The sequence below is a fragment of the Ruditapes philippinarum genome, unplaced genomic scaffold (assembly GCF_026571515.1).
Source record: "Ruditapes philippinarum isolate M1 unplaced genomic scaffold, ASM2657151v2 ctg8818_1_1_1_1, whole genome shotgun sequence".
Lineage (NCBI taxonomy): Eukaryota > Metazoa > Mollusca > Bivalvia > Venerida > Veneridae > Ruditapes > Ruditapes philippinarum.
The window spans coordinates 34468-148104 of record NW_026854944.1 but is presented as its reverse complement, the minus strand read 5'-3'; the positions used below and the strand labels follow the sequence as shown (position 1 = coordinate 148104).

Here is a 113637-nt window from a genome sequence, read left to right as displayed (position 1 = left end):
TTGTATATATGAGACAGAATAAGCCTGGACATTCAATCTGAACTTGCATATGAAACAGAAAAAGCCTGGACATTCAGTCTGAACTTGTATACAAGACAGAATAAGCCTGGACATTTAGTCTGAACTTTTATATAAAAAGAAAAAAAGCCGGGGATTTTTCTGTCAATTTGGGTATATGGGGCAAAATAAGCCTGGTTTTCCAGCCTAAAACCTTGTAAAAATAAAAACAGAATAAGGCCAAACTTTTAAATTTTTTAAACTTTTTCCCCAATTCCCAAACAGAAAAACCCTAGAAAAATCTGATTTCAAATTTTTGGGTATGAAAGGGACAGAATAACCCCTAAAACACCCATTTCCCAAAACTTGAAATATGAAACAAAATAAGACAAACTTTTTTTGTGGGGGCGGGAAAAAAGCTTAAACCCAATTCAGCCCCTGAACTTAAAATACCCAAACCCAAATTCCCATTTTTTAAAATTTTAGTTTGGGTTTTAATGATTTAAACCCCAAATAAAAAGCTTTTTAAATTTTGAAAATCCCCAAAATTTTTAAAAATTTTAAAGAGAAAATTATGGACCCTCAGAAATAAAAATTTTCTGATTGTATTGACAGATGAAAGCCTTCCCCCAGAAATAACCTGAGTCTCCAAGAATGATTTTTTTTTTATAAGCTTTTGTTTGTGAAACAAAGAAGAAATTAAAAGGTTTTTAAGAGAAGATTTCCCTAAATTTGGGCTTTACAGTTTTCTTAGTTTCCGGGGGATTAAAGTGTTTCTCAGTTCTTCCTGATCAATATTTTGTGACAATAGATACAATAATATGTAGACTTTTAAAGACTTTTGTTATGCTAAAAACCTAAAGTATACAAAAAACATAAAGTAAAAGTAAGGTTAGATGGTCAAATATATTATTATGAAGAAATTTCTTTTGCTTTGAACATTTTAAACATTTTAGTATGAAGTGAAACAATTTAAGGGCCAATTTTGTAAATTTCTAAACAGGTAGTTTAAATAAGATACAAGTAACTAACATAAGTGTGTTTTGACCACTGCTCTTACTTATCTTATTCATATAGATTCTAGTTGGGTAGTTGGGGATTTTAATATTGGCCATGTAATCTGGGTAAGACAGATAATGAAAGGATCTATAAGCAATAAGGACTAGAGTAAAGTATTATAGCTGATGAAAAAATACAATGAGGCTGTTCATAAAAAATCAGGGAAATTTACTGGAAAGGAAAATTTTAATTTGTTCTTTTGTTCAAAATTGGTATTTGATTACATTTAAGTGTAAAAATCTTATAAGATTTTTTTTGACTGATGTTGTAAAATTGATTGTTGTATTTATCATTTGCATATTGTTTTTTTTTACATTTTTTGAACATCATACAATTTAGAACATTTCTCATGAATATTTTCACTTCTCTATCATCTTATCTTGAAATCTTTAAAATAACTCCCCTTTGGTACACTTTACAATGACAGAAACTTAGTTGATGTCATTACTCCTTGTAATTACTGGTCTAGGTACAGCAGGTACTTTATTAATTGTTTAATTAGAGGAGCCCTACAGAGTCCAGGAATACTGTCATGCACTTTTTACTTTTAAAAAACAAGAAGGGCATAAGATGCTTGTAGGAAGTAATTGTCTAGAGTAAAAAACGCATTGTAATATATCATCATAATGATTCTTTTTATCTGTCACCAGGGAATCTGTGTAAATATTGCCTGTCCTGAACTTTTTTCATAAATGATGATGAAAAATGTGATTATGTACTCAATTCTATATTGATTCACTCTATGAGCTTGTTATTACAGATTGTATTGCCATTTGCTGTCTTTTAGTATTATCAATAGAAGTTTTCATGTAGTTCTAAGTACGCCTTAAATACTTTATACTTTGATTATATTGCCTTTTACAGTCTTCTAGTTTTTCCTAATAAATGTTCATGCAGTTTTCAATCCTACATGCTAAAATGTCCTTAATGGACTTGTCCAACTCTCACTCTTCATAAAACCATTAATTATTGGCAGGGAAATTTTCAAAAATAAAAGTACTGACTTAATAGCAAAACGGTGGAAACTCTGATCATGGTGATCTTGGTCTGCATTCAGATCTTATTGGTAAAATATATTTGCGGCCACCCAACAGGCTTAAGGTTAAATAGGCCTCAAATACCTTGCTGATTGATTACTTACCTTTCAGTTTCCCAATAATTATTCCTTTAGTTCTAAAAGGGATCAAATAGTTAATATGAAAATGCAATTCAGTGAACATTGTTTTAACTGTTTTATTTCTGTTTTTAAAGAATGTCATTCAACTTTGTGTGAGTTATTTAGCACAATTCATTGTAATAGCATAAGATGGACGTGCCCTTGAATAATTATGTCAATACCCTCCTCCTCATGTCTGTTTTTATGATACCTAAACATGTTATTCTCATATAAATCTGATGTGTTGACAATTGTATTTATTTAGATAGAGTGATTAAGTATTCTGCTCCAATTCTTGTAGTCCTAAAAGGAATTTGTGAATGCTTTTGCAGCTGAATATTGATTACCAACACTGAAACTGGGTTCTCATGTCTTCCATGGGAGAAATGAATGAAATGGTTCCTGAATAATATAACCTAGAACATTGTTGTTATTGTTAATTTTTATATGTTATTCAATTTTTTAACTTTTCAAAAGCTATTGCTACAGTCAGACAGTCCCGATTCCATCCAGAAACTGTAACATTGGCCATTATATTTTTTAATTTCTTAATGGATTATCTTCATATTTTGTTTCTCTGAAGTAATTGTAATTACTAATATCAATATGGGTTGCAGTATAGTTTTATTGAAAACAACTTAATTTCTGTTAAGAGAGGAGGTCAATAAGAGCATTGAGGGGAGTGTTTAATGTCATTGTGTAGAACTGATCACTTACAGGAAATAATTATGTTTAAGTGACATGTACCATAGAGCTGTTAAACAGAATTCTGTGGGTTCAAGGTTTGAGTCTCAGTAAGCCTCAACACACTTTCCTGATACTGACTGAAACATTTGGCCCCAAACAGTAGACCATATTGAAATATTGCTCACTGACTGTTCACATTGTTCTGTGTACCCATTTAAAATTTCAAGACAGATTTTAATACAGAAGATAACATGTCATAAGAAATGCTACTATTGAAGCAGCCAATTTACCCAGTTGTAAGAGCTAAAACATGTTGTTATCGAGGCTTCACTGACGTTCAAAAGCCTAAAACATAAAATTTGTATTTCTCACAAAGATCAGCTGGGGCACTTAAATATAAAGATATGCAAAAGAAAATGAAGAATAAATTGAAAATCGTGTTTTTTTTGCATTTCTAAGTCTGTTGAAACGCTTTTCAATTTTAGGTCATTTTCCCCATATAAGAATAAGTTTTCTGGAAAAAGGGAATGAGTAAATGATATGAATTTTTGTACAGAAGTTACTGGTCTAGACAGTTTATTTCAAAAAATTATTTCCAGTCCCAACATGTCAAAAATCCTCAATGGAGTCCGTTTAAGATGGTGTAGGTCAGACTGCACAGTTTTTTCACCACTATTATCAAGTCAAATTTGTAGACTAAAAGTTGATTGAGCCTGTTCATTATTTTAGACAATCAAATGTGCAACATCTTGTCTGGCCCCCAGCAAATACTGAAGCAGTATTCATCTTTAACACTCATTGTTTCAGAAACATTGATCCTAAATGAGCAGAAAAAAGTTATGCAGCACTGTAAGATATGCAAATATTTAGAAAATAGACTTGATATGCATATAAACGTAAAGAAAATAGACATATTGATGCATATTGAGATATTTAACAGACATATTCAGTGAGTGTACAAAACTTGAGATGTCTGTTTCTTAGTTTACTGCATCATCATTAGATTTTGAAGTATTTAACTAACATTTTGTGAATGGACACAGAAAAAAAATGCTGTGTAGTATCACCTTTAAGTGTGCAAATAGCATTTTTTATTTGCCTTGAACAATTTCAGACATTATAATATTATGCCTCTGTTCGTCTGTCAGCAATTTTATGTCTGATTGTTTCTGTTGAACTATTTGAAGGAAGTTGAAACTAATTTGTATAATATGATGATGTGCAGAACACATGTTTTGTCTTCCTCGAGTCAAGGTCATCTTCAGGTCAAGGTCATGGTCACATTTATAGTCATTATGTATGAATTTAAATACTCTATGTCTGCTCTGTATATTTTAAACCATTTGATATTATTCATAATGAGACATTTGAATTGCCCCAGATCAAGGTCAAGGTCATAATCTATATTATATTTTAAGTACATATCAAAGGGAGTACAACATTGTGGCATCTGACATTTCAAACCCGCACTGTGCAAGTTTTTTGTTTTTTATTCTCCTTGTTGAAAACAAGAGAGAAAAAGGTACCTAAGATAATTTTAGTAAAAAATATTTTTTCTTGTCATTTGAAATTACATAATAATTTATGAAATTGTATATGGATAATTTAGATAAAATGTTTTGGACTCATTTTATAAATTTGTTTCTCCTATTTTTTTGGTTCTTCTCCTATTTTATGGTTCCTCAGACAGATTTGCATTTGAATGTGATTGCTCTTCCTTTGCTGTGCTCTTGTTTAACATTGTTCTTGTCAAAAAATTATGCAGCAATTTCAGTTTTATGTTGTTTTAGTTTTTTCTTAACATAAGGACCACTTTCTGGTCTTTATTACACATTGTGTTCAATGTCCCTTGAATTTTGCATGTTCTTCAAACTTTAATTTATCATAATTTAAAGAAAAAAATGTGCACTTGAAAGTGCATTATTGCCATGGTAATATTGTAGGCGAGTTTGCTGGCAAAGCAAATTTTTACCATAAAGAATTGTATGGTGAAACTTGTTGTGAAGTATTATGTTTATTATGTTGAAGTTTCAGTCATTTAAGATTAAATGAATTATCATTTCAATTATTATGACATTGATATATTGTTACAAATTCTCAATTTCATCTAGATATGCATACAGCTTTTGTAATTCATCACAAAAACTTTTAGAATGGCTGCTTCATGTTTTATGTTTCAAAGTGATTAAAAACCAACCACAGTTCAAAAATAAAGATGTTGAAGTATGGAAATAAAGTTTTTTACCTTGAAATAGAGGACTAGTTTAGACATATTTATTTACTTCATTAGATTGCCAGATGGGGCTTGTGCAGGATGCCTGGCTTCTGCAACTGTTTAAATACCAATGGTTCCTGATTTTTAACATTTTGAGCCCCAGTGATGATTAAATGTCACCCGTTTGTTGTCGCATGACAATATCCTGATGTGGGCTCAAATAGTTAGATATCTATAGTCATTTGCAAAATTTTACTTTTTATATTGAAATCTTGAAATTTAACCTTGAAAATTAATCATGGAATGTTCCACATCTAAGCAGCACAACTCCATTGTATAAATGAATCCACTGTGGCAAGAGGCATGTCTCCCTTGTTAATTCTAATAGCAATGTCTGAAAACATTTAATCAGAATATTTCAGGGCTAAGGCATGAATTTATGATATATTAAGCTTTATATTGATTTAGATGTTGCGTGATCAAGGGTAGTTCAGTTCTGCATACTGACACAGAAATTGTTGTCACTGGGATGTAATTAATGATTCTCATATAATGATTATAATATTGGTTGCAAATAGTTTCCCTGTAGTTGAAGGAGAGGTAACACAAAAAAGAGAGGTGTTTAATTGTTATTTTAATTGTTTCTATATAATATGACTGCCCCTATATCCTGAGCTTGCATCAAATAGTGAGTAGCTGTTGGAATAATTAGAAATTACTGAAAATCTGTTTTTTACACCCCATGTATTATACTTCCGAAACGAATTTGGGTGGGGTGGGGGGTGTATGTAGGAGTCACTCGGTGGTCGGTCAGTCGGTCCAGCGGTCCGTTGCATTTTCCCTGTCTGGAGCATAATTTGAAGACTAATGGTCGGAATTCAATACAACTTCATACAATGGTCAAGCACAATAAGGGGAAGTGCGCACAAGAACCATAACTCTAAAGTAATTACAGAGTTATTGCCCTTTGTTACTTTTCCATTGTTTTTTTCTTGTCTGGAGCATAACTTGAAAACCACTGGTTGGAATTCAATACAACTTCATAAAATGGTCAAGTACATTGAGTGGCAGTGCAGTGCACAAGAACCATATCTCCATTTTGAGTTATTGCCCTTTGTTACTTTTCCTTGTCTGGAGCATATTTTGAAAACTACTGGTTGGAATTCAAAACAACTTCATACAATGGTCAAGCACAATAAGAGGATGTGCAGTGCACAAGAACCATAACTCTATGTAAAGTAATTACAGAGTTATTGCCCTTTGTTACTTTTCCATTGTTTTTTCTTGTCCGTAGCTTAACTTGAAAACCACTTGTTGGAATTCAATAAAACTTCATACACTGGTTGGAAGTGCAGTGCATAAGAACCATAACTCCATTTTGACTAATTACAGAGTTTTTGCCCTTTTTAGCTCGACTTTTTTTTTTTTTGAAAAAAAAAGTAGAGGTATTGCTATAGTCGCGGCGGCGTTGCCGTTACCGTCCGCAAACTGGTACCTGGATCATAATTTTTTTATTTCTTGGTGTATTGTCTTCAAACTTGGCCATAACAACCCTTGGGGCAAGACCTTTCAGTAGACCACACTAACCTTGACCTTCATCCATAAATGACCTTGACCTTCAAGGTTAAAAGTCAAAATTTTGCTTGTTCATGCTGTTATTGGCTGTAACTTTGTTATTTTTGAATGGATTGTCTTCAAACTTGAACATAATAATCTTCAAGGATAACCCTTAAAAATAAGCAGACAGACCTTGACTTTCACTCATTAATGACCTTGACTTTGAAGTTCAAATTATTGAAATTTTCATTGTTTTGGCTGTTACAAACTGGCTGTAACTTTGGTATTATTGAAGGGATCAACTTCATATTATAACAGAACATACTTAAGAACAAGACCTTGTTGTTTATCAAACACTTGGGCTCTTGACTTCACCACGTGACTTCACCATGTGACTCCACCATGTGACTCCACCACGTGACTCCACCACATGACTCTACCACGTGACTCTACCAAGTGAATTCACCACGTGACTCCACCACGTGACTCCACCACGTGACTCTTCCACATGACTCTACCACGTGACTCTACCACGTGACTCTATCACGTGAATTCACCACGTGACTCCACCACATGAATTCACCACGTGACTCTTCCACATGACTTTACCACGTGACTCTACCACGTGACTCTACCACGTGACTCTACCACGTGACTCCACCACTTGACTCTACAACGTGACTCTTCCACGTGACTTCACCATGTGACTCTACCACGTGACTACCACGTGACTTCACCACCTGACTCCACCCACGTGACTCTACCACGTGACTCTTTCATGTGAATTCACCACGTGACTCCGCCACGTGAATTCACCACGTGAATTCATCACGTGACACCACCACGTACACCACCACGTGACACCATGTGTCAACCACGTGACACCACCACGTGTCACCACGTGACTCTACCACATGTATCTATTTATAGAATTTTCTATTTATAGAATTGCGTGTTTCTATTTATAGAATTTTCTATTTATAGAATTGAGTGTTTCTATTTAAAATATATAGACAAAACTAATGTGACAAGACAGACCGATTAATTTTATAAAAAGGAAACGTTTGTTTGCTTTTAGAGAAAGTAAAAAGTCGAGCGTTGCCCCCGCCCTGCGGTGGCTCTTGTTTGCTTTTTCCATGTCAGAAGCATAACTTGAAAACTACTAGTTGGAATTAAAAACAACTTCATACAATTGTCAAGCACAATAAGGGGAAGTGCAGTGCACAAGAACCACAACTCCATGTAAAGTAATTATATAATAATTGCCCTTTGAAACTTTTCCATGTCCAGAGCATAACTTGAAAACTACTGGTTTGAATCAAAAACAACTTCATACAATGGTCAAGCACAATAAGGGAAAGTGCAGTGCACAAAAACCATATAGCTATCTAAAGTAATTACAGAGTTATTGCCCTTTGTTACTTTTCCATTGCTTTTTTCTTGTCCAGAGTATTACTTGAAAACTACTAGTTGAAATTCAATACTACTAGTATTTCATACAATGGTCATGTTTATTGAGAGAAAGCACAGTGCACAGAAACCATTCTTGACTCATTTAAAAGTTTTTGCCCTTTGTTATTTTTTATTGTCCAGTGCATAACTTGAAAATTAATGGTTGGAATTCAATGAAATTTTATACAATGTTCAAAGGCAGTGAGATGAAGTTCAGTGCACAAGAACCATTACTCTATTTGGACTAATTACAGTTATTGCCCTTTGTTACTTTTTTTGTCCAGTGCATAACTTGAAAACTAGTAGTTGGAATTCAATACAACTTGATTCAATGGTCAAGCGCAATGAGAGGAAGTGCAGTGTACAATAACCATAACTCCATATTCAGTATTTATAGAGTTATTGCCCTTTGTTCCTTTCCCTTGTCTTTCTGGACTTATTACAGAGTAATTAGATAAAACTTCATCAATGGTCAACCACATTGAAAGGAAATGCAACATACAAGAACCACAACTATCTTTAATTGCCCACAACCATAACTCTATTTCAATTGTTTTACAAGGTATTCTGTTACTAGTAACATCCTCATTTCCAAAGCAGTCTTGCCGGGGGGGGGGGGGGTATTAATCACATTTAGTGATAGTTCTAGTTTAATCTGATTTACAAGATGTATATTAATTATTATCAATATTATTTTTTCATCTTTGTTATTTGGAGCCTTTATAGACCTGACTAAATTGTGGGGATCTAGGCACATCATGGCCTTCTTGTTTGTCCTTTATATTGTAGGCAACAAATGAAGAAGAAAAAAAACAACAATATGATGAAGTTAAACCTATGTTTCAGAATATTATATGTCAAAAATAAAAATTCCATTCATTGTGGTACATATTTTTATTCAAATGGAGTCCAATGCAACATTTTATTGTTGTTTTTCATATATCTCAATATCAAAGCTGAAAGTCAACTTTTCATAAAAATCTCTTTGGATAGGATTTTTTAAAGATTTTTTTTGCAAATTTTATACCTTAAAACATGCTTGAGTAGCAGATTTTATGACTTTGACTGTCAAGCATGTTGTTGAAAAATACCATTATGAGCTCAATAAATCTGTATTGATCTAAAGTCTGTTATTCAACAAGGGATTTCTTGCTGCTCTGGAATTTTATATTATGTCACTGTTTAAATTGTGGTTTAGCATTAACAATTTGGAACAAAGTGTGTTTGGAAATTTGATTAATATTTAGAATTGAACAGTATCATTATACCAATGCCATACCTCGGCCTTATTTTGTACTACAACAACAGCCTCTCTTACTTTGGCTGTTGAATTCATTCACAACAATCCAGACACATCTAAAACTAGATCTAACATTTGTTTGTTATTCAGCATTCATAATGATAATGCTTATCTTGAACTTTTATGTAAATTTTTGAAGGGTACTAGCATTAAATCATTTTTTTTTCTTACCATATTGATTAACTTATATGAAAAGATTGATGATTCAGAAACTGTAGTCAGAAAATTAGTTACAAAACATTTCCCTGACAATTCTAAGATTATTCTATGATACTGTCAAGAAGATTTGTGACTTATAGCATATCTCTCTCCCTCTATAGAAATACTTGATTCTACATAACATTGTAGAATATAGGGGGCCCTTTTACATGTCTGTGCAGTCCTGTATGTATAATAATTGTCAGGAGGTAAAAGGGTCGAACTATCCATATTAATGCAATAATTTGATACATTATTTTTAGTAGATTTTTGAAAATTTTACAGTATGAAACTTTGTATCCTATGGAATAGATGTCATCTGAAATTTGGCAAATGTGGGTTTTTTTTCGATTCAAACAAACTTTAACTGTTATAGCTTCAGGGTGGACTACCCGTCACAATATTAGTCAACCTGTTGCACTTACTTTTGAAGCTGTAACTGTAAAAGTCTGTTTGTACCTACAGATTAGCAGGGAAAAACCTAAATATCCTACGTCTTTAGTAAGCCCTTGTAATATTTTAAGCAGGTCAGGTGAATTATTCAAATTCAGTAAGACAAGAATCAAGTGTTGAATATTAATGTGGTAATCTCTAGAAAAATATCTCACCATCACTATTGTCGGCTATATTTGGTGTTAAGGCATGTGGAAGTGATGATAAAAAAGCTTGTATTGGTGACTTTATTGGCGTCCGCGCCGAAGCGCGGCGCCTTTTATGGAATGAAATCAGATTTTGTGAAAGGGCGACAGCAACTTCTCGAGCCTTTTATAGTTGTTCATAATAAAAGCCGATCATTCTGATCGGTATGAGGGTGCTTGATTATTAATTAGTCGCGATATGTACAATGAATAGCGAACTGGAGAATTTCGCAATGCAACATTTTCAAATGAAATAACCTTTTCCGTCAATAAATCGCGCTTTACGGGGTATTTTTATTTATTATTTTGTAGTACACAGTGGGTTATTATGGTATGTTATTCCGAAAGCTGTAAATAGAATGATGAGTTGGTGACCTAAATATTCCGAAAATCTATTTATAGAGGGATGTACTCCTATCGGTAATTCCCGGTCTCTCCTGGTCTATTTTGACCGGGCTTTACTAGTGACCGGCGAATAGTACCACACGTTTATTGTCCGGTCTCTCCCGGTTTTGGAGTAGATGTTTGATATCGTTACAGAACAGAACAAATATTTTACAGATAAATAAGCTTTTTTTCAAAATGAATGTTTGTCACTTAGTTTGGTTACAATAATTAATAAACACAGATCAACTCTCAAACTTATTGATTATTATTATACATAAACATACAATTCGAAAAAAAAACCAACAACACAAATCGCATGTTTTATTTTATCTATATGAGATAAAAACATTAAATATGTACAATAATTGAGAAAAAATGTACATTTTTATGGCATTAATATGACACTATCAACTTTGAAACATTTTATTTAATTTGTTATTCGTGTTTAGTAAAGCTGCCGAGGAATTATTCAAAGTCACAAATCAGATTTTATGAATTGTTCAATTGATTGATAATTTAAAAAATGATAAAGAAAAATACAAATGTACATGTATATGGTTTAAGAATAAACAATTTTATATATTGAAAGATTAACCATAATTTACTGACGTTTTCCAGTCAGGTTTTGACTTATAATCGTCGGTCAATATGAATTCTTAAAATAGTAGTAAACGTAAAAACTCAGTATTAAAATAGCGCATAAAACACAAAAAAAAGAAAAGAAAACAATATTCATAAAATCTGTATTTTTTTTTTATTAAAATAGATATTACAATTATAAACAATAATTATTATGCTCAACATGATCAACATGGTAATATAACAAGTGTCATATTGTTACTAAGTGTGAACAGATACCTTAAGAGGGGGTCTTCGCTAATAGCGATAACATATAAGGGACAATTACACAAGTGTGGTGTTGATCATGCGTTACACATATGGATTATAAATGATTGTATACATGTATATCCGTTGCTATTAATAACCACGATAAGTAATATTCTAATTTCTAGCATGCCAATCAAAGTTATAAATAATTAATGAACAATGTCTTTCGTCCGTTCATTCATAAGTGATATACAATTCTGGTAAAAACCAACGAACCATTGAAAGTTTATAAGAATATCTTGTCATCATATATCTACTAGTTCATCTGCACCTGCTGCATTTCTTGCTTGGACGCCCTTTGATGCTTTGCATCAATGCTTTTCTTGTATTGATTTACATGATGGTGTCCTGCTCTGCCTGCTGAAGTCTTACCATGTAATGTTTGTCACTCTGGTATAATTAATGATTTCTCATGTGGATATTTTAATATTAGCAGCACATAGTGTGTCTCTATATCTGGAAAAAATTTGAAATTTAATTGTGTCCTAATTGCATCTGTATAATTGCCCAATGTCTCAGGAATTTGCATCAGTTAGTGAATAGCTCTTTAAATTATTGAAAATTCATTGAAACTCTGTTTAAGATATTTAAATTTTCTCCCACACATTTTGTATCTGCGCTGTTACAGTTAGAAGACATTTGAACATTTTATAAATTTTTGAGTGTGCTCACTGTTTCTATGTCATTTAATTAAATATATTATGATAGTTTTCTTGGTATCCTTAGTAGTAGAAATTTCAAAACCTATGATGCAGTTGAACAGTCATGTTTGTTTAAGTATCAAGTTTTCAATGTAGATAATATTACAATGTTTGATAAAACTATATAATTTATTTCATATTTTGTGAAAATGTAATAATTGTTGATACAAATATCTGCTCTTCATAATTGGAGGAAATAAAAGAATCTATCTATGTTTAACTTTATTAATATAAAAGTGTTGTGGTATGGTAGCATGATGTAGCCCCCTTGCCCTCTATAACCAGCTTAGTAACTGACATTAATTGTTCTTACATGCAATAATTTTATGATTGTGGGTTCTTGATTGTGCATTGGAGGAAATTGGTTTTCACAGCCAGTAACTATAGAACTTATAATGTCTCTTGATTCTTTCTGAAAAAAAGTAATGTGAAGGCTAAATATATGCTCCCTACTTGAGGATCTGATTAATTAATGATTTGAACTATACACCACTATATTGTAAGATTTATAATGAAAAGGGGTGATTTAAGTATTGACTTGCTAAGATGAACTGTCTACCTTAAGTCAAATTACAAAAATTGAGGCTAAGTAATTGTCAACATTTTTGGCATAAGGACTTTTGAAATATTTTCATGTGTTGCATCAAAAGAACAAGATGACTTATCTGGTATATTAAGCCCTAGAATATAAATAATCTTTAATTTGATATTACTGTATAACATCCAAGTTAATGTTACTAATGTCAGGAACTCTAGTTATAAATGATAAATGATCATTTCTTATTGATTCACTTTCAGATTTTTGTGTGTGGAACTGTGTTACAGACTTGAATTAAATTGACATGTCATCCTAAACTATTGTTTGCTATTTTTTCGTTTAATTCATTTTATTATGTTGTGAATATTTGTTTCCTTTTTTATCAAGAGAAATGAAAGGATTGCAAGTGTATTTGGTTGAATTTTCTCTCTACCAAAATCAAAGCAGTAGCAATAATTTTGCAAGAAATCTCAGATGATTTGATTTTATTTAAGATGATTAGTTTTCCCTACACTATCAAACTGAAATAACTTCTGTTTAAACTATAAAGGCATTTTTTTTATCAGTTATATAAGTTCTCTCTCACTCTTAAAATAAATACAGGTATTGTTATATAAATTTGGTTGAAATTTAAGATTAATTGCCAGCAAGTGATTTTTTGTTTTAAAGGAAGATATTACAGACTTTATATTGTTTTAGACGGTGTGGTGTAAATTGTTGATCAGACTTTATTATTCAACCAGGAATGAAAATCCCTTTGCTCTGATATATAAATCCTGAATGGATTTTGATACTACATGTACTTGTTTTCATGATACCATGTATTAAGTATATGATCAATGTCAAGGTTCAGGAGGTCAAGATCACAGTTAAAGAGCAAAGGTCAAAATTTGATGTATAGTCCTCAACATTGTTGTTCCCTGTTGAATTTTGTATTTTGCTTGTCAAAAATGTTAATCAGTTTTAGACAATGTTTCTAAGGTTGTGGCCAATGGGAGACTATGGTCCATATTTTCCATGTTGCAAATTATGACTTGTAACCACACAGCATTTATGTATTCTGTTAACCTTGTCAGAAAGCAAGGGCACCATGTTAAACATGATTTTAGCTAGCATCAAGCCAGATTTGTTGACTGTTATTGTTGACAATCCTTCTGTTTATTCGGTTAAACCAGCAGTGATTTATATTTGAAGTATACACCTAATCAAGGTTTAATAATAAAATAAACTTCAAGCTTTCATTTACTAAACATTTCTGTCTTTGTCAAGTTTTTGTAAAAGGTTAAATTCTTATGATTTAGTCCTTTGAGATCCAACCTGTTTTAATCTAACCTGCAAGAAGAAGATGGTGTAATACGAAACGGTAGAATAAATAATCCTTAATTTGCCACCATGGCATCAAAGCTAATATAACTTGTCAGGAACTCTAGTTGTAAATGATGAAAAACCATCTCTTATTGAGTCACTTTCAGATATGGAGGAAAAAATTGTTTAAAGGGTTTTCCCAAATAGATTAATTTTTGGAACTATTTTTCACAACTTCTTTTAAATTGTTTTAGCCTCAAATCTTTTGAGATGTTGTTTCTCTTTTTAATTTTCCTAAGTAATGTGGTTCAAATAATGGTGTGGCACTTGTACATCTAAGGATGTCTCCTCAATACCTTGATGACTTTGACATGTCCTTGTCTTTATACCTTGTAGGGAGTTTGATCATGGCCAGTATTGATGTTGAAGCTTTAGGGTCAAGGGTCAAGGTCACATTTACACTGTAAAATCTTTGTCCACTCAAAAAGTTGTGAAAGAGTAAGCCTAGGTTTTTGAAACTTGGTAGGAAAATTGTCCATGGCTAGTAGATGGTTTCTGTCTGATTTTTAGGTCATAGGTCAATGTCATTGATAGTTAAATGTCAGATCAGTAACTTGAGAGAGAATAAGCCCATGTTTATAAACCTTAGTATTATAACATTGCCCATGGTAATTTGTAACCAGTGCTGATTTTGAGCTCATTTAGTCAAAGGTCTAAGTCACAGTGATATTTAGTGTAAAATCCTTGTTACATGAATTACATGAGAAGGAACTAATGTAATTTGTGAAATTTCATTGGAGCATTGCCCTTGACCCCTGTTTATTTTATGGTCAAGTTCTGAATCTCAGTGTGTTTAAAATCTATATCTAATAAATAACTTGTTCTTATTCATATCTTTGAGTCCTCACACATTTAATTATTGTGCATCTTACAACAGCACATACTATGCGTGTATTCACAATGTGGAGCTCTTGTGTTTTGAAGTTATAGGATTGAAATTCACCATTTTAGTCATTATTTTTGTCATTATTGCTGTACATATTGTTCTTGGTATCTTAGTTAAAACTTCAGAAACAATATAATATTATAATGAAGTTGAACATATGTGTTAGAATATGTCAATATCAAAACATATGTTACCAGTTTTCATTGTAGATAATACAATGTTTAAAAACTAGATAAAGCAATAAAGTTTATTTCTATCTAGAAATGTAATAATTGTCACCAATCCACTTGGTATTGTATATATGTACATGTCGCAGTCCACTCTTACGATATGGGAAAGGTGCTGCTAAGAGGTTCTGGGCTTGAGGGTTGCTATAAAAATACAGAAATACGCTCTCAGAAAATATTTATTATCGATGAATACGAAGTCTGGCTCGCGCCATGAAAATCTTCAGTAGGAGTGCAAAGACAAAATAATGACAAATGACACAAAATCATGAATGGCAAAATGTAGAATAACAAGTATGGGATCAATACAGACATTCATATTTACCTATGAAAATACAGAAATACGCTCTCAGAAAATATTTATTATCGATGAATACGAAGTCTGGCTCCCGCGCCATGAAAATCTTCAGTAGGAGTGCGCATGCGTGAAGGTACTTAGTGCGGAAATAGAATATTTTAAGATTGAGGCCCGTACCAATGGTTAGTACATACTTGTTAATAAATGAATGAATGAAGAAATGAATGAATGAGTAAATGAATAAAAGGATGAATGTATGGAATATAGGAAAAGGACACAAATATAGGACTTCACAATCTACGGTGTACAATACGGGACATACATTTACAAATAACATCTAACATTAATACATCAATATGACCCTGCCACATACATAAAATCTTTTTTCTTGCTTTCCTGTAGAGACTCAATTGATGTGGAAACCTGTAATAAAATGTTTTCTTTCAAAAAGTAAAAAGTTTTATTTTTTCCAGTTTTAGAAAGGTTTTGATCTAAAACATGCTTTTATGTCAGTTTATATGACCAAGAAGCCTGTTGTAAAAATATCCATGGAAAAACTTCATATTGATTTGTATAGTGTGCTGCAGAGTGTTGCTCAGACTTTGTTATTCAACAAGGGAATTCTTGTTACTTCTGCATTTTATATTGTGTCACATGCATTTATTGTAATTGTGGTTGCAGGCAGTGGTACAATGTTGGTAATCATGTATGGAGAGTTATCTATAGAGTTTCATTAAACATTCTGAATTGGTCCGATCACTTTCTTCAATTTTTCCCTGTCTCAGCACAATCTGTTTAATATAAATTTCATGATTCATTATTGTTGAAAAATTTATGTATTCAGTATTTATTTCATTCCGAGATATATTCCTTTATTCCTTCTTTCATCCTCATTTGGTTAGGATCTATGATTAATATAAATATGATGAAATAGATCTTACACAAAATCAGCATAATTGATCAAAATATAGTTGATGTTTAATATTTGTATTGACAGAGATAGTGCAATGGTTAACAAGAAAAATTACTTTAAATTTATTCTTTATTTGAAAAAATAAAAAAAAAAGAAGAATTGTTTTAATAGAGATAGTTCCTGCATTTGAGAAATAATAAAAACAGTGTACTCACCAAGGACATCAGATTTAATTGTTTCCATAGTGCACAAAGTGTAATCACTTTGAAATTAGATTGAATCAGGAAAACAGCGCATTTGATCTTAATAAATTTTATTGAAATTTTGCACTTTTACACTAATTTCAAATGTGAACACTTTCTAAGTAATTGCCATGTTTGCACTTTAAGCCAAATGAACACTGTAACTCCAATTGTAACAGTGCACTGTAAACTCAAATTGTAACAGTGCACTGTAACTTGAATTGTAGTTACTGTTACAACTGTTACAGTTCAAGTTACAGTGCACTGTTTCTATGTAAAGACCTTTTTTATACTTTGCAATATAAGCATAGATCTTTGCAATCATTAATGCGTCTTGGTAGACTGTTTATTTAGATGGTTTAACCAGGCTCATGTGGTCTTGACTCAAAACTATTTGCTGCTCAATAAACTTGTCCTGCTGTGATTTTGTGTAATAAACTTGTCCTGCTGTGATTTTGTGTAATTAATTTGTCCCACTGTGATTTTGTGTAAAGACTTTTCCTGATGTGATTTTGTGTAATAAACTTATCCTGATGTGATTTTATGTAATAAACTTATCCTGCTGTGATTTTGTGTAATGAAGCTTTTTGTACCGTGAATTTGCCATGTCTTGCTTTGTTATTTGGTGTATCAAAATATTATAATTACACAAAATCACATCAGTACAAGTTATTACAAAAAATCACATCAAGACAAGTTATTATTACACAAAAGCAAAGCAGGATAAGTTTATTACAGAAAATCACAGCGGGACAAATTTATTACACAAAAGCACAGCAGTATAAATTTATTACACAAAATCACATCAGGACAAGTTATTACGCAAAATCACAGCATGAAATGTCATTACACAAAACCACAGCAGGACAAGTTATTACACAAAATCACATCAGGATAAGTTTTTACACAAAATCAGATCAGGATAAGTTATTTTTACACAAAATCACACCAGGTCAAATTTATTACACAAAATCACATCAGGACAAGTTATTATTACACAAAATTAGATCAGGATAAGTTTATTACACTAAACTACAGCAGGACAAGTTTTCACACAAAATCATGGCATTACACAAAGTTTTCTTACACAAAATCACACCAGGATAAGTTTATTACAAAAAAAATCACTGTGAAGAATGAGCTCATCATTTAAGACTATAAATTGCCACCTTTTATTGATTGTCAGACTGAAATAAAAATCTCCCCAATTTCAGGAAAACTAGAAACTGTTAATCCATTAAGCAGTCTCCTAAATCATTTAATCATCTTTGTTTTGAAACATCAATAGACAAACAAGGATAATGTGAAGCTGATACATTCAAACACATTGCCTTGTGGAAGATTACTTGAAATCTTCACCATCATCATTAAATTTTTTTGTAAGCTGCAAAAAATTCTTTATCTTGAAAAAAAAAAGAATAAGATTTTCTTTTAGAAATTGTGAGCTTTAAACTAATTTTTTGCTCAAGGCTGCTTATTTCTACTAATTTCTTAAGTGATATTTTTGTTTTTCTAAAGAAAACAATAGTTTAGAAGGATAAGATAATTGCTAAGCAATGAAATAGATCTACTTGCTTTGATGAACTTTTTGTGTTGGTGTGCGTTATAGTTTTATGATTCTGTAGATATACATAGAAATAAATTGTTGAGCTATGTTTGTAAATGGGATGTTCCTCTGTTTAAATATCTTTGCATCATTAAAATTATAGGAAGAAACTTCATTAATGACTTTTATCATCTTCTTTATATGATCCTGTTTTCCAGGCTTCTATGAAAATAGTAAAATCAAAGCACAGAAGGCGCTGAATTTGTTTGGGTCTCAGAATGTCAGAAAGGTGAAGGTTGTGAGATTATAAACCAATTTGTTTTTGTATAGTGCCACCAATGTTTTCCAGTGTTTTAACTGTAGTAAATTGGCTATAAGACTAATTGCAACTCTGATATTCAATTCAATGTTTATTTGACTTAAACACTTTAAAAAAAAATGAGTTGCCTTAACTGGGATTTGAACTCCAGACCTCTCGCTTCCTAAGCGAGCGTGCAAACCCCTCGGCCACGGTGAAGTTATATGTTAATGGCCTCAAGAAAACCATATTATTCTAAATTTATTATTTTGACGCTAACCCTGTTGTTTAACACAGATGGAGCTTACTATAAGTATGTATATCTATAAGGAATAAAACAATATTAGAAATCTTCAGCCATTTGGGAACTATTTTGCTTGAAAATTAATGCGCCTGTCATTTGACAATCTTTACGCAGTGATCTCCCCTAAATTTTTCAGTGTTAGTGTACATATAGAGGGAAGTAACCACTTCAAAAAATCGGACTACTTTCAGCATTTGCAATTAACAGCATCAGGGTCTGAAATTTCGCTACCAGTATTTGTTTGGTCTGACGACCCAAACAAATAAAAACTGATTTTTTAGTAATTAGGTATGAAATAAAGAGAATACTATTGTTTTAGTGTGACTTTAGCTTATTCAATAAAAACAAATAAATAAATATATCCTCTATTGGTATGATTTTCTTCTTGCTATTTCACTGTTTTTAACATATAGTCAATCTAAGATGATAAGATTTGTTTTGTGACATTCAGAAGTTGATGAGAAAAAAGTAGACATAGTAAAATGTAATTTTATGTTGGGATTATGTGAGATGTTTAGATAATGGATTTTCTGTCAGGTTTTGTAAATTAATGAGTAAAAAGCTTAATGATTTTGATCATTACTCTGATGGAACCAGAAACTAGCTGTCTGACCAGGCTCCACTATACTGTTGGTAGCTCAGTTTTTCTATATTGATATTAAAATTTCTTAAACTTTCAATGGACTGTTCAAAATTCTTAGCAGGGCAAATCAATTACCCACAAATTTAGCACAGTACTAATTTAAGTTTCTTTTAATCTATATCATATCATAGTGATACTTCTTTTTTCTGTCATCAAGACCTCAATACATTCCTTTCACACATTGCAAGACATAAAGTATTTAAAAAATAGAAGGAAATGAAAAATAAAGTACATATTACATATTTTTCAAGAAATGGGGAAAATGCTTGATATAGTCAATGGCATATTGATTCACTGATTGTTGGCTGCCCTGTCCTGGAACTGTCCATGATTGATTTCTTATCCACAATATTTCTCACAAAATTACTTCCAAATCATTTCCCTTGCCAGTTGTAAGGATTCTTTTTGATTTTTTTTGTGTGTGTAGAAGAAAACCTAGAATACAGCATTCTATACAAGTGTCAAAGCTGGAATTAATTATTTCACAAGAATTCTCACATCTATTAGAATGATTTTTCCAAGTGAATTATCTGAACTATATATAAGGAAAGAGCATTTAAAATTTTGGAATGTCCAGTATTAAGGTGGAAGTATAAAATAATTGTATGAGTACAGTATGTACTGTAGTCTGAACCTATGTTTTCAGACCTTTTTAGCTCACCTGTCACAAAGTGACAGGGTGAGCTTTTGTGATCGCTTTTCGTCCGGCGTCCGTCCGTCCGGCGTCCGTCCGTCGTCCGTCCGTCCGTCCGTCCGTAAACTTTTGCTTTAAATGACATCTCCTCATAAACCACTGAGCCAATTTCATCCAAACTTCACAGGAATGTTCCTTTGGTGGTCACCTTTAAAAATTGTTCAAAGAATTTAATTCCATGCAGAACTCTGGTTGCCATGGCAACCAAAAGAAAAAACTTTAAATATCTTCTTTTAAAAAACCATAAGAGCTAGAGCTTAGATATTTGGCATGAAACATCTTCTAGTGAGTGTCTACCAAGTTTGTTCAAATAAAAGCCCTGGGGTCAAAATTGGCCCCGCCCGGGGGGGGTCATTGATTTTTCCTATATGCATATAGTAAAAACTTAAAAAATCTTCTTTTAAAGAACCCAAAGAGCTAGAGCTAAGATATTTAGCATGAAACATGTTCTAATGGGTGTCTACCAAGTTTGTTCAAATAAAAGCCCTGGGGTCAAAATTGGCCCCGCCCCTGGGGGTCATAGATTTTCCCTATATGCATATAGTAAAAACTTAAAAAATTTTCTTTTAAAGAACCGTAAGAGCTAGAGCTTAGATACTTGGCATGAAACATCTTCTAGTGAATGTCTACCAAGTTTGTTCAAATAAAAGCCCTGGGGTCAAAATTGACCCAGCCCCAGGGGGTCATAGATTTTCCCTATATGCATATAGTAAAAACTTAAAAAATCTTCTTTTAAAGAACCCAAAGAGCTAGAGCTAAGATATTTAGCATGAAACATTTTCTAATGAGTGTCTACCAAGTTTGTTCAAATAAAAGCCCTGGGGTCAAAATTGGCCCCGCCCCAGGGGGTCATTGATTTTCCCTATATGCATATAGTAAAAACTTAAAAAAATCTTCTTTTAAAGAACTCAAAGAGCTAGAGCTAAGATATTTAGCATGAAACATGTTCTAATGGGTGTCTACCAAGTATGTTCAAATAAAAGCCCTGGGGTCAAAACTGGCCCCGGGGGGGGGGTCATTGATTTTCCTTATATGTGTATAGCAAAAACTTAAAAATCTTCTTTGGAAAAACCCAAATAGCTAGAGTTTAGATATTACACATGAAACATCTTTAAATAAATATCTACAAAGTTTGTTAAAATAAACGCCCGGGGGTCAAAACTGGCCCTGCCCCAGGGGTGTCATTGTTTTTAACTATATGTGTATAGTAAAAACTTTAAAAATCTTCTTTTAAAAAAGCCAATGAGCTAGAACTTAGATGTTTAGCATGAAACATCTTCTTATGGGTGTCTACCAAGTCTGTTCAAATAAACAAATAAAAGCCCTTGGGTAAAAATTGGCCCGGGGGTGGGGGGGGGCCTATATACAGGTGAGCGACCTCAGGGCCATCATGGCCCTCTTGTTAGCTTTTACCCTGTTGAATTTCTTAAATTGACATTTCCAGCTTCCTTTTTTTAACTGTTCATTATCAATTTGGTGATATATCAAAATGAAAATTTGAAGCTGGTCAGCTAACAGAACAGGATAGAGTCTGCATGTCATCTGCACAATTGTGCATTCTGGCCTGGCTTTATACTGTAGGCAAAACCACAGGTCCAGTAGGCTAAGGATTAGTTTAAATCTTGGCTTATTTTACTGACCAGTGACCAGTGCAGACCAAGGTCATGTGTGATTTCATTAGTAAACTATAGAAGATGAGATTGTGTTTCATTTATGACAGTTTTCTAATAATGTAAAGATTTTGTTGTTAATGCTATATAAAATATATTGACCAAATTGAATTTATCCATGCTTCAAAATTAGTTTTATGTTCAATTTACTGTGTAAAACATACAGTTGACCAGGGTAAAAGTGCCTGACTTGAAACCAATGTATAGACATTGTATTTTGTTTAAAGAAACTCCTTTGTCCAATTTAAATAATTTATAAGAAAAAGTCACGTGATTTCAAGTGTAAACAGATATTTTTGGCGGAGAAAAAAATATTTTAAAAATGTGAAATGTATATGGAATAAAATGATTTAATATGTTATATCTTTTAATGGATACTTAAGTGTTGAGTGTTAAAAATGCCCGATGGGTAGAAAACAAAAGAATAAGCGTAAAAAGAGTGATAACAGTGACAATAATGACAGTATATGTAAGGCGGGAAGATATGCAACTTCGCCAGAGCAGGTTTGTGTCAGTAGTATTCTAAAAACGGCAAATTCTGTGCTATTTAATGACAGTAGTGATACAGAAGATAGTTTAAATCAGAGTAGAGACAGTGTGATAAATGAAAAATCGTCAATTAACGGAAATATGGCAACAGTGCATACCCCACCCACTAATACGGGACATGATATAAATGCTATTGGTGAAACATGTTCGCCCACAAATGCAGATTTGTTAATTTATTTGAAAAAGATAGATGAAAAAATTTGTAAAATGGAAAAAAAGTTAGATAAACTAGATGTTCTGGAGCAAAAAGTAAATAATTTTGAAAAAGAAATAAACAAAGTGTGGACAAATATCCAAGACCAAAATAAAAAAATTGAAGAAAGATTCATGGTTGTTGAAGAAAAGGCAGAAAGTTCCGATTTCAATTTAGGCCTAACGAATGATAAACTAATTACAATGCAAAGAGAGAATAATGCTCTAAAAGATGATATTGTCTATTTACAATCGCAGTCAATGCGGAATAACCTTGTATTTGCGAACATCGACGAAAGCCCGTCAGGGGTGCTGGAAAATACGGAGCAAAAGTTAAGAGAATTTTTGGAGCAAAATATGAAGATAGCTAAAGAGCAGGTGGAGAGAATGGCGTTTGAGCGAGTACATCGGATGGGGAATAAAATACCAGGTAGAACAAGAAATATCGTTGCGAAATTTACACTATTCAAAGAAAGAGAATTAGTTCGAAAACAATGGAAAACATTAGATAAAACCAAATATTATGTTCATGAACAATTCCCCAAGGAAATTATTGCAAAGAGGCGAGAATTGGTGCCAAAGATGAAGGAAGCGAAGCGGAACGGTCATAATGCTTGGATCTCATATGATACTTTATATGTAAACGGAAAGGCGCAGCGCGATGAACGAAGCTAGGACCACGAAGGGGGTGGTTTGAACGTGTTGGCGTGGAACGTTAACGGACTGACGAACGTGAAAAAGAATGTCAAGGATTTGTAGATATTATTGACAAAAATGATGTGATATTTTTGTTTGAAGCGTGGACAAATTCTAAAAGTATTGTAGATATTGAAGGTTATGTATCATATAATTTTTATCGAAAATATCAACATCGAAATGCTAAAAGATGTAGCGGAGGCGTTGTTATCTATGTTAAAGACAATTTGAAAAAAGGTATTTCAGTTGTTAGAAATAATCACGATTCTGTTATCTGGTTAAAGATAGATAAGTTTTTTTTCAATATAGAAAATGATATATATTTGTGTGGGGTTTACATATGGCCTGAAGGATCGCCATTTTATAATGTATGTAACGTTGATTTATTTGATGAAATTCAGAATGATATTTTTGAGTTTGAAAATGAAGGGTCTGTATTTTTGATCGGCGATTGGAATAGTCGGGTAGGTCTTAAGGCGGATTATATTATATGTGATACTGCTATTAAGTCTATAGATAATGATGATTATATTCCCGATATATCCTCCGTCAGGGCCTCCTGTGATAAAACGTGTAATTCTAACGGAATAAAACTTCTTGACTTATGCAAATCTACGTGCTGTCGAATAGCTAACGGTCGGATCAGTAATGACTATGGTATTGGTGCGTTTACATTTGTATCGCGTCAAGGGGCATCATTAATTGACTATCTACTCGCGAAAGAGCGTGATTTTGTAAATATTAGTGATTTCAAAGTACACGACTTCAATGAATGGAGCGACCATTGTCCGATTTCCGTTAATATAAACTGTAATGCAATGCCCGAGGAAGTAAATAATTCAGGATTTATGAAAATTAGATGGTCAGACGAATTTAAATCTGAATTTCGTTCAGGTATTATTGGTTGTTTACCGCAATTTAACCGATTAACGGAGGATATGTACATTCAAGATAGAGCTTCTGTAAATAACATTTTAAATGAATTCACCGATACGGTTCGTCAGGTAGCTGACCCTCTGTTTACACGTTATGTGTCAAATCGACGCGATGTACATTTTGTTGATAATCGAACCAATGATAAAGAATGGTTTGACCTTGAATGTAAACATGCAAGGCAAAGGTATATAGAAGCTCAGCGTGTCTTTAAAAGATGTAACTCTGACTATAGTAGAGAGCAGTTTTTGATGCTCAAAAGCAGATATAAACAAATAGTTAAGAAAAAGAAGAAAATATTTGAAATCAAAAAAGTATCTGATATCGAAAATTTACGTTTTCGAAGGCCTAAAGATTTTTGGAATTATTTTAAAGCTAAAAAAAAGAATAATGACATAGATATATCGCTTGAATCTTTTTACAAATATTTTTCAGAAGTAAGTAATGATATTTTTCAAAATGAAAATATTGAAGCAGAAGATTTTTCTACAAATCATAATTTTAACTCAAATATAGAAAATGATGATAACACTGACGTTTTGAATAGTTCAATTACTATTAACGAAATTTTAATCGCTGTTAAATCTTTAAAGCGTGATAAATCCTGCGGAAACGAGTTTTTGCTGAATGAATATTTTATTGAAACTGTAGATATACTGGCAGCGCATATATGTGATATTTTTAATTGTATTTTTGATAGCGGTTTTTTTCCTGAAAGATGGACTGAAGGGGTTATTGTACCATTGCACAAGAAAGGAGATAAAAACAATGTTAAAAATTATAGAGGCATTACTTTAGTAAGTTGTATGTCGAAATTATTTACGACAATACTAAATAATAGAATTGTTAAATATTGTAATGAGAATAATACCATATCAGATGCGCAGTTTGGATTCAGAAAAGGCTATTCGACAACTGATGCCTTGTTTATTTTGCATAATTTGGTTCAAAAATATTTAAATGAAAATAAAAGATTATATTGTGTTTTTGTTGATTTAAAAATGGCATATGATTGTATATAGAAGTGCATTATGGCTTAAATTGTATAAGCATGGGGTTAACGGTAAAATTTTGAGAATAATTAAAGACATGTATGAAAAAGTAAAATCATGTGTTCGGTCGTGTAATTCGTACTCTGAGTTTTTCAAATATGCTGTTGGTTTAAGACAAGGGGAGGTAATTTCACCAGTATTATTTTCACTATTTGTTGAAGACTTAGAGTTATTTTTGCAAGATGATATAAATTCAGGTGTAAATTTTGATGATATTATTCTTATTCTACTTTTGTTTGCAGATGATATGGTTATTCTTGGGAAGACTCCGGATGAAATTAACACTAATCTTATATTACTTTCTGAGTATTGCAAACTATGGAGTCTTGAAGTCAATGTACAAAAAACCAAAGTTATGGTATTTCGTAAACGTGGGGGACTTAGAAATAATGAGACTTTTGTGTATAATGGGACAATTTTGGAAGTTGTAAATGATTTTAACTATTTAGGAACTGTTTTTAATTATACGGGAAGTTTTGCATTAAATCAACAACAACTGGTCGGTAAAGCTTTGAAATCAATGAATGTTTTATTAGTTAAATGTCAAAAATATAAAATGAAACCTAAAATTCTTTGTCAACTTTTTGATTCTTTTGTCGGATCAGTACTAAATTATTCAAGTGAAATATGGGGGTTTACAAAATCAAAAGAAATCGAAAGAATTCACCTTAAATTTTGTAAGAAAATTCTTTTTGTTAAAATGTCGACTCCTAATGTTGCAGTTTATGGCGAATTGGGACGATATCCTTTGTATATTTCGAGATATATTAGAATATTAAAATTTTGGCTTAAACTTAACAGTACAGATAATATAATTTTGAAAACTGTATATAACATGTCATATAATGATTGTATAAATGGTAAAAAGAATTGGGTCTCAAATGTAAAAAAATTATTGTGTGAAAATGGATATAATTATGTTTTTGATAATCCTCAATTTGTTAAAGAAAAGCCGTTTTTAAGTATTTTTAGACAGCAGTTAATAGATTGTTTCTTGCAAGGTTGGCATAGTAATAAGTCAGGTAGCACAATGTTAAACCTTTATCACCATCTTAAAGAAAAATTTGAATATGAAAGGTATCTTGATCTATTACCTTTTGATTTAAGAACCTATTTAGTAAAACTAAGAGTTTCAGCTCATTCATTACGGGTACAAACAAATAGGTATGGAATTAATAGATTACCCAGAAATGAACGAGTATGTCTTTTCTGTGATACAAGAGACATCGATGACGAATTCCACTTTGTATTTAAATGTCCATGTTTTAATGATATACGACGGTTATATATTGATCGATATTATTATATCAGACCAAACATGCATAAACTTATCGAATTGTTAAATTGCAGGGAAAAAGATACTCTTGTTAAACTTTGTAAATTTAGTAAGATTGCTTTTAATCGTAGAAATAAACAAATGAGTCAAAATATATAATCATAATCATCCTCTTAATAACTCATTGGTTGATATAACATTTGTATTGTTTTATATAGATTGTGTGACTATAATTGTGTTGTGTAAATATGTTATTTATGTGCACGATGTACATGATGTACAAGTGAAATAAATGTTCTGTTCTGTTCTGTTCTGTATTGTGTCTTGGATATTTTAACTGTTGTCAAATGTTCTGGTTTCATCAATTGTTTCAAAAGAAAATTTCAGTGTAACAAATATTGTACATTGTTGAAGTTCAATTGTTACTCATGGTATTGTAATATTATGTTCAAATTATGTTCACATGGAGAGAAGATTGTAAAATTAATGTGTTACAGTAACTGCCCCGAAAAATTTAATTATTTCTTTCACGCAGAATTTGATTATTTCTTTCATGCAGAATTTGATTATTTCTTTCATGCAATGTTTTTGACAAATTTGAAATATGCCTTCGTGTTAAAATAATTGATTTAAAAACCCCAACAGAATCCATGTCATGTTTGGGATATTGTAAATTATTTCTGGTAGACAGACTAATGATGTTTTTGCATCATAAACTGGTCTTTTTTACAGTTTGTGTTTTAATTACTTATTTAGAGACTTATCTCTGAATTTCCTTTTAGGTAGTTTCAGTTGGTATATCCTTTGCTATTATGACTGACGAAAAGGCCCGAGAAGTTGCAATTGCCCTTTCACAAAATCTGAATGCAATTATAAAGGGTGTCAAGCTTTGGCATGGTTGGCGCATAAAAAATGATGATTAAAATAGAATTGACATTGTTAATAAAGTTATAGTATTGTAAAAGGAATTTAAATAGCTTTTATGTTTAAGTTTTTAAGGTCAACAGAGGTTAAGGTCAATGTGGCTTACAGACCAGAAATTAGGACAGGTTTAATATGGAAAGTTTTAATTTTGGGGCATCATGGGGTGTTTTTAGGATTAACCAAGATCTATTTACTTGGAAACTGAAAAGTTGAAGAATTATTCTTGTGATAGTTAAACTTTGCTCATTTCAGGTTTCCACTCGTTTTTTGGGAGTTTTATTTGGGTATTTTTGGCAGTTAAAAGACATTATTTTATTAAGATTGTACAATATAATATTGTATATTTCAGATGTTGTTGTTGTCAAGATTGTTGTAAGAAAGGAGGTATAGATTATGAACTAGATGACAACTGTTGTCAGTGTAACGTGGTTGCCCTGAAGAAGATCAGCGGACTTCCTGATATGGACCTGGTTTATGTTACTTACCATGTAGATGTAAGTTTCTTAACATGCCTTATATCACTCAATAAATAATATAGAGGCATATTCTATCTGAATAACTATTTTTGAATTTAGGTTAAGGGGTTTTATAACAGTAAACAAGTAATAGATTTATTTTGTAACAATGCAATGGCTCTTTTTTCAACAATAGAAAAAAATGGCCATTTTGGTTAACAATCTAATAGGAGTTGATTTCTATAAGTAAATTTCCATTGTGAATGAGATCAGGTACTGCATCAACAAAGGTCGGTAGTCCAAAGCTTTAATAAGCCTAGAACCACACAAATGATTACCATTTGATTTACCACCAAAATTAACCTTACTTATAAAATTAGTAAAAAATATAGTAAATTAGGCAAATATATTATTAAAATCTGCATTCTAACACTATCGGAAATTTTTCTATATAAACAAAGAAGGCCTGAAGCGTGCATTATTCTGCAACAATGCACTCGCCGTTCTTATCATCTCCCTGTGTATTTTCACATTGAGGGCGCCATTTTGTTTGAAAAATCTGATAAATAAAAACAATTTTTTTGTCGAATTTTGTTGTGAAAACTATCTAGAATGATAGAAAATGGTCTAACTAAGAAAATAAATCCGAACACCAATATCTTTAATTCAGTCGTTAACGCTGTACAGACGTTTAAAGTGTTGTTTACGTGACGTCACAATGTAGCGCCAAACAGCACGTGCAAAACAATCAAAATCAAGTACGCTATTTTAACGTCGCAGACGAGTTAAGTTTTACATTTATTTCACTTTTAATAATTTGTATTTCGCTTGGAAAATTATAGACTGAAATAAAATAAACAAACAAAGTTTTATCAACGTTTTCAAAATTCGTTATTCTCAAAATGTTTCTACACACGGTAGATTTAACGACAGTTTTTTTTCAACCCACTGGAACGGCCTTTAAAGAACGTTTCTATTGGAAACTCTGAGGCGAAAACAAATTTAACCGCCAAACATAAAGTCCAACTTTATAATAATAATTATATTTTTTCTTGACGTGTTAGAATGGAAATAGATATTAATTCTTCGTGCATTATTGTATAATAATGCACGTTTTTCGTTCAAATGCTTTGTAATTAATCACTCAGGCCTATCGGCCTTCGTGATTATATTACTACGCATTTGAACTCAAACCGTGCATTATTCTACAACAATGCACTCGGAATTGATATCTATTTCCTAATTAGAAATTTATATAGAAAATAAAATTAATAGATTGAAACTATTTTACTTCTTGTTGTTTAGTCCAACATCTATAAAAAATAAATGAACAGAGCCCTAAAGTTTGATAATCTGACTATTTGTGATCATTTGGTGATCTGATTTTCATAGAACATGACCAATATTACATACTACTTATTACTCGAGACTTATAATTTTCAGATAGGTGAAACTCCATTTTATGTTGCCCTTGACAACAAACATAAGAAGATTGTGATATGTGTGAGAGGAACATTGTCATTACAGGTTAGTTATATGTAAATATATGTAAACTTCAATGCTACCCACCATTATAAACATGTGCAGATGAGAAGTATAGCAAATTTATGGTTTGGTTAACTTTAGAGATTTAGATTTAGCCAATTTTATTCAATGAATTCAATTTAGTTCAATTTTGTAGGAATTTATAAGATAATAGATGCACTCTAAAAACCATTCCTGGAACCAAGCAGTAATAAGCAATGTGTTTAAAGTTTCTTGCTCAAGGAAACAATGGCTTGCCTCTGACAGGGCTTGAACCCATGCAGCCAACAATCTTTAGATTGCTTGTCTGACACATTTACTGCTTGGGATTGACACCTTATAGCCCATTTTAATCACTTATGAAATATGTAATTATTTATAATTTTGATTCTTGTAAAAATATTCTATCAGCATAGATATTCAAAAGACAAAAAGAAGGGAGTAAGTTGTATTATAGTTTTACTTATTGGCGTCCGCGCTGAAGCGCGGCGCCTATTGGAATGAAATGAGATTTTGTGAAAGGGCGACAGCAACTTCTCGAGCCTTTTATAGTTGCCAATAATAAAAGCCGATCATTCCGATCGGTATGAGGGTGCTTGATTATTAATTAGTTGCGATATGTACAATGAATGGCGAACTGGAGAATTTCGCAATGCAAACATTTTCAAATTAAATAACCTTTTCCGTCAATAAATCGCGCTCTTCGGGGTATTTTTGCTTATCATTAAATTTTTGTAGTACACAGTGGGTTATTATGGTATGTTATTCCGAAAGCTGTTAATAGAATGATGAGTTGATGACCTAAATATTCCGAAAATCTATTTATAGAGGGATGTACTCCTATCGGTAATTCCCGGTCTCTCCCGGGATTTACTAATGACTGGCGAATAGTACCACACGTTTATTGTCCGGTCTCTCCCGGTTTTGGAGTAGATGTTTGATATCGTTACAGAACAGAACAAATATTTTACAGATAAATAAGCTTTTTTCAAAATGAATGTTTTGTCACTTAGTTTGGTTACAATAATTAATAAACACAGATCAACTCTCGAATTGATTGATTATTATTATACATAAACATACAATTCGAAAAAAAAACCAACAACACAAATCGCATGTTATATTTTATCTATATGAGATAAAAACAATAAATATGTACAATAATTGAGAAAAAATGTACATTTTTATGGCATTAATATGACACTATCAACTTTAAAACATTTTATTTAATTTGTTATTCGTGTTTAGTAAAGATTCCGAGGAATTATTCAAAGTTACAAATCAGATTTTATGAATTATTCAATTGATTGATAATTTAAAAATGATAAAGAAAAATACAAATGTACATGTATATGGTTTAAGAATAAACAATATTATATATTGAAAGATTAACCATGATTTACTGACTTTTTCCAGTTAAGTTTTGACTTATAATCGTCGATCATTATGACAATTGAATTCTTAAAATAGTAGTACACGTAAAAACTCGGTATTAAAATAGCGCATAACACACAAAAAAAGAAAAGAAAACAATATTCATAAAATCTGTATTTTTTTTTATTAAAATAGAAATTACATTTATTGTATAATAAACAATTATGCTCAACATGATCAACATGGTAATATAACAAGTGTCATATTGTTACTTAGTGTGAACAGATACCTTAAGAGGGGGTCCTCGCTAATAGCGATAACATAATAAGGGACAATTACACAAGTATGGTGTTGATCATGCGTTACACATATGGATTATAAATGATTGTATACATGTTTATGTATATGATATGTTTCATTTAAGGTCTTTGCACCTCCAATAATTTATTGTGATGAAGATATCTACAGACTCATCAATCTCAGTTAATAATATAAGATGCAAGAATAGACACAGCTAGAGGGTAATTGTTCAAGTTTGTAATGTGGTTCTACTGAGTGTCTGGGACAAAGTTAACTCAAAGACATATAAATAGCTTTGCCCTTGTCAATCTGTTGACTGTAGACTGAGACTGACAAAACATTGGGGGCATACATGTCCTACAATTGTTCTTATAGTAGCACATGAATTTACAACTTCATTTATAACTGCTGAATGATATCATAAGCATGCATCTTAATCATAAAAGCATGGAATGATGAGATTTTAAAGCACATAACATGTTTCTTATGGGCCATGTAAGATAAGATTTCTTAGCACTGGTGAAAAGGAAATTCCAATTTGACATGTATGAATATCTTATCAATGTCTCAATGATGAAGAAAATGTATGTTATCATGCAATTGTATGTCTATATAAAGAAACACATCTATGGTATAAGAATATGTGAGGCGGCCTTTTTAAACATACAAGTCTAAAGGACAAAATAAACCCAAATAAAAAGTAAGCCTATTTAAACAAGTTAGCCCATGTAACAAAGTAACTCTATTTCAACAAGTAAGCATTGTGTAAACAATTAAGTTTATATAATAATGTGTATATTGTAGGATGTTCTAACAGACTTAAAAGCTGATGCTGAACCTTTACCATTAGATCCAACCAAAGAGGACTGGCTCGGTCATAAGGTAGGAACCGTTTTCATGTTCTGTTTTCAACTTTCTGCATTATATAAATTGTGTTAAGAAGTTATCATTATGATAAGGTAAACAAGTCAATTTTTTGCAGTGCACTGTGGTGAAAGTTTTGTTAACAATCAGTGCTATTTGATGCACCTCTGTGTTATACTAACTTGGTAAAAAGCAGTGTCATATAGTTTGTATTATATAGATAAATAAAACATTAAACAGACCATTCTTTACAGAGTTCCACTGTTTATCAATAATATAAATACTGATTATTTATGTGTAAATGTTTGTTTATTCTCTATATTATTTTTTTGTGAATTAGTTTGACTATAAAAAATGTATTTGATACAATACCATATAATGTATGCACTGATATTTTGATACATATTGTCTTTAAATGAACGGACTGTGTTTATTTGACTGGAAAAGGAACTAATTCATTTTGATGCAGGGAAAAAAAATGTTAAGACTGGTCTTTTTGAATTGCATGTATTTGATTTTAATTAAGATACCATGAATTACAGTTAAATCCTGTGGATTAAATGTTGAGGATTGAATAAACCAAGAAATCATTTAAATTCCCCAAAAAAACTTGAAATTGATTAAGCGTAGAAACATTTATTTTTTTTAGAAATTAAAATGCTTCTTTGTGGTAATTAGCTGCGATATCAGCTGTGCTTAGAAATGATTTGAGTGTCTTATATTTTAGATATTATGTATAAAGGGATAGCATTATGCAGTATGCATATCTATGAAAGGTAATTTTACTTAAGAAAGTTTGCTGACTTAGAACAGCAGGATTCCAATGCTTTCTTAAGCATATTTAATAAAAGGTAGAATGAAATAAAGTTCTTTTTTCTTCTTAATACTTTCAGGGTATGGTTCAAGCTGCAATTTATATAAAGAAAAAATTAAAAGAAGATCTCATACTTGCAAAGGCATTTCAGAAAGCCAAGGTAGGTTTTATTATGTGCTGTTTTGTTACTTCAGTTAAGGACATGTTTACAAAACAAATGGTTCTCAAACAAAAGTTATATAAAGTAAGATTGTTATTTATATATGCTTGTATGTTGAAACAGTACCATCAATAAATATTAACCTAATTAGATAGAGTTATTGCTGGTAATTGATAAGCATTGGAGCCTATTCTGATATATATTTGTATGATATTTATGGAGTTCAGCAGCCCCAGGTGCTTATGTAAAGGGCAAGTTTTCTGATGGGAATATCTCCTCATTAAAAAAATATCTAATTTGTCTACAGATAATTACCAAAGTTGAAAAAGTGGCCTTTCTTTTTTTTTTCTTTTTTTTTTATAAAGACAGAGTTTATGTTTAATTTTATGAAAAGAATGTCAGTGTGGATCTCTAACTATTGTTGCTGTTTTGATTGTACATTTTATTGTAGGTTTTTTTGCTTTAGCAGTATAACACATTGAGACATATTAAAATTTTGTGGAGGATATTCAAGTTTTTTTCTATAAATACAGGATTTATTTTCATTCATTGGTATGAAAAAATAAATATTTCACAAGGGGCGATACCACAAGATAAAATAAGTCTGGTATTTTAAGAAAAAACTTGAATTTTCTGTTGATTATATACTTTTTCCCAACTTTTTTCTCTTTTTTTGACCTGATGGTTCATAAGACTTCCCTTTTAAATTTGTTCATAATCTGAATAGAGAAAGAAAGTAGTCTTGACACTGCTGTGAAACATAAATTTTTACTTTGAAACAAAAACAGAAAATGAGAAGACACAATTTATTCATCAATATTTCTCAATATTTCATTTATAAGTAAATAATAAATGAATTTATTCTCTCTTTCATGTTTACCAGTCATAACTTAAAATGAAATCAAATCAATCAACTTGTAACATTATTAGCATAACTAACAATATTAATAAAAGAAAAAAAAAAACACTTTATGTTCAAACATCTTCTGACCAGAGATAATGCTATTCCAGTAACAAGGGATCAAGATTTCATCATATTGATATGTATATAACAAAATTGATGCAATCATGCCACTGTCTATGGTCTGTAAACAATAAATTCTAATTGAAATACAATATAAAGATTAAGATGATGACATTGCCATTTTGTCACTGTATGGGTATATTTTCAGGATGTATCGCAGGAGAAGTATGACCTTGTATTAGTTGGTCACTCCCTGGGAGCAGGTACAGCAGCTATTCTAGCCATCATGTTACAACAGGAATATCAGGACATACAGTGCTACGCCTACTCCCCACCTGGTGGTTTACTCAGGTAACTCTTATAAATAAAGGGTTAATATACCTACTCCCCACCTGGAGGTTTACTCAGGTAACTCTTATTGATAAGAGTGTGAATATACATTTTTTTAGTGCATTAACATCTCCAGAAGTACATGGACACATTTAAAGCCCGAACTTTTGATAAATCTGGTGGCTTCACCAGATGTAATTGCCTGAAAAAAATGTGGATTGATGCTATTCTTGCATAAAAGTATAGTCTGATTAGGTAAATTAGCTTTTATTTGTTTTTAGCTCACCCTGAGCATATGCTCAGGGTGAGTTATTAGGATCACTCTTCGTCCTTTGTCTGTCGTCCGTCGTACTTCGTCCGTTGTCCGTTCACACTTTTAAAACGACATCTCCTCTGAAACCATAAGGCAGATCATAATGAAACTTCACAGGGATGTTCCTTGTGTGAAGCCTTAACAAAGTTGTTCAAAGAATTTAATTCCATGCAGAACTCTGGTTGCCATGGCAACCGAAAGAAAAAACTTTAAATATCTTCTTTTAGAAAACCCTAAGAGCTAGAGCTTAGATATTTGACATGAAACATCTTCTAGTGAGTGTCTACCAAGTTTGTTCAAATAAAAGCCCTGGGGTCAAAATTGGCCCCGCCCCAGGGGATCATTGATTTTCCCTATATGCATATAGTAAAAACTTAAAAAATCTTCTTTTAAAGAACTCAAAGAGCTAGAGCTAAGATATTTAGCATGAAACATGTTCTAATGGGTGTCTATCAAGTTTGTTCAAATAAAAGCCCTGGGGTCAAAATTGGCCCCGCCCCAGGGGTCATTGATTTTCCTTATATGTGTATAGCAAAAACTTAAAAAATCTTCTTTGAAAAAACCCAAATAGCTAGAGTTTAGATATTAGGCATGAAACATCTTCTAGTGAGTGTCTACAAAGTTTGTTCAAATAAAAGCCCTGGGGTCATAATAAGCCCCGCCCCGGGGGTGTCATTGTTTTTAACTATATGTGTATAGTAAAAACTTAAAAATCTTCTTTTAAAAAACCCAATGAGTTAGAGCTAAGATATTTAGCATGAAACATCTTCTTATGGGTGTCTACCAAGTTTGTTCAAATAAAAACCCTTCGGTTAAAATTGGCCCTGCCGATGGGGGGGGGGGGGGGGGGGGAGATCGTTGTTTTTTGTGTCGCGTCTACGGAGTAGTGGCGACATATAGGGATCACTTCTCCCTCGTCTGTCTGTCCGTCTGTCTGTCTGTCTGTCTGTCTGTCCGTGCGTCCGTCACAAAACTTGTCCGGACTACTCCTCATAAACTACTGGTGCAATTTCATCCAAACTTTACAGGAATGATCAGTACCAAGTCTAGTTGTGCATATTGTCAGCATTTTCCGGTTCAATGATTTTTGTCAGAGTTATGGCCCTTTAATAATTTTTAATTTTAAAGTTTGTCCGGACTACTTCTCTTATACCACTAATGCAATTTCAATGAAACTTTACAGGATTGATCTGTAGCTCAAGTCCTTGCGCATATTGCACGGGTTTTCCGGTTGAATGATTTTTGGCCGAGTTATGGCCCTTTGATAAAAAGGTTTCTTTTTCTGTGTGTTGCCAGATACGCAAAAGCTTGTCCGGACTACTACTCATAAACTACTGGTGCAATTCCATCCAAACTTTACAGGAATGATCAGTACCAAGTCTAGTTGTGCATATTGTCAGCATTTTCCGGTTCAATGATTTTTGTCAGAGTTATGGCCCTTTAATAATTTTTATTTTTAAAGTTTGTCCGAACTACTTCTCTTATACCACTCATGCAATTTCAATGAAACTTTACAGGATTGATCTGTAGCTCAAGTCCTTGCGCATATTGCACGGGTTTTCCGGTTGAATGATTTTTGGCCGAGTTATGGCCCTTTGATAAAAAGGTGTTTTTTTCTGTGTGTTGCCAGATACGCAAAAGCTTGTCCGGACTACTACTCATAAACTACTGGTGCAATTTTATCCAAACTTTACAGGAATGATCAGTACCAAGTCTAGTTGTGCACTGTCCGTCTGTCTGTCTGTCTGTCACAAAATTTGTCCCAACATGAAATTTGCCTTCATGAGGCGACACATGTGATTACTGATCGCTCTTGTCATTATATGTGTGTAGTAAAAAACTTAACATTGTGAAACATCTTCTAATGGGTGACTCTTCCGAGTCTGTTCAAATAAAAGCCCTGGGGTTTAAACTGGCCCAGCTCCGGGGGCCTATATACAGGTGAGCGACCTCAGGGCCACAATGACATTTGCTTGAGTGATTTTATCTGTAAATGCATGTTTTCTTCTCGATTAATGTATTCATACATGCAGAATATTTAAAACTATTAATTAATATTTAAAACAATTAAAAAAGAAGGAATGAAAAACATTAAAAAGTTTCTTTCAGCAGATATGATTATTTTAATGCTTTTCTACACACTGTAGTGTTTACTAATTTGATAGTATTATGTGAATAATTTTGAACTAACTAAAGTACTTATTACTTCATATCAGTGAGGATTTACTTAACTTCTGTAATTGTTACAGTACCCCAATATCAAGTTTGAATAGAAAAACTTAATTTCTAATGGGTTTAACTTTCGTTGCATGTAATTAAGTGTTATCTTTTACTTAATTATGTAACTGTAGTTACCATAATTTCATATTTAATGCTACATTACATGAAGTACCTTTATTTCACAATACTAGTAATAATAATTGTAGAGCTGTGCATCGAGACAATTCTATATATGCTATGATATTCTGTAACTTTATGATTTGATTTACAGTTGCTTAACTTGGAAACTTTTCTTGACGTCATTTCATTTAATATCTTTAAAATTGTTATTTCTTAAACAAAGAGACTTGTTGGCAATAAAACATGGAAATGTGACTCTTTTAGACATGAAATTGAAATTTTCATGAACATAACTTTATGCTCTTAAAGTAATAAAACAGGGAAGTGCTCATAATGCAGACAGTTTTCTTGACTACATTTCTCAGGAAATGTCTGAATTTTGAAGGTTATGCAATTAGAATGTTGATGATGTTGTTAAATTATATGTCTCTGTGGTTTCCATGGTAACTGATGAATTGTTTGTGGTTATTTTTCAGCTCAGAATGTGTGGAAGCAACCAAGTCTTTTATAACATCAGTTGTAATTGCTAAAGATGTTGTACCAAGGTATTTTACACTTCTTATTCTGATTAAATTGTCATATTATATGCAAAATTCTTTATTTTACATGTACATTATAGTTATAGAATGTGAAGAGATGTAAACCATTAATAACAGTACATGTATACAAATTTAGAAAGACAATGAAACGAGCTGCGAAATGACAAAACCAACATAATGCGTTTGTGACCAGCATGGATCCAGAACAGCCTGCGCAGGATGTGCAGGCTGGTCTGGATCTATGCTGGTCGCAAACGCATTACGTTGGTTTTGTCATGGCGCGGCTCAAATAGTAAAAATAAGATCCATACAGGTCAACAAACATCATAAAATTGAAAATGAGGCAGGGCTTGATTATCATACATGGTAATGTTTGTGTCCCTTAATATAAAACCAGACTTTAGCAACATTGAACATTTAAGGAATTTAAATTAACAAATGTAAATATGTTCATACATTGGTAAACCTAGATGTATATCAAAGACTTTGTCAATATTGTTGAGTAAGGCATCTATGAACTATGATCTATCATTTGGAAAACAACAATTTTGCTTTCCACAGTGAGTCATACACATCTATGTATTGAGTTATGCAAGCATCTCTTTGCTTGTCCTGAAACAATTTTCTAAGTTGATCTTTAATGATTATTATTCCTTTAATCACGAAAAATGTAAAACTAGGAAGATGGGTAATTAACAATATTATTTCACTGTCTGTAGCCATTATGCAATCAGACTGATTGTTTTAATGGAAATTTATGTAAATACAAATACATTTGGTAAACACCAGACAATTTATTGATGATGTAATTGAAAGTAAATTCTAACTTCATGTGCTACTGGGTGTTTATCTGTAAGGTACAGTAATTAAAATCCATCTTCAACCCTCCTACACTGTTTCTATTTCTGTATTCTTGTAGTTATTGTGACGCATTTTAGAATGGTTGTCTGGGCATTAATTCATTCCCCTTGTAAATTCTGTGTAGCAAGACATCTAATTTAAGCACTACTTTAATTCTTAATTATGAAATTGGCCTGTGTCATTTGTATACAACCTGCCAGGCCAGCCTGAACCTTCCTTGCAGTTTGGCCAGACTCTATAACATTGACTGATTAATATTTAAACATTGTGATATTGAGTGTTTAGATTTTAGTGTCTCCTTGTTATATAGGTGATGATGTCACATCCTGCAATATAGTGAAGACTGCTTCACTAAATTATTTTGCAGTAGACACATTAAGATTAAACATTGATGTTTAACATTAACATCAAATGTTGCTCTGGTCACATCATATTGTCATCAAGGGACCTGTCCTAGAACTGTTCCCTTATTGCCTAAATGCTGAACTCAAGGTAGACATTGGTTCATATCGTTACAATGGTCTCTACTATAACTTTACCTGAAATCTAATCTTTGACCCCTCCAGCAACCAACAACTGAAGCAACTGCTCTTGTTTTTTTTTTTTTTTTTGTTTTTTTGTAATCCCTTAAATTGGAAAGACTGTTCCAAAAACAAAAATTATAATGAATGAACTTTGCAAAATTAAGATAATTCATGAATTTTCCCAAATATATATATTTTATATTAGTCGAGGGTTATCATTAAAATTAATGATAATCATAAATAGTAAACAATGTATATGATTAATTTCAGGAAGTTATTTTTAGAAACCAGAGTCTTTAAATCTGACTTTATAAAAAACTATTTAAAAAAAAAACACCTTAAGTCGACAGAAAAATCATTGCCTGGTTTTGCCTCAGAAACAACATTTGTCAGCTAGTGAATTTATTGTGAAAATGTAGCTTTCATAAATTTGTTATTTATCAGGACATTTTAGGACCATTATATTTGATAATTTATATCTGTAGACATTTCTATGATTTAATAATGTGCATTGAGACATTATTGAGAAGTCTATGATGTTTTGTTATTGAAAATAGAATATTTTATGAATGTCATCAATTTCAGTTGAGACAACCATAATGATTGTCAGTATTTTTAAATGATTTTTATTTATAAAAAATTCCACATAAATTTCCCCTCACCGCTGTTGGTTTGAATTCCAATAGGGACTTTTGATTCTTTCATGTAAGGAGCTGGATAGCTGAGAGAATGTTGGTTTTTCTACTCGGGTGCCAGTTTGTGCCTGAAATAATGCACTTAAGGGCACCTGAGGTCTTCCTCCACCAGTAAAGCTGGAACATCGCCATATGACCTATACTGTGTTGATGCGATGTAAAACCCAGCCCCTCTAAAAAATCAAACATATGGAAAAGATCTTAGTCTTGTTATGGGAGATAAATGTAGGGAAAACTCTCAGAGCACTATCTAAACATGCTCATTAACAAAATATTTAAGGCATTTACAAATCTATGTTGCTATAATGTTTAGAGTTTATAGTGAAATCACTAATCAGTATTGTTGTTGTTGTACTATTTATGTTTTATGCATGGTTTCAGGATTGGCTTACATCAAATGGAATTATTAAGAACTGATCTGATCAATATTATCAAGAAAAGTAAAAACCCCAAGGTACTGTATGACAAGTTTCTACAAACACTAGACACAAACATTTCCCCTTTCACTAATATGATTTGTGTTGTTAATTTAATTTGAGCCACGTCACGACAAAACCAACATAATGCGTTTGCGACCAGCATGAATCCAGACCAGCCTGCGCATCCGCGCAGTCTGATTAGGATCCATGCTGTTCGCTGTCAGTTTCTCCACTTGTAATAGAGTTGGTAAGCGAACAGCATGGATCCTGATCAGACTGCGCGGATGCGCAGGCTGGTCTGGATCCATGCTGGTCTCAAACCCATTATGTTGGTTTTGTCATGACGCGGCTAATCTGTTGAAGTTAGATGAGAAGTTATGCCTTGTTTAATGATTCATGTGTCTCTCATGTTTTCCTCTAGTTTTATTATATAGCAACCAGAACTAACAGAATATCTGTACAATAGTCTGATTGAGACAGATTTCTGATGAAGTTTGTTGCATGTATTTCTGTTACTGCTACTAGATATGCTGTATGAATTATTGATGAAGTATTTTAGTTCACACAAGTATTCTATGTTAGTATGCTAACATGTATTAGTTCTACAACTTCTTGTTATATAGCTGTCAGTCTGGTATATCTAGGGCTTTATTTAAATACAGTCACAAAGTGTACATTATCTTGCAATGAAATTACAAAATGTAGTTTGCATTCCAGATGTTGTTTTTGTATTTTATTAACTCAGAAATATTCATTTTACCTTCAATAGTATCATTTATTTGTTTGTTTGTTTGTTTCATTTTACGCCTTTTCCCAACTAAACAGTATTTCAGTTATATAGGCGGGTAGTTTCCCAGTACCATTTAAAGGTTGAATTTGAATAAACAGTGCCCAGGATATTTCACATACACTAAGTATCAAATGTGGAAAATTACCTTTTACTAGATAATTTATCTATGCCAGGTTTCTGGATTTTAAGTTAAGTTAAATTCCTTTATCTTGCATGTTTCATCTAATTAAAAATATAATGAATTTCATACCGTAGTTGTTTTCTGTTACTTTTGTACTTTTTAGCTCACCTGAGCAATGCTCAGGGTGAGCTATTGTGATGGCCCTGTGTCCGTCGTCGTGCGTCGTCAACTTTTGAACATTAACAACATCTCCTCTGAAACCAATGACTGCACATCAACCAAACTTTACAGAAATGATCCTTGGGTGGTCCCCTTTCAAAGTTGTTCAAATGGTTCCAATCTGTTGCATATGTAGGTCATAGGGCCAGAAAAGAATTTCAAAAAACACAAAATTAAAAAATCTTCTTGTCTGAAAGTACATGGGCCAGAGCTTTTGATTTTTGGTATATGGTATCATCTATGGGTCCTCTACCAAAGTTGTTCAAATTTTGTCCCTAGTGTCAAAATTGGCCCCGCCCGGGGGGTCATAGGTTTTTCCTTATATGGGTAAAATCTAAAAAAATCTTCTTCTCTGATTTGGCAAAGGCTACAGATTAGATATTTGGCATGAAAAAACAATGGTATAGACCTCTAAAGGTCCAAGATTGTTCAAATAATGGCCCTCTGGTCAAAATTGGCCCCAGCCCGGGTGGTCATGTTTTCATTACATAATATAGTGGGCAAAACTTGAAAAATCTTCTGGTCTGAAAGGTGTGGCCTAGAGCTTTGATATTTGGTCTATGGTATCATCTGAAGGTCCAATACCAAAGTTGTACAAATTTTGTCCCTTAGTGTCAAAATTGGCCCCACCCCGGGGGTCATAGGTTTTTCTAATATGTATATAGTAAAACATAAAAAAATCTTCTTCTCTGAATTGGTAAAGGCTACAGGTAAGATATTTGGCATGAAACATTGTGTGGTAGACCTCTACCAAGATTGTTCAAATAATGGCCCTCTGGTCAAAATGGCCCAACCCTCGGGGGTCATTGATTTTCATTATATACATATAGTGAAAAACTTTGAAAAAATCTTCTGGTCTGAAAGTAAATGGCCTAGAGCTTTTGATATTTGGTCTATGGTATCATCTGAAGGTCCAATACCAAAGTTGTACAAAATTTTATCCCTAGTGTCAAAATTGGCCCCACCCCGGGGGTCATAGGTTTTTCTAATATGTATATAGTAACAACATAAAATAATCTTCTTCTCTGAATTGGAAAAGGCTACAGGTAAGATATTTGGCATGAAACATTGTGTGGTAGACTGTACCAAGATTGTTCAAATAATGGCCCTCTGGTCAAAATTGGCCCCGCCCTCGGGGGGGGTCATTGATTTTCATTATATACATATAGTGAAAACTTGAAAAATCTTCTGGTCTGAAAGTAAATGGCCTAGAGCTTTGATATTTTGGTCTATGGTATCATCTATAGGTCCAAAACCAAAGTTGTTCAAATTTGTTCCTAGAATTAAAATCGGCCCGCCCTGGGGGGGTCATAGGTTTTTCCTTATATGTATATTGTAAAACCTAAAAAAAATCTACTTCTCTGAATTTGTAAAGGCTACAGGTTAGATATTTTGCATGAAACAATGTAAAATTGTCCTCTACCAAGATTGATCAAATAATGGCCCTCGGGTCAAAATTGGCCCTGCCCCGGGGGGGTCATTGATTTTCATTATATACATATAGTGAAAACTTGAAAAATCTTCTTTTAAAGAACCCAAAGAGCTAGAGCTAAGATATTTAGCATGAAACATCTTCTAATGGGTGTCTACCAAGTTTGTTCAAATTAAAGCCCTTGGGTCAAAATTGGCCCCGCCCCAGGGGGTCATTGATTTTTCCTATATGCATATAGTAAAAACTTAAAAATCTTCTTTTAAAGAACCCAAAGAGCTAGAGCTAAGATATTTAGCATGAAACATGTTCTAAAGGATGTCTACCAAGTTTGTTCAAATAAGAGCCCTGGGGTCAAAATTGGCCCCGCCCCAGGGGGTCATTGATTTTCCCTATATGAATTTAGTAAAAACTTAAAAATCTTCTTTTAAAGAACCCAAAGAGCTAGAGCTAAGATATTTAGCATGAAACATGTTCTAATGGATGTCTACCAAGTTTGTTCAACTAAGAGCCCTGGGGTCAAAATTGGCCCCGCCCCGGGGGACATTGATTTTCCTTATATGTGTATAGCAAAACTTAAAAATCTTCTTGGAAATAACCCGAATAGCTAGAGTTTAGATATTAAGCATGAAACATCTTCTAGTAAGTGTCTACAAAGATTGTTCAAATAAAAGCCCTGGGGTCAAAACTGGCCCTGCTCCAGGAGTGTCATTGTTTTGAAATACTAGTATATGTGTAAAGAAAAAATTTAAAAAATCTTTTTTTAAAAAACCCAACAAGCTAGACCTTAGATGTTTAGCATGAAACATCTTCTAATGGGTGTCTACCAAGTTTATTCAAATAAAAGCCCTGGGGTTTAAACTTGCCCCGCTCCGGGGGGCCTATATACAGGTGAGCGACTTCAGGGCCATCATGGCCCTCTTGTTTTGGTTACTATTTCGTTTGTCCTGAAAATGTTTGCCAAAATACACAAACATGGTAGTTTTAGATGAAAGTTATAAAGATATCAAAATATATAAACTGCATCAAGTAAAATAAACAAAACTGCACATCATTTGATAGTGATCTTTATGCACTAGACTAGAATATAAAAGTGAATATACTCATTCAAACTATATTTAACATTATTTTTCTTTGGTTTATAAATTTATATTGAACAACATATGGCAGATCCTTTTTGAGATACAAAATTTAATTTGATAGTCTGTATACTTTTCCATTTTTTTGAGAACAACAATTATTGTCTAACCAGCATTCCAATATTTGAAGTAATTACTTTACCCAGATGCAACACAAAATTTTTCCTGGAAATAAAAAAAACCTGGGATATTATTTACATTGTCTTGCTAAAAGTATGGGAAAGATAGATTTGATTTCTAAGTTAATATTTATGGTGTCTGGCTCAAGCCTCACAAAGAGAATTGTGTTACTTCCTAAAGGTCCTTTTACCAGTATCATATAAATTAAGTCTTGCACATTCGTTCTACAGGGAATATATTCCTCAGACTACTGTCACCTTCAATTTACTTGTCAAGAAACCATTTTAATTCTACAAGTTTAACATTTGAGCCGCGTCATGACAAAACCAACATAATGGGTTTGCAATCAGCATGGATCCAGACCAGCCTGCACATCTGCCCAGTCTGATCAGGATCCATGCTGTTCGCTTACAAACCCTATAACAAGTAGAAAAACTGATAGCCAAAAGCATGGATCCTGATCAGACTGCGCGGATGCGCAGGCTGGTCTGGATCCATGCTGGTCGCAAACCCATTATGTTGGTTTTGTCATGACGCGGCTCATTTAACTATATCTTGTGAGATATAGACATTTTTTTAACCTGAGACTCTATTGTTCAGCTCATTCATTACATTGTCCATCACAAGTTAACCGGATGTATTATCTATTCCCAGCCTCCACTATGACATTAAACATTTTATTCAATTTCTTCTTATGCACCTGTGACTTAAGAAAAAGCCTAGATTTTTTTGTCGCCTGCTACATATATAGAAAAGCTGTTATTGCTACAGCCTTAAATTACATTGAAGGGATTACGATCAGGTCGAGATTTTTGTGTCACCTGCTACTTACATAGAAAAGTTATTATTGCTACAGCCCTTAAATTACAGTATGAAGAGATATTATGTTATGTAATTGTTGTATTTGTGTTTTCAGTGGAAGATAATATTCAAGGCATTATGTTGTGGGACAGAGTCTGCCTCTCAGTTGACATATGATGATATAAAGGAGGATTTTGAGAGGAATGTAACGAAACATCCATCAGATGAGCTTATTGGTCTTACAGCACATAAACCCATGTTTCCACCTGGTAAAATCATCCTGGTTGTGAGAAAACATTCTGGAGAGAAAAAGTAATTTTATTTGTATTTTATGATAACTTTGTATTTATATGAAGTCCATGGTTGATACATAGATATAAGGTTTAAAACTTTTTGAAAATATTATGTTTGTTTCTACAATTTATTTATTTGTCTCGAAACAAATACATCTTTCATATTTCATGGGCATTTAATCACTTCCACCCATGAACAGACTCAAATAGAACATTCAACATTTTCAGTTTCGTTTTGCCATTTTGGGAATTCTTTAGGGATTCCAGATTTTAAAATTTCAAAATTAGTACTAACCTATTTATTTTCGGAAAATAATATATATGATAGAGTATTTAAAGCAAGTTTTTGTGACATTTGTAGGTGAGTTATGTTTTCATTTACAGGGTATGTGGACAAGTGGAGCCTGTGTATCAAGCTATATGGGCAGATAACTCTGACTTTCAGGAGGTGTTGGTGTCACCTACCATGGTTAATGATCATATGCCAGACAATGTACTAGAAGCTCTAGAAAAGGTAAATACATCAATCAAACTTTATCTTATCATAATAATAAACATGTTTTCATTTTATTATTGCTCCATATTAATTTACTTATGTGGCCAAGCCTTGTTTAGATCCATTCTGATAAATAAGAAACATCTGTATTTTCTGAAAGATTAGAAATTTTTGTTAATTTTTAATTTTCTCAAGAACATATATGTTCACAATAAGATTTGTGTTCTTACTTTTTTTTCATTGACAATAGGTAGAAGGTAATGTTTATTTTAACATGGTGGTAGGCTCACTAACATACTTATATTTATATATTGTACTTTATAATGGCTGAAGAGTGTTGGCAATTAATGCTATATAACATTATTTATGTCCATAACCTTTTGTATATAATATAAACATTTATTATATACTTCTAATGAAATATTGAGAAATATTCATGAAATAAAGATGTGTATTTTCACTGTAAAAAATATTTTTCAGTGCAGTTAAACATATTTTACGTATTTTCATTAGTGTCTTGCCGTACTATTTTGTTCTAAATTCTGCCAGTACACAAAATTAAACGAAAATTCTTTCAAATGGTAATGTCAAAATAAAAAAAAAAGTGTATTTAATAAATAGAAAATTCAAGGTTTTTTTCTATAAATACAGGATATATTTTCATCTTGTGGTATGAAAATTATCATATTTCACTTGTGGCACTCATGAAATATTTATTTTCATACCACTTGATGAAAATAAATTCTGTATTTAGAGAAAAAACTTGAATATCCTCTATGTATACATACTGCAAGCAAATTAATATGTTATTTACCATTATTTACCATTTTGATAGAAGTAAATTGATTTACTATCTATAGCTATTTTAGTACTTTAATATTTTGTGTAATGGATTTTAAATGAACACAAGCAGTTTTGAAAGTCTTAGAGTTGAAAAGTAGTGAAAATTTCTGCTTAATATTAGATTTAGAAAGTTGATATATAAACAAATTCAAATATGCAGCTTCTGTTGAGAACCTTTTTGTTCCTTCTCAAGTTTTTATGCTGCCTTATAGTTTTTGATAGAGCAAATATTTGCCTGTCATTCAATAACATGTATTTACTATGATGTACTTTTCTTGGACCATTACTTTGTTGGGATTTCAGGTTGACCGAGTCCAAATTTTCTTACATTTTAAATCATTTTCTTATAGTCAAACATGCTTCAACTTTGCCAAAGCAACTTTTAGGAACATCAGTCTGTGGTACTGAAAAAACGCAATTTTTGCATTATTCTTATTTTATGTACCATACTCTGTCAATCACTGCTATTAATATATTAATTATGATAAATTTATGTGATTTAGAAATTAAATATGTATCTAATTTATCTGTAGTTACGCTTTGAAATTTATTGTTTATGATAGCTTTGAACATTGTTAATTTACTTGATTATGTTCATGGTTCCAGAGTTCTTTTTCCCCAATTTTTGTTGTTATTTAATTTTTCCAGTTTATGGATAGGTGTATATACCATTTATTCATTATCTATTCTTTGTACAAAATCTTTTGTTCATCTGAACTTCCGTTCCAAGATGTGACAGTACCTTCTGTTAGGTCATAGGTCGCAAACAATCTGTACTATAAATCTGTCTTTCATTTTAGACATTTTGAAATAAGGTGATGAAAAGTTACTTTTTACTCTTTTTGTACTTTAATCGAAGCATTTATGTACAGGTCATGCTGTAAAGTAAAAGGTAGAATTTGATTTTTGTGGTCAGTTGAAACTAATTATATCATTATGTTTTTAGAATCACCAAGTGACCTTTAATATATGATAATGACTATTTTTATGCCCCCGCCATGTAATGGCCGGGGCATATAGTGTTACCCTGTTCCGTCATTCCGTCCTTCCGTCCTTCCATCCTTCCGTCATTCTGTCATTCCGTCATCATCAGTTTCCGTTCATTATCTTAAGAACGGTTGCACACATTCAACTCAAATTTTACATATGGATATGTCATGAGAAAATACAGGTCAAGTTCGAATTTGGTCATGGTTCGATGATTTTTGGCAGAGTTATGCCCCTTTTACTTTGAAAATAATATGAAATTTTCAGTTTCCGTTCATTATCTCCCCAACGGTACAACACATTCAACTCAAACTTGACATATGGATATGTCATGAGAAAATACAGGTCAAGTTCGAATTTGGTCATGGTTGGATGACTTTTAGCAGAGTTAAGCCCCTTTTACTTTGAAAATAATATGTAATTTTCAGTTTCCGTTCATTATCTCCCCAACGGTATTACACTTTCAACTCTAATTTGACATGTGGATACGTCAAAAGAATGCGCAGGTAAAGTTCGAATTTGGTCATGGTTCAATGATTTTTGGCAGAGTTATGCCCCTACCCAACAGTGTTACATATTCAACTCTAATTTGACATATAGATAATGTCAAAGGAATGGGCAGGACAAGTTGGAATTTGGTCATGGTTTGATGATTTTTTGGCAGAGTTATGTCCCTTTCACTTTGAAAATAATATAGATAATCTTAGGAAAAAGCAGTTTAAGTTTGAATTTGGTCGTGGTTCAATGATTTTAGACAAACTTATTTTTCCTGAATGTTGGAAAAATTTTGAACTTTCAGTTTCAGCACTCATACTTTTAGCCATTATTTTGGCTACAAATATGCAATATGCTATTTTTAAAAGGTTAAGACTGAATAATTTCAGTGCCTTGAACATTGTATGAAAATGGTTTTTGTTAACATTAAAAAGTTTTAAGGGCTTTTGAACTTAAAATGAAAAAAATAATTAATGCACCATCTGAAATTTTGGCTGCATGCGGGGGCATCCGTGGCATGATGACACATTTCTAGTTATTTTATAATGTTTATTTATGTCTATAAAACAGGCTATATTACAAACTCTTCATTGATATATAACTTGTATTGAGTAGAGCTTTACAGAGAACTGGAGATAATTGATGACATTAAAATTCTAATAATATAATTACAACATTGCAGGTGCTAGTGAATGTAGCTCCTCCCAAACCAACACGCTTATTGTCGGAGCCGGAGAGGACAGCCATGTTGAAACACGATACGTCCCCTGGAACCCCCGTCACTCCTTCGATTCAACCAGTGACGGAGCTTGGGGATCCACCGACTGTTCATATAGTGTGTGAGAAACAAAAACAGCTGGGTAATGTGCCTGTAGATGTTTATATAAATTCAAACAATGTAGGTTGGGACACTGCTACTGAGGAATTGTTACTTAGCCTGGATAAACAGCATTTATTCTCATTTGGACACAGTCCTAGACTAGAACTGTTAGACTTGGATGCTGAGCTAATACAAGCACCATTAGCTAGTCCCGAGGCTTTGTCTGCTGCATCAAGTATAAGTGCTCTCAGTAGAACTGGTTCAATACCAAAAGGCGAACAAAGGTCTGAGAATATGTCCGCAAAACTTGCCACTATACAACAATCTCCGGAAATTTGTGTGAGAAGTGACGATTCGGCTGAAAATTTATGTGAAAATGATGACAAAACTGCTTCTTTAAATTTTAATACTAAAAACAATTTAAATGAAAGTAGAAGTGTTGGGGACTTTTTACGAAGAAACCAATTTCTACAAACCTCAGATCTCAGTGCAATAGCACATGCTTCCCAAGGCTCTTTAAATAATCTTTTACCAAATATGGATTACACTAACAGTCAAGAAGGTTTGGATAAAGACTCTCAAAGCATAGATATTGCATTTACTCAGCAAGATAGTAACAATTCCGACTCAAAATCTCAACAAGATCCAATAAACATGAATGATGATGAAAAAGTGAAACTTGAGAATGAAGAAAATGAAAAGTTGGATAGCAAAGTAGTAGAAGAAGAAGAGGAAGAAGAAGTATATGAGCGGCATTCTCCTGTAGAAACTACTCAGTATGGTTATTTTGATCCTAATGAGATATATTCAGCAGCAAGTGTGGGCTATCACCCACAGCTGTTTGTAGCTCCAGCCAAGCCCCTCAAACTGTCTGAAAGTCAGAAACTAAATTCTCATCCTTCTAATAAAGTTTTACAATACTCCCATTCTGAATCAAGATTAAAAGGTTTATCTGAGGAGTATCAAATGAAACGTTCAACTGAAGAAGGAGACATTGCCCATTTAAAAGACACAAGTGATGTGTTTCTAAATGATAAATCCTTAAAAAAGAACTTCAGGACACGTGGAAGTGAGCCAGCATTTAACCCTAAAAGTTTACCAAAGTTCTGCAGTGAAGATAAACTATCTTCTGTACAGGAACAAGAAAATATTGATTCTGAAAATTGTGATATTTCTAATAAAACTTCGGGAAATGAGAGATACTGTGAGGATAGGGGAAATTCTGAGGATGGTATTCATATGGCTGATAGGAAATTTAATCCAGCTGAAAACGATCATACCTGTGTTGACCTTGATGAGATAGAAGAAAATAATTCAGATTCAGATAATAATGATAAGACATGTTTATTAAAAGGAATGGATTCAGACTCAGAAGGTAGGACTATCACAGAGTCTGTTAGACCTAATTCAGAAACTGGTCACAGGAAAGATAACTGTAACATGGGTCGTATATCAACTTTAAGTAGCCCAGATGATGGTGATACTAGATTATTTCATAGTAACTCGTGCCATTCTACATTTGCTAGCTCAACTAGCGGGGAATCAGAACAACGTTTATCTCTTATATCGGCTAATTCTGAGGACCTACCTATTGTGGAAACTGATGTATAGATACTTAAGATTTCCTAAGCCTCCCCCTTCCTTTGTTAATCATTTTAAATTTGTAGTTAGAAAATGCTTTGGGTGACTGTTATGATCATATATACATGTGTATTATTTTTCTAACATTATCCATAATAGGAATATTCAATACAAGTTGTTTGTAACTGTTTTACCCTTTATTTTTAGTACTTAAACATTTCACATAATATATATCTTTAAGGCTGTTATGAAAATCTGACATTTTTTTTTTATTATAAACTAAAGGAGATCTTGTGGGTGTTGAATCAATCAGTATTAATATCTTTAGTATAGTTTATGGCTTATTTACATTTAATGTTCAGTAATAATGCAACTTAAATAAATGACTTTCCTAATGCACCCTAACACCCTTTCTGGTTGTCCCTCCCAATTCTTTGGCTTTAGTCAGGACTTTGGCAGCTGGTTGTTAAATTGTGAGAGTTGCTCGACTCTTCCTGGATCTGCCCTCCATGTCCAAAAACTGCACCCAGGATCTTAACCTGCCAGAGCTTTCTTGGTGAAAAGAAGTCCATGAAAGCTTCAAATCTGCCAATGTCCTTTGCCTCTTCACAATGTGCACATACCAAGGGGTGAGACATTTATTGATTAATATTGTAACACTCTTTTTATAGTAACTTTGCCTTTGTTGTATCTTAAAGGTCATGGTAATTTCCTTCATTTGTCCCTTCTGTTTCCAACTACAAGTCTTGTTGTTTTTATCTTTTGTATATTTGGTTTAACCTTCTAATGTAACAGCCTCTAGATTGATTGACACAAAAGCCGCCTTGCTTCCATCATTATTGACAGAATTAACTGAAGAATTTAATGAAATCTTGTTAAGGAAGCAATTTATAGTTTAGGTTTGTAAAGTTGGGTGATTTCATGACTTGATGTCAGAGTTTATAATCAATTCCCTTCCATTAGTTTTTGTTCCATAACATAAACTAGAGGTCACAGCCAGTAGTTTCCATTAACAAGTCTACAAAATGTATCAATAATTTGTCTGTACAGATATCTAAAACATGAGGCTTCTCCAATAGGAATACTTAATCTTTCTCCTCTAGGAATACTTAATCTAATTATTTATTGTTAAGTGGGTTAATGGCAATTTACAAAACTGAATATATTCAGCATAATTTCCATCATGGAATTATTTTATTTTTTTTTAAGTGTGTTTGTGTACATGTGTGCATCTTTTTTAAGCTCAATATATTTGTTTCATGAGGAAATGTTGGGGTTTTTTTTTGTTTTGTTTTGTAGAAAAATATTTATTTTATTTTTTCTAAGTAAGACCTATGTTGTTTACATGAGGGAATAGTAATTTTGTTTTTTAGTGGTAGGACTTAGTTTGTTTTCATTAGGAATGATAAGACTTGAAGTTTTAAATAAACAAGATATGCAAAAGTATAATTTCATTTGTGGTTTATAAATAATTTAAAACCTCATATTCTAAATGTTCTAATTCAAAACGGAAATTTTGGGCTTTTTTTTATAATTTTCGTTTGAAAAACAGCAATCTTTCTAAGTCCATGATCTTGTTTTTTTGTAAAAAATGATATCTTATTTTTTATTTATTTCACTTTGACTCTACAGAAAAAAGGGGGCAATTTATTTTTGTTTACTAGCTTTATCATGTGATATGTTAAAACATTTCTGTTAAATAATTGAAGAGCTCTGGTTATATATATATATAGACTTAATAAGTTTTATTTAGATATTTTTTAAATAAGCAATATCGATTATATGTTAACAGTATGTGTTAAAATAGGCCATATATTTACAACAAACAAATTATATTGTATACGGTACATATTTTAGACAGTAACTATGTGCAATATATTTATTATGATTATAAATTTGTGTCAAAATTGCGAACAAAAAGTATTGTTTTTATGACATATAAACTATTGAATTCTGAATTTTGATGAAGAATTGTTGAGACAGTGTGTTCCTTATATGTGATGTAAGTACAGTCTAACTTGCCCATGCGACCACGTGTATTAAGCGACTTTTGTCTTAAACGACCACTTTAAATTCCCCCCGATCATTTTCTCTCTATATCTTTAATGTATTAAGCGACTTTTGCTCAACGCGACCAGCGACCGCTAATTAGTCACCTAATTGACATCAATCTTTTCATTAAACGACCACTTTTACCTGTCAAGTAATTGTGTTTTAAGAGAACGCCACCTCGTTATGTCACAAGTGTCAGCAATCAAAACACAACAATAAACGTGTGAAAAACTCTATTTCCCATACCGTTTTAGCGTATGCAAATGAAGTTAAGTATACGCGTGACGTGTTTTATCCAATAATATCGGATAAACAATGCAACGCTCCGCCCAAACTGAGATGGTGTATACGCTTCGCTTGTTGACATTTAGACTGCATTGAATTGACCTTGAACTTGATCAGCCATTAAATTAATCGTAACAAATAGATGTAGTTTGTTTATTTCAAATGAAAAAATTCACAACAGAAAACATCTTCACTAATAGGGTTTTCGTGTTGGAGACAAGGAAAAACAACGGAGAAGTTAAAAAATTCTGGAAAAAATGTAAAACATGTACGTAATGGATCAAAACTGTTTTGTCAATAAATATCGGAACGTTATTTTTACATTTGCATCCGTTTAGATTATCGGACCGTACTTATTATTCAACATTTATATAAAAATGAAGTTGAAAAACAATCCCATCGAATAAAAAAGATGTCATTTATAAATTTTGACTTTTATATCATGCTGACTGTCTTAAGAGACCGTTTCATTAAGCGACCGTTTTTGGTGTTTCCCTTGCCCGGTCGCTTAATACACGTTTGACTGTAGTATAATTTTGATTTCAATATGTGCAATTTTTTATCCTGTCCCATTTTAAGTCCCAAATATTATTTATATGTATATTTAAATGTATTCCCTTTTTTGTCTACATTTCATTCATATACATATGTAGATACATATAGAAATGTACTTGTGGAATTTCTATATGTGTCAAAGGATTATTTTCATTTGAATATTTTATTAAATTTTTGTAAAGAAAATGTAGGAACTGAGAACTGTTATCAAATATTTTACTGTTGTAATTTGCTTGTTTTTATTTCTCCAGATGTGTAATATGTAATTTAACATATTCATGCCTCCATTTAAAACGTGGAGGCATTTACTGTGACCAGGTCAGTCTGTAAGTATGTCACCACTTCCTTGTTCAATCAATAAATTGAAAAGGAAGCCATGGTTTATGTAACTTGTGTAGGGGTATTGCCTATCAGCAGCAGATGACTTAAAAGTATTGAATTTTTCTAAAAATTGCCATAACATTTTTTTTGTTGATGGAGGATTTGGATTTAATCTTGGACAAACCAAAAATTACCATGAAATTTTCATGCTGAGCAGGAAAGGTACAAACTTGACCTTAAAATGACCTTGACAATTGCAATTGCAATAATTTTCTCATTTTTTGACTGATTTGATTTATTTTTGAACTAACCACCACTTAAGATATAACTACCAAGTGGAGCAATTCACTTCAGACTTAGACCTTTCAGTAACCTTGACCTTCAAAGTAAAAGTAAAAATTAGCAAACTCATTGATAATAATAAATGGATTTGATTTGAATTTGGACATAGCAACACTTTGTACAAATCTTCATGTGATATAACTCAAGAATGACTGTGACCTTGACCTTTAATTGTGCTTGACCCTCTAATAACAGATATGAAAATTCATTTGAATTTGGCAAAACATAGTATTTATGTACAGATAAAATTTGGACCGAATGACATGTTGAACAACATCAAACTGCCTGAAGTGAAGATGATTTAAAATTTTAAAAGATCTTTTAGGTCTGTTATACTTTATGAAATTTTCTACAAAAGATCAAAATTTCAAAGTGAGTAATTCAAATATGACCTTGATCTGTGACAAACCTTCACTTGTTACGGCCTCTATCAATATTTTTGCATTTATAAAAAAAGTCAGGTTTGGCCCTTTTTTGTGGTGGCTCTAAAAAATTTTTATTGACTTGTAATTATAACAAACAGCTTTTGCAGGGAGTACTTACAAATTCAGTTTGCAATTATATATTTGATTCCATAGATTTCCGTTTTTACCCTTATTTGTTACATTCCTAGTAGTTTCTTTTTATCACTGTAACCATATCATTTCCTTTCATGAATTAATATTAGAAAATATTGACCACATTTTACCTACTGTTGCTGAAGCTGTTGATAAAATCACTAAAATTGGCTTTTATTTTGAAACTGGTTTTATATTTTGAGTTGTTATTGTTGATAAGTTAGATTATTTTAATATATGTAGATAAAAAAATGAGACAACTATTTATTTTGCTCACTAAATTTAGTGTATTCAAAATTATATGTTTGTTTTGTTGTTACTGCTTGGACAGAAAAATAAAAAACATAAAAATGAATAAAGTTATTTTTTTTTTTGTAGTTATTGAATTTAGGACAAAAGCCCACATCTCAAAATCAGTTGCTGGGTAAGTAAGACCAGCTGAAGGTTCATCTGCAGTCCTAGCATTTAACACACAGCACTATGGTCCATATGATCATTTTCGTTTGTTTGGTTTTCCACGCACCAACACAGTATAGGTCATACGGCACCGTAACAGGAAAGGTGATTTAGGCTTACCTTGGGTTTTATAAACTTAAAGCAACATCAGAGGTCAAAACCACCTCACCTGCTAGAGCTAAGAGATGCATAAACTCCAGTTAATCAAACCCATTTAGTCACCTTTTATGATCACCCAGGGATAAAAGGTGGCTGCAATTCTTTTGCTATATTAACCCATTACTTCATATACACGCCTTTTAACGCCTTTTTCACCCCCCCCCCCCTTTTTGTTGTCTCAAATGATGAAAAAATGCCTTATTTAGGCCCCCAATACTTGTTTTTGTTTGAGAAATGTTGTTAAAAAAAGTGACCTCTTTTTCGGCGCGGCCCCCCAACCAAAAGATAGGGGGGTTTGAAGGGGGGCGGCAGTCCCCCTCATCGCCAAGAAAATTTTGGACTTGTGAGAGGCTGTAAATGACCCCAGATTGATCATAAGGTAACGTGTAACCAACGCTGAAAAGCATTTGACTCTATCTCAATCCATTGAGAAGTTGCAGCACTTTGAAATCAATTTTGATGGAAAAAATCAACGCAAAATAGTGATTTTTGGCAATTTTGAGATGTCCCCTCGTTGCCATGGTAACAGAAAATTTAAGCCTGAGCATGTTGTTGCAAAGGCAATGGTCCAGTCAACATTTGTGCCAAGTTTGATTAGTGTTGAAGCAGTTTTTTTAGTATTATAGCAATTTGAACTTGTAACGGGAGACTTTTCAATGAAAACAGCCATTTTTCACAAAATGCTCATGAAGTAATGGGTTAAGTAATTCATTTCTGCCAAGTAAATCCTTTAAATAAAACAAATTTGTGAATCTGATTTTTTTTATATATCATTTTACTTTGTCTATTTATCCTTATGTTGTTCTTTATCCATTTCACCTATGCTATAGTGTTTGCATTTTTAATCTGTTCCTCTAAGATGTGATTTGGGCAACTTGTCCCTGGTGTTTTCTTATGATCTTCTGTTTGCCTCATTGTTTAATCATCCTCTTGCAATGTTTTATGTTGGTATCATAAAAAACAAGTTCCTTTAGTTTTATTGAGACATTTGGTAAAAGTATTTTAAAATTTTACACTTTTATGACAGATTTCACTATTAGACTGAATGCTTGTGTAATAAAAAATCTTTTAAGGGTTGAAGATAGTTTTTATAACTGAAGAAAATCTGTAACATTTCCTTAGACATAAAGGAAACATGTGTATTTTTGTGCTGGATATATATTTACACAAGTAGATTGTTATCTTATAAAAAAACAACACTTGAACTGTTCAATGTTTCTTACTTGACCTCGGAATCATACTTACATACACATTAATCTTAGAACAATCAACAAGTTCAATTAAATTAATGTGCCATCACTCGTTTATATGAGTACAGGGAATAATCTGTTCTCTTCTAACTGTTTTTATAACTCTTACTTCTAGACTGGTCTCTAAATATACTGATTTTAAGATGGTACATTTCAATCTTACAGTGATTTCTTTAATGGAATTGGATTCCGCCTGTCTGTTCTATTTTAATTATGATTCATCTGCACTACAGGCACTAAAACTATAGAAATCCCTACAGTACAGTGACATATGAAACTTCCTTTATATATGTATAGCATTGACTGGCATCATTCTATTTCCCCAGTCCCAACCATCTCTTAAAGATATACTATGCTCATCCTTGAGTAAAATATTTCAATCACAGAAATTTACTGAAATCTATGAAAAAATCTTACAGATTATGTCAATATATAAATAAAAGAATGGATAACCTATGCATGGGAAATTGTGTTCCCTATTACAAGTCAAGTAAAGTTGATCTTTTCTTTAAAAAATCTGCCAGTTTTCTAATGACACCATAAATTATATTCGTATTGTAACCATCTATAGTGTGTAAAGTTTAAAACATAACATATCTACCGTAATTTGTGTGAAGTCAAAACATGTTAATTTTAAGTCCTAGCCTTCCATCTCTTAATAAAATTCTTTGCTTTTTAACCACAAATGTTAAAAAAGGCTGTTTTTTAAGAAAGCAGAATTAAAGGTTTTCACTATGAATGAAGAGATTTTTGGTAAAATAGTGTGACCCATTTAGTAAAGATTTTTTTTTCACATTTGGTTTGATTGACACTGTTCATGTACAGTAATGAATAATTCATAGAACCACAGAATAACTGCTTTGGAATGCTATTCTATGAGAAGAGGCAAGAGGCCCCCAGAATAATGAAAATGTACCAGCCATGAATGAAGAAATGGGCAAAAGTCTGTAAGTTTCATCACCACCTTCAATAAAAGATTGTAAATTATGCTGTGGTGAAAAAGGTTTTAGTAAATACATATAGATTGGATGTAGGAAGTTATTTCAGTCTTGTTTTTTCTCCTTTTCTTTTCTTGTTTTTTTTTTTTCAAAGATACAGTTCGACATATTGCCATGGAAAAAATATATATATAAAAAAAAATATATAATCGTTAAAACAAAATACATTTTTTAGCCCATTTTATTTTTTTTTAAATTAAAAGCTGATTTAACGGTGTATTGTCATGATGAAAGTGCATAAAAACCTTCAAAAGTCAGCATAGATGAGACAGTATTAGAGTTTGATAGATTAGATTGGTTTGATTGACATTTTCCGAGACATTTGATATAAAGTATCTAGGGACATAGATTTACATTACAGGTAATGAATTAAATCTACTGGATAAAGTTCAACAACTATCATATGAGCCGCGTCACGACAAAACCAACATAATGGGTTTGCGACCAGCATGGATCCAGATCAGGATCCATGCTGTTCGCTTACAGACCCTATAACAAGTAGAGAAACTGATAGCGAACAGCATGGATACTGATCAGACTGCGCGGATGCGCAGGCTGGTCTGGATCCATGCTGGTCGCAAAGCCATTATGTTGGTTTTGTCGTGATGCGGCTCATATAAAGCTTTCTCAGCTAAATATGTGATGTATATGTTTAGAGAGGTCAATGTTGTCAGTGATGTACACTAATAATGTACATTAATACACCAGAGACTTGTGTCAACAGTTCAGTACATTTTATAACACTTCCAGTATAACATTCTATAATTATATTCTATATAACTATATTCTCAAATACATTAATAATCTTTTCCATATAAAATATTAATCTTTTTTCTATCTGAAATCTGAGGTTTTAACTGAAGAAATATCCGATCCATTCCAGGTAGGAATTTTTGTCAAACATCATGTAAAATGTGATCTTTATTCTTATGTCCTTTTTTCTTGTACAAAAATTTGCAAGCATAGCTGCAGAATATCATATATTTTGTTTTATATCACTGTCTATAGAAATACTACATATGTATTATGTCATATTTGTGTTCAATATAAACCATAACAGTGATAAAAGTTTCCTTTTCTTTTATAATTTTATATTTTAAATTTACTTTAAAGATGAACAAGAACAATAAATTAGAAATGTATTTTTTATTGTAGCATTCATATTTTCACAATGGTGCAAAGAAAAAAGTAGCATAAAAATGTTAATACTTCATAAAATGAAAGAAATTCAAGAAAAAAACGTTACCTTAGATTTCCTCGGAGAAATAAGAAGTTCCAATATTTCCCCCATATAATTTTACAAAGCTGGGGATAAAACATTTTTTGTACATTTTAATGCTACAAAAAAATTTTGAGTGAAATAATCTACAGATAATTGTCGGCAGTTCACAAAAGGCAGTAAAGATGTACATGCTGACAAAATAAATAAACTTATTTTTCTTTACTGTTTTGTAAGTTACTTTTTAAATTTTTTAGAAAATTGATAAAATATTGCCGTAAGGGATAAGGGACAAAGCTCATTTTGTATATAATTGTTTTGGATTATAGGGTTATTAGTACTAATAATCTGCACATTTTCAACAAAAAGCAATTTGAAAGCTATGCAGCTATAGAAATATATAATATAAAAGTTATAGTTTAGAAAACCCAAAAACCAGACTAGGATATTATGATGAAATAGCCTATTTGACATAGCCTGGTGAAAACACCAGTCAAACATTACAAAACTAAGTAAATAAACCATTCTGAAGATTCAGCGCAGCCATTTGTCGATTTGAAATTGAATCAACCAATCAGGAGCAAGAAATTAATGACTGGTTTCTCTTTTCCTTAGATTTGTAACCTTTGACCTAGAACCATTCTAGCACATTAAGGGATTGTATATACAATGGATAAAGCTAGAAGTATGCGAGGATTGCACAATTCAACATCAACACTGAAAACACGCCACATTACACGCACAATATACAATAATTACTATAGTGATCAAAATCATGTATGTTTATATAATATATAATTATCACAGAATTCAAAAATTAACAAATTTTCAGATTACAAAGACTTTGTGCACCATGCAATCATATAAAGATAATGGTTTCTGGTATGCAAAATCAACATCTTTACACATTTAAGTTGATATTTTCTATTGAAATTAGAATTGTCCTTTGGGTACGTCATATTTTATTGATATTCTATAATAAAAACAATAATTATAATAAACTGAATGACTTCATTATAAATTACATTAGGCTAGGATATATAAACAAACAGTTCAAGCAACAATAGAAACAACAAGCCAGTAGCTTGTAAAACAACATCAATATTTAAAGCTTAAAATGAGATTATATCAAAATATTTAACATTTAACACACATCAGTTTTATTAAGTAACACCTACCGGTAAATACCGGTATATATATATTTGAATAAAAATTTAATTAATATTTTAAAACTTAACTGGTTTCAAATTAGGAATGAGCATATTGATATATAAATATTACTGATCTTTTTAAAAAAGGTTTTATTGAGCAAATAAAAAAACAAAAATAGCTGATTTACATAAAAAAAAATAAAACTGCAACACTTAAATAACAACAATTAAGCATAGAAAATTACTGGTAATTCAAGTCATAAACTTAACAAAAAAGTAGGTTTTGTTCGTTTATACCTAGTATAGCTATTTATGAGATTATAACAGAAAACGCAATAAATAAATTTATAATTTGAATAAATCCTTAACTTGCCAACATTTACATGGTGTTATGGATTTATGCCTCAATCTTTAAAACTGGAACAGTCCTTTCAAAAGTTCTGGGATACTGAACTTGAGCTACCAGCAGTAAAGCACCAGGCCTGATGCCGGCCTGACTCAATACTGGTGGCAAGTTAAAGTCAAGCACAAAATAAAACATAAAACTTTAAATATATAATATATTCCATTATATAGAGGTAACAACTGTAAAAGAGAATCTGTAACAAGGACATTGAGCACAATGAATGATTTAAAATATTTTGTCTCCTTTAACTGTAAAATATTCTTGTCAAAATAGTGGTTATGGTTTACAAAGAAAGTTATAATATAAAACACATACTGCCAGTGGTGGTTATTAGAAATACACATACTATACATCATAGAAAATAAAACCAAAGTTTTTTAATAAAAACCTCTAGGAGTGAGTCCTAATTAAAGTTCAAACCCAACTGGCATTCTTGCCATATAACTGCTAAAACAATACCAAATACTGAAAGATTTAGTTCTAAAGAGATCTGTCTGATGAATGTTCAAATAAAATTATAAAATAAATACAAATATTACTGATTTGAAGCCCGTAATACCTTACAAGCCATTGGTCGATTTGAAATTGAGAGCAAGGAATTAATAACTGGTTTCTTGTTTCCTCAGATTTATAACCTTTGACCTAGAACCATTCTAACATCATTTCATATTAGGGACAGCTGATTGTAATATTTTACATTATAAAATGATTGCTATTGTGAAGTTAAATGATTGACACTATCTATATGATTGTTGACTGGCAGGATTTATTGTGTAACCATGGTAAAATATTACTAAAGTTTTCATATATTGTAAATTGATTAAAGTCTTCGATCCAAACTATTAATAACTATCTAACTACATCACTCATCTTACTAATAATTTCAATTTTTCACAAAGTTTCAAAGTGGATTAACTATTCGTACTAAGACTTCCCCTTCTCTATAAACATTGTAAATTCATTAGTGAAATTACAATTGTACTAAATGAAATTTTCAACCTTTAATATCTTAAGTGCAACATATAAAAAATGAATGGCAAAAATGTGAACAAACTTTAAACATGACTATGATGTAAAATCTTTAAATAAGTAACTTGAAAGGAAATCACTATTTTTCTTATCAAAATATAAACAACAAGAGCTGTCCGTAAGACAGCGCGCTCGACTTTTTTATTGCTTGCCAATAAAAAAAGTTTTTGCAGTAAAAGGCAATACAAGAATCTCTGTATTTTTAAAGTGAACAATGGCCATGAGCATTAAGATATTTAGTGAAGAATTATTTTACTGAATTGTGTAACTTGTCCACCAATCAAATAGGCGAGATAAAATGTGAAATATGCATATACTACTGATTTTAATTTCAAGTACAAAAAGAGAAAAATAACTAGTTGTTTGATACCCTTGAATATTACAGCAATGTTTATATGACATAATTTATGGTAAAGTGAACAAGTGGATAGGAATGAATTTTTTTAGATTTTTTAAGTTTTTTAGTGCTTGCCTATAATACAAAACATTGACAGTTAAGGGCCATAATTCAAATAAAATCTTTGACAGAATTACCTTCTCCTGGACATGTTTGGGAATCATGATTGTAAACAAGTATTCCAACTTTCAAATTAATATCTCAAACAGTTCAGTCAAAAAGTGGACTGGTACTAAAAACTTAACCAAGATTCTAAGTCGATAAAAGGCCTTAATTTTTAAAACAAATCCTTGACAGAGTTACCTTCTCTTGCGTACAGATGGGGGTAATGATGTGAAATAGCATTAAAAGTTTCAAAGCAATATCTCAAAGGGTTAAGGCAATAAGTGGATTTTACCCATATTCAATGTATTTTCTAAGTCAAAAAGGGGCATAATTCTGTCAAAAACCTTGACAGAGTTATGTCCTCTTGTCTGTTGATGAAGGTCGTGATGGTAAACAAGTATGGTCAGTTTCAAAGCAATACCTCCAATGGTTTTGAAATAAAGTGAGGTGGTACAAAAAACTCTAACCAAGCTCAATACACTTTCTAAGTCAAAAAAGGGCCATAATTCTGTCAAAAACCTTGACAGAGTTATGTACTCTTGTCTGTAGATGGAGGTTATGATGGTGAACAAGTATGGTAAGTTTCAAAGCCATACTTGTAATACTTCTGAAATAAAGTGGGGTGGTACGAAAAACTTAACCAAGGTGTGACGCCAACGCTAACGCCGACGCCGACGCCGACGCCGGGGCGAGTAGGATAGCTCCCCTTTTCATAGAAAAGTCGAGCTAAAAATAGCAATTTTTTAACTATCAATGAGAATTTATTTCTTATTTCTGTTAATTTTTGCCAAATATGGCATATAACATGAATGTATAAAGAATAATAAAAGAACAAGAATATAGCAAAAATGTAAAAGTTCATAACAAATCATGTTTACCACATTCAACTGATTTAAAAATAACAAGGTTCAAAATATAATGTGTAAAATTGTTTATAAAATAAGTTTAAACAGGCAATTTTATCACAAATAAAAATACTTTTTATCAATGTTTCTGCTATTTACAAAATGAAAAATACTGTTATATATTATATATTGACACTAAAATGGACGGACACACAGGCGTGTTAAGTCTTTACGACATGGCTGCTAAAGGTTGTTGCTGGGAACTGTGTAACTTGCTATCATATGTGTGATCATCAAAAAACACGTCCCGGGCTTGTATACTCCTGAAATTCAAAGTAACGCAAATTGTTTTTGTTAGTTATAGTAAATACTGAATAAAACTCGCTGCCAAGTGAACATTCTAAATTAGCGTACAAAATATGAAGCAATTACAGTAAGTAATTTGTAGTTCATTAATTTGAGCAAGAAATATTTTAGATCAATCTTTTTTAAATGTCATAAATATCTGTCTATTATAGCCAACGAGACAATTACCATTTCAAATTTGAATAGAAAAGCATTCAGGGAACTCATTCTATCAATAAAATTGAAATCAGTTTGATTTGTATATAGAGGGCGTGATGGCCTAGTGGTTAAGGTGTCCAGCATCAGGTCAGTTACCCTTAAATCTTGCCATGTAATAAAGCAACCAAGCCAGCTTACGTAAAGTCATCCTCTACCAAAGAACTGGGAATGTCGCCACATGACCCTTACCGTGTTGGTGTGAATTAAAAACCCAATCAAATAAATAAATAAACAGTATTATTTGTACGACTAACCTTGCTACATATGGTTGAAGTCTTCTTAAGTTTTCTGTAGATTGTATGTCAGGTCCGTAATTGTGAACAGAGGTGCTCTTTGTAAAACCATCAGGTTTCTGGCGCTGTAACCCACCTCGACAATGTCCTTCACGATCTAGTCCGGTCTCTGTACGATCATTGAATCTAAAATCAAACCCAACAATTGATATATACATTTACATATTAATGTCTAATACATTTTACAATACATCATGATTATGCAAATTATATGTGTGCATAAAACATTATTAAGACATATATATTTTCATATTAGCTGTCGAATTTTTACTTCAAACATTTGAATATGGATACATAATTAGGTAAATGTTCTTACATTGACTTTTATTTTAAAGCATTTTTATCTAGTCAATACATTTTACATTTAAAGTATGTAACTTTCAAGAAAAATAAGATTCATCAATTACCAGTTTTGTAATCTTAGTTAGCATTTATAAGAAGCATCAAAAGAGATTTACACTATCTAGGTCTCTTTTTATTTTGCTTACCTGGTCATATAGTGAGTAACAAAACGTTTTGGGTTGTCGTCTGTGGCAACAAATCTATCATTATTCTCACTGTATCCAGACAATTCCTGACTCCCAGTGCCTGTACGACCCAGGCGGTCACACTCTGTCTGAGATGGTCTTTGTTGACCCTTGTATGTGTCCATTATAATGCTGAAATAACAAACAGAAAAAAGACAAAACCATTAATAGAAGTAAGGTTTATAAAGATTTCAAGTGTTTGAAAAGAAAAATTTATGTACATGACATTGTATTCAATAGTAATTACTAGAACTAATTTCGAAGTGACAAAAAGGTTAAGGCACAAATAATAAGCTTAATATTTATGGAAGAAGACAAAAAAAAAATTCATTTTATTTCTACAAAAATATATTATAAATCACATCCTTATTAAAAGGAAACTTAAATTGTATTATAACTAAACTGCAATCAACTGTGACCATGACATAAGAATACAGTGCACTGTTGTAACGAGTGTAATTTGATATCACAAAATTTACTAACGAGGAGAAATTGTTCGGGTGTTGCATATTGAGATATTCTGTTGGATCATTTTTCTGTGTTCTATCAAGACGCAGTTGTGGTACATCTCCAGCCTTGTCATACGCATCGCCCATCACTCTGTGTACATACAGAGGCTTTGACTTCTCTCGTACAAATCCTGAACCTCGGTCTGAACCGTGTGATACTGTAGAGAACGGTTCATCTCCCTATATACAAAATAAACACCTTAATTTAAAATGGCTCATTTCCATAATTCTGAATCATATAGAATAGAAATAATTAAGAAATAATTCCACAGATTTATTTCATGTTACAGTGCTTAAAGCTTTTAGGTCTCAATTATTACATGAAATATTATTGACAAACTAGTTGAAAATGTTTAAAAACTTACATAAAAATAGTTAGAAAATGCTGTCATTAACCTTTGATGCAGATATCTTATTTATTATCACCATTTCCAGAATTTTGTAAATAATAATTAATTTATTAATGTTCTATAATAAACTATAGCCAGTTCAAAGATATAAAAAATTTTTGCATATAAAAATCAATATAAGGTATGATAAATTCATTATATTTTATTATTATATATTGTTATTATAATTTTACCTTTATTATAGAAGGAGGTTTGGAAATACACCGAAAATAATAGGGACGGCATATGCTGTCCCTATGGCAGTAAAAGGGTTAATAGTTTGGATGGATATCTTACCATCATAACCATTCACAAAATTGTAAATAAACGATTAATTTCAGTTCTAACAACAAAAATAGCCAGTCAAAGATAAAAAAATTTGCATTAAAAATCAATACAAGGGGGTCAGCTGAAGAAGTTCCATGTGATATTTGTAATAGAACTAGGTAAGTAAAGGGTTTTACCTTTGGATAAGAAGATGGTTGGAAACTTGTCTTCATGATACTTGGACCTGTTGGCCTCATTGTTGCCCAACCCTGAAAAGCATAACAAATCATGTACAGGTACATTAATTGATAACATAATGTAGAAATCACAGCAATGACATTTGAAATGTGTCTTATAATATCAGTAGTCGATAAAAAATTGAAATACATAAATATTTTCTATTTGAATACATTAAATAGTTCCTTCAGTAATCATGGCACAAATTTAATTAGTATACAATGAGAGAACAGTGAGAAGAATTTAGACAACAATTCAATTGTAATATCTGATATTAACCTTAATGCTGATCCTGAATGTAAAGTCAGTATAGTCATTAATAAAGGAAGGAATAAAAACAGCTGATAAGAATTTTTTCTAGAATGAGTTATATTTTGCTGTATTTACAGGTAAGAAAGTTTTTTGTTCTAGAATGTGAAATATTTTGTTATATTTACAGGTCTTTCATTTTTGTGAGGATTTCCTGGGATGAATGTAATAGGTTCATCATTGTATGCGTGTACATATCCGGAGAATTCCTGCGGTCCAACTGTCTTTCCTGATGTATCCACTATAATATAATGATAGATATTTCATGTCTAGTCAATTATGTTATATAGAGAAAATCTGACTATACAGGTGCTTTAATCAAACTTTATAACACAGTGCTTGTATTTGTAATTTGTTATCTTCAAACAGAAAAAGCATGGTAAAATAGCAAAATAAATTAAATGCATGCATACAATAAAAAATGTTATTATATAATCTATAAATAGCTTTGAAATGCCTTTCCCTGTTTGGCTAACAAGCAACTTTTTGTAAAAAATAACAGGTTCAATATCAGAGTATATTCACTGTTTTTTCCTAAAAATAGATTTTCAGAGTATATTCACCATTTTTTCTTAATTCTATCGCCTCGGTCAGTATTAATTTTTTCAGTACATATCACATCATATTCACCAGCTAAAAAGTCCATATTTGTATAATATACAATATTATCATTAATTCAATGGGAAAAAAATTATAAATTTAACAAAAACAACATTGTGGCAGATCAAAAGTTATAAAATTATGATAAAAAATACCTCTATTCTTTGAAAAATCAAACACTAAAATGTTCTTTTGAAATAAACAAAACAAAATAAAGTTGAGGGGTAAATTGTTCCAGGGAAGAATAACTACAAAAACTACCAATGTCTCCCAAATATTCTACAACTATAGAGATGAAATAACATGCATCATGTACAGATATCTTCCTAATATAATACATGTAATAATATATATAATATACCACTGTGAGGCTAAAATATGTGATATATAATGTAATTTAGTGATAATTCTATTCATATAGTAAGAGAGACAGAGAAAGACAGTGATAAATGGCAATGAAAAAGTTTAATGATACATTATTTCAGTATATTTTATATAATGATAGAAACTATACTATCTTCCTATTGAAGAACAAAAGCTATGTACTGATAAATGAGAAAGAAAATACTGAAAAGAGTAGTACTGATACAAAAATAAAAATCTATTCAGTTTATACATAGTATGATAGTACACCAGATGATTGACTATTCTATAGATGTCCTAGTTATGCATGCTTTTAATTATGCAAATTGTTTCACATCCATTTTATCTTATTTAGATTGACAAGAAAGTCAGCATGTTTAACTTTCTTGAGACCTGGGATAAATTTTAACAGGAAAAGTAAAGGTAGTATTACAGCCTGGAGAAGGCAGCCTCACTCCTTACTGTCATGATAACACAATGACATACAAGACACTCAGTATAAACATGAAAGGATTACAACATACATTACAAAAGGAAAAATGTAATTTCTATAAAGAAATGGAATGATAGTGCTAAATCATGAATGACAATATTTTCTGATAAATATATAGTTCATATATCATTCTTGGTACTTATACAGTTGTCTTCTTGGTACTAATACAGTTGTCAACATCTAAGAAAATTCTTTATACAAGGGAGGTAACAAGTAAGATTAAAGAATGGTATTTAGTAGATCTTCATGGAATATTCTTTTTAATGGAGTCGGTACTGTCACTTAAAAGGCTTAAACTTTAAAAGGCATTTCCATCTATAACTTGTCAACTTTGTTTTGATTTTATGTAACTTGGACTAAAACTCTTTATTTTAGACATTTAGGGCTAACCTTGGGAAGGATTGAAAGGTAATAAATAATATAAATCTACAGCTAAATCTCTATTCCCAAGCTTCTGGGTCTTGTATTTTATAACATGGAAGTCAGAATATTGACGGGAAAATTTCTACAAGATATTGAGAAAGGCAATGTCTGATTAAAGTTGAAATGTAATATTCTGGGCTCAACATTGTCATGATTAGTTACATCACTTCAGTGTTCTCTTAAACTTTCATTATCATATACACAATACATGTATTCATGGTCATTGATGAAGTACATGTATGTTTATGGTTTATCAGTAAATAAATTAATCTTATCATAACTTAAATATTACACTATGACAAAAGTCACCTGTGAAATAATGTTAATCTCAATTCTTTCTAAAAATCTAGAACTAGTTCTCTATGTTACTACAGAACCCTTTGATATCTTCAAGACTTCATTTCCATGGTTTCTGTTCTGTGTTGTATTTTTTCTTAAAAAAATAAATCCTTTTTCAAGTACAGAAGTTCTGAATCATTCATTCTTAAAGTAAAATCCATGAATTTGTAACCTACAGCCAATAAATTAAGATTTTTACAAGTAAGACAAATTTTTAAAGCCTTTGGAATTATAAACGACATTTCAAACATTGCCTTTCTACAGAGAAGTAGGGGAAAGTAAAGGTAAAGCTGTTTTTGTCCTAAAGAAAATGCAGAGATAGTAAAATATGTAATATATAAGTAACATGACAATTTCTACATGTCATTAATAGATAGTTACCATGGTAATAGCTTACACCATCTGCAGTATAATATATATTGTTATAATAACTGACAAGTACATCTTTCATTGTTAGTTTACATAGTAACTATTGTTTTCCCCCCTGCCTACGGAATCAATAAATCCTCTCTTTAAAATTTTAATTACATGTATGTGATTTCAATCTATGCTGTGTTTCATATTAAACATGGGTATTAAATCTAAAAGATGCTTTAATTTATTTGAAAGATTTTGATTTAAAAATAAATTTGCATCACACTTTTAATGATAACCAAGTTCTGTAAGTGGAATAAAAACCTAGCACCATCTAACCCTTGACCTGCTGAAGGTTTTACAAAGGATTTGCACAACTTTGAATATTCCATTCAATATTTAAGGGTTTTAAATATTAAAATGCAAAAATTGTGCTACCAACAGTATAGAGCTGGGTCAGGCTATATGAATGTGCTGGCTGACTTGGCTCTATACTGGTGGCAAAGGCTGATTACTTTTGGTTCCAGTAGATAAAGATGAATAAAAAAACATTCTGCTTTTTTGGCTACAGAAATTATAACTTGGCTATAGGATTTCTTTACCCATGTAAGGCTTTTTTCATAAAATTTTGTATGAAATTGGTTTTCCTAAAAGGATTTTTTAACCAGGTGTAAACCTGATTTCCTGTTTATGTTTGTTATAGTTTAAAGGATTAAACATTCAACAGACAAACTTTTTTAAACATCCCAATCTCAATAGAGTGTATAGAAATAAAAACTTTTTATGGCACTTTCATTTTGAATGATAATGCAAATTATATTGTTAAAAAATGAATAATTTTTAGGCTGTTGATGTTTCACTGAAAAGTTAAAGTGATACAAGATAGGGAAATTCACTCAAAACACCTTTAAAATACAAGATAGTTAAATACATGTACATACTTCTGTCAGGCTGAGCACCAAGGAATCTCTGTTTGGTCTCTGAAAGCATGTATTTTGGACCCTGAAAACAATAAATACATCATACTGTCTTTATTGCAATTCACATTCTATGCAGAGTAAAGTAAAAAAAATATGGAGTCATGTCAACTTACAGATAGGTTGATTTAAAAAAAGTCTAAATGTGATTATTGCATTAATAATGTCAATATTCCTTTTAATTTTAATTCATATTAAAAATAGATAAGTTTCATAAAAGAGCCATAGTTAATAAACATGTAAATTTGTATCATAACAACACACATTTTAAAAAACATAATAAACTAATAAATTGTTTGTCCTAAAGTCCTAAAAACAGATCAACAACTCACATATCCACAGTTCTCCAGCTCTACAGGATCTTTAGCTCTCAGTGAGTGCAGTAGAGGTTTAGACTTGGGTAAAATGTTGGCAGGGGCAGAGGCTGCCCTGGTATCAATGAACACACCCTTTGCCTAAAAATAAAACAATTGAAATATATAAAACAGAAAATAAGTCATTAACCCTATCTTAAATTGACTTGAAAATCAGGACAAGATCATTATTTTTTAGGGAAAACTTCAAAATACGTACTAAGTAAATAGCAAACAGTGCAGACCATGGTCAGTTAGCATGGATGTGTCACTTGATCTGAGTCCCATTGGTAGAAACACAGTTGCTGCGTGCAAGGTAAGGGTTAAAATGTAGCTTTTAATGTTTGTTATACGTAAATACATTTGATAACTGTACAAAATTAACTTAATGAACCATATCTTATGATTTTAAAAGTTTTTTATGCAATGATTACAGAAACTAAAAATGTACTTATACTTATGACATGTATGCATACCTCACTATCAAGAGGAAATGTTATAGGCTTTTGTCTAACAAATCCAGATCCAACCTGGTGAGTGTTGAATGGTAATGGCTCATTGCCTCTATTTTCTTTGTAAGATTGAAAATCTATACTGGTTACACTGCGATAATTTTGAGCACATATATTCCTGAAAATAAAAATGCGATACTTCATAATTTCCCGTAACAGAAAACTTGAGGGCTGAAAATAGACAATCTCTGAGTAAAATCAAAGTTCGTTGACAAAAATTTGAGTCCAGAGACCATGGATTAGTAGGAAAAGACCTATAATTTAAATGATTTCATTAAGCTAAGTAATATTGGGTATTTGAGAATTTTATAACTAGTCCTCAAAATTAAATATATCTTTAATACATATCAAGAAAAATAATTACGCTAAAGCGGGGTTATCCTGTCGGTCTAATCTGTTATTGTAGTATACTCCTGGACGAAAGTTTGACAAGTAGCCAGTCCCTGTGTGATGACCTGATCTTGGCTTGTAGTTTGCGAAATGTTTCCCATATGTTGTAGAATTTTGTGTTACATAAAATTTCATCATATTAGTGTCTGGGCCATGGCTGGCCTGTATGTGTGCAGTACGCGTGCCTTTTGGTAGTCGCCCCATTTTCTAAAGAAAATAAAAAGTAGATTATAACAGCTATCTTACATAACAAATAAATATGATAAAATTAGTTAATCACAGTGTGTGTAATAATGAAACACTGTTTTTATTAACAACCTGATATGAGTACAAATCGTAGTTGTGAAGACAATTTAATTTGGCTTTGCCCTACATTTCGTCCAAAGCCTATATATAGCCTAAATTAAAAATGTCTGACAGTCCATTTTGCAAAAATTTCCTCAAAAGCATTCATTTAGAGTAACTAACTTACGTATGTCAAACAAGTATGTCAAAAACGAAGTTAGATTGATGCTATTAGTAAGAAAAAAATTAATTGTCTTAAAACAGCTTTTCCTACAGCCCTCCTTTTGAGTTGTTAAATTGTTTTATATATTGTCATTAGCATTTAATTATCAATAAGTTCAAACATATCAAAGAATATAAAAACATTTACATATTAAATATTAAAAAAAAGATGTTTTATATAAAAAAAAAGTAGTAGATTTATTTATAAGCTTGGTTTAATTTGTTTCTATATATTATTATGAAGACATTACAATTTCACTTGAAACTATCAAGGGGAGCGGTGGCCTAGTGGTTAAGGTGTCTGCCTCTCAACCCAGAGATCATGGGTTTCAGCCCTATTCGGGTCACGACCATGTTTCTTCATATGACACCGGTACTGGTTGGTTCCAGAAAGCAGACTCGAAAGTGATTAATATAAGTTGTAATAACTTGTTTCGCAATCGAGCTTAATTAAATATGTTTAAACCAACTATCAATACCAAGAGCAAGTTAAACAGGCCTAACCTTTCCAACAGAGTCAGAATTATACTACCGGTTACCTCTTAACTCACATGCAGGACATATGCTGGAACTAGTCCAATATATTAGACGTTACAGGCTTGTTATAGTTTTTGTCGGTCAATTTGCCCAGAAGCAAAAATATCTCAAAGCGAAGTCATATTTATAGGACTAATGCTGGAACCAGCTAGTGACTACAGAATGAATCCTAATTCCCTATATCTATATAACTATTATAATTACACAGAAAGCAATTCATAAATATCAAAAGTTCTATTTACTTTTGCTACCTTACAAGTAAAATTCTTGTTTATCTTTGCAATAAATCTTGTTTATCAAAACAACCATATGCATTTTTATTTTTTTCAAACCTCAACAGTTGGATTTAGTCAAAACCTTCCTACCACATTTATCAACAAAAAAGTTAAACAAGTGTAAATCAGAATTGTTTATTTAATTACCTTTTAAAAACACCAGCTGAACACTTGATTCTTATCAAATATCAATAGAAAAAACTGACCTCAAAATTACCTGGTTAATCGTCGTCACTGGCAACACATAAACTTTCAAGGGGAGACAATTATCGACGACATTTAAACTTTGACGAACGAATTTCGTCTAATATCGCTGCAGGACAGTGTGTCACAAAATATTTTTTGACGGGGACGTTTTAAGGACAAAGTTTATTTTTGTTAAATGGTCATTTCTATTGTTTTCTTTCTAATTTGTAAATAAAGCAGTGGATGGTGACGACACGGAGAAATTATTACATCGAACGATACGATTGCAGCGATTCGTGTTAGCAGTCGCTTTTACATTAACATTTATTTACTTCCGGAATCAACACGTGAAAAGTTGAAAAGTGACAAAACGCAAAATACAAATTTAAACAGGTTTATTACAGGTATAATTTTATCCCAAGTCTTGGGAGGGAATAATTGTGTGGGGTTTATGTTTTACCCAAAAATTTTTCGGGAAATGGACCTCGAGGAAAAAGGAAAAAGGGAAACTAAAATTCCAACATTTTTTGGACCGGGGTTTAAATATAAAAAAAACGTACATTTGATGTCCCTGATCTTCCTTAAATATATAATTTGAAAAATAAATACTTAAATTCTCAAAGGTATATTTGTAATCCTGATTCTACTGAAAGATAATATTTTACATGTCTTTCAATATTTTTATTTTAAGAATTTGACAATATTGTGAACATTCATACTTTTTTTCATATAGAAAAAAAATGTCCCGATTTAGAAATACACAAATTAAAATGATTGTATTTTTGTGCATATACAATGTCAACGTGAAATATAGTTGAAATTCTAATGTTTTATCAACAAATTTTACGAATATTATGAGATTAAAATGATATATTTAGGCTAATATTCTAAAAAATGTTCAGGGAAAATGTCCCTTTCAAGAAAAAATACGCGTCACTACCGTTACAATAATCCAAAGAACAACCTCAAAGTAACTTCCCTTTTCATAACTCTTCATTTGATGACGTAAACAAGTTTATTGGCGCGAATATTTTAAAAGCAGAGAAGATGCCACCAGAATGGCGGACGATCTAGATGACAAAATTAAAGGTAAATATATGCATATAAAACGTGCTTTTTAGTAATATCATTACCGTTATATATGTTTAAGATCGTTGCTTTAGTAACATAATAATATTTTTGCTACTGTTGTTTGAACATACCGAATTAAACTCGTAGCTAGTATAATAGTAAACATTGTGATATAGAGAGGCTCTCCAACGGGGAATATTGTGTTTATACTCACTACTGTTACAATCACTACCGTTACAGAAATTGTGATAGTAGTATGTAACGGTAGTGATATTTGACGTAACGGTAATGATAATCAGATATAAAATTGTAAGTTACATTATATTAAGTGGTATAAATAAGGCATTAAATGATAAGGCATTAAATAATATAAATATATATATAGATATAGAAAATAACACAAGTTTAAATAAATAACGTTTACCATCTTCCTAAATTATATCATCAATACTTTCAGGGTTCAAAGTGATATTGAACAACACTGACCGGTATTTAGGAAACACACAGCGCATTTTTTACAGCTTATTAAATCTTCGAGACGAGGAAAAGGATAAGGATATTTACTGGGGGAAACGTGTTTGCGACTTAGCTCAGGGGTTTTTTTTAGGAAAAGGGGAAGACGCTGGACACTGGTAGGGAGGGGAAAAAATATACGAAAAAAGTCAATTTGGGGAAACTTTATTATGACGTTATTTATACTATATACTTAACTACATAGTAGAGAGTTACAACTATATCTTTTTCCCCTTAAAAACTTTATCATCATGCAAAATATTCTTTGCAGTATAACATATTTTCTTAATATGTATGGTGGTGAATGGTTTTTATACTTCTATTTTTGTATGAAAGTTAATACAGTATAGGTATAATAGTGTATCTGTGACACACTTTAGCTCCATATAAGTCATTTTCATAATAAGAAGTACAAAATATATTACTTTACTAAAAATAACCAAGAAAATGACAATATTTTGATAGCAACTGATTTCCAGAAATAGTACCGTTCAGTACGGGATATAGCCAAGAAAAAAAAATGGCTGCCTCCATGTTGAGACAGTACTTGCAGTTTCCTGCAATGTTTTTGGTTATTTTGAACAACAATTGGTGGTTTATCCTGCATAAAATGAAGAAAAATAATATTTTAAACCATGTAATTATTAAATCTGATCCAGTTTAAAGGAAAATAGAATTTTTTGGGGGAAAAAACTTGGCTATTTACCGAGGGGAAGACGCCGACTATCGGTGTCAATTTGTTAGTAAAAAAAACCTCTGTAGCTGATTGTATTGCAGACACTAGAGACTTAATAAAATTAAAAACAAAACAACTGCATCAATGGGACTCACAGCTAAAGAGCGTATGGCGCGTTGGCGCGAAAAACAGCGGGCAGACCCAGATGCCCATGCCAGATACAAACAAAAAGAGAGAGAGCGTAACAAAAGACGTCGAGAAGAGGGAAAGTTAAAGACAATAGAAGATATGTCAGCTCGTGAAAAAAGGCTCACACGAAAGCGCTGGAGGGAAAACTCTTAATATTACAGACAAAGAAGAAATGTTACAAATAACTTGATTACTCCGCCAACTTCTCCTGAGCATGGATTATATGAAAATGACCAAGGAGCGGAAAATCTTGAAAACAACAGATCAAGCAGCATGAAAAAACGATATGCACGAAAGAGAAAAAATGACAAAGCTAAGTGTTATCGTAAAAATAAAACATTACAAATAAAGCTCAAGTTTCAGGAACGCCTTACCGAAAAATACAAGAAACGATACAACCGTCTTAAACATAAGGTACATGGCATTGATAAGTATGACCCGATACAAAGAACTGATAAAGAAAAAAATAAATTTCCTGTGAAGGCCTTCCTGCTGTACAAAACAAAGATTAACAATATAAGACAACGATACAAAATGGCTAAGACAAATAAAGAAAAAAGATTGATAGCAGGGTATGTTACAAGGAAAAGAATATTAAAGCAATATGGTCTAACTACATTTGCAAATACAACATTAGCAATATCTCGAAGACATCTTGAACAAAAACCACTTCGTAAGCCTAACATAAAAACTCTAAGAATGAAACGAAAATTACACGAGTATTTTGAAAGAGATGATGTTTCGCGAATTACTGCTGATAAAAATGCAACCATCACTAGAAACGGGACAAAGAAACAGATCAGATTTTTAGCTGACGACCTGAAAACATAGCACGCAAAGTATCTATGGGAGAATAATTCAATGTCATACAGTTTGTTTTGCAAGCTTAGACCATTCTGGGTAATCAAACCCCGAGAAAAGGATAGAAAAACTTGTATGTGTAAAATCCATGATAATTTAAACTTGAAATTACACGCTGCATGCAAAGATGGCTTAGTCCAGACAAAAAACCTAAATGTTTTAATCAAAACGATTGTATGTGATGATATAAGCCAAGAATGCATGTACAGAGAATGCAATGAATGTAAAGATAGTAAAATACTTTTAGCCATGACGATGGAAACAGATCTATTGAAGCAAATCACCTGGCATGAATGGAAGACAAAGCGAGAACTAGTCTATGAAACTGAAAACTCAAAAATTGTAAACAAGATTGTTAAACAACAACAACAACAACAACAACAACAAGGTACCAGACTAGTTCTTGCAAAGGAAATAAACGACAAAATCCGAGGGGCGTGTAGGCGCATTTTTAATATGTGAAATCAGTACAAACCACAACAATATCTGCGAAGAAACCTTACGCATGAAGAATTGATAGCACATATTGATTTTTCTGAAAACTACGCTTGCAAATACGCACACGAAATTCAAGCAATGCATTTCGGTGGTTCACGCAACTTCATTTCACTTCACACAGGTGTTGTTTACACTAAAGATAACATAATACCATTCTGCACTGTAGCTGATAGCCCCAGACACGACCCAGCAGCAATATGGGCACACCTTGAACCAGTGCTGAATCATGTTACTGCTGGCAAAAAATACAAACGCATCCATTTTGTCAGTGACGGGCCTACAACCCAATATAGAAATAAACAGAATTTCTATCTTTGGACAACAAAAATTCAAAAATATGGCTTTGGAATGTCAACATGGAACTTTTTAGAAGCTGCACATGGCAAGGGACCTGCAGATGGTATTGGGGCAGCAGTGAAGCAAGCTGCTGACCAAGCTATAATTGTTAAAGAATTAGATATAACATGTGCAAAAGATTTCATAAATTTAATACAGGACACAACGTCAGTTAAATTATTCCTAATACCTCAAGAGAAGATCTGTGAGATAGATGAAGATGTTTCAGAAAACCTATCCCCTTTGCAAGGCACTATGAAAATTCACCAGGTAAATATCTTAATTTTTCAAATACTTGGCATTTTGAATATCTAAGGACTAGAAAATTAGATGATTCAATAGCACACAAACACACATAGACTTATAAATGCACACACACACGCACACACACAAGCACACACACATACATATGTAGCTTAATTATGGCAATAACTAATTTGTTAAAAATACAAAACAATATAAGTAGTAAATTATTTGCATATGAGTAATAAAGTAATACTTATTTTCATATAATGCAGTATACTTACAAAATCAATTTAATTTACAGCTTGTATTGGAGGAACCACATTCATTCACATCTAGAGTGCTGTCGTGTTTCTGTGAACACCCGACCAAATTACAGTGCAATTGCTTCAAACCTGATGTTCACACTGTACCTCAGCTTAAGGTATGATCAATTATTTGGTATATATTTTAAATTAAGATATGACAAAACAAGATAGAAAAAATGGTGACAATTTATTGTGAAATATTTAACTTTTTCACAAACATATTTTAGAATTTGTAAAGGAAGAATGAAAAGTGCTTGCAAAGCATTGCACATGTAAACTCAAGTTATCAAACAAAGTCCCAATATGAAGTTGTCATTATTATATACGTTTGTTGGACATCAACCAGCGCTTTATGATTTTATCATGTTTTCTTCAGGTGACAATGTCGGAACTCGTAGAGAAAAATGTTGATGCTGTGCAGCTGAACAAAGTATCTGTTGTTGAGGAAAATCTAATTGGTCGATATGTTGTTGTACAATACGATGGACTCCCTTTCCCAGGAGTTATTCTTGATGTTGATGAGGACGAAATAGAAGTTAAGGTACAAAATTCTCATTTACCAAAATGCACCAAAATGTGCTCGTGTCTTATTTATATAATTGACATAATTCTAAATTACGTAATAATTATGTATGTACATGTTAATACTTCATATTATTTATTCTTCAGGCAATGCACATAGTAGAATAACAGATATTTTTGGCCTATGATCGATGATGTCTTATGGTATAACAAAGAACAAGTTCTCACACTTCTGACGGACAAACCGGAACATGTTACATCAAGACATTGCCAAATCCCACCAACAATGTGGAAGTTAGTGGCGAAAGAGCTTAATCTGTGAAAAAAAATCTAATTATCAAATGAACATTCCTCTAGGTTTATTACGTGTACATTTAAAATGTATAATCAACTGGACATTAAATGTGCTATATTGCTTCAGTTTCGTTTAAATTGTTGATTTCACTACCGTTACGTGCTATGTAAATACCGTTACGTTAAATCATTACCGTCACGTATGATATTTTCACTTACAAATTAAATTTCAGATGCACTTATTACATAGTTTAAAGCGTTTATATTGCAAATGATTGGATTAATATGTTTTAATTTGATTTATTCTCGAAAGAGACTACTTGGTGTGTTGACAGAAAAAATCTTCCACCACCTTTTTTGCTGAATTTATAATTTTGATAAGTTCATCATGCCCCATAGACTGCAGAATAATATTAGATATATCTCGTCATTTATTTACAATTTTGTGTCTTTAGAATTAATGTTTTTTAAAAACTAATTCTTTATAATGCAATTTGAACATGATTTATTTATTATTTTTTGTTGCGTAACGGTAATGATTTTTTGTATTGACACTTGTTCAAAAAAGGATTTAATCCATTTAAAATGTTTATTTTCAATACAAATTACATTACTGATTTCAAAGTAAAATGTGTTTTCTTGTTAATCATTCCACAATTGAAATAAAGAAGGATACATGTCAAGATGGCAACTCCTTGGGAGATTTTGTACGTTTTTTGTATATTGACCGACGGTCGATACCCAACGTGCATAATTTTACCCTAAATTATGTATGTTTTTTTCGGTACAAGTCAACCCGGCCCCAAGTCAACCCGGCCCCAAATTGGTCAACCTGGCCCAAACCAATGTTATTTCTGGTCAACCCGGCCCCATTTTTTATTATTTATTTTGCTTTAAAATGTAAACACTTCTCAAGAAATAAAATAAAAATTAACAACAAAAACAATATCAAAAGTTTAACGATGATATCTTTTATTATTTATTTTATATAAAAACTAGCAATATTAACAAACAAGCAACACATGCATATTAAGAAAAAACTAAACTTTCTTATTGACATATCATGGAAAAGAAACCTTAATGTGTTCAAATCATTACTATGTTATTGTATGTTAAAAAGAAGAAAAAAAATAAAAGAAATTACCAAAAGCACACTAAGTAAGTGTTTCTATTAACAGTTTTTAAGTAAGATTAATTATAATGATGCTGCCATCTATCACAGGTATCGCAGGTCACTGCTTCCTGTCTGTCACGCACAATATATCCACAATCAATACAGTTATCAGTCATAATGACATACATGTAAAGTGATTTAACACAAAACACTATCATTTATTCAAACACTTAGTAATATACCAATACTTTTTTTACACAGTAAATATTCTTTGCAAATAAGTTAATAAAAAACTAAACAAATATTAATTATACTGATGAACGTATTCAATAGAAACATTTAAATGAACTGAAAAAGATTGTTGGAAACTTAATTTATACAAACCTTTTAACTCGAAATTCTGTGCATTTCTTCCAAATTATCGCATTAACACTCACGAAACATCTTTAATTTACATCGAATCACGGATTTATATATGTAAAAGTGATCGAATAAAGACATAAAAGATACTAGCAACTTATTTAAAGGATTTGTTTTTCACAGCTGTATACCTTTTTGTTAATTGATTGCTTTAAACTGTTTGATTATCACATCTGAAATAATGTTGATGTAGATCTACATATAATTGTTGGTGTTATATAATTATTCATTATCACTATTGCGTATTAATGTCTTAATCGGCGCAATTAAATTTACCAACACTTTTATGCCAGTTCATGTTTTTCTTTTTACTTTTGTTCTATAGTTAATGATATTACATTAATAATTAATCATTTTTATTCCATCATACAACAAAATGTCCTGAATAGTTTTCTTTGAAAATATATATTTTGGGGCCGGAATGACCGATTTTGGGGCCGGGTTGACCAATTTTGGGGCCGCATTGACCAAAAAAAATTACTGTGGGGCCGGTTTGACCAATTTTGGGGCCGGGTTGACCAATTTTGAGGCCGGGTTGACTTGGGGCCGGGTTAACTTAGGGCCGGGTTTTAGAAAAAATGATAGAGTTAAATTTTAATGAAAAACTTCAAAAAGTTAAAAATAGTATAGGATACTGGAAAAAAAGAATGTTAACACCTATAGGAAAAATTACTGTTGTTAAGTCATTACTCCTTCCTTTATTCACTCATTGCTTTACAAGTTTACCAACACCTAATTCAAAATTTTTGAAAACACTTAATGACTTATTTTATCAATTTATATGGGAAGGTAAAGCAAAGATAAAGCAATCAGTAGTTATTAAAACATATCAGGAAGGTGGTCTAAATATGATTGATATTGATAGTTATATACATTCTGTAAAGATAAAATGGTTTAAAAGGTATGTTAGTAATAGTAACAGTAAATGTTATAAGCTAGTGATGGCTTTATTCAATATTGATAAAGTGTTTAGCACAGGTAAATTGTTTTGTAAATTGACAATTGATAAAATTAAAAATGCTTTTTGGATAGATGTTTTAAAAGCTTATATGATTTTTACAGATAAACTTTGTATAGACAGTTTAGAACAAGTGTTACAAATGCCATTGTTTTACAATCATAACTTGTTAGCAGGAAATAGATACTTTTATATCAAAATTTTTTATGAAAAAGGAATCAGATTTGTTAATGATATTATTAATCCCCAAGGCGATTTTGTAGATTTAACTTACTTAGAGCAGGTGACACAAAAACAAGTAAATTTTTTACAATATCATAGTTTGAAAAAAGCAATATTATTATATACACAAAAGCTTAACATTTCTATTTGTAAAGATTTTATTAATGTTCAATACCCAATTATGAGTTGTTATATAAAACCTATTTTAATTACACAAAATATCAAAAAGAAATATGTTTATGAAATTCTAGTTAGAAATCAAGATGTACCAACATGTCAAGAAAAATGGAACTCATTTTTTACAAATTTTGATATAAATTGGAATTTAATATATAGTTATGTATTTAAATGTACCAAAGATTCCTATATTCAGTGGTTTCAGACAAGAATAATTCATAGAACTTTAGCAACCAACTCACTTTTATTCAAAATGAAAATTGTCAATAGTAAAATGTGTATTTTTTGCAATTGCCAAGAGGAAACTCTGTTGCATTTATTTTGGGAATGTCCAAAAATTCAATTGTTATTTCAATATCTGAAAGACAAGATAGATAATTTGGATGATAATTTTAATTGTAAATCATTTATTTTAGGTTCTGAAGTTAATGATTTTAAATATGATATTTTGTTTTTAGAATTGAAAAGATATATTTATTTGTCAAAGAGAAAAATCGTGTTACCTACAATACCTGGTTTTAAAAATAGTCTTAAATTGGCGTGGAATATTTACAAAAATACAAATTTGACCAAACATGTAAATGAAGGATGGCAAATTGTAAGAACTTTAATAAACTAATAGGCTACACTAAATCAATTTACCCCAAACCAATATTTTTTGTTTGTTTTGAAGCTGTTGCATAATACATTATCATACATAATTGTTATACATATTATATGAAAATTGATTGAATGTTTGAATATAATGTATATTATAATTATATAAAAAAAAACAAAAAAAAACTTAGGGCCGGGTTGACTGTTATCTCCCTTTTATAATTATAATGGAAAACGACACTGTTCCCAACCAAAATGAACAGTAGTTTTCACATTTTCTGACATTTGAAAAATTTTACTATAATTTAATAAAAAAAAAACTACTGTCAGATATTTTACTGACAGGGTAAAGAAAATTATTATGCCCATCTTAAGTTTTCTTGGAAATTCGGTCCACACCAGTCAATAAGGTTCCATTTACCTAATCAGTATGTGTGTGACAGTCGGCATTGGCTATAACAATAGTTGATCTCCTCATAGAGTGATAGTTTTTAAAGAAGGTGATGTGCATTCCTGTTTCACACCTTGTTAACAGCTGCCGTCAATTGCTGGACTGTTTGCAACAGATTTTGAAATGTACATTAATGTTGACTCATATAGGTTATAATAACAATGTGTGTTCTACTGGGTTGCACTGTGACGAACATGCTGGCCAGCGAGGAACATTATTTTATGTTATTGTGTTGCAGGTGATCCAAAGTGATGCATGTGGCATGTTGTGTAGCATTATTGTGCTGCATTGTCGGTCCCTAACATTGTTGGAACATTGAACTATGAAAGAATCTAAAATTTGATCAATATATCATCTTACTTTTATATAACCTTAGCAAACCAATAAACCTTCTTTGATTGATTGACACCATTATACAGTTAAATGTATCATGCATTTGACATCTGTAGACACTCATGTTACATGCATTGCATAAATTAAATTGTTACTTGTCTGTGACTCTAAGATTGGTGTTATTGGAATAAGTAGTAGTAGTTAGGAGTCCTAAGAAGATGTTGACAGTGATGTCTGTTTAGAATGACACAATGTTATGGTCAGTAACATTGTTAGCTTAAGGTCTTCAGCGTACCCATTTATATACTATGACATGACGTGAACGCTGAAGATAACCCCGTAGGGAAAGTCCACAAATAATCGTGCCAGGAATCTGACACGCTCGTATTCATTCATCGAACATGCCATGAAGTAAAGTGAAGCATACCTTGATAAAACTATATATTATCTGTTGATAAGCCAAGGATGGACAAATAAAAATCTTATTACGGACATAAACTACCTAATAGTTTCCGACAGGTAAAAAATTCGGCACTTGGCCGCCATATTGCCAAAATGTTTGACCACGTGATAACGAGATTGACCTTTACGAACCCATGTGCAAATATCCATCTTTACGTTGATTCCAAAGGGGGCAAATGTCTAATGATTCACTTTTAGAGTGTAGGTAAATGTCCTGGAGGTCAAATGTTGTTTTATCACCGATAGTATATTATAAATCAGCCTTATGTGCCACTTGGCATGAAGAGGATAGTTAGTTAGTTAGTATATTATAAAACTTTAAAGTATAATATCAATGTAATGTTTCACTTGCAGACAAACATGGATTTTAATGATGATGCTCCAGCAGAAGAAATTCCAAGTGGTGGAGAAGAGGTAAATGTGTACATAAATTAATTTGTAATTGATTAAACTTACCTACAGTGACTACAGTTTTATTTTAAGGACGTTATATATTCTATTTACAACATGCCAAGTATAAAGAAATTCTGTTTAATAGTTAAATTTTTGCCAATATGTCTGTATGAAAACTCCCAAAAACGTCTTTTAGATCTTCCATGACCTAGTGGTTAAGTAGGCATAGTTCTAATCTCTCTCAGTATTGAAAGAAGATTTGAGCCGCGTCACGACAAAACAATTAGTGCGTTTACGACCAGCATGGGTCCAGACCAGCTGCGCATCAGCACAGTCTGATCAGGATCCATGCTGTTCGCTATCAGTTTCTCTACTTGTAATAGAGTTGGTAAGCGAACAGCATGGATCCATGCTGGTCGCAAACGCACTATGTTGGTTTTGTCGTGAGGCGGCTCAATTATTTTGTAGTTTGACATTTACAGAGAAATTGGTAATTACTGGTTTGTTACCCAGGAAATCAAGTTAGGTTGACGGACAGCCAAAATATGACTTAAAAGATGGGAGGAAACATTTCTGATAAAAATTCAGTGCAGCTTTGTATGATGAAAAGAATCATTCACTTGTAAAGTATTTTTGTGTTCATTATGCATATTGTGAGTGTATTTTATAAATATTTTACAGGACATAACAGATGACCGAAGACACAACCAATTATTGGACGCGCTCTCTTCTCTGGATGGCAAGAAAAGGTAACTGGTCATACCTTGATGTTTCTTTTTCTTACATGGTAACATTCTATACATGTGAACCATGTTAACACCTTGAGATTTGAAACTTTCTTATGACCTCACTAAGGTGATTTATCTATCTGTACATACTTAGTTGTTATCTTTTAATCAGGGTTTTCATTATGAACAGATTGACGATCCATATAACTGGTTAAAATAGGTTTTATTTCAGCCTGTAGATTTAAATACCCCCCTTGACCACATTGGTTGTTTTTGTTGGCACATATGTTACCTCACATAAAAATGAAAACCCTGCCTTGTTTGATCAATTCAAAACAAATAAAGCTTTGTTTATGTTACTTGATAGGGACATTGACAATGGCCAGTAGATTACAAATATGTGATTTTAATGTCATTTATATATTTCCAGGTCACAGCAGCACTGTGTTATATCCTTGTTCGGTTAATAACTTTAGAAGTAATAAGCTTTGATTTAGTTAAGGCAAATTGATGACCCTTAAGGATTTTGAGGTTATTAGGTCAAAGGTTAAAGTCAAAAGTCTGCTTGTTAGCTTGAAAAGAAATAAACTTAAGATTGTTAAATTTGGTAGGGACATTACCAAGGTCTTAAGGTAAAGGTTACAGTGACACTTGAAATCTTTGTCTAATTATTAAAGAGAGTTTCCTAAGTGATAGGTTTGTGAAATTTAATAGTTATAATGCCATTATAATACCCCAACCAAAACATAGTTTGTTGGGTGGGGGCTATATAGGAATCATTCCATCCAATCGCATTTCATGATCATCTCAGGAATAGGTTTCGCCTCGGTCAATATTAATACTTGTTATTAATCTTATTCTTATTTAATGTTTAATAATCAAAGAGGTTAGTTAAATTTCTTGTTAAATACCTTGTTTGTTTATAAAGGTGAAATATGTCATGTTTTATTGTGATTTCAGAAACAAACTTTCACAGAGGACAGTGATCAGCAATCAAGTCTCAGAATTCAACTTCTCCTCCAGTAAAGGTAAACATATACACTGTAGATTTATTTATTCTCAATGTTTACTTTTGCATGTATGACAAACCGTTGCAGTATGAAAACCAGTTCAAGTCATAGTTAATTACTGGGTTATGTGGCAGATAAAATTTTGTTGGTGTTTTCGGTGAAACCATGTGTGGTAAACAAAATGAAACCATTGTGAATCTCAATTTCATTACAAAAAAATTACAAGCTTGATAATATCAACTTAAAGGCTGAAAAGTAACCAACACAGCATGGTACTTGCTCTTTGCTTGTTGTTTGCTGCTTGACTTAACAAACATTGTGTCACATTATATAAGTAAATTGTGTTGTTACAGACAAAACCAGTGTTGTCAAACTTCATGAGTTGGTTGGTTCCCTAAAGGAGAGTACAAGTCATGGAGAACTGAAGAACCAGCTGAGAAATGTTTCCAAGAGTAAAAAAACTGTGTCCACTCCTCTACCAAAACACGAGAAAGAAAAGGTAACTCAAAGTAGTACTTACATACTAATTCATTATTTTGTAAGACATCAGTGGTCCAGCTTTAATTTTCAATTGCCTCCTTTAGAAAGGAAATATTGTGAGTTAGAATTGAGTTATAAGAATTGTTTACATTGATGTTTGATAGTTTTGTTATAAACTGATTGATATCATTGTTATTAAACAGTATGTTAGCACATTGAAAATTACAAACCTATATTGTACAAGATTTTGTGTGTGACATGACCTAAGATTAAATGAAATTGTGTCAACTTTAACATTACCTAAAGTTAATTTGATAACACTGTTGTCGGTTAAAATTGACAGTAACACTGTTGTTTAATGAGACTGACAATTACAATATTATTTATTTAGATTGACAGAGCAACAGCCTATGAGACAACATCTGGAGAAATATCAAAGTGGGATCCTATTGTTAGAAAAAACAGGAAGGTATGTATAGTCTTTGTTTAGTTTTTCAAACGTTGTCTGGGAAATGTGTGTACTCACCTATATGTCATAATATGTGATGAAATTGTAAAATGTCTACTAAGCTACTTGTGAAGGATGTTAAATAAAAGTGTAGGGGTAAAGATATGTTGTTAATATTTCAAAAAAATAATAAAGATATGAATTCTTTAAACAATCATCATGGCTACTGAAGTGAAGAAGATTTTCATCTCTATTTTGATTAATAATAATAAAAAAGCATTTTAAGACTAATAACTTAGACAAGAGTGTATTATTAAACCATCAACTTTAGAACATATGTTTACATTCTGTACCATTTTTGTCACAAACATTTTACAGGCAGACCAGATACAGTTCCCTCTGGAGAAACCAGATTTTAAGATTGTTACAACAGACCAGCTTGTGAAAAGATTTCAGGTATTCTTATCTCTGTGATTTATGTCTAATAAATAAAAAATAATGTTTAATAGATAAAAAAGAAAGTTTTTGTTTGCTGTACAAAAAATAAAAATTACACATATGTATAGATAAATAAAGTTTGATATAGTAAGTGATGTGCAGAAAGTGATTGTACAATGTACTGTATTTTATTACATACTTTTCGGTGGTTTATAGAAATATATCAGTGATATAAAACTGATATTTTCAACGTTTTAAACAATTTGATAATTTCACTGTTTTGAATTAAAGCCCCTTTTGTTGTTTCAGTGAAATACCAGCGCGCACAGTACTGGAAACCAACTTACGATGTGACGTTGTAAATGATGCATGTTGTATTATTATTTTGCGCGCTTTTCATTTAGTATTAGGTTAAATGTCTTTTTTAAAATGTTTCTTTGCATATAATAAACAGAAAATTTGTTTAGTTTAGTGTAAGATCAAAATATATTTCACCTTGTGAACACCAAAAGTTCATATATCACTCACTCGTGAAATATACCTTTTGGTGCTCACTCGGTGAAATATATTCCGATCTTACACTGAACTAAACAAATATCCTCTATATAATATTACAGCCTCGTACACCACTAGAGAGACAGGTTGCGGAGTTATTACAGGGTAGTGAGAATGTTATACGTGATAAAGGACAGGAACTGACACCAGCTGAACAGAAAGCTCTACAGGCAATGGATGTTAATGAGGTATATATCATTATAATTTATATACTGTACGTTTATAGTGTGGTTTATTTTTCACATTGTTTACTCTTTCTTAATTTAGTATGTATTGTTTATCTGGTCAGATTGGCAGAAAATCTATGTATTCATATCATAATTACAAAATATATATAATCATGTATACAGTGGCAAGTCATATCCTGTGTGTATTTGAATTTATTTATACTTGCCACCTGTTGTCCATATGGTCGAGTCCTCGAAAGAGTACCGGTATTAGTCATGTAATATTTTGAAGGATATTGCAAGATACAGATATAGAAAGATGCCGGAATTCCAGAAAATTCTCCTGGTTCTTTAACATACACAGGACTTTGATTTAAAGTCTCATCCAAAAGACTGATACGTAATTTTAGTTGGCCAGCCAGGGAATGTTGAGATTACAAGACTCATGCTCTAACCTATTGAGCTTTGCCGGCTGGCATTTCTATCATCTCATGTACAATGTTATATATAGAGGATCTCCTTGGTTGAGTAGTAAAGATGGTGTACTTGGAATTATATTCCCCTCTCCACCTTGACAGACTTGTATTCTTTTATGTGATGAAGCAGGTAGTTTACTGTAGGTAGGTGGTTCTACTTAGGTGCCAGCGTGTGATTGTAATTTAACTTGAAGTGGCATCTTAGCTCGTGTTCCTAATGTTCATCTGAAAAGTAGTCATGTGACCTGTGAAATGTTGGTGTGACTTGGAAAAAATGGCAACCAAAATATTTATAAAATGATGTATAGAATATGATATTATCCATAATACAGCTTTTGTTTATGCTGTGTATCATAAAAAATCTCAAGAAGGATATGTTACATCGTATTATATGTTTGACAGGCTAAAGAACGAAGAATTGAGCTGATGAAATATCGTGCTTTGTTATCATACAAGGAGGCAAAAGCTAAAAGACAGAAGAAAATCAAAAGTAAAAGGTCAGTCTTAAATTTGAAAATTTCTTTGTATTGTTGAAAGGAAAGAGAAAATCTTAAAATTTTGCCTTTACAAGTAAATGTTATGACAACATAAACACTTCCTATGGTGTTTGTCTTTTCTTATTATCACACTTAATGAAGCTACAATATATGGAGGATATTCAAGTTTTTTCTATAAATACTGGATTAATTTTCATAGAGTGGTGTGAAAATATGATAATTTTCATACCAGAAGATGAAAATAAGAAAAACTTGAATTTTCTGTTTAACCCATTACTTCATGAGCATTTTGTGAAAAATGGCTGTTTTCATTGAAAAGTCTCCCGTTACAAGTTCAAATTGCTATAATACTATAAAAACTGCTTCAACACTAATCAAACTTGGCACAAATGTTGACTGGACCATTGCCCTTCCAACAACATGCTCAGGCTTAAATTTTCTGTTACCATGGCAGCGAGGGGACATCTCAAAATTGCCAAAAATCACTATTTTGCGTTGATTTTTTCCATCAAAATTGATTTCAAAGTGCTGCAACTTCTCAATGGATTGAGATAGAGTCAAATGCTTTTCAGCGTTGGTTACACGTTACCTTATGATCAATCTGGGGTCATTTATAGCCTCTCACAAGTCCAAAATTTTCTTGGCGATGAGGGGGACTCCGCCCCCCTTCAAAACCCCCAAACAGAAGGGGGTACATCCCCCTTCTGGCAACCCCCTGATGTGTCTTTTGGTTGGGGGCCGCGCCGAAAAAGAGGTCACTTTTTTTAACAACATTTCTCAAACAAAAACAAGTGTTTGGGCCTAAATAAGGCATTTTTTCACCATTTGAGACAACAAAAAGGGGGGGGGGGGTAAAAAAGGCGTTAAAAGGCGTGTATATAACGTAATGGGTTAAGTTATACTTCTTTGACCTTACAATTTGTAACTTGTTTAATTCTGTTATGTGAAAATTATTTAGGTATCACCGTGTATTAAAGAAAGAGAAATTGAAAAATGAAAAGAAACAATTAGAAAAATTACAAGAGGAAGATCCAGAAAGTTACTTGGACAAACTGAATCAGTTAGAGAGAGATAGAGCTCAGGAGAGAGTTAGTCTAAAACACAGAGGTGGAAGCAAGTTTGCTAAACGTCAGATGATCTATGCCAAGTTTGATGATAAAGTAAGCAATGTTTATATGTAAATGAAGGTACCTATTATTACCAGAGGTTTATTATCAACTTGATTTATTTGGAAAATATTAGGCTGCAATATTTTATGAAATGGTTTTGTTTACTTATTGTTTTTATATAAAATTAATGATTGATATTGACAGTATAAATCACTTACAAGTTTGTATACTTCTGTAACGATTCAAGTTGAAATAAATGAAATTTGTGTCTTTATTTATAATTAAGGCAAGGCAAGAAGTTCAGGACATGTTACAGAAAAGCAGGGCATTAACAAAGAAAGTTGACGTAGAATCTGACTCAGAAGAAGAGCAGTTATTTCCAGATAGTGGCGTATCCATGGACAACACAGAGGTAGATGATGGCGCTAATAATCCCTGGATGGCTAGACCGAACAGTGGAAAGTCTGGTAGCAGTTACTCCCGACCACAAACTGTCAATGCGAATGATTCTGAGGGTGAAAATGAGAAGTCTGAGTATTCGAGACCGAAGGAAGTTATTAATGTTAAAGATAATGGTGATGATGAAGATGATGATGATGATGATGTTCTTGTTATTGATGAAAAAGAGGGAGAGGAAAAGGATAATGAAACTGGTGACAACAATAAAGCTGTTTCTAGTGAAGAGGAAGAAGTTGTAATAATGAAGAGCAAACCAGGAGTGGAAGTTCATGATTTATCGTCTTTAAGCACAGATAAGGATGTTTGTGATAAAACTATCGATGAAATATTTGATAAAAAGGAAAAGAAAAAAAATCGTAGTAGAGGTCAAAGAAAAAATAAAAGCAAAAATAAAAATTTGGCCAATAAAAAAAGTGAAACTGAAGAAATTAAGGTAGATCAATTAAGAGAGAACAATAGTGATAGTTATAGTGATTTAGGTAATAAATCAGATAATGTTACTACTAAAAATGATGAAAATAGAAATAATGATGAAGATAATGAGGAAAGTTTAGATGAAGATGAGCAAATAAATAATGAATCACTTAGCAGGAAAAGAACACTTGAAGAGTTTGAAGAAATGTTAGATAATGATAGTGGTGAAGAAATAACTTCTAATAAGAAACAGAAGAGAAACAAAACAAGAAAGGTAGATGGGAAGGAGGAGGCTGCTCTAGACAAGAAAACTACTCCAAAAGAAGCATTTGTTGATCCCAAAAAATTGTTCACCATAGAAAATAGAATAAAACAGATTGGTTCTGTTCCCAATGTTATAGGTAAACATACTTTTATGTCAGCAATTTTACTATCTGTGGATAGTTCTTTCAGTAATAGATAGGAGATGATAGACATTCTGAAAATAACAATAAAATAATGAAAATTTTCAAAATTTTCAAAACAACCTGTGGCTTCCTGAAGGGGAAAATATAGCGTGATAAATTTGAAAAGGGGAAAATCAAATTCCAACAACTGAGAATGGAATTAACCCACACATTTTATAAAATTTTCAATTTCATTTCAATTTTACATGCATGGTACATAGCAGAGGCTATGGGGACAGCTTTCTGTCTTCTAGCTGATATAATAAGTCAGATGCTGTTAAGTCATGGTTCTTGTGAAGAAGTGCGCAGGGCATTTCAGGGGAAAATATTAGCTTTTTTAGGGGAAAATATACCTATTTTGAGCACGGGAGACAGCCTTTATTCAACTGTAAAATACAGGGGAAAAAATCACTGAAAATAATGAAGATTAATTTAAGTAGAAAGTTATCATAGCAGTGTAACTTTTAAATATGAAATAATGAGAAATATGCCATAAAGAACAAAAGACAATCATAAATTTTATGCGACACATAGGTAACCATCAACAATGAAGAAATACATTGTTATTTTTGATTGCTCCGGTACTTCACAGTATATACGGCATAGTTTACAATGTGTTTAAGCCAATCTGAATTTAAGAAATTTATTTCCATAAGTATGTACATATATTAGTGGGATCATATGATTAAATACTTGTTTACTTTGTGATAAAAGCAACAAACTTGGCACGTTTGTTGATGAAGACATTTTGTTAAACTTTAGCTATAGTTCCATCTTCAAATTAATAATAGGAAACAATTAGTGTCAATGAAAATACTGTTTAAACTTTAATAAATTCATAAGTTGTTATTGAATTTATCAATTTCATGTGGCACATATATAAATCAGTGTTGTAGGTAGATAATGATTGTATTATATGTTTATAGAGACAGAGAATGATGATGATATAGATGCTGATGAACAACAAAGGTTGACTATTGCCCAGGCATTTGCTGATGATGATGTTATAGCAGAGTTTAGTAGAGAGAAGGATGATAAAATAGAGAAAGCTAAGCCTAAAGATATTGACCTAACATTACCAGGCTGGGGATCATGGGGAGGTGAAGGAATCAAGATCTCAAGAAGGAAAAGGAAGAGGTGAGATTAATTAATCAATATTAAAACACATGTTAATTTTAATTTTCTCCATTATCAGCTCATTATTGGTAAAGAAATACCCCCTTTTATGCAAATTTCTGTTAATTTTTGTTGTGTTTTTTTTTTTAATTTTATATAAACTGGATCACATATTACTATGTTAGTGGGTAATGTTCACATTTAGGAGTATTGCAGTTTTATTCTGTTTTATTTCTTTTTAAGACAGATTTGAATTAAATTAGAAAAGTATTAAATAATTGATTTTTGAACATTAATGTTTTTGTTCAGACAAAATAAAATCAAGTAACTTCAATTCTCTTTTATGTCTTACATGTTGTTCTTTGATATAAAAAAAAATACTGAATAATTTTTCTTTCATATAAACATCATAATTACCATCATTTGTGTCATGTGCAACAATTAATTTGCTTTCTGTATATGAAAAATATTTTTTTCTTTGATGACTTGTCAAATGGCCAAGCAATTTATATTAAGGGAAGCTTAGAATAGGAAGGTTATAGTTCTTGTATAAGCTTACATATGAACTAACACATATAAATGTTTATTTCTTGTGGCACGATAGCTCAGATGGTTAGACCACTGACTGTCACTCCTGAGGTTCCCGGTTTGATCCTGGATATTACCCTTAGGATTTTTCACAAACAATTTAAGTGTTTCCAACCTACCTAGAGGTATACTTGTATGAAACCCAGGTTATCCTCACATATATCAGTGCTATACACTGGGCATTTAAAAGAATCAAAGGATCTATTCAATAAGAGCTAGGGACTGGTTCCCGGATTCCCTTGTATCTCATAGCTGTCTCTGGAGTCAGCTGAGGTAAGGACCCTGCTGGAAATAAGTGCTTGCACTTTCGTAGGTTATCCTTGACCGCCAGGTCTAAAGAAAATCAATCAATCATAAAAATTGTACATTTGATCAATCATAAAAATTGTACATTTGATTTTCAGGTTTACAATTAAAGCACCACCTCCTCTTCCAAGGAAAGATACTCACCTGGGACATGTTATACTGAATGAATCAAGGATTGCAGCTGTGGCAAAACACATGGTACTTTACTTCTTTTATGTAAAGATATTTATATAGATAAAATCTCAAATTGATTATACATACAAATATATTCACACCAAACAAGGGAAGTGATGTGACGTTTTGTCTGAGTATATTTGTATATATAATAAATGCTGTTGAAGAGGACCGAAAGCTACGGCAAATTCAAATTGGAGTTTTTAATTATCTATATATATATACAATGTATATATGGTCTAAAGTGATCAATACATTTCTAGTTGTAATACTGTCTTGAGGGAAATGATTATGGACAGCATAAATTTCATGTAAAAATAGCCTGAAGTATTTTAATTGTTGTGATTGTGCTTTTAGAGCAGATTTTGTTATAGAAAATTTGTACATGTGTGTTTGTAATATTTTATTGAGACATCGAAGAATAAGCATTAATGCTTTCAAAATACAAAAATGGAAGAGGGATGTTAATCTTAAAATCCTATGCTAAAGTAGGGTGTAGTTTTGGTATTGTTAATGCAACCGAAGCTACAATGTCTTGGTAACTTTTGGTAGTGAAATAATAGCAGATCTATAAAGCATTTTAGGCATTATTGTTCATTTGATGTCTGTAAATTAAATTAGTTTGTAACACTTATTTTAAAAAGTTATGGTCTTTTATCATATATCACATTGTAATTAGTAATATGTGAAAAATATGGAAACAACATTGTTTAAAATTGATACCAATTTCCAAATATTTATGATGATGAAGAAAACTTAATGATATTGTTTATATTGTAACATTTGGAATAATTTTGGATATGTTTTTAATTGATACCAATACATTCTTTAGGTACATGAGATTCCATTTCCTTATGCAAGTCCTGAACAGTTTGAGAAGAGTATAAGAGCACCACTCGGCAGGACGTGGAACCCACAAGCAGTCCATAAAGACCTGGTCAAACCCAAGGTTGTTACAAGACTTGGAAAAATTATTCAACCTATAAACAAAGCTGAGGTTTCAAAATACCTGGAGAAAAAAGCTCATAAAGATGGCAATTCCAAATCAGACTCAAAAAAATCAGACTCTAAGACATCAGACTCTAAAAACTCAGTGAAAAGGCTAAATAAACATGGTAAAGGAAATATGAAAAGTCAAAATAACAAAAATAAAAGCCACAATGTGAAGCATGGTAAGGGTAAGAAGAAATGAACGTTTATTGAGTGATTACGCTAATGTTGTGTGTGCATTGTAAAACAGTATCTGTAATATTTGAAAAGTTGATGAACATCAGGTTGTGTGCATAGATATTAAAAAATTATGAAGGAGAAATATTTGTTTATTTTATATTGTAGGAATTGCTCAAGATTTAATTCTTTTTGTTTGGTTTTATGGTGCACCAATACAATTAAGGTCATATAGCACAGAAACAGGAAAGAAGATTTTTACTAACCTCTGGTGTTACAAAATGCCAGTCTTAAAGCAACACCAGTGGTCAAAACCACCTCAACTGCTGGAGTTAATAGATGCATAGATTGTAGTGATTTGAAAACATTCAGTCCCCTCTTACGATCATGCAGAGCTAAATGGTGGCTGTAATTCTGATACCTCTACCCTTAAAGTCAACCTCTCAGCCACAAGGGTATCAAGATTTATAGATTACTTGAACTAATGTTATGATTATTAAGCTACTGAACTACACATGTTGTTTTAAAAGTATAATATTTTAACATTTCAAATATTTATCCTTATTTCACAAAGATTATTATCGATATATACATATTCATTAACATTTTTGGAAAGCAAATTCCATAGTAACGACAAAATTTGTTCATTAAAATGTTTTCCTATTCTATGCACCCAATGGGTGGCAAATAGTTTTTAGCTCAACTTTTCAAAGAAAAAACCTGGAGGTATTGTTGGTGTTGGTTAATCTGTTTTGTTTAAGTTTTTGTAGAAGGTCATGAACTGAAATACAGACAAACTTATAACATTGAAAATATTTAATTAATATGTGGAAACACCTGTGAATTCTACTTGTCACACCAGTTTTGTAGTCACTGACCTGTAATAGTTTACATTATCATAATGTGATGTCATATCGCAATGGCGGATAATCCTAGTTAAATTTTGGACTCTTTTTACTAACATTTTTGTTAAGGTTAACTTCTCAAAAACTATGAGATATTTGCAAAAATGCATTTGTTCAGGGCAGATAACCTTGAAGTCGTTTTGCTAAATTATCATCCTTTTGATATTTTTGTAAAATTTTCAAAATCCACCACATACATTCACTTCAAACTTGAAATACTTATTTACTAAAAAGGACAAATAATTCTGCCATGATAATTTTAAAAAATTAAAGGGCCCCTTTTCCTTTCCTTTTATGTAAGTTATGAAAAAATCCCATTTGTTGGGAAAAGGGGTTAAAAAGGGTCTTGCAATTGTTTAGGTAAAAACGTTTCCCTCGATAATTTTAATTTCCCCCTTAGGTAGGATTTCCCAAATTGGGAAGGGAATTGGTTTATAATTGAATTTATTTTGTAAGGCCCAGGTCAGTACATTACCTCTAGTTTACTGTTTATAATAATAAAGAATTAGCTGAACTTGAGACTGATGTAAAATTTCAAACACCAAGGGGGAAATTTTTTAAGCAAGTTAATAGAATAAAAACTTTTTAAAGGGTATAAGAAATGGCCCTCGTCTTCCCAATGCCCTAAATTAAAATTTTATGTATTGTAACCAAAAGTGATATGATTGGGGTAAAGGGTTCAAATAAGGGAATTGATTTGGTAAAAGTTGAAATAAATTGAAAAAAACTTAAATGAATTAACCTTTGGGATTTTTAATAAAACCAGATCCCGTATTGATTTTAGGTAATCAAATAAGCCCAATTACTTTAAGTAACAGTTTTTTATAATTAAAAGGAAGTGGCCTAAATTTCCCTTTATGGTGTTTGGGCATCCACAGAATTTATTTTTTATTAGGGAAAGGGTCAGTCCATGCCCTTGAAAAAAAACGGTTCTGTCATAATAGATGCTTCTGGCAAAAGGGAATTAAAGCAGGGGTTTTTTCCCCCAAAATGACCACCAGTGACTATATGTTTGGGTAAAAAATCAACAAAAACCATTAAAGGTTTGAAAATAAAAACCCTGTTATTTTTCAAAGCTACAGGTATTTTAAAAAAAGGGGAGTTTTCCCTATTGTTTTTCGTTTCAAAGTAAAACACATTGACTTAGTAAAAAGGTTTCTTCCTATTTTGAAAAAATATTGGTTGCCTTGGCAAAAGTCAAATAGGCTTAAAACATGGCAAATATAACAATATTAGTGATTAGTGAAAAAGAGCTAAACATTTTTATGAATTGCATCTTTAATTCAAGAGTTATCTCCTCTTTAAGAATTTTGCTTTTAAAATGTTATATTTTGGTAACAGGGATGTTTCAAATTTTAACTTTAGAGTGTCCTTCAGTCCGTCTGTCTGTCTGTTCATAAAACTGTTTCCTGTGATCACTTTTAAAGAACTTTTCCAACAAATTTACTTAAAATAGAGAAAAATTGAAACATTAGTGAATGGCCAATGGCCCTTCAGAATGTTGATGGGGTTCTAACCAGTAGGGGACTTATGGATTGCTTGCAATACTATGATAATTGCTTGTTTATATTTGATTTCATACCACTTGACCTTCATTACTGTAGGTTGGAATCCGCCAGTGACTTTTGATTCTTCGATGTGAGGAAGCTATCCAACGTCAGTGGTTGTATTTAGGTGCTCCGTCTTCCTCCACTTGTATGCGAAAAGTTGACATTTGACCACTACTGTGTATATTTATATGCATGTTTTTGCGAAAAACATTTACCAAAGTCATCATCTACATGTAGGTTAATCTTACCTATTTTCTTAGTCAATAAATGTCACATTAGCAAAAAGTCTGGGTCCCAAGTCATGGTTTGACTGCATGGAAAATAGATAAATATTTATGTGGTGGTTAAAGAGACTCCACTGTGTTTTGTTTGTTTCTTTTACTTGACTGTAAATATTTTTCTGATAATGTGTACCATTTGATGAAAGTTTAGAACAACAACTTTTATGCTAATTTTCAGATCATTTCCCTCTCCCCATTTTTTCAGAATCATCATTTATATTGCGCAAAATAATCCAAAAATGAGAAATGTTGCAATGCTTTTCACTCAAATTGGGCTTAGAATCACACAAAAAAATGATTGTCAATTAAATTCTGAGCATATTTCTTTATTATTCTAGGCAGATTTTTCTGTTTTAAGTGCTTCACTTGACATAAGTAAGATTTTTGATTTTAAGCTTTTTGACCTCGGTGGATTTCCTTAAATGTGCTTTAACTCAATAAATTACATTATAAAGTATGTAAAAAATAAATTTGTGTTTAACCCTATGTAAAAAGTAAGCTTTTATCCGTTTGTGTGAAGACAATGTACACTTAATAAATTGATGTTGTGGTGTTCAACCTAAAAAGTATAGTATTCTTTTGCCAAGGATTTAATGAGTTTTTTACAACGTGTAATTCCTTTGACTGGGCCGTTTGAAAAAATGATATTTCATTGGTTGTCGTTATGTCACGTGATGTAAACACTTTTCGTTCGTTCTTGCGAAAGTGAAACTGGATACACGCTTAACTGGTGTATCGTAGAGAACTTTATTTGGATTAAATTATTGCAACATGTTAGTCATCCATTTGCGGATATTTCTTTATACCCAAGTAAATTTTTATATAGTTTTGATTTGTTCGCGCAATTTAATGGTTGTGTCAGATAAGATAAAATACGATGCTCTGATATTTTTGACAGTTCCTGCACTATTTTGACAGTTCAGCTAATTATACCAAAAAAAACTTTATTTAACGTTTTCCAGAAATAACGCCCAAGCGCACCCAGAAAATTAAGCGTTTTTATAACATTTTTTAGAATCCTAATCATGTTTTATATCCAATTTTTTTTATATGGCATTTTAATGTTTTCTTCCCTTTAACAAAACTTTTACAAAGAAAAAATTTTTTTAATCAGTTAAAGTAGAATCTAGATCTATCATTATGATCAGGTGCAAATGGTTGCTTTTGACTTTATTTGATTTGAAATCTTTGGAAGTGAACTGAATTCTAAATCTTTCAAATTTTTTTTTCGTACAAATAGTTTAAACAATATTTTATTTATAATCAACACATTTACATAATAAAGTACATAAAATAAAATTTACGGATTGAGTAGGTTTTATTTTATGTACAATTGTAATAGTTTATAACAGGTTGGTTTTTCAAAAGATATAAGATTTTGTTATAACAACTTTACCATTTTATATATTCACTATACCACTTTGGAGCCTTGTCTTCATTTTCCGCCTGATGTTTTAAACCATAAAATTACAGTCATACAATGTATATAAGTTTTATTTATTTCTTGTCATTATAACAGCAAGCATTGAAAGTCTGACAGTACTGTATCAGTGTATGTCATCTTTTTGTTTTTGCCCTTAACAGAGGAGTTTATTTTGCTCTTGAAATTGTTGGAATGGAAGATATAAACTTGATTATGATACATGAACTTTATGAATTAATTAGTCAACGGTTATTGCTGTTTTTATGTAATACGATTTATTCAATATATCATTAATTCATATAATCTTTAAAAAAACTAGTGTTGAAACTGGATTAGAGCAACAGGTAGCTGTCATTTCAAAAAAAAAAAATTGTTTGGGTCAATATCAGGGCTTCCGTTAACGGGCGTACGGCCGTAAATTACGCCCGAAAATCGTATCTGTACGCCGAAAATTAAGATCAATGACGTACCGCTGACTTCCAAAAATTTAGGAATACGGCGAAAATCGTAAGCCGTGACGTACGCCACAACTATTTTCCGACCTTTTCTCACTTTCAAGGCGTACGATTGGATTATTTATTTAACTCCGCCCCCTGAATTGAATGGTTGACATGACAGCGATGGGTGAAATTATGCGAATGCACCTGGCGCGTGACGAATTAGCGAGTGTTGATTTATGACCTTGATAAGCGTGAAAACAAAGTGATTGGATTAGTTGTTTGTTTTGTACGGATAATGGATAGTTAATTGACATAAACTGTGGTAGGTATCTGTTTTTACTTTAATTAGATAAAATGATTTATTCATTATTGTGTGCATCGGTAGTTTGAATGTATCCGAAAGTTTGCCGAGTCGGCGAAGCGTGTTTTTGTCTTTTGATTTTTTTTTTCCTTTTTGAAGTTAAAGACGTTTTATTTTCACACATTCTATAGATGTTGATTTGATTTTATATTTTTTCACTCGCTAATTATGAGAAGCAAAGTTACATTTAATAATCTTTTTCCCTACCCACTCTCAAAAAAATTTGGCGTATCTCAAAAACGTAATTAAAAAAAAATAATTTGGTCAAGAACGGTGTTCGAAATTATTTTCATATGAATAATTTTAAACACAAGAGATATTTAAACAACATTTTTTATTTTACAATTAAGAATTATAACAATGCTAAAGGATGTCATGTTTTTTTTTATTTCAGGAAATCTACAGAGATCCACTCTTTTAAAACACAATGAATAAATGCTGTGCAGGCTGATCACATGAGACAACAGCTGTATGGTACAGATCCAGAGGTAGAAAAAGAAGAACCCATCATACACATTTCAGAATCTACTTGTACCATGATTGATTAAAGAATTAAAAGTTTTCTAGAAATATTTTTTTTTTGTTATACCAATGAGCAATTATTTGAATGTTATCACTGAAGGGTTCTACATGGCATGGCTACCACTGTCCTTAAATAACAACAATACAGTCCTTTTCAGGGTAATGTTCTTACTTCTATTGAAAATATTTACCCAACAATCATGGAAAGATACTTTGAACTTAAAACATAAAAAGGAATGACATTTTCAGAATCTTGTGATTAAAATAATTGCTTTTACTTGTATCATCCCATACTATAAATCAAACATTGAAACATGAAAATTATACGCGTAAGAACAACTGACTTCCAGAAATTTACCTCATGACTTCCAAAATTCCTTGAAAGGAAGTCCTGACTTCCTAAAAAAAATTCCTAGTGGAAGCCCTGCGGTCATATTTATACTAAAATGATTTAATTTTAAACTTTGTTTTGGTTATTAATCAGTATGGTTAATATCTGGACTGTTATACATAGGTTCATATTATATTACAAGTTAATACTAATTAAGATAACTATTAAATAATTAAAGGAACATATCCATATTTTCAGATAAAAATGAAAATTTTCTCCATCTTCAACTTCAAATATGATTGTACTGCATAATACAGCAACTAGACAATGTCCAATGGGGCTGAGAAGAAATCGTTTGTGTTCAGGATAAATGATCATGGACAGGGACCTGAACTTGTCCGCCAAGTGTTCCTTGAGAGAGGCTGGATAGAGTTTGATGAGGATGAGCAGAATGATTCTGACTGGAATATATGGTGGCGTACATCAAGGTTCCGCCTCAGTGACTATGAGAATCTGTCACAATGGCAGAGACTCAATCACTATCCAAAGTCGACAGGAATTACAAAAAAAGATTGTCTTGTGAGAAACTTAAAGCGTATGAAAGGTGTCCATGGCTCTGCAATGTATAATTTCAGTCCCTTGTCTTTCAATCTGCCAAATGATTACACACGTTATGTGGCAGAATATGGAAAGCTGAAAGCAAAAACTGATCCAAAGCATTTCGCTTGGATATGTAAGCCAGCTGATATGTCACGTGGGCGGGGTATATTTTTGTTTAAAGATATATCTGATTTACAATATGATTGCAATGCTGTAGTGCAACAATACATAGCTAATCCATTATTGATAGGTGGCTACAAATTTGATATACGATTGTACGTAGCTGTACCATCATTCCATCCATTGACAGTATATATATTTCAAGAAGGAATCGTTAGGTTTAGTACTGAAAAATATGATATGTCTGCTCTTAATAATATATTTGCTCATTTGACTAACACATCAATCAATAAACACAGTCCATCCTACACTACTGACAAGGAAAGGATCGGTCCTGGATGTAAATGGACCCTTACTCAGTTGCGTTACTATTTTCACCAGAACAATCTAGATGACACACTACTCTGGTCAAGAGTAACAAATATAATCATATTAACATTATTGATACAAGCTCCCCAGGTGCCAAAGGAAAAGAATTGTTATGAGCTGTATGGATTTGATATTTTAATAGATGAAAAATTAAAACCATGGCTTCTAGAAGTGAACTTTAGCCCTGCATTAGGAACAGATTGTCAGGTAGATGTAATGGTTAAGAAACCAATGCTTCATGATTTGATAGACATGTTAAACTTTAAGGACAGTGATTCAGAGCGTGGCAAGACTGACAAACAGATGAACACAGGACGAGTAACAAACAGAGCTAGAATGTCTGCAAATAGAAATAGACAAGAACTTATAGATAGGACAACCACATCAAGTAGACTCAGTCAACGTGGTGGAGTACAACGTATGAACTCCACTATTTCAACTGCCTTAAAAAGCATTGAATCTCCTATGATAGAACAGCAGTTGTCTTTCATCCAGCAGGACAATCCATCCATCCAGAAAACCAGCGAAGATAAAATGTGTTATGGGTTACCATTGGTTAATCCTTCAGATGATGAAAAGTGTGATAGTGAGGATAATTCTGGAAGGTCAAGCACCAAAAGTGACTATATTGAAGCTGATATATATGCTCTCTACTCAGGAGGTAGATTTACTCCAGCACCCACAGTGACTTCTATAGGACAGTCTACTTTAGAAAAATACAGTTCATTTGAGAGAAGTGGGACTACTTCATCTTTTGTAAAGAAAACTGAATCTGTGCAATCTCTAAATCAGCGAGGGGATAAAATGTCCTTAAAAAGTTTTGGCAATTCTGATAGTGCTTATTCTAGTTTCTCAGACAACTCTGACAAAGTGCCTGTTAGCAGTTCAAACAGTAAAAGTAAGATATATAGTCATAGAAGAAAGAGCTATACATTACAAACAGAGGTGCTTTCTGAAATACCTAAAGAACCAGAGTCATTTCAGATCAAATCATTACGTCCAACAGAAAACTCTAAATCTTTGAGAAAAGTGTCCAACCGTGGAGTGACACCTGTTAATAATGTTGTTAGTTTTAGAAGTAAATCTAGGGTTAATGTGCCACAAGTTGATGGCATTATGACTAAAAGCAAAACTTTTTCAAGAACACCTTCAAGAAATTTTGTTGCAAGGTCCAGTTCTAGATTTGGATATGTAACAAAAAGGAGCGATCAGGACTTTAATCCAAGAAATCGAGCTCAGGGAGTTGTTTCAAGTATGTCCACTGTTTCTAAAACACCAAGAGATAAAGAGACCCTAAGTCTTGGACTGACTGGGATATCAAAGAAGGCACCAAACAGCAATAAATTTCAGAGGAAATCTAAGTCAGTAATGTCACATCAAAAACCTAAAGGCCCTCCACCAAAAATTGGAGAATTTTTTCTAGTCTTTCCCTTTAATGAAGGGACATACAAAGCTGCCAATTCTACACTTGATCCACATGTTGTTATCAAAGAGACTCAAAAACTCTTCAAGGATTTAAAGCAGGAGGTAGAGAAGGCTACAGATGACAAGAAACTTGGGGGACTGTTGCCTTTTGGGTCAACAACATATGACGAGAGACTTTGGGCTCCTGTGAAACCTCAACCTGAAGAGCAGTAACTTTGTTGTCCCATGGTGCTCAGGTAACTTGTTTGCTTTTTTTGTTGTTTAACTTAAAACCTTTTTTTTTTACTATGACTTTCCTTTTCCAACATATTTCCTTCATATTTTAATACAAATTAATGCAACAGAAAAGTTGAAAGTAAAATGTTAAAATTGTGGTCCTCTTACAGATTGGAGATTTGTATCACTCATATATATTTCAGCACAAATTGTTATTTACAAAGAATGTGATTTACATGTTGATTAGGAGTTTATTTTCCGGAGGTCAATACCAACAGTCTATCATCTCTCTATTTAATGACTTCTTTATGTCCTTGCTTAAATTATCTCAGTGATAAAATACTTGTATGCCTCTTAAAGGGGCACAGGTGCACGTTTCTAGATCTAGAACATTGGGTCATTTCTTTTACATAAGATTTCAATAGCAGTTGTTTAAAGGTTTAAAGAGTATCAAATGATAAAATATGCTTACATAAAAAAGTGCTTGAACAATGTTAAGAGTTACCTTATCTTAAATAGTCTGAAAAATTTAGAATTAAATAAAATGCAACGTGAATTCTTTTGTCATTTACCTTTAATACATTAAATTTTGTTTATAAATCATTGGCCAATATAATAGTTACGGTATATTCAGAAGACATAGAAATGATATTTTATAAAACACAGAGTATGCCCCTTATCAAAAAGACAAACTTGTCCCGTCACATTGTAAGGACATTTGTCATTTAAACTGTTTTTAATCCCCTGCTGAGAATATCAAAATATTTTATTCAAGTACAAGAAGAGTGTAGTGGACTGGAGTGGACAATAGGGCCACTTATTGTACTTTAGAAGAAACTTGATTACAGATATATGATACTTAGAGAAGCTATATAACTGAATGAACCTCTCCAACCTCTCCACAACAAAGACAAATGTTATCTTCTCTGTTTCAAGATCACCTTCACATTTATATTACATTTGTTGAGAGAAAAAAAAATGTTTTGATTTACTGAATTATAGGTTAGATTGTTGATAAACCGTACATAAATTGTTGTCAGATTTTGTCAGATGTAAACTGGTCCTAATTGAAAGGAGTAAATCGTGCCCATGAATGATATAATTTATTTGAATTAGAATCATTTAATGCCTTCCTGATCTGTTTATTGCTAGCACTTTGGACTCTTTTATAAAAATATTGCACTTGATATGTCTGAATTTTTTTTATTGAGATTTACTTCACATTTACCAGACTAAGGGTTTTTAGATCATAAAATAATACATGCTTATACATGTATATGAAAACACAAGCAATGATCAAAAATATTCTCTTCCAGACCAAAAACTGTGGGAGAAAAATTTTTCTCAAACAGATTAAGATGTAACAGATGTTTCCCATAAGAGAATAAACAGTGAAAAGATTATATTTCACATTTTAAAAACATTTTTCAAAGTTCCAGGGTTATCAATTTTTGTCCTTTAATGTCCTCTAAAGAGAACTTTACTTTTTCCTTCAATTTTATTAAATATTAATATCTCTTCATATAATTATATTTCTAAATTTTCCTTATGAAATAAGCAATGATAAATAAATGATTATAAAATGACAAAATTGAAGCTATTTTATATTATGACAAATCATTTTCCACATTTATCTATTTGAAACTATCTTTATGTTTAAATCTTATAAATTCCTGTCTGGATTAAACTTTATACAGGGGATAAAAAGAATCTTTTTTGTTAAATCTGATATAAGACGGCCACAATTTGCTAACATTACAAGTAAAATACCGTTCTTAAAATGTAGGAAAAAGTCTGCCTACAAATCTAGATTGAAGAGATAAACTTTTTTGAGATATCTCCGTTTAGTGCACAAGTCTTTATTGTTCCATTCTATTTAAAAGTGTAAGGTTACTTTAATAAATGTTAATTGTGTTGAAATGTGCAAGGTCTTGTATGTTTGTATTTAATTTTGATATGAATGTTACGATCAAGATTATAATTATATAAGGCAGCTTTTTCTTTTCTTGTCGGGTTATTTGGTATATATTGTCAGGGACATTTATCAAATAGAAACCGTCTCTTAAAGAAACTATTGATTTGTTTATGTAGCAAATGTGAGCATGTTTACATTGAACAAACTAAGAATATATTAAGGTGCATGAGGTATATAATTTCAAATTCATTTACCTCAATGTGTTTAAAATCTATACAGTCTGTCTCTCATTTACTTTTTCAAGTAGCTACATTTACTCCAAGTTCTGAAAGCATTTTCTTACAGCCCAAAGTTTTTAATAGCATTTCTTTAAAGATGTTTTCTTTTTTTTAATGGATAACTCTTTAAAATGATGCAATTAGATTGAAAATTTCCCTCCTACATTCATCAAAAGAACATTATAAAGTTGTGAATAGGGAAGTAGGTATACGCCCATTAAAACACCCATTTTGTCCTCTTCTTTTACAACTGATGTCACTTCTGTTAATGTATAATAGAGTCGAGGGTTATGTAATATGAGAGAATGAACTGTGTCTGGTGTAAAATCAATTTTAGTTATTAACTTTTCATGTAATTTATAATAAGCGTGATATCTGTCAAAGCAGCTACATGTCAATGTTATGTAACAATGATGTAGCTTTATATTTCAAAATGGATTGAAGAAAAAACAAGTGCAGAATGCTTTACAGTTTAATTTTAACAGCATCAAACACTGTCCTTATAAGTGGAATTTTATGTTTTTAGAATAACCTAATCATTAATGATATTTTTAATGTTTTGACTGGTTATAAATTATTACATGTTGTTTATATAAATAATGAAATACTTGAAGTATCTTAATAGCAGCAAAAAATTTTTGCATGCTGATTAATATTGAAAAATAAACAGATAATGTTAGTTTATATTGTATGAAACATAAATTTTTTACTCATACATGTGATTCAGGATGCCATGTAAAACTAACTGCAACTTTAGTGGTAAAAACATGTCTGTCAAATAACATGGCCCTCGCATGTGTAAAATATGATAAAGCTGGTTCTTTATATGAAAAACATATATTGAAATCCAAAATTACCAAATCAGACATATCCTACATGTATTTATGCAAGAATATCGCTGTAAATACAACTGTTTTATTGCATTAGTTAAAATGATAACATTCTGCAAAAAACACCCTCAGATTATAAAAGTCTCAAGACCACAGGGCTATGATTTTTGAGGGCCTGCTCAATGTGTTTCTGCAAAAAAAATTGTAAAGCTTTGCCACCGTTTATCTATGAAATGCTTATCATAAAAAAAGTTCTTTATCAAATAAAGTGAATATTTTGTCTAAGCAATTATCATCAAAACTTTTTAAAGTGTCCACTTTTAGGTAAATAATATGATATTTAAACATTTTAAAATTTCTTATTATGAAAAAAAGTCCCCATTAGGCCTGATCTCCTAAATGTAAACACTTAATGCATTGACTTTCTTTCTATTGAAATTTCCCTAATTTCACAGGTTTATTTGTCAAATATTTAATATATTCAGACAAACCTTTAATACAATTAAAAAAATTTGAAATTCACAAAAGTAATATCTATTTAAATCTGAATAAAAAATCTTATGGGGAAATTTTATTAGCCAGGTGTTAAAATAGCCAAAGAAAAATTCTATTCAGAAGTGACTAACTATTATAAAACATTAATTGTTGAATTATATCGTGTATTATACTGTGTCAAGTTTGTAGGACATCATTTTTATACTATTGAATACGGGTGGTACAAAACCTGGCCATATCTGTCAACTATCATTGTTCTATTGATTGTATTGTAAGCTATTATATTTCAATGAATAAATACTTGGCATGCAGTAGTTTTATGTAAGCCCTGTTTTATGCTGTACATTAATTTGAACATTTTCTCTCTATTGTCTCAATGTAGGTTAATAGGACAATTTTTTCTGCTTTAATACATAAACACTGCAGTCAATTATACAGATGATTTCGGCAGTTTTTATTAAATAGACAACTTAACTTAGTGTAGGTATTTATAGTTATAAGCTCAAAGTGAAAAAGAATTTTTCTATATGATCTGAATAACTTTATCTGTAATCTATATAACTTGATTTATAAATGACCCTGATGAAACATTATTAAAACAGACATTTTTCTTTTATTATCAGATAGAAAGTTTAACCATAAGCAATATTTTTATTCTTCTCAGTGTGACAATCTTAACTTTGTCCTGTTCTTCAGGGTCTTTCATTAATCTTTAAAAAAAACTTGCTTTTTCATTAAACATTCCGATAGGAATGGTCGTAAAAAAAATATGTAAGAATATTCATAAAAACAGTATTTTGTAGTCATTGTATATAATATTGTCATAATAATTCAAAGTAGGGAAGGGAGGGGTCCACATTTTAAATGTTCGTGCACTGCAGGCTATTTCTTGTGATCTATAGTGTATATAAGGATATCAATAAATAACTGATTTTATATGATCAATAAATATAAAATAAAGAATAACACTAGCACAGTGCCTGTAAAAAGTATAAATTCGTTAAACACAAATTTAATAAATCAGACTTGTAAAATCATATGAGCCGCGTCACGACAAAATCAACATAATGCGTTTGAGACCAGCATGGATCCAGACCAGCCTGCCGTCCGTGCAGTCAGATTGCGCGGATGGGCAGGCTGGTCTGGATCTATGCTGGTCGCAAACGCATTATGTTGGTTTTGTCGTGACGCGGCTCATATTAAATAATGGAACAAGGAATGTTTATTCTAAGAGAAATAAGGCCGCCTGTAACTGAAGTTAATAAATCATACTGACAGACTGGTATCACACAGTTTTTCAATATTGAATGTTTCGATTTGTTTCCCATTATTATGAATGGTTGTATGACAAGTAAACAAAGAATAGAAGAACAAACACATTATTTAGTTTAATATGTTTGTATTAGAGGCCATTACCCAGTCATAAACTAGCTCTCTTTATATAAATTATAAGTGCATTTTTTCTTTCATTGTTTTATGAACTAAACAAACTATTAGTAACAATAGGAATGAGGAAGGACTGTACACGTCAGCACCGGATCAAACATGATCAACAAGTCAAAATTGGTTACCATTGGTCTTTGAATACTTCACAATCTAGTAATGTTAATTTTCATTGGACAATGTTGATATATGAATTATCTCTGCACATAGACTGTGCCAAAGTTCGAATTGAATTATTATTTTTACCAATGGTAGCAACATAAACAAGATTAAAGTTTGAACCATTTTTATACTACCAGTACTTTATATCTATTAATAAAGGCAATCTAAAGTTGCAATTTTTTAAGTTTTGGAGAAAAAAATTGTATGTCAGGGGACAGGGGAGGCATATTGTATATGTATCTCATGCCTATGTGGTTTCTGTAACTTTACGATTTGAAAAACTTAATGTCTCATGGCACACCATTTGTTGTATACCACAAACTTAATTGATTCATTTAGTGGAATTGAGGCAAGTAGTTTCATGTCAATATGTGTCTGTAATATTTAACTTGTGCTAAAACTGATCTTCACACTTTTGTCATATGCACTGCAAAATATAGCTTTGACGGATTCTAAAATTTCTACATTATAATTATCAAACATCAGGGAGTAGATTTCTAAAATATGATGAAAATAAGTTTTCAGCTAAATTTGGTTTTTGTAATAATGATTATATTTCTGATTATGATAGAATTAGAACATTTCATCAGATTAATTGTATTATAGTTATAAAGTGCAAACTCTCCATAGAAGTGAAGAATTCAGTCACTATATACAATACACCTAAATACACATAATCCGGCCTTAATATGCAAACAATAGAAATACATGCTTTGACCATTGCCAAATGTAAATAATGTTCAAATGGTTTAACCCATTCTTTCCACACTATATAAAATAATCCTCAAGTGTATTAAACTTTAAAATCTTAATCTTATATTTGGGAAATCACCACATTAAATTTTCTATAAGATTAATTCACCTCATACAAAGAATGTTCTGTTTATTAGACAGAAAAACATTGACTTTTAATATTACTGGCATATTTGTTTATCTATGACATAATATTATTTTAAGTTGTCCGGTATGATAAGAAATAAAAAAAATGGTATATTTTTTCATACTTTAACACATGGTCTTCCTACACAGTAAAGCTGGAAAGTTACTGTGTGACCTTAATGGTGACCATGTGACCTGAAAACTTGAAAATATAGATTAGTAATGTTACCTATATAATTCAAGATTGGTGTTTATATATTTCAGGTTGACAATCATGATATACAGTAAAATATAGAAGATGCAGTTCAAAGACTTGTATATAATCATGTTGATGATTAGCAAGATACTGTATATTCTCTAAATGCCCCTGGGGGTGTTTCATCGTCTAAGGGGGGTGGGGGTTAGGGGGAGGGGGGCATTAATTAAAGTACAAAAAAGTTAATTTAATGATTGTTACTGTTTTTGTGGGGTTTTTTTTGCTAGATTATAATGTAAACTGGAAGCACAAGCTGTGTTAAATTTGTGCAATGTTATTTGGATTATGATAAAAACTGCTATCGTCTTGGTAACCCAGTTTTCTTTTTCTATGTCAAAAAGGGTGAAGTAGGGGGCCTAAATTAGTGGAGGGGCATTTATTAACAGATATACAATAGATGCACAAAGTTTATATGTATGACCAGAGAAATGTTGAGAAAGAGAAATATTGTCTTATTTTATCTCTGTCTGTACTGTAATAACATTTGATATTTGAAATATTATTATAACAGAATAAGACAAATTATATAAGCATTTTGCAACACTATTTTTGTTATTCAAGAAGTTTAATTTGTTACAACAATGCTATATTGAATTTTGCAAAACTCTGATTATAACCATTTTTGATACCCCTACTTTGAAACCAGGAGCATACTGTCATGAGGCCGGTCCGTAGGACTTACTTACAATCATACATACAAAATAACATCACCTCTTCCTTACCCTTTTCAATAACTTAAGAAGAAGAGGTTTTTATATCTAGGACGAGAAATTGCCCATGGCCAATATTATTGATTTTGATGTCAGTAGATCCAAGGCAAAGGTCACCATGTCATGACCACTTAAAGCTTGTCAGACCAATAACTACAGAATGCTTTGGTTTTGAATCCTTAGATTTAGTGTGAAGGTTGGTTTTGACTAGTCCCAATTGATTTTAGGTCAGTAGGCCAAAGGTCAAGGTTTTTGTGACCTTGACCTTTAAAAGCTTGTCACACCACTAACTAGGGAAGCTTTAGCATACAGTTCTAAGATTAGTGCTGTTCTTGAACATTTAAAGCTTGTCCGACCAATAATGAGAAGATTACCTATATTGAATTCAATGTGTGTAGGTCAAAGGCCAAGGTCATGGTGACATCATACACTAAATGTTTGTCCAACCAATTACTAGACAACATTGTGGCCTAAAGTCATTAGACCTGTGCAAAAGTATTTTTTGTCATAAAGTATTATTCCATAACAGGATATAAAGATAATTTTTAAAACAGATATATTGCTATGAGAAAATGAATGTTTGACCTTCAATGACCAGGTTTCTATTTATATATACTTTCAAATGTGTATTGAAAAAACAGGGTTTACTGTATTGATACTGTAGTTAGATTTTATAGGAAAACATGTTATCTATATTACGCCTAATTGACAAAGCATTTACATAGTTATGTTGTATTCAAGATATATTTGTACCTGACTGTGATATTTGAATTTATATATGTGGTTTTTTTTTAAATTGTTATATTTTGTTAAAGATAATGTTGACTGGTGAGAATATGTTTGTATAGTCAGAGATATTTTTGTTACTAATGGTGCATATAATGTTAATGTTTGAGTTTTATTGAGAAGATTGTTAAAGGTATTTTGTTGTCAAGATTGTAGGAAACATTGTTGTTTTAACTTATTTATAGAAATCTTATTATTTACCAATTCTGTATGCATTACAGTATAGAATTTGTTCTATTTTTATAGTGAACACTCATTTCATGGCTTTAATTCAATTGATACAATTTATTGTCAAACAATTAATTGATAAAGAATTCACATCAGGTGGTGGCATATACCAAACCATTGCTTAATCAATGCTACAACTATCATAAAATAATAATTATCTTCAATATATTTATAACATAGAAGTTTTTGTCTGACCCTTATTTTTTCTAAAATTTGAACTATCAACATAGTTTTTTGTTTGTTTTTTCAAGAATTTAAAGGAAAAGACGTCTTGTATGCTTAGTTATGAGATTTACAATTTAAAGTTGAATAGATTGTATTCTAGATATGAAAGTCTTACATTGTTGATTATACAAGTCCACCAGGATATATGCAAATAAATATTTAAACAGCTTACATGTAACATTGCTTGTAAAATATCAATACATTTTTTTTAAATACCAGACATAAGGGTTTTTTTTCATTTTAAAATTTTTAAAAATGAGGGTCTGTTGATTTGGGACTTAATTACCATAAGCCCTATTTCTAATTTTAAAAAAACTTGTAGAGCTGTAGAAAAAACAAAATTATTATTTTTTTTTAATCATTGAATAAAGACCCTTTATATAATCTTAAAATTATGGAATATGAATTAATTGTTTTAATATATATAATATTAAAAATGGTCATGAAATTTTTGTTCATAAATTTGTTAAATATGTAGGTTAGGTAGCAGTAACAGAATAATATAATATAGGAAATATTCTTGATACAAAAATAATACATTTGCTAACAGAAATAACTAATTCCTTCAAATCTCTTTTTTTTATGAAACATTCTGGTTCAAGAATTTCAGGAAGAAATTCCTGAATCTCCAATATAACAACAGCTTAGTAAAAGAGTGTTTGACAGCCTGTTGACAGATTTATCCTCCCTCGGATATTTTCTTATCCCCATTAATAATATAAAAGCTTTCCACATGAAGAGTGTTTTTTCTCTACATTCGTATTTAAAGTAGAAAGTTTGTCATGTTTCAGTAATTGAACAATTAGTAAAGGATTTTGTTTATAGTTAACTGCCTACAACTGTATCAATGAGCATATGTAAAATTTAAATAAGATTCTTTAACTTTGATGAGAAAAACTTAAAAATTTAATGCTGTGTATATCTCTATAAATGTACCTGAAATCACCGTAATTTATTTGTATTTAGTTTATGTATCATACAATCAGATTATTTTTTACAGATATCTTTTAACATTTTGATAGTTTGTTATATTTTTCTTTAAGGAGTAACAGCTTTTCTTTCTAAAATACCAATTATAAGCCTGCCTCATTGTTTTTGCAATCATATTAGTATATAGAAACTCACTTTTATATATTTCATATGAACGGCAGATCTCTAGATTATCGTATTTACTATTTTTAATTGATTTAGATACTATAATTGTGATTCAAAGCCCTGTGATACGAGACTCGTTACTTAAAATGGCATTTTTGTTTTATTTTATGTCACTTGTTTTTATCACTTGTTTCAGATGTCTTTTTGTCATTTTAGTGTTGGTTGTTAAAGAGAAATAAAATTTAGAACTGTAATTTCTGCTTTGTATTCTTATGTGCCCCTGCTGCAGTTTTTTCAACTTTGTCTTTTTAGTTCAATGTTTTTGATTTTTTTTAGATAAATACCATTGCTTTTGATGAAAGGGAGATAACTCAGAATATGTTTAATCAAGTGGTTTTGTTCCTTACAAAAGGAGCTAAATAATTATTTTTCTAAGGTTCTTCAGGAGGATTTATACAGTACCTGTTTTGTCTATTCTAACCATTTGTTAGGGACGACTGACTGTTATTTTGGAAGCTTCATTACCAATAACAGCTGTACATATTTGCAGCATGTTTCATTGATCCTTGGATACCTTTTCATCTGTCATTCTTGTACAGATTATTTCTTAGCAACCACTGACTGGAGTACATAGAAACATTATAAGCAGCTTCACTATCATGAGGTGAACATTTCAGCTACATGTCAATATAATACTAGCACTTTATCTTGTAAAGTAATTAAAAGAAAAAAATTCTAATTTGCCAATTGTGCGTATTTTCCCTTATAGGCATAAACATCAAGGGATTTTCTTTCTTCACAGCTTTCAATCAAATATTGACTATGGTGTTACTATTAGTTACCATTGCCTTGTTTCAAATCGGGGTTTAAATTTACAAAATAAATGTACCACTAACATTTTGTGCTAACCCTTAGCTTGCTGGAGGAAACAGATTCTACCCATGTAAACCAGTGCAGACTCAATCAGCCCACCTATGGTCTGTACTGTTCATTATTCAGTCAGTACACATCTTAAAATTTTCCCTAAAAATGATAAAAAAGTGGTTATGTCCAGATTAAAAGATGGACAATTCAATTAAATAAATTCAGCAAGTTAAGGGCTAAAAAGACTGTTCCTGAGTGACACAGACTTGGTAATTAATGTTTCAGTAATATTAACCAAAACATAATATGATTTTCATTGTTTTATTACAAAGATAAATGTCAGATCATTTTTAACCATGGTTATATTATAACAACATACAATCATCAGCAGTTAGTTATAAAATTACGCTTAAAAACACTAGATGTTATCACAGAAAACAAATGTTAACAATAATTTGCTATCAATAAAAAAGATTTTAAAAATCTGAATTTCTGTGGACATAAGATAAATATGATCATAACATACTTTTACCCTCACTTGTTTTAAAAAGATTAATTTTAAATAACTTGTGTTTTAACAATACGTAACAATACCAAAATATTGCCAAAAACTGTTTTCCTACACATTAGTCAGATTCTGTAAAGTAGTATTTTTCAGTTCCTTTGGGTATTAGAATTTCAACATACATCTATAAACAACATTATGCTTATAGTTATTATATAATTTTCTTAAAAAAAAAAAACCTGTTGAAACATAATTCTATTTCTTTTCTTTCTTTAATTTTTTAATGTAACAGATATTTTATACTGATAACAAGATTTTATCAATGCCCTGGTTGAGAAAATTCCTTTAAAACGCCTCCAAGTCTAATGCCAGCTAATTACTACATCCATTTTATAAAAGAATGAAAACTTCTACATCATATTAAACAATAAACATAATGAAAAAATTTGTTTCTAATTGTAACAAACAATTTAAAATGTTTAAGTTTTAAAAGTAAATTCCACCAGCTAAAATATTTTACAATTGCTCCAAACTTCATCTGCAGTGACAAATATCACATGACATTATTAAAATACTTGTAATAAGTTAAGCATTTTTATATTAAAAGTATATGTAACAAAACATATCATTATGTAACAAAAGATTAGCTCCACTTTTCTCACCTAGCGCTGCACTGTCACTTAATGACCAATTTTAGGTTTTGCTTCTACAGGTGACAGTGACCTTGACCTTTGGGCCTTTAAATTGGTGTGACACTTGATTCCTAAAGGATGTCACTCTGCAGAAGTTTTATTGTATTGTCAATGTAATTCTGTTGTTGGCACCATACACAAAAACTTAACCAAAAAGCTTAACCAATGGCAACGCAACTAATTGGATCATGGCAATAGCTCTGCCTTTTCTCGAAAAAATGGAGCTTAAACTCATTAAGAGGTATCACAGATTAAATAGTTTACTTGGACCCAAGTAATTTAATACAATAAATGGACGGAACCTTCTAAAAATCAAAAACTGTATAAAATGGTTTATCCTTATAGAATTATAAAATAAATAATTGCATATAAATATCATGAAAAAAGTACATAAAAAGGCATTCATTTATCTTTCTTGATATTTTAAATTTACCCCAGTTACAGTTTTTTTTTGGCAAACTCACTCGCACTTGTAACAATGTTCATGTATTGAAACTCTAGTGTTACTGCAATAAAAGTTGAAAACATGAAATTTTTGCATGAATTATAGCTATCAGCAGTCAAAATATTTCTACAAGGACATCTCTCATAATTTACACAAACTGTAAACTAGTTGTCCTAAAACATCTATCTCATTCATATGATGCTGTGAATAGATAAACAAGAATTGTATCAAAATCTGATATTGCCAAAGATTTTTTAAAAAATCTGACTTTGTCAAAGTTCTCAAAGATCATAATATTTTCCAGGTTCTCAAAGATTAAAAATTTTCCAAGCTGTAATATTGTCCAATTTCTAAAACAAATCAGAAATGTAATTTTTTCAGAAAATTCATGTTGAGCAAGTAACCCAAAGGGAAGACTAGTTTTTATTTATTTCCCAACAGGGGTTTT

General features: G+C 31.6%; 3 protein-coding genes and 1 long non-coding RNA gene across 7 annotated transcripts; 3 read left to right on the top strand and 1 right to left on the bottom strand.

Moving 5' to 3' along the window:
* The first annotated feature begins 22264 nt into the window (after positions 1 to 22264).
* On the top strand, positions 22265 to 51280 carry LOC132741555 (uncharacterized). Its single transcript, XM_060729750.1, has 13 exons — positions 22265 to 22544; positions 22749 to 23239; positions 23698 to 24543; positions 27721 to 27975; positions 29380 to 29463; positions 31939 to 32016; positions 32892 to 32972; positions 34145 to 34287; positions 37396 to 37464; positions 39920 to 39992; positions 44692 to 44888; positions 45254 to 45383; positions 48373 to 51280. The coding sequence occupies exons 1-13, from the start codon at positions 22265 to 22267 to the stop codon at positions 50119 to 50121; spliced, it is 4476 nt and encodes a 1491-aa protein (XP_060585733.1). The 3' UTR covers positions 50122 to 51280.
* A 6917-nt stretch (positions 51281 to 58197) lies between these two features.
* LOC132741553 (stabilizer of axonemal microtubules 4-like) lies at positions 58198 to 71777 on the bottom strand. Of its 4 annotated transcripts, none has more exons than XM_060729747.1 (12): positions 71654 to 71777; positions 70092 to 70324; positions 69692 to 69845; positions 69195 to 69317; positions 68827 to 68887; positions 67913 to 67933; positions 65442 to 65554; positions 64965 to 65036; positions 64086 to 64291; positions 63564 to 63734; positions 63037 to 63201; positions 58198 to 62541 (listed from the first exon to the last, which is right to left on the bottom strand). In XM_060729747.1, the coding sequence occupies exons 2-12, from the start codon at positions 70319 to 70321 to the stop codon at positions 62448 to 62450; spliced, it is 1410 nt and encodes a 469-aa protein (XP_060585730.1). In that variant the 5' UTR covers positions 70322 to 70324; positions 71654 to 71777; the 3' UTR covers positions 58198 to 62447. The 4 variants fall into 4 exon arrangements, with proteins under 4 accessions (XP_060585730.1, XP_060585729.1, XP_060585728.1 ...); XM_060729746.1 differs by having other exon boundaries at positions 71643 to 71756; XM_060729745.1 differs by having other exon boundaries at positions 71584 to 71701.
* A 125-nt stretch (positions 71778 to 71902) lies between these two features.
* LOC132741554 (uncharacterized) lies at positions 71903 to 107784 on the top strand. The gene is made up of 16 exons (XM_060729749.1): positions 71903 to 72026; positions 82222 to 82281; positions 82942 to 83009; positions 83949 to 84016; positions 84352 to 84497; positions 84870 to 84947; positions 85305 to 85382; positions 85982 to 86107; positions 86965 to 87059; positions 88018 to 88219; positions 88455 to 89442; positions 90414 to 90624; positions 91596 to 91695; positions 92504 to 92668; positions 99036 to 101401; positions 107648 to 107784. Exons 2-15 carry the CDS (start codon positions 82228 to 82230, stop codon positions 101376 to 101378), a joined length of 4722 nt encoding a protein of 1573 aa, XP_060585732.1. The 5' UTR covers positions 71903 to 72026; positions 82222 to 82227; the 3' UTR covers positions 101379 to 101401; positions 107648 to 107784.
* Positions 97382 to 98359, top strand: LOC132741550 (uncharacterized). The gene is made up of 2 exons (XR_009627289.1): positions 97382 to 97759; positions 98193 to 98359. It is a non-coding gene; the product is annotated as an uncharacterized LOC132741550 (long non-coding RNA).
* Positions 107785 to 113637: the final 5853 nt, after the last annotated feature.

Bases quoted from the DNA above. Each gene is read 5' to 3' on its own strand.
- LOC132741555 (XM_060729750.1), top strand. From the start codon at position 22,265: ATGGGTAGAAAACAAAAGAATAAGCGTAAAAAGAGTGATAACAGTGAC. The intron at 32,017-32,891 runs GTAGGAACCGTT...TAATACTTTCAG, and splicing joins AGGACTGGCTCGGTCATAAG to GGTATGGTTCAAGCTGCAAT. The intron at 32,973-34,144 runs GTAGGTTTTATT...GTATATTTTCAG, and splicing joins AGGCATTTCAGAAAGCCAAG to GATGTATCGCAGGAGAAGTA.
- LOC132741553 (XM_060729747.1), bottom strand. From the start codon at position 70,321: ATGGGGCGACTACCAAAAGGCACGCGTACTGCACACATACAGGCCAGC. The intron at 68,888-69,194 runs GTGAGTTGTTGA...TATTGTTTTCAG, and splicing joins AGCTGGAGAACTGTGGATAT to GGTCCAAAATACATGCTTTC. The intron at 67,934-68,826 runs GTATGTACATGT...ATTATACTGCAG, and splicing joins TGGTGCTCAGCCTGACAGAA to ATGGTGTAAGCTATTACCAT.
- LOC132741554 (XM_060729749.1), top strand. From the start codon at position 82,228: ATGGATTTTAATGATGATGCTCCAGCAGAAGAAATTCCAAGTGGTGGA. The intron at 83,010-83,948 runs GTAACTGGTCAT...TTGTGATTTCAG, and splicing joins TCTCTGGATGGCAAGAAAAG to AAACAAACTTTCACAGAGGA. The intron at 84,948-85,304 runs GTATGTATAGTC...AACATTTTACAG, and splicing joins TTGTTAGAAAAAACAGGAAG to GCAGACCAGATACAGTTCCC.